The sequence below is a fragment of the Engystomops pustulosus genome, chromosome 1, assembly GCF_040894005.1.
Source record: "Engystomops pustulosus chromosome 1, aEngPut4.maternal, whole genome shotgun sequence".
Lineage (NCBI taxonomy): Eukaryota > Metazoa > Chordata > Amphibia > Anura > Leptodactylidae > Engystomops > Engystomops pustulosus.
The window spans coordinates 81,265,836-81,380,978 of NC_092411.1; the positions used below are offsets into that span (position 1 = coordinate 81,265,836).

The window sequence follows — 115,143 nt, forward strand, 5'->3', positions numbered from 1 at the left end:
TTGGAGGGTACAATGCTCTAGTCACTTCTATGAGACTGATAGAGAGTATAGTGCTCTATTCATTTCTATGAGACTTATGGAGAGTAAAGTTCTTTATTCACTGCTATGAGACTGGTGGAGCGTACAGTGCTCTATTTATTTCTATGAGACTGATAGAGAGTACAGTGCTCTATTCATTTCTATGAGACTAATGGAGAGTAAAGTTCTGTATTCACTGCTATGAGACTGATAGAGAGTAAAGGGCTGTATTCACTTCTATAAGACTGATAGAGAGTACAGTGCTCTATTTATTTCTATGAGACTGGTGGAGAGTACAGTGCTCTAGTCACTTCTATGAGACAGGTGGAGAGTACAGTGCTCTTTTAACTCTATATAAGCAATTGGAGTAGCGATCAGACATGCACACTCACTATCTCTCCATTAACATTCTGAGACCACAGTTTTCATGATCAGTTGGTCCATGTTGATAGACAATCAATAAGTGTTGGGCCTTTGCAACAAAAACTCATGCCTATAAGATTTTTTTATTATGTGCTTATAAGGTATATAATATATCAAATATTTCCTGTTAAAGTAATATGTGCACCATTCAGTCTTGCCATTTTTATGTATTTATTATGATGCATGAGCTATTCCATAAAGTTTATAAACAACTAAATAATAATTAAAACAATATTTATTACTTTTATGAGTCTGCTTTCACCATTAATTTATATTAATTGGTTTGTACAAATGTACAGTACATTACAAGTCTAAAACACATATAATATACAGGCAGTCCCCGGGTTATGTACAAGATACCGTAAGTTCTGTAGGTTTGTTCTTAAGTTAAGTACTGGTATATTTTGTAAATGTAACTCCAGGCAAAGGTTATTTTCGTCCTTTTGACAATAGGATTTTCAAAATTTTGGACTGTCACGAGTAGACACAGTGGGGCAGATTTACTTACCCGGGCCGTTGGCGATCCAGCGGCGCGTTCTCTGCGCTGGATTCGGGTCCGGACGGGATTCATCAAGGTAGTTCCTCCGCCATCCACCAGGTGGCGCTGCTGCGCTGAGAAGCATCTGAACGCACTGGAGTTCACCGGGCCGGACCAAGTGAAGGTAAGTGCGTCCCAAGCGACACATTTCTTTTTTTAAATACAGAGTTTTTTCCAAATCTCTCGGGTTTTCACTCGGCCACGCCCCCCGATTTCCGTCACGTGCATGCCAGCGCCGATGCGCCACAATCCGATCGCGTGCGCCAAAATCCCAGGGCAATTCAGGGAAAATCGCCGCAAATCGGAAATATTCGGGTAACACGTCGGGAAAACGTGAATCGAGCCCTTAGTAAATGACCCCCAGTGTGTGAGGATGAGGGGGTGACACGAGGTATAAAAGCTTTATAATGGTCTAGGTAACAGCATACAATAATTTAATAAATCAAAATGCTGCTGCTTGAACCAGCCAACATCTTATATAGTCTAAGGTCAATGGAACTACAGAGAAGCCTGGAGCTTGGTATCTGGTGTTTGACGGATAACAGACGGTAGAAAGGCACAGGATGGTAAAGAGTTGACATTTCATGCAGTTATCTACTGTGATAGGCTTTCCTAAAGAGATGGGTTTTAAGAGCATGTTTGAAACTTTGGAGGTTAGGTATACGTCTGAAAGTCTGGAGAAGAGCATTCCAGAATTGGTGCATCTCGTGAGAAGTCCTGGAGATTTGCGTGAGAGGTTTGAATTAAGCTAGAGATTAATCTAATATCACTGGCAGATCAAAGACTACGGGTTGGGTGATAGATCAAGATGAGAGAGGAGAGGTAGGGAGGTGCAGCATTATGCAGAATTTTGTGGATGAGGGTGATTTTTTTAACCAGTGGTTCTTAACCGGGGTTCCAGGAGTCAGTCTCAGCGGTTTGGCGGAGACACACACATACAGGCAGTCCCCGGGTTACATACAAGATAGGGTCTGGAGGTTTGTTCTTAAGTTGAATTTGTATGTAAGTCGAAACTGTATATTTTATAATGGAAGTTCTAGACAATTTTTTTTCTTTTGCCCCAGTGACAATTGGAGTTTCAAATTTTTTGGTGTAATTGGACCAAGAATTATCAATAAAGCTTCATTACAGACATCTTACAGCTGATCATTGCAGTCTGGGAGTATAGTAAAGCATCCAGAGAGCTTCACCAGAGGTCACAGTGGGCAGAGGGGTCCGTCTGTAACTATGGGTTGTCTGTAAGTCGGGTGTCCTTAAGTAGGGGACCGCCTGTATTTGATTTATCACTTAAGAAGGGTTCTATGAATGTGCATATGAAACTGGACGTTTTGGTACCTCAAACAAGGTTAAGAACCACTGTTTTAAACTGTATTCAGAAGGAGAACCAGTGCAGTGCAGGAACTGGCACAAAATGGTTTTTATAGGCATACAGTAGGATATGTCTGTGCCATATGTTGTAAGGACACATTGGACCCTCCTGACATGTCCTGACATGGCAAATATTGTGGTGTGAACCCAGCCTTACTCCACAAGGGATCCTAGACCTCTTCATCTTCCAGATATAACATTGTGTATTAATTCTGCATTTCTTACAGGAATACTGTTTAAACCTTTCCGGCAGGATTGAATGAGAATGCATTGTTGATCAATGTGGAAGCCTTAATTTAACCCCTTGCTGCCAAAATAATCTATTGGCACCCCTTGAGCATCGGGGACGCCGGAAGGTGAGTATGTAAGTTTATATGTTTTATTGACTTGTGTATATGCCGAGGTGAGGTTTTTTAACAGGCCCCATAGCAGCTGCTATGGCTGCTACTTATATAGTTATGCCTCTGTCTTATACCTCATAAATGCATGCTGATGCTGGGTTATAAGATTATACAGTGAAATACTCTAGGATAACATCTCTAATGGACCTCTCAAATATTTAGCCAACAAATAAAGTTAAAAACACAGAATCACTTTTTCACCCTTTTTTAAATATTGGCACCACATTTGTTTAGCACCAGAACTGTGAAACAGAACATGTCCTTAAGGGGGTATTCCCATCCCGGCATTTACATTTATTTTAATTCATTCGCCATTTGTTAACATTTCTTCAATTGGATGTTATTAAAAAAATGTTCCTGTGTGAAGAAAATTTCTCATAAATGTAGCCATGTTGTCCCTTAGAAATGAGATAGCTTCCTCAGATACGACCATCTCACATTTTGGCAGCGGTGACCAGACATGTGCTATTGAGTCCTGCCTGACCACCAGGATTCAGCAATCATTACAACAGGACGACTGTGGCACATGCAGTAACTCCCGGACATTTCATATACAAAAACTTTTTGTTTCTTTGTGCAAAAACTCCAGCAGAGGTGGCCGTATCCAAGGACACAAGGTTGTTACTAAGGGACCATATGACTACGTTTATGAGAAATTATCTTCACACAGGAACATCTAATTAAGAAATGTTTATATGTGGCAGATTAATGAATCTGGATGTGAATGCCCAGACGAGAATACCCCTTTAATTCCACGTCCGATATATATCGTACAGGAGCGCTTCCCACTTTTCTGACGTCACCTTGTCACGCGACAGGGTGACAAGTGTAAGGGAGGGGCGCAAGATCGCTGAAACTGGCCAGTCAATGCAGTCTGTCCAGTGACAGTGATCTTAGTCATGACAGATCGTGTCATGACATTTGTAAGTCAGAACTGAAGATGCGCTGCTCTCCAACACCACCATTCTGTGGTGTTGGAGAGATATGTGTAGGTACTGTAGATCCTGTAGGTACTGTTGCACAATCACTATTACACACTCCTGTCCCTTTTTCTTTGCGTTATTCCCACCACCGTCTGTTTTTCCTTGCATTATAGTAGAAGCAGGAGTAGTGCAAGCGGTGTGTGGAGGAGGTAGTAGTGTACACAGTGCGCAGAGGATGAATTCTAAAATTCATTAAAAAATAAGCAAACGTAAAGAAAATTATGAGAAGAAGAAGACAAATGGCAAATTTTTTATATGACATTTTGTCAAATAAATAGAACATTTGAAAGTTAGAAAATTGTAATTCTTTTCACGTTTTTCCTTAAATGTTGAATTTTTACCCCAAAAAACCCGACCAATCAGCAAAATTATACTACTTACAAAAACTACTATGTGTTATGAGGAAACAATCTCAAAATCAGTTTGATAAGTTAAAGTGTCAAAAAGTTATTACAACACAAAGAGACACTGGTCAGATTTTAAAAAAATGGGCTGAGCCTTAATGTGCAAACTGGCTGCGTTCTAAAGGGGTTAAGGAATCTTCAAATATTAGAAATATTAGATACATTTTCTAACATCAGTCAGGGTGTCAATGGTGAGTGGATATATTGGGGGTCATTTACTAAGGGCCCGATTCGCGTTTTCCCGACGTGTTACCCGAATATTTCCGATTTGCGCCGATTTCCCCTGAATTGCCCCGGGATTTTGGCGCACGCGATCGGATTGTGGCGCATCGGCGCTGGCATGCACGCGACGGAAATCGGGGGGCTTGGCCGAACGAAAACCCGACGGATTCGGAAAAAGCGCTGCATTTAAAAAAAAAAAAATCGGTCGCAGAGCTTGCACTTACCTTCACTCAGCCCGGCTCGGTGAATTCCAGCGCGTTCTGATGCTTTTCAGCGCAGCAGCCACCTGGTGGACGACGGAGGAACTACCTTAATGAATTCCGGCCGGACCCGAATACACAGCAGAGAACGCGCTGCTGGATCGCGAGTGGACCGGGTAAGTAAATCTGCCCCATTGTGGCTCATTTACTAAGGGTCCGAACGCTGCACTTTCGTCGGGTTTCCCGAATATTTCCGTTTTGCGGCGAATTGCCCTGGGATTTTGGTGCTCGCGATCAGATTGTGGTGCATCGGCGCCGGCTTGCATGCGACAGAAATCGGGGGGAGGGGTGGGCCGTCAGAGCAGAGTACACGAGACAGATGGGTTTAATTCACTCAAGGCTGCCAGAAGTAATAAAAAAATTCCTTTTTTTACCGTATATAGCGCACACAGATTACGCAGCGCTGCACAGAGCTTGCCAAATCGGCCCCTGTCCCCAATGGGGCTCACAGTCTAATCAACCTACTAGTATGTTTTGGAGTGTGGGAGGAAATCCACGCAAACTCTTTGCAGTGCTGCAAGGCTGTAATGCTAACCACTAAGCCACCGTGCCATCCTTATACCAGTGAAGACAGCACTAGCAGAAGACAGAACAAAAGAAAGTATCAGTGCACCGTCAGCCGTACTTTACAGAGGATCACACCAGCACAGAAGTAACTAAGTAACTAGAACAACAAAAAAAATAGAATAAAAAACTTTGTGTTCTGAAGAAAGTTTCAAAATTTTTTAATTTCTTCACAGTAGAAGCTAATGAAAAGCCAGAAGTTATTGAGTGAATCCAGCATAGAATGACTGCAGGAGCTTCAACAAAAATCTTCATTAACCAAAACCTCAGATTTACTGCTGTATCATCGTCCTAGACAAAACTATGGCCGGACTTAACATTGCGGTATGTACTTCAGATTTATTCAATATTTCCAAGAAAACACACCTAAAATTTGCATTGATAATGTTAGGTATGATCACTTTTATTTCTGTTATGTTCCCCTATCAACTCTTAAATAGGTTATAATTGGAACTGTCAAACTACTGTATAGCACCAAATCTTTCCCTTTATTCGATATTTTGACCAATATTAAGTTTAAAGGCATGAAAAGTAAAGCAAATAAAATTGAATATGGATAAATGTAAACTTAAACATTAAGGATCTCTTATAAGAAATTGATAACTTTTATACTGAAAATGGGAGAGAACATTTGAGTTGGGTAGTCACAGTACCAGTGATGCATCCTGTACTATACTATACTGGATGAATGTATATATGATCCAATCTACTGAACCAGGTGGGTTACACCCCAAAGTTCTTAAAGAACTCAGTTTTGTTTTTGCTGTGCACCTGTTTAAAATCTTTAGAGATTCCCTAATGATTTGTATGCTACCAAGTGACTGGCGCAAGGCAAATGAATTATGGTATTCAAAAAGGACTGTAAGCCAATAAATTTATCTTCCACTGTGGGGAAAATATTGGAAAGTAAAAGACAACATACTGGAGAATATGACATCACATAGGACTGTACAGTGTCAGATTGGCTTTCCTTAGGCCCACCAGAGAAAATCAATTTGGGGGCCCACTCTTCATTATCCCCCAGGAAATATACTCTATCAGCCTCCAAATTTTGGTGTTTTCTGATGGACCTCTGGGGTTCAGTATTGGGTTGAGCCAGGGCCCACCAGAGGATCCTCTGGTACTCTGGTGGGCCAGTCCGACACTGGTACTGTATAATAAATGATGGCCAGCATGGATTTACTAAGAACAGAATTAGACTAACCTGATCTGTTGTTATGAGGAGATTCTGTGGATATTGTATTTTTAGATGCCTGATGGTTAAAATAAGTTCTAGTGGTTTGGAAGGAATCATTTGCAATTGAAAACTGGCCAAAGGATCGTATCCAGAGAGTTGTGATCAATGATGGTCACCAGTTATAAGTGGTGTACCCCAGGGTTCTGTGCTTGGCCCACTACTATGTAATATATTTATTAATGATATAGAGGTAAGAATTAATATCACTGTGTCTATTTTTGCAGATGACACCAAAATGAGTGTTTGGGCATTTATTTGGCAAATGAGGTTCAATGTGGATAAATTAAAGGTTATTCACATTATAATATTCCACATACAACATATGTCCTTAGGGGAGTAAATCTGGGAGAGTCCCTTGTTGAAAAGGACCTGGGGGTACTAGTAAATGATAAATTGAATAACAGCATGCAATATCAATCAGCTGCCTCTAAAGCCAGCAAGATCTTGTCATGGCTTTGTCTTGTCACAAAAATGATAAGGGGTATGGAGGGTCTCAGTTATGCAAAAAGAGACATTTATGTAGTATTGAAAAGAGACAACTAAGGCAGGAGATGATTAACGTATTCATATATACAGAAATATATGAATGGTCCATACAAAAAATATGGTGGAAAGTTGTTTCAGGTTTAATGACATAAAAAGACAAGGGGCACTATCTGGAGAAAACAAGGTTTAATCACTAGAGTCAAGAGGGCTTTATTTTACTGAAAAAACTGTGAATCCGTGGAATAACCTGCCTCAGGCGCTGGTCATAGTAGGGACAGCAGAGAGCTTCAAGAAGGGTCTAGATGACTTTTACATCAAAATAACATTCATGTTTATATTATTATACAGAATTGTGTTCCCTTACATCCCTTCCTCGTTCCATCCTCGGATGAACTTTATGGACATTACACTTTTTTTTAACCGTATTACGTAACTGTGTAACTTCAACTTATAACTAGGCAGTGAGTTGAGGAATCTTTGTCAGCTGGAAGCTGCCAAGGAAAATAAAAAACAGCATTAAATAATCCTAACTTATATAAAATTTAGTTCTACCTTCATACAAATAAATAGTCAGGCTATGCTCGGACTACTGTCTCCTGTATTTAATCTCTTTAACAAACACATACATTAGCAAAAAAAGCTCACAGTCAAATATATACTGTAAATGGTCTTCTATGTATTTCATTTAGGCATGGCATTCAAAGAGGACCTGTCAGCTACCTGGAGCTATGTCTATAAACACGGGCATTGCTCATTCAAAGCAGATAATAAAATTCCTCAGCACACCCCAATACAAAATGAAAAAATGGATCTCAAAACAGCAGGCAATAAAAATTATGGGAAAATGGTCTGAAGTATGAGATACTACATATACCTACATTTCATCTGCTTTGTGTTTATGTAGTTAATTACAAAGAATAAATATAGTGTAACCTATGGGTAACCTAGATATTGAGATCATCATTTCTTCTTTGTTGAAGAATTGCTCTTTGTTTGTTTTTTTCAGGGACTGCCTCTGAATTTGCCGCTGCTCATGGTGGTTTTGGGTATTGGTGGCACGTTCCAGTATGGTCTACACATTTCTCTCATTAATTCTCCCTCAGAAGTAAGTTGTCTCTTGTCTGTATTGTAACTGTTTATTGATAGTTGCTGAGTAATGAATATCATAGGCACCCATCAACGGTGCCTATGACACCCATCAATGGTGTATAGAAATAATATTGGACCATTATGTATTGATGTATGTCAGGCTCCAGGGGTAGGTAGTGGACCCACTGGACCACCGCGGACAATGACGTATGCCGACACATGGGACCGGAATCTAAGTGGCACCTGGTTTTCACCAGAGTACCACCAGGTCGTTCCACAGGTGCAACTTTTTCCGCGGTGGCAGCCAAGGCAGGATACACAGACGTTGAGCAGAATTGTAGTCGGGGACAGGAAGGAGGTCAGGACGGGCAGCACGGGATCAGAGTCGGGACACAGCAACAGGTCAAGGCAGTCAGGAAAGGAGCGTAGTCAGGAATGGAACCGGGGTCACAACAGGGAAAACACACTAACAGCAAAGAGCATGGGAACAAGCTTTTTGTACAGCAATAGGCACAAAGATTGGGTAGGGTGTGCGGGGAGAGGCTGGTTTATGTGGAATTCTGGGAAATGGCCAGCGCCAATTAACAATGCGCTGGCCCTTTGAATCTTTTGATGCTGGCACGCGCACCCTTGGAGATGGGGGAACGCATGCACAGCTAAGAGGCGATATAGGTCGCAAGAGCACCCGAGATAGAAAACAGTGTAGTATGAACATAAAAATATTAAACTTATTTAATTGTCTTATAATTTTATGTAGTATTATGTAATAATCTTTTATTTAATTCTCTTTTTCTTCAGTATATCCAAACATTCATCAACAGAACATGGGAACAACGGTATGGCACAATCCTCCACCCAGACAGCATCTTGTTACTTTGGTCCATCATTGTTTCTATATACAGTATAGGAGGACTTATTGGCTCCCTAATAGTAGGATATCTGTCAGTCACTTTTGGAAGGTACCTATAAGCTTGACATAATACTGTATACGGTGGGGGAAAAAAGTATTTGATCCTAGGTCGATTTTGCACGTAATACCACCTACAAAGAATGAAGAGGTCTCTAATTCAAGACATACGGTAATCTAAAAAAATCCTGAAAATCAGATTGTCTGATTTTTAAATAATTAATTAGTATTTTATTGCATGAAGTAAGTATTTGATACCCTGCCAACAAGCAAGAATTCTGTCTCTTTCAGAAGCTCTTCCTCCCCTGCACTTATTACCTGCATTAATTGTACCTGTTTGAACTCGTGTTCTGTATAAACGACACCTGTCCACACATTCAATTACATTCCAAACTCTCCACCATGAGCAAGATCATAGAGCTGTCTAAGGACACCATGGACAAAATTGTACACCTGCCACAAGGTTTGGATGGGGTAAAGGGTAATAAGCCTTGGTGAGAGACAACAACTGTTGGCACAATTATCTGAAAATGGAAGAAACACGAGATGACCGTTAAATCTCCTCGGTTTGGGGCTCCATGCAAGATCTCATCTCATGGGGTAAGGATGATTCTGAGAAAGGTCAGCAGTCAGCCCAGAACTACACAGGGGGACCTGGTCAATGACCTGAAGCCAGCTAGGAACACAGTCTCAAAGATTACGTTAAGTAACACATTATACAGTCATGGATTAAAATCATACAGGGCTTGCAAGGTCCCCCTGCACATGTCAGCACATATCCAGGCTGTTTGAAGTTCCCCACTGACCATCTGAATGATGCAGAAGAGGCATAGGAGCAGGTCATGTGGTCAGATTACACCAAAATAGAAATTTTAATATCAACTCCAGTTGCTGGGTTTGGAGGAAGAAGAAGAAAGAGTAAAACCCTAAGAACAATATCCCTAGCGTGAAGCATGGGGGTAGAAACATCATACTTTGGGGGTGGTTTTCTGTAAAGTGAACAGTGCGACTGCACCATACTGGGGGCAGAATGGATGAGGCTATGTATTGCAAGATTTTGGACAAAAACCTTCTTCTCTCAGTAGGAGCATTGAAGATGGATCATGGCTAGGTCTTCCAGTATGGCAATGATGCAGAACACACAGCCAGAGCTACTAAGGGACAGCTTTGTATGAAGCAATCCAAGGTCCTGGAGTTGTCTAGCCAGTATCCAGACCAAGTGACAGCCTGGAAACCTGAAAGATCTGGAGAAGATCTGTATGGAGGATCAGGCCAATATCCCTGCTGCAGTGTGAGCCAACTTGGTCAAGAAATACAAGAAACGTCTGACCTCTTTAATTTGTCTCTGTACCAAATATTGTATTCTGTATTGCTATCAAATACTTATTTCATGCCATAAAATGCTAATTAATTATTTAAAACTCATACAATGTGATTTTCTGGATTTTTTGTTAGATTATGTCTCTCACTGTTGTAGTGTATCTACAATAAAAATTACAGACCTCTTCATTCTTTATAGGTGGGAAACTTATCAAATTGACCTGGGTTCAATACTTATATCCCCTATTGTACATATTAAACATACAAGAGATTTGCAGAGTCTAATTTACTTCTGACATTTTTCTCTTGCAGAAAGAAGACCCAAATATATAATAATCTGGTTGCTCTAGTGGGAGCTGCTCTGGTGTGTACAAGCCGCGCTGCCCAGTCATTCGAGATGATTATGTTAGGGAGATTAGTCTATGGAATTAATGCAGGTGAAGATAAGCGTAGTTTCTTTGTTTAAGTTGTTATGATGCATGATTTTGTACTATTATTGTTAAATTATTAAAAAAGGAGGTACCCTATATAGCCAATAATCAAATATGCAAAGGTTTATTGTACTGTAAATACATTTTGATGTGTTTTTTATCGTTCGTGTATAATTTTTTTCTTATTGTATAATAAAGATTTGCAACAAGGTTTATGGCAAGTCTTACTGTGTATACTATTGCAACACCCACTTTGCTAAAAAGTTTTCTGCTTTATTATATCTCTCCATTTTGCTGCTTGTTTTAGGTGTGAGTCTGAATCTTCACCCAATGTATATTGGGGAGTGCGCCCCTCAGAGCAAGCGTGGAATGGTCACAGTATCTGTTAGTTTTTCTGTTGTCCTAGGGAAGTTGATGGGCTTTGTAATAGGACTCAGGTACTGGCATTTAAATTATTTTTTATGTCACTTTGAATTAATGATACATGCAAAGTCCTTTTTTACTAGACGTAACCATTACTTTATCCAATTTCATTCTAGGGAATTTTTGGGGAGAGAGGAATTGTGGCCCTTACTTTTGGCATGCAGTGCTGTTCCCGCTCTCATTCAGTTGGTAACATTACCATTTTTCCCAGAGTCTCCCAGATACCTTTTAATTGACAAGGGTGACAAAGAGGGTTGTCTAAAAGGTATAGTAAGTTATAATTTCCTGTCTAGTATTTGCAGTCTAAACATTGCAATATCAGTTAAAATTATTGGGGGAGATTTTTAAATCTAATTTTACGACAGAATTCTGTCATAATCTGCACTAAAAAACTGTCTGCACCACATTTATAAATGGGTTTTCTGGCTCTCCCATGATTAGTTTGACGAAAGGGGCATGTGCCAAAAATAATTCTTATCCTACAGAATTTTGTCCTAGTTTTCTGGCTTATAGTAAGCCAACTAATAGAAGGTGCAAAGTGTGACAATATAGTCTTATACCAGGACAGATTTATCATTCAGCACCAGACTTGTGCAGAATTAGACTGTCTAGTCTAACACTATACTGTCTTACCTTCAGACACTTTTCATAAATCTGCCCCATTATTTTTATTTGTTCAGCTATGCAGCAACTATGGGGTCCTGGAGAACATTGTGCAGAAATGGGGAACATGTTCAAAGAGAAAGAGGCTGTGGGGGAGCAGACCAAAGGTTTGAAGGATCTACTGGTGGATCGTGCAGTGCGCTGGCAGATGATATCACTGCTGTTAATTTGTGGAGCTATGCAACTTGTAGGAATCAATGCGGTAAAGACTTTATTCTATTATTATGTATGTTGTTTTTTTTTCTGTGCCAGACTTATAGAAGCCGATATTCAAATATAAGGTGGAGTAGGACTAACAACTACATTCTCCCCTGCCCACATTCAGCACATATGTGCAAGGGATGAAGGGATATCTAATGTGTATGGCAACCTATTCATTCTTATATTTGAACAAAAATATTTGATTCTTATTTGTAGCTTACAACAGTAACTTTAACAATGGATATCTCAGTTTTTCTTAAACCTGATGTTATAATAACCCCTTGCCGCAAGACGCAGTACTATTACGTCAATGGGCTTCTATATGCAACAAACACTCGGATGGAAAGGGCTCATATTGCAAACACCCCAGGCTAACGCCTCTGGCAGTGCTGGCATTTTAAAATTCTTCCAGAGGCATTTAAAAGGCGGTGGCGGGCCATTGCTGCCATCTTGACTTGGATCATGGTCTATCAAAATATTAAGACAGTTATTCCTGGTGGTGAACCCTATAACTGAAAATAGCACCCAAATGTCGTCTCACCCCACAAAAAATGACATCTTGCACACCTCGTCAAAGTTATTTACATCAGAATATGGAAAAACAAAAAAAAAATTTTAGGTACAAAAGGCTTTAATTTTTTTAAACTATTAAAACCTAATAAAACTTATATAAATTTGGCACCCCTGTGATTGTACCAATCCAGAGAATAAAAAGAAAATGTCATTTAGAGCACTAAATAATAACCGTAAAAACTGTTCCCCTAAGAATCTGGCAGAAATGCATTATTTTTGTCAATTTCACAGCATTTGGACGGCATGGAATATTAAATTACCCCACTAGGAAAGACAATTTGTTATACAAAAAACAATCTAAGTATACTGAAAAATAGTTACAGGTTTTTAAAGTAGGGGAGCAAAAATGAAAAAGGGCATCAGCATGAAGTTTTTACAGAAAAGCCATATATGTGAATTGTGCCCCCTCCAGACACTCAGCTGAGGGCAGAATATAGAAGGAGCTGTAGGAAATAATTACAGTTTGCAGAAGTACATGCACCCTCTGCATTAGCTGAACCTTGGGAAAAAGAACACATTAATGTCTGACATATTTTGGTAAAGGTTTTTTTAGTCTTACTACTTAAAAAAATGTATGTAATAAAAAAAATGTCATTTATAAAACTATCCTATGAAGTTACAATCTCACATATCATGGTAAAGAACACAAAATAAAAAAGGGATGATATGTTAATATGTTCAAAAATATTATAATATAAAGAAGAGTAGAATAGAACTAAAAGAATTGACCTAAGGATTAAGGATTGTAAACTAAGCATACTGATATACTGATGCGTGTCCCCTATGACAGGATCTGCTCTTCTTTTAGCCTCTTATGCCCTGGATTTTTACATAAAAAAGTATTTTAAAATTATGCAAATGAACTTTTTTTCTTAAAAAAAAAAGGGTATAAGAAGCTAAAAGAAAAACAGATCTTGCAAGGGGGGAAACACACCGGTATGTCAGTGTGCTTGGTTTACAATCCTTCATCCTGGTGGTAGATGTCTTTTAAGGATTGGACGTTTTAGTATTCAATAGCAAAAAGAGAAAATGAACTTTGTGAAATCATAAATATAATATTGGTGCCAACAGCATTTTTCCATTACATGTAATGGCTTAAAATTTAATTTATCCATTGACAGGTGTACTTCTATGCATATGACATTTTCCAGAATGCAGGTATTTCAGCCATTGAGGCACCATATGTCTCCCTGGGACTCGGGATCACAGAAATCTTCACAACAATACTATGTGTAAGTATTACCACTAGTTTGGACCACATATACATCATTACATAGTGATGCCGACACAACTTTACTAGAAAATGTAGTTTGTCTTGCTTCCTAAGATATTTTCTGTTCTCTTAAAGGGCTTCCTCATTGATCGTCAGGGTAGGAAAACACTACTTTGGTTGAATTATGTGATCTTGGCTAGTACATTGACCTTGCTTACAGTTACACTCACACTTCAGGTAAGATCGAAGTTGCTGCCAACTAGGAATAATACATTTAATAACAGAAATTCTACATCAAAACCATACATGGGATTTTTATGGGTCCTAGGAGCTGTAAAAATAACATGCATTAAAGGGGTTATCCAGGTTTAAAAAATTTTTTATGGCCGGGCTGGGGAGGGCTAGTTAAACATAATAAACATGGACTTACCTCCTCCGGCGCCGCTGATGTCCCGCGCCGCGGTCACTTTGATCCGTGCCCCCGTAAACAAACAGGGGCACGGAAGCCACGCACAGGGAGCTTCTGGTCCGTGATGTGGACGGCTCCTCCCATCCGTCCCTATCTCTCAGCGTTGTAAGCGCTGGGAGATGGTGCGCGTGGGAGCATCCGGCCGGCCGGAAGCTCCCTGTGTGCCCTTGTACCGAAACCGGCGCACGGAGAAGACGGGCCGCGGCGCGGGACATCGGCAGCCCCGGAGGAGGTAAGTACATGTTTATTATGTTTAAATAGCCCTCCCCAGCCCGGCCATAAAAAAATTTTTAAACCCGGATAACCCCTTTAACTCTCTCCAATACAAAGTGCTTCTTTCTCCACTCACTTTGTCTCTTCCCATCAGTGTCTGCGGCAGCCCCTCCCCCCAGTGAAATTGATTCTGGGGGCCCACCTACTGCTACATGGGAATAATAAATGTAAATTTTTAGGCCATGCTGAAACAATGGGGCAGATTTATCAAGCTGTCTGAAAGTCAGAATATTTCCAGTTGCCCATGGCAACCAATCACGGCTCCACTTTAAAATATTCATGAGCACTGGTATAATGAAAGCTGAGCTGTGATTGGTTGCCATGGGCAACTAGAAATATTCTGACTTTCAGACAGCTTGATAAATCTGCCCCAATGTGCTTGCTTTGCATTTTGAAACACATTGCAAATGCATCAGGCAAAATGCATAATTGTTAAAGGGGTGTTCCACTAAGACAAAATTCTTAATTATACTCAGGACAACAAACTAACACACTCTCTAATTCACTGTTCTTATAAAAAATACAGCATCTTACAGACATAATTCCAAAATGGTCTCAAATGGGTCACGTGTGGCACATATGTGGCGCGGACACTTCTTAAATACCTGTGCAAACAGTTTGCACATAAAAGAAAATGCAAAGCCGGACAGAAAACAGATGCATGGCCTTAAGTAAATCTGGGTCATAGTGTAAGTTCTGCATAAGAGCATCTTCATAAGATGCGATTGAATTGCGTTTTGAGGCATTTCAAGCATCTGGAATATCTCACATATGTGTTTAGACCTAAATGCTTTTATGTAGCAAGTAGCAACAAGTGTTTTTTTTTTTAACATGGCAAAACATAAGTCGCTACTTACTTAACACGAATGTTTTGGTCTAAACTTATCTGTGTTCAGAGAGGAGAAAAGGAGACTTAAGGCCCAGTATTATGCAGTGACTCTTATTAAAATCAATCTGCTCCTTCCCCCCCCCCATATTGTGGCCCTCCTTATTTCCCCCTATTATTGTGGAATCCTCATCTCATCCTCACATTGTGACCCCCACCCTCCCATCATATTGTGGATCCCCTCTAATTTACTTCCTCATAATGTGTCCCATTTCACCCCCTCCTCATATTGTGACCCCCTCTCATCTCCCCCTCTTATTATGGGCAATCTCCTGCTATTATTGAGGCCCCCTCTTATCTATGTAATGTGGTCCTCCCCTTTTATTGTGGCCCCTTGTCATCTTCCCCTCTTACTGTAGACAACTCCAATCGACCCTCTTATTGTGGGTCACTCTTATCTCCTGCTATTATTGAGGCCCCCTCTTATCATTATGGCTCCCTCTTATCTTCCCTCCACATATTGTGGGTCATTCTCCTCTCATAGTTTGGCCTCTCTCCTTTCCTCCTAATCTTGTGGGCAACCCTCATCTGCTCTTCATTTGTGGCCTCTTTCATCTCCACCACCACAGCATGGCTCCTCTTATCTATTATATATTGCGCATGCCAGACTGCTTCTCATAGCAGCAGAGAAACCCAAAGATGTTTTGGGTTGCTCACATTTCTTTGCAGCATCATTGATTTCAACGTTTTATTACTTTAAGTCAAAAGATTACATAAACTAAGATAACTATGCATTTTATGGATGTCTACCATCAGATTACCTGGCCGTCCCAAGCAAGCTTTGTTTCTTCTAACTTTGCATGACCACATTTCTAGGCAAAATATGTTTACTACGTATGCAAATTAGCCTGTTGTACTATGCAGAGCATTACCAGGCTGTGCTGTAATAATATTCATTCATGCTTCACTGGCAGAGTAGTAAAAATCTTGCGCATGCGCAAGGACAATGTTAGTGAGATGTGATTAGAGAGCTGATGTTTAATAAATCATAATATGGCAGAGCATGGTGGTGCCTTGCAGAGCCCCACAGGCTAATTTGCATATGTAATACAATTATTTTTTAAGAAATACGGCCATGCATAGTTATATGAAATAAAGCTAGCTACACACGGGGACAGGACAAAGGATGCATGTCATCACAGCCAGACAGCCTGTTTTCCTTCTTACTTCTCACCCCACATGGACAATCTGAAAGCTGTACAGATTCATAAATACATTATTCAAAAATGTGAAATTCTAATCCTGTTTATTTTAGTAAAAGACAGCTTTATTAATAAACATAATTCTAACATGTATACATGATGTCAGATTTGCTTTTACAAGGCAGTTTACACAATAATTCTGTTTTCCTGCAGGATGTATACTCTTGGCTGCCATATGCTTCTTGTATGTTGATCTTCATCTTTACATTTAGCTATGGCTTGGGACCAGGTCAGTAACTTCATTTACTAACTCATCAGACTAGAGTAAGTTACATTTATTGGGTTTTATTTTTTCCAAACTTCATAGTACAGCTTAACACCATTTAATAACCATTTCTTGAATCATGACAAAAAGACAAAATCAAATGAAAAACAACAGATTAATATATTTATCGATGTTTATAACGGAATTGTTAATGAGGGATATTTTTTCATGTTTGTTTTGTAGGAGGGGTTTCTTTTGTCCTTCCCACTGAGCTATTTGTACAATGCTACAGACCAGCTGCCTATGCCATAACTGGCGCCCTCCTCTGGCTGGGATTATTTCTTATAGGTGTGGCTTTTCCTTTCATTGAGGTAGGATCTTCAGCTCAGCAATTAATATCAGAAAGAATACATAATGAGATTATGGGTCCATTATTTCTAGCTGTCAGTTTGCCCTGACATTGATATTTTAAATAAATTGACATTCACAAAACAGTTAGCATTGTTTCTGCTTAATAGATATGTAAATGTTTGCTTATTGTTAGAATTTTCATGACATCTTTGTTATTAATTCCTATTCAATCATCTGAAATGGGATGAGTTAGGGAAGGCAGGTAAGTAATTCTTAGTTATTTGAACATAAAGCTACAGTAACCTGATGATGACCAAGTGACATAAATATACAACTCTCTATAGGTAGCAGCTAAATTCAAAAGACTGCTTACATTGCCCTTAAACCTTAATGTGATAACCTGAAATGCTGTTGAGTAGACACTGGGGATGGTTATAGCATTTATTAACTATATAACTGGGCCAAAAATCAGGCACCTGTTTCCCTTAAAAAAATATACATATATGTACATGCACACATGTTTATAAAATCACACACATTTATATACAGGCGGTCTCCTACTTAAGGACACCCGACACCCTACTTAAAGAGGACCGGTCACCCGGGGAAAACACCCCCAACAAATTAGCTCCCCCTCATCCTATCCCCAGCCCCTTTATATTTATTGAATTTTTATTTAGATTTGTGTTTTTATACTTAGTTTAACCCGTTCGCGACCTGTGACGTAATAGCAGGTCACGGGTCGGCCGCGGGTGCATGGAGAGGGCTCACGCGCTGAGCCCTCTCCATAGCCGGTAAGTCTTTGCTGCATATTGCAGCAAAGGCTTACTGGTAACACCCGCCAAGAGCCGGCAGCGATTGCGCAATAAATGCGCTGCTGACGGCGAGTCTTACAGGTCCCTGAGTGACAGGGGCGTGGAGGGCGTGTGTCGGATGGCCCCCTCATGAATACGGCCGACTGTTAGGGAACTTGTACAACGATCCGACCTTTTTGATAAGAGGTCGGATTGTTTTAAACTAAGTATAAAAACACAAATCTAAATAAAAATTCAATAAATATAAAGGGGCTGGGGATAGGATGAGGGGGAGCTAATTTGTTGGGAGTGTTTTCCCCGGGTGACAGGTCCTCTTTAAGGACACTTGACTTACAGACCCCCCTAATTACAGACGGACCCCTCTGCCCACTGTGACCTCTGGTGAATCTCTCTGGAAGCTTTTTTTTAGTCAAAGACTAAAATGATCATCTGTAAGGTGTCTGTAATGAAGCTTTATTGATAATCCTTGGTCCCATTACAGCAAAAAATATTGAAAATCCAATTGTCACTGGGACAAAAAAAAAAATTTGCCGGGAGCTACAATTATAAAATATACAGTTCTGACTTACATACAGATTCAACTTTAGTACAAACCCCTATAGTAAGACCCCTGCTTGAAATTTATATTCAAAAAAATTATTTATTTTGGCAAATACCATAATACCCGGCAAGGATAACATGCTGCAACATAATTCCAGGAGAACAAAACAAAAGGGAGGGAAAACAGGGACCTGTGAAGCTGGAATCTGCAGAGCAAGACGAAGATGGGAGACAGGGAAAGCTTATTTAAAGTAGTGAGAATACCACCTTAAAGGGGTATTCCAGGAATAAGCAAAATTCATATAGCAATCGGTCATTAAAATATAAGCTAATGTGTAATTAGTTGTTATTAAAAATTTTGCTCCCCTTAGCAAAAATGCTGGTGACATACACTATGATGTAGAATTAAAATGCTACTGGCCCTTTAATCAGTCCGTTAATTTCCTCTGCGCGGTCCGTTGTGGAGCAGACACAGGAGAGAAGATGGCCCCTGGTCACATGTCCACATCACATGTCCTGCACCTGCCAGGGCAGGTCATGTGATCACCACTAAGTTTGGTTGTAGTCGGTTGGTTGCAGTGCATCCAGTATGGCCGGTGTTGTGGTGATGGCAGTTACACGTCATTACTATGGTAACAGAGCAGGAAAGTCTGTTACATTATCACTGGGAGCAGAGCATAAGAGGGAGGAGGAGTTACTGAGAACTAAAGGATCATGGAAATTGTAGTTTCCAGTGGCGGCCATCTTAGTGATAACTCCACCTACTTTAGAGAGGCCATAAATTTTGTAAATCATAAAATCAAACTATTTAAGCTCGATTTTGTGACTAATGAAATTGAGTATTGTTGTATTCATTTATTTATATCATCATGGGTTTTTGTGTCAGAGGTTCATATTCCCGGAATACCCCTTTAACTAAAAATCTCAGAAGTATAGAATGTCCCACTAAATACATGTTTAAAGCCTTCTTTGCCTTGATTGAAAAATCCACGCAGTTCTAGGGCCTATGTTTAAGCTTCTAAAGCCCTATAAGAAATAGTCAGCATATAGAAAACTGAAAGCCAGGAGGAATGCATTGGCCCACATTTATTAACGCAATTTTAGCAGTTTTCTGTCTAACATGCAAACTGCTTGTACATGTATTTATAATGGTTAGTTGGAGTTTGCGCCATATTTATTACTGTCTGTGCCACAATTGTGCAGCATGAACAAAGTGCACCAAAAAATGGTGAACACTTCCAGAAAAGTGCGGGGAGCAGGCCCACATTAATGAAGACCGTGCATCAGTTTTGATGAATCTGGCCCACTATGCACACTCCACAGGCAAACTGCACCTAGTACAGACTGCACTAGTTGTGATAAATGTGGGCTGAACAACTAAGATCAGCAATATCAGTAAATAATGTCTGTAAAGGGAAAATTCCCTGTTATGTGATCTTTTGGGGGACATAAATAAATAAATAAAAAATAATAAAATTAATAAATTAATTAAAAATTAAATAAAAAAAAATAAAAAAAAACACACACAAACAAACATAAAAGCATATTATAAGAAAAAAGTAAAACTGTTTGAAAAATCCCAGAATCAAACTAAAAACTGAATAACATACATATTTAAAAAGTAAATATGACCATGCGTCATTATTTTAAAAAATACTAACTTTTTTGGTACTACAGCAAATAGTTAGGGCTGTTTAACTATTGAATGTGCACAAACATTGAAGAGTACTTGGTCATTTACAGGTTGACGTATAAACCATTAACAGTAAAAGTTTTGTGCATTACATATTCTGCTGCTACTTTTTATTTTTGATGCTGTTAATGTGTAAAGTCTTCGAATAGTCTACAACTGAAATCATGCCCATGGTTAAACTATGTGAAGAGATTCAGTAATAATGGAAATTATGTTACTATACCAAATTCTATGTTTTCAACAGGAAGCACTGGGAACATTCTGCTTCATTTTCTTCTTGGTTTTCTGTATCTGTGTGGCTATATATTCTTTCTGGGTACTGCCAGAGACCAAGGACCGGAGTATGATGGAAATAATGGAATCTTTTAATAAGCTTAATTTTGGAGCTAAGAATGAGGATAAGCTTGTTTGTACCAGACTTTAGTTAACAGCTTGAGGACATTGAGGGGCCGTTATTTTTAGATGCATGCATTATTATGTTTGTGTATTTTGCACCCATTATTTCAGCATATTAATCTATTGTTTTAGTTTAATTTGTGTATTTAACCTGAGAATCATGAATGTATAACAAATAAAGTGTCTAGGAAATTTGTTATGGGTTCTGCTTATAATACCCAGAGAAAAACATGGACCTATATTCTAGACCCAGAGGTTAACTTTTTTTTTTCATGGACCAATTAGTATGGTACCAATGGCCAAACTAATAACACCATGAGACCATAAGCCCATAAGTTAAAGGACATTTTTTTAATCAACAGCTCTTAGGATGTAGAACAGCTTTTCCTATCATCTTGATTTGAAACAAAAATACTAAAGTTTGTAATCCAGTTCACCTTCTATATTGCTCTGTGTTCATTAATTGAAGTGGCCGTGTTCGTGTAGCTCAGCTGGTCCGCCTCCAGAGATGTGAGTTTGCAGACTGATAAACAGGAGGGCTCCGCCTCTGGCTTGGTGAATGTGAAGCTACAATTTAAATTAAATCCATCTTCTTTATTGAAACATTTTTAAAAAACATACAGGCAGTCCCAGGGTTACATACTAGATAGGTTCCATAGGTTTGTTTTTAAATTGAAGTTGTATGTCTTAACTGTATATTTTATAATTGTAGATCCAGACAAAAAAAATTTTTTACCCCAGTGACAATTGTATTTTTAACATTTTTTGCTGTAATTGGACCAAGTATTTGCAATAAAGCTTCATTATAGACACCTTACAGCTGATTATTGCAGTCTGGGACTATAGTAACATCCAGAGAGCTTCACCAGAGGTCGCAGTGGGCAGAGGGATCCGTCTTTAACTAGGGGTCGTCTGTAAGTCGGGTGTTTCATGTACATTTTGCCATCTACATTAATTGCTTTTTAGAACATATGTTTTTTAACATGCTTCAATAAAGAAGATGGATTTTATTTATATGAAATTGTAGCCTCACATACACCAAGCCAATGCTGGAGCCCCTCCTGTTTATCTGTCTGCAAACTATTATCTAGATTACCTATGTGCAACAGTTTTCATTGCTTTCTTCCTAACTTTACCCTATACTTTCACTAGCTTGTCTTCTGGCTGTGCTGATTTCTCTTATGATCCGCAGAGGGGCGTCTGCTCCATGCTCACAAAGTAGTAATGTGGTCTAACATGACAGCAGAGAGGTGTAGCAGGGCTGAGTGTGTTTAGTGCTTTAGTTGCAAAAGTCTCCTACAGACAATAGGTGCAAGATCTCCCCTTTTTCCTATTAGTCCCTCCATCATAGTCTGTGATTCTACAGAACTTTCTCTTTCTGTCTCTGCAGCTGATGTTGTGTCATATACTCTTCAACCCCTTCCCCACGTTCTAGTCTTGGCACTTTCTGTACAGGGCAGAGAAGCTATTAACCCTTAGTGCTAATACAGAGCTCAGATGTAACTTTCTGTAACTGTTTCACAGCTGGTTTCTATTACTTATAACATGCAGCATGCTACTCCATGCGATGACATCTGCCAGACTAGTCACCATATAAATCTTGTATGTATACTATGCAGTGTTCTTATTGGTAAATTACATATTATCCTTCCCCCACGCTTCAACATTACAAAAGACATGAGGAAAAGTGGCCAGCCCCTTTAAAGTCTTTTTTAGAAGCAATCTGTCAGCGATTATCTTGTATAAAAGAATGCCTGTTTTAACTGATGGTTCACTGATGGCGCTCTGTAGAGGTTAAATCCTATGGAACATTTCCTTTAAGAAACATATAACTGGACCTTCTGTAATATAATTTACATATTTAAGTATAAATTAGAGGATTCGTAATTTTAGAGAATGCTTTCTTATATAAGTGAGCTTTTTGAGCTGCATAAAATCCTATATTATCTTCTTAATAACAAATACTGCCAAATAACAAATACTCTCCATACTGCCAATGTTTTTGTTATAACGTCTTTGTGTATCTTTTTTTTAATTTTGAAGATTATTATGTGCCATCATGAACTCTGTTTTGGAAATATACTAATAAAAGGATATTTTATTTGTATGATGCTTATCTGTACATTTGTTTTCATTTATTAGTGCTTAGCATATATAGGTTTATATGTTTTGCTGGTGCTAAGCCCTGCATGTAAATTGTGATGTTGTCTTTTTTATAGTTTTTGTAGGTTTATATAACTTAAAACATGGTAGTATCAGTTTATACATTTTTACTAATAATTTTAAAAGTTAAAATTTGAATCACCAGAAACAGGGGAGCATTTACTAAGAACAGTGCAAACTGTACTATGTGCAGTTTGCCTGTGTATAGTGCAGAGTGTGCTAGATTCAGTATCTCTGGCGCACGTTCTGCATGAATCAAGTGCTCTCGGCCCTGCACTTTTTTGGTGCACCTTTAACATGGGGCGTGCAACACATTTCTTTTGGACTTTGCATGTTAAATCTGGCACACGGTCCGACTGAGCACCGGAACTCCCCCTTCAGTGCAAAAATTTGAAACGGTCACCTGCGACACAAATGTGGTACAGGCACTTATTAAATACCTGTGCAAGCATTTTGCATCTAAAAGAATGTGCAAGGTTTGACAGAAAACTGGCGCACTGCCCTTTGTAAATGTGCCCCACAGTGTACAAACATCACACGTTGAACTGGTCAATTTTCAAAATTGGCCAGAGATGATACATTTCCGGGGCAAAAGTTTGGACTCTGAAAACTGGAACTAACTGGAAGCCCCATGAGCACATTTAATACCAAACTTAGAAAGATACTGCAAAGGCATTCTAATTATAATAATGTGAATTGTGAGAATCAGATTATATAATAATTGCATACCATAATATTGGCGCTTATATCTTTTTTCAGATTATAGTTCTTCATCAGTAAAGTTAGACAACAACAGGTAATCTGCCACTAGCTCCCCGCCAGTTACTGATCCCACTAGGCAGTTATCCAGGTACAGGGTTACCTTTCAATAAATTCCTTTCTTGATGGTTTTATTACCCTTTCTATGGATACTTTGTATTAAAGAGCTATCACCTACCAGCCAACCAACAAAGAGCTGTAAGGAAAGTGGGCCACATGGGCAGAGGGATAGGAGTAAGTAGAGGTAACCTGGTTCCAAAAGATATGAGGTTAAAGAATAAAAGAAATGGCACCGAACTAAGGTTTGGTTTCCACCGGAGCAGCTGTAAAATAAACAAGTAAGACCCCATGTGCTCATATTAGTGCTTTCTCCAGCTTCTTTATAGTAAAATATTGTCATGGATTTGGCTCTAGATGACCATTCATGAATCCAAATCAAACACTGATAACCCTGTTTACTTTTTATGGGTAAAGTTCCGAGCTTGTAAAATTTCATCAGTGTGACACACATCATCTCATCACTTAAGACATGGCAGGGTTTCTCTCAGAGCTGGTAAGTACACCTATAACTCAACAAAAATGTTACAATATATACTATTAAGGGGTATTCTCATTTCAGCAAATTAATGTTATATTTGCATTATAAAACCATATACAATTTTCCAATATACTTTCTGTTTCAACTCCTCACAGTTATCTAGATCTCTGCTTTCTGCCATTGTATACAGAGGTACTGGTTTACTACCAGTAGACAGAATCTGACCATGGTCACACAGGTGCACGTCTCGTTAGTATCATAGAGAGTAATCAGAGCTGTGTGATATAACGAGCCGTGCACCTGTGTGACCAAGGTCAGATTTCTATCCACTGGTAGTAAACATAGAAGCTTAATACAGAAGCAAGCAGAGATGTTGAAAAGCGTGAGGAATTGATACAAAAAGTATATTGGAAACTTGTATAACTTTTTATAATACAAATAATAACATTAATTTGCTGAAATCGGAATACCCCTTTAAGGAAAGTATTTCTTAAACTATCTAAAAAATGTTTTTCAAAAAACATTCAGTGGTCTGTTTTTTAATTGATTATTTTATTTGGTACATTGAAGGAAAATGGTAAAAGTTGACAGGTTACTTTGGGTGTCACTTAAACGGATATTCTGATACCCGTGTCCATTTTTTAATTTTTATGGCCTATTCACATCAGAACTAATCAGCTGCCCTCAGGTGCCAACATCGAGTGATCCTTAGAGTGAACAGAGCTGAAATTAGAAGGTTCCATCCATTGCACATCAGTGGGAATAGAAACAGAGCTGCAGCACTTTGGAACCGCTGCTATATAGAGACACAGGGGGTCATTTACTAAGGGCACGATTCGCGTTTTCCCGACGTGTTACTCAAATATTTCCGATTTGCGCCGATTTTCCCTGAATTGCCCCGGGATTTTGGCGCACACAATCAGATTGTGGCGCATCGGCGCCGGCATGCACGCGACGGAAATCGGTCGGAAATGTGTCGCGAAAATTGCACTTACCTTCACTCGGCCCGGCTCGGTGTATTCCAGTGCGTTCCGATGCTCCTCAGCGCGGCGGAGGAACTACCTTAATAAATCCTGGCCGGACCCGAATCCAGCGCAGAGAACGCGCCTCTGGATTGCGAATGGACCGGGTAAGTAAATCTGCCCCACAGCCTTCTGCTTCTGACCCAGTCCCATGTATAACCCCGGCTGACCCTAAACTACTTTTACAATATGACAAAGGATATTCTTTTGAAAAAGGTAATTCATATAAAATGGTAACATCTGTAACAATGTTTTAAGTAGTTGTTATGTCAGAATATCCACAAGAATGAAAGGGCCAAACTTTTTCCAGCAGAACATTAATAACACAACATTAATAGCATAATAGCAAACTTTGTCATACATTTAAGTAACGATAATCCTTCTTTCTTCAGTTTTTTAGCCTGCACTTACTATAGTGTCATAATAAACTTGCCATACTTACTGTAGCTGCCCTGTTCATGGAGAACAAACTGTATTAAAAACATGGCATTATTTTTTACTCACAGTTGATATAATTTTAGACAAAGAATTGAAAATGTGAACAATGAATCAGGAGAAGAAATATAAGAAGATTACAATATGAACTAGGCATTCTATCACTTATTTTGATGATACATGTCAGGAGCAAGCAGGACTTGGAAAGTTAAAACTAACTCATACCTGCTTTCAGATATACCAATTAGTAATGGGAAAAGAACATTGAAAATAACTTACACAGGGTGCATTCACAGCGTTTAACACATGTATTTAAAACAGATGAAGAGAGATTTGCCTAATTAAAGTGATGTTAACACTTGCATTACAAAACACAACTGTCAACACAGTTGTAAATGCCAGTTTTCCTTTTATTAGGAAAATCTCACTTTAGCTGTGGTATTGCATTTTGAAACTCATGTGTTAAACACTACGTGTGGCTGCACCCTGAGGATGATGCCACAAGTCGCGTTTTTGATACTTTTTAGAGCATGCGTTTTCAGCCAGTTTAAGTTTACATTCAGACGAACGTATAGGAGACGTATATACGGGCGACATATGTATGGCATATGTACGCTCCCCATACACTTCTATGGCCGGAATTTCTACGGAATACGGCGCTGTGCACTGTATATTACTATGGAGAGGGACGGGGGTGAGCTGCGCTCATCCCCTGCTCCTCTCCGCAGCGCCGATGTATGCCGGCCGTACTATGGTGTGGCGGGCATACATCGTGTGAATGTAGCCTAAGGCTGGCGCCACACGTAGCGCTTTGTCTGCGCTTGCAAACGCAGACAAAGTCGCGCCCACCGGGGCGGGCCTTGGCCCGATCGCATCGGCGTTTCCATAGAAACGCCAATGCGATTGGGCTGAAGCCCACCCCGGTGGGCGCGACTTTGTTTGCGTTTGCAAACGCAGACAAAGCGCTACGTGTGGCGCCGGCCTTACTGTTTTTGACCCTTTTTGACCGTTTACCATGCTTTTGGCTGCTTAGAACCTGTTTATCCATTAAAATGATCAAAGCAGTCAAAAACGTATGCTTTTTAAAACGCACTGAAAACGCATGCTTAGAACGGACCAAAAACACCACGTGTGGCATCACCATTACACTTCTCTGGCTCCAGTTTCCAGCATCACCAGGACCAGCTAATGCCACTGATTGTCTGTACCACACCATGTAACCCCTTGTGCTTTCTTCCCAGCCAGCAGGACCAGGGGACTAAATACTGTTTCAAAGTTTATCTCAAAGCAGGGAAAATATTCTTTTTATTAGTTTACCACTGGGGTTTGCCGAGAAACTATTATTGAAATTAAAAAAATGGATTTAAAGGGGTTGTCCACTTTCAGCATGTAAGTGATATATATATATATATATATATATATATATATATATATATATATATATATATATATATATATATATATAATATATATAGGACATAGTAGAACTGGAACAGGTGCAGAATAGAGCAACCAAGATTATTAGGGGAAAGGGGGGACCATATTACAATGACAGATTACAAAATTTGGGATTATTCAGTTTAGAAAAAAGACGACTGAGGGGAGACCTCATTACAATGTACAAATACCTGAACGGACAGTGCAAGGATCTCTCCAAAGATCTTTTTATACCTAAGCCTGTGACCAGGACAAGGGGGCATCCTCTACGCCTAGAGGAGAGGCGATTTTACCATCAACATAGACAAAGGTTCTTTACTGTAAGAGCAGTGAGACTGTGGAACTCTCTGCCGCAGGAGGTTGTTATGGCGGACTCTATGTACATGTTCAAGAGAGGCCTGGATGCCTTTCTGGAGAGCACAAATATCACGGGTTATGGGGGTAAAACATTTATGTAATTCTTAAAGGTTGGACCTGATGGACTTGCATCTTTTTCCAGCCTTATATAATATGATACTATGATGATTGTGTAGTAAGAAGTTATACAATTTTCCAATATATTTTCTGTATCAATTCCTCATGGTTTTCTAGATCTCTGCTTGCTGTCCTTCTATAGAAAGCTTCTATGTTTACTTCCAGTGGATAGAAATCTGACCATGGACACGCAGGTGCACAAGCCGTTAGTATCATAGACAGTAATCATGGCTCTGTGATATAACGGATATAATTGTGCAACTGCATGTCCGTCATATGACCATGGACAGATTTCTAACCACTGAAAGTAAACAGAGAAAATTTCTATAGTAGGACAGCCAGCAGAGATCACAGTGAGGACTTGATACAGAAAGTATATTGGAAAATTGTAGAACTTCTCACTACACAATCAATATCAATTATTTTGCTGAAAGTGGACAACCCCTTTAATAGTTTAATAATCAGAAGGAAGGCCTTGCTATGCCTCCACTAACAGTGCAAACAGTCTGATTTTCATGTAAACCAGGAGAAATAGGAAGGATCTGGATTGTACCACATTCGAAAGCTTATCAGTATTATGGCCTTAAAAAGCTCATGCCCATGCCAGGTGCACTTCATGAAAAATGGTCATTGTCTGACAGCTTTTTGTAGGTCGAGGTTTCAAGAACAGTGTAGGGTTTTCATATTATCAGATAAATATTAATCTATCCTACATTGCAGGATCTTTATCACAGCTTTGTGATGATTTATCAGCAAAGTCACATCTATCCATGACTCTCAGCAGGTGTATACACACAAACCATATATTCTGATTATTGCATTGCTTGAAATTGAGGGAATCATTAAAGCCTGTTTTTCTCTTTGATTTCTTTGTATTAAAATAGGGTCAACACTGGAGAATTCTTCCATTGATTATTATACTTGGTATAGGTAATGGTTTGCCTTTTGGTTACCAAATATCAGTGATCAGCTCATCGTCTACAGTAAGCAGGACTTCTCTTTTTACTTTGTGCAGCCCAATTCATTTATAACTAATAAAAAAAATTAAACAATATTAACATATTTCATAATTATCATGATTCATCATTACCAAACAAATTATTTTGTTGTTCCTTTGATCATGTTCTAGAATGTCCTATGTTGTGTTTAATCTACCAGGTTCTTAGCTGCAAGGTCATAATCATTTTTATCATCTCTCTATCTCTCTCCTAATGACATACCTAGATCCAAGTGATCCTTGGTACCTTGATTCGCTCTTTGTTTAGCTTCTAATGTCCTGTTTGTTTGTTTTTCTAAGGCTTTTAAAATTATGCAAATAAGCCAGAGGGGCTCCAGACTCATTTGCATCATATTAAAGCCTTTTTTAAATTAAAAACAAGGGCATAAGAAACGAAAAGTACAGTGGAACCTGCCAGGAAGAGTGCACAACAGCACGTAACTGTGTTTGGTTTCCAATCCATGATCCTGGTGGTAGATTTCCTTTAAGTCAAACAACTGCTTGAACTCTTTTTGTGCAAATATTATTTTATACATGGACTTAAAGGCTCCCTGAGCCTGTGTTGGGATATGTAAACCAGAAACAGAGGCAGTCTCCACATCTATGGGGTGTAGGATGACAATGGTCAAATGATTTACCAATGTGACAGCACTGTTAGACTTCCCTTCTTGTGATTGTAAGGATGGCTAGGCCCCACCAGTAATCAGTTCTTGAGGCCCAGTACTTCCTCACAGTATGACTAAGAAGGTGGAGCCTAGGAAGGAATGATACTGGTTGCTAGACACTACATCTAGATTCCCTCACAGTTATCCAATGCATATGCAGCCTATAATAATAAAGTGTGAAGCTTCTTACATAATGTAACGATATTATTTTAGGAATAGCTGAATAAAATAAAGTGCGGGTATTCTGTATGCACTGCTTATGCAAGGCCTAAAAGCCCACCTAGTTCAGGTGCCCAATAGTGGATCCACTTGTGGGCCAGTCCAAGTCTTCTTGCTGAGTGATTCCCTATATTAACACAATAGGTACAGAATGCACAAGCAGTGCAATAACCACAATCAAATGGTCAATAGGTTATCTTCTCTTTTCTCTGGCCAGTGTTTTGCCACAACACCTCAATTCATGTCCCCTGCAGTTTGCCAAAGGCTTTATCAATCAGACTTGGATAGGAAGGTATGGATCATCAGTCCCTGAAGAGAAGGTCACCCTGCTGTGGTCCACAGCCATTTCTGTGTACGGTGTTGGTGGACTACTAGGATCACTGGTGTCCGGGTACCTCAGCAGAAGATTTGGAAAGTGAGTACTTTTGATTCTCAATATGAGCCATGACCACAATGACTTACACGGTGCATTAATAAGCATGTTATGCCTTACTCTACTACTGATAACTCATCAGCAAAGACATGCCTGATGATCCATTTCTTTCTGATGGAAAACTGTGGGTGATCCCTTACATTTACATATTCTCTTTATTTCCATAGGAGACGATCTCATATATTTGGTGATCTTTTGGGCATAACAGCCTCCCTGTGTCTTGGGCTCAGCAAGATTGGAGGATTATATGAATTAATTATTGTGGGACGTTTTCTCTATGGCTTTACATTAGGTATATATTAGCACTGTAGGTTTGTTAAGAAAACATGACAAATATTATGTATCTCAATAATCTTCTTTATTAGCCTGTTGAAAAAAGTGACAATGGGGGCCATTTAATAAGAATGACACTCTAGGCCTTGCATTTAGGATAAATGTTAGTAATGGTAAATGTGTTGGGCCATGAAGACCATGCTGCTTCCCACCCAACTCCACCATTGTCTTCCCCACTTTTTTGTCTCCAGTATAAGCCTTCTCCCTCCTGGGTATTGATTGCCCCCTCCACACATGTTCAAACAATTCAGTTTCTTATCTTTTTGCAGGTTTGGCAATAAACATATATGTTCAGTATCTTGGAGAAATCTCTCCCAGAAGCCTTCGAGGCTTCACCAACACGTCTGCACCAATCTTTGTAACCACAGGCAAACTCTTTGGTCAAATTGTTGGTCTTCGGTAAGATCCATTTCATATTTGAGTCTACCTACTCATTTTCAGTTGCAATTGTTCTGTTCATTTATAAAGCTAACAGGTAGCACTTACCTTTCCATGCTGGTCCCTTATTCTTCTTTCTTTTCAGCACCATAAGGCAGTTGCCTTTTCCAAATGCAGTCAGCCAATCCAAAAGGATGCAGGTTTATTTAAGGCAGAATTTTTAACTGTAAGAGGTCTGAGCAATAATGGTCCTAGTTTCCTAGCATTCTTTCAATTTTAGTTTGTGTGCGAACATGGTTAACCTGTAATCAATTTTGCCTACCTTACTTCCTACTGTGTGTTTGCAAATACCTTCAGTGACATGCATTTGTGTACCATGACACATCTAAGTCAGCTGCAAAATCCAGATTCCCCTAAGAGGTTTGAGGGTTAATTCCAGAAGACCACTCTCTAAATACCCTTGCGGGTGAGCACATATCAGATCACTTTAGTGTCACATTGGGCCCACCCTGCTATTTTACATGATGGAGCTTATTCTAACATTGGGCCAATTTTCCTGCCTCTTTCCCATTTTTGTCAATATCGGTATAATTCACCAATGATTTTCTAAAGACCTTTCTTGTCTCTGCCATTTCCCAAAGGAAGTGACATAAAATGTGTTTGGTCCCATCTAAGTTTAATATGGATTTTCTTTAAATGAGATGTAGTAGCATGATTTGATCAATCAAGTGATAAGGAACACTTACCCATAAATCCAGGCATTGTGACTGTGGCAATCCTCTTATATTTGTTATCCATGGACTGCTTTCTATAAAATTTAATTTATGCTAATTTGTCAGAAGCTGCATCTGTAGCTTCACAGGCTGTTGGCAAAGGGAAAAGATTCATAGTTCCTGTACTTCCCTCCTCCCCATGCCTGATGTAATTTCACACAACGGGAGGGAGACAATACTCATGCACAGTGTAACAACTATGAAGCCATTGAAGGATACCATGGATAACAAATCTAAGAAGATTACCACAGTCACAGTGTCTGAATCTATGAGTAAGTGTCCCTGGTTTATCATGATGGATTTTAATGGTAGATTTGCTTTAACTCTACTACAATGTTCATTTTTCTCTTTCAGTGAAGTTTTGGGAACAGAGACACTGTGGCCCGTGATGCTGTCACTTTGTGGCTTTACAGAACTTCTACACTTGATAGTAATGCATTTTTACCCTGAGACTCCTCCATATTTCCTATTGGTGAAGAAAGACCACAATCGTTGTATTCAAGGTAAATCATTAGATTTTTATGGTTGCATTGGTAGAAGATAATTTACAGCAAAACACCACTACATTTAAAAAAAAAATCACTAACTGTAACTACAGGTTCATATTGATTTTTAACAATTATGTGATTCCCTTTCAAAGTAAGGAGATTGATGGAGATTTATCATATGCTATCACTACTGCACCGGCCCAACCCCATCTTGTTACACTGGATGCATCAAGAGACTTAGGCCTCTGTATGTATCCAGCCGGCAGTGAGTAAAACTATGTCAGGTCCGACCCGGTGTAGTCTTGCGTAAAAAACTGAAAATTCCCTGTGCCTGCCTCCTTCACTGGCCATCGCGTCCCTCTACGTCTCCTCCATGCCCACATGACCTGGAGATGGCATAATCACTATTTTAATAGCAAATTCTTGGACTGGGCAAGAATTTGCAATTATTTCACTGCTTCTACTCCAGAAAACTGGCGTAGAAGGAATGATAAATTTCCCCTTAACATGTCCATATGGTGCTCTCCATTTGCATTTTTCTGCTATATTTGTCAGAAATCTTAAGCAGCAGAGAAGTGGGCGGAAAATAAATCTACTGAGCTCTGCACAAACTGTACATACAGGATCTATATAGTGATTTGCCTGACAGCTTTTATCCCATGGAACATATAATAAGTAGTAACAGAAACTAACAGTGAAATAGTTACATGATCTGGTGGTAAACACTAAAGGTTAAAAGCTTCCCTGAAAATAGTATCTGGAGACCAGGAGCTGGCAGGAAGGTGCTACAGAGGTATAAAGTGAATCACAGATTGGAATAGAGGAACTCCTATATCCCACTATTCTATGCCGGAGACCTCAGCATTTACAGTGCTGCAGACACCAAGCTCTCCTGCTACACAGAGCAGCATTATATGACCTCCCTTTTCCATCACAGTCCTTTCCCTCTTGCAGTTAGACTTGGTTGAATGACTTGTTCAAACAAAGGAATTGCTGGACATAGATAATAAAAGTCATAGACAAAATTGTCCAATATCAAAAATCTATTGATTTGTTAAAAAAAAGATGTTACCGTAGGATTGACTCTTTAAATTTTCACATGTATGTTTTAACCTTGTTCAAATATTACATACATATGGGCTCCATAATATAAATAGTTCGCTTTGTGCTTAGCTGTGTGATTAGGGTAATTGGTCCACAGTTATGAAAGTGTTTTCTGTCTGAATTTTAATTTGCACAAGCATTTCTAAAGTGTCAATGGCAGTTTTGTGTCACGGCTGCACCAGATTCATAAAGTCTGTATACCACAAATTATGAATCTGGTACAATCTGCACACCACACAGACAAACTGCACATCATGCAGTTGGCACTGTTTTTGATAAATGTAGCCCAGTCCTTTGAACCTTCGTCCCAGTCTGAGGTCCAGAGCACTCTGGAAGAGGTTTTTTGATCCAATGTGGAGATAGTCCAAAATGTCAGTGTTTGGGAAACCCTTGGGAACAGCGATCATAATATAATTATTTATCTCTTAACCCTTCAACGCCGCAGCCACTTTTCAACTTCCTGACACGGCCCATTTTTTAAAATCTGCCCTGTGTCACTATAAGTGATTATAACTTTGGAACGCTTTAACACATCCAAGTGGTTTTGAAATTTTTTTCTCGTGACACATTTTACTTCATGTTAGTTAAAAAATTTTGGTGGCATGTTTTGCATTTATTTATGAGAAAATCAGATATTTGGTGAAAATTTGGAAAAATTCTCAATTTTCGAAATTCAAAATATTCTACTTTTTCCACACATAGTCATAACAGCAAGAAACGTAATAACTAACATTCACCGTATGTCTACTTTATGCCTGCTTGGTTTTTTTTATACATACTCTCATTTTTGTAAGATGTTATGGGGCTTTGAACGCCAGTTGCAATTTCTCACATTTTCATAAAAAACGCAAAATCCTGCTATTGAGGGACCTGCTCAGGTTTGAAGTCACTTTGAGAGGCCTAAATAAAAGTAAAACCCCATAAATTACCCCATTATAGAAACTATACCCCTCAACGGACGTAAAACAACTTTTATGAAGCTTGTTAACCCTTTAATTGTTTCACAGCGGTTAAAACAAAATCGGATGCAATTTCAAAATTAAATTTTTTTTGGCTAAATGAATGTGTTTTTCATAAAATTTACAAATTCTCAGTGGATAAAATACCAAAACACTCCACAAAGTTTGACAATACCCCATATGTGGTGGTAACCTGATGTATGGGCACACGCCAGGGCATCGAAGGGAAGGTGCGCCATTCAGAGCAGATTATGCATTGTCACTTTTTATTGGCTATACAATCTTTATTTTTTTGGCAATTTGGACATATAAGCTTATTTTTTGTGATGCACTTTCCAAATACTTCATTTTAGTGGGTCATTAGCTTTTTGATGAGATTTTATTAACTCTTTAATGTATGGAGGAAAAGAAAATTGTCAATTTTGGGTTTCTTTTTTTTTGTATCTTTTTGGGGTTGTACACCGTACACTAAAAATACTATCTTTATTCTATAGATCACTACGATTACGGTGATACCTCATTTATATAGTCTTTTCATATATTTTTACAATTTTACTGGAAAAAAACCCGAATATAAACAAAATCTCATTTGTTTTTGCATCGCCATCTTTTCGGAGATATAACTTTAATAGTTTTTGGTTGACAGAACTGGTTTAGGGCTTATTTTTTATGTGTGGAGTTGTCCTTTTCAGTGGTACCATTTTGGCGCACATAACTTTTTTTGATCACTTTTTGGAACATTTTTGTAAAGGGATTTATGACACATTTACATTTTTGGTGAGTTTTACAGGTTTTGTTTTTACGGCGTTCACCGTACAGGTCCAATAATGTTTTTGACTTATTGTACGGATTGTTATGGATGTGGCGATACCAAATATGTGGTGGGTTTGGGTGATTTTCAGGTTTTTTTTAACTTTATTACATAGGGAATGTCTGTGTTTAGGGGACTTTAACTTTATTTAATTAATTCTTTTTATTAAAAAGTGTGTTTAATTAGTGTTTTTTACTTTTTTTCTTTACTTTTACAGGTTGGCTTGAACAAGCGATCCTCTGATCGCTTGTTCAAGCTATTCTTCACCTAATACAGTGTAATACAGATGTATTACACTGTACTATGTGACACACTGAGCATGCTAGATTTTTTTAGTCTGGACGACTATGAGGGGACATGATTAATTTATATAAATATATGAATGGTCCATACAAAAAATATAGTGGTAAGTTGTTCCATATTAAATCAAATAAAAGGCGAGGGGGTACTGTTACCGTCTGGAGAAATCAAAGTTTGATCAAAGTTTAACTGTGGGATAGCCTGCCTCAGGCTCTGGTCACAGCAGGGAAAGCAGAGAGCTTCAAGAAGGGTCTAGATGCCTTTTTACACCTAAATAACACTGATGGTTATGTTATATAGAATTTTTTCCCATAAATCTCTTCCTCATCCAATCCATTCCCTTCCTTGGTTGAACTTGATGGACATGTGTCTTTTTTCAACCGTATAAATTATGATACCATGATATTTTTGTACTTGGCCACATTCATCTTTCCTTCAATTGCCACCAGTAGTCCTGTCCCTGCAGGTGAAAAACACCCCTGCTGCCACCATCAGCAGGACGGGATTGTATTTGGCAAGTGATGGGCAGTACCTGGTTTTCTCCACACATATCACTTAAAATTAACACCAAAAAGTTCAATCTTTTTCTCATCAGAGCAGAAAATCTTATTTCTCATAGTCTGGGAGTCCATCAAGTGTTTTTTTTTTGCAAACTGTATGCAGGCTTTCATATGTCTTGCACAGAGGAGAGGCTTCCGTCGGTAGACTCTGCCAAAAAGCCCCGATTGGTGGGGGCTTGATAGTTAACTTTGTGGAACTTTCTCCCATCTTTCTACTGCATCTCTGGAACCTTGATCTTGGGGTTCTTCTTTACCTCTCTCACCTAGGCTCTTCTCCCACGATTGCTTGGTTTGGCTGGATGGACAGATTGAGGAAGAGTTGCTGTTGTCCAAACTTCTTCCATTTAAGGATAATGGAGGACACTGTGCTCTTAAGAATCTTGAGTTCTGCAGAAATTCTTTTGTAACCTTGGCCAGATCTGTGCATTGCCAGAATTCTGTCTCTGAATTCTTAGACCTCATGATTCTCATGTGCTCTGACATTCACTGTGAGCTGTAAAGTCTTATATAGACATGTGTGTGCCTTTCCTAATAATAATAATAATAATCTTTATTTATATAGCACCATCAAATTCTGTAGCGCTTTACAAATCATAGGGGACATATATAAATATAATATGAAATCACAGAGTACAAACAGTCATATGGAGTAATATGAGTGAGGGACCTGCTCGCAAGAGCTTACATCAGTTTAATTAAACACAGCTAGACTCCAATGAAGGAGGAGAACCATCTCAAGGAGGATCAGAAGGAAATGGACAGTATGTGGATTAAATATGAGTGTCACAGCAAAAGGTCTGTGTCACGGCCATACCCGCGATCCAAGGGTGTCATCTAGTACCCTCTACATCTCCAGCGGTAGTCCAGAGGGTCCACTGGTCCACAGACTCCTCCCTCTGGACTCTTCCCATAGAGACTTTCCTGCCTGGTACTCCCAAGTACCTTCCGTTGTCTGTGTACCGTTACAGTCTGAATACTTATGACCATGTGATATTTCAGTTTTTCTTGTAAATTAGAAAAAATATCTACATTTAAATTTTTTTCTGCCAAGGTGGGATGCATAGTGTACATTAATGAGCAACAAAAATGACTTTTTTAATCTTACCAATTGGCTACAATAAAACAAAGAGTGAAAAATATAAAGTAAATACTTTCTGTACCCACTGTACATAGATGGTAATATGTACAAGCCGCAATATGGTATATGTTAGAAACTAATAAGTTTGAAAAACAGAACATTTTAAATTTTGATAATAGCTATTTTATCTATTCTTCACAAGTCTTATCTTAACTATTTAGTTAATTCATTTTCCAAAACTACATTAGATTTATTTTTATTGGTTTAATACAATTTTGAATCCAAACTATTTTCCTGGTTTTCTAGCTATGCACAGGATTTGGGGACCAGGAGAGTATCAATCTGAAATTAATGAAATTTTGGCTGAACAAGAGATGCGCAAGAAGTCTAAAACCATGAATATTATAGAGCTGGTGAAAACACCATCTCAACGTTGGCAACTCTACATTGTGATTGTTATTACTTTAACTCTTCAGCTGTCCGGTGTCAGTGCAGTTAAGTCATTTCTAATTTTCTACATAAACATAAAAGTGCTCTGCAGCTTATGTCTTCACGTTCATTGGTCCCATTTTCAATACTTGCCCTGTGGCCTTGTATGTCATATCACGCTACCTAAATAAAACAAGACTATTGTTTGTTGAAAATATTGTTATTTGTCACTAATGTAACCTGGGGGACCACTGTGTTGATTTTTTCCCTTAAAATGTCTTTCAGATTTTCTATTATGCAAGCAGTGTTTTTCTCAATGCTGGTTTACCTCCAGAAAATATTCCTTATATATCTCTAGGAATGGGAGGTTTTGAGCTTATGGCTGTCATGTTATGTGTGAGTATTGTAATAAATGTATCCACCCACAATGTGCATTGATATATGGCAAAGCTGTAAGAATGTTTGACTCACAAGTAACTTTTATTGCCCAATACACATAATAGAAGTAACCAATCTAAAAATTATTTTAATGGATGCAATACCTATCCAAAGTCAGTAACTGTTGTTGCATCAGTAAATTTTATGATTACTTATTGGCTCAAGACAATGATTGAAACAAAAAAAATTATAATTGTGTAATCCATAACCCCCAGAATGTTACAAAAAGGAGCAGCTCTGTTACATTGATTACCATGTATATTTTTTATATAAAATGGTAAACCAGGATGTCTGGGGTGTTTTTACTTTAACAAAATATGTTTTTTTACAAATGTATTTATTTTTTAGAACTCAAATTTCACCTTAATAATGATGTTGTCTAATAGATAGCGCCCAAAACCAAGACTACTATGGCTAACATTATACCCCTTACCAGTACCTCAGTAACACCACCATGGGTGTCAGGAGAAGCCAATTGAAATTTAGTACCTGACCATCTATAGGTTCTCCCACCCCAATTTTATCTGGCTGCTGCTTTATTGTATCTAGCTGATTATATAAAAAGGTAGGGGGACTTCACATTGCTTTTGTTTCATTTACAAAAAAGACATAGGGGCTTATTTACTAAGGGTCCCGCGGCCACATTTCCGTTGGGTTTTTGACGTTTTCAGGGATCGCGCCACTGGGACAGGTATTCAGTTGGTGATTGTTTGGCATGTGATCGGATTTAGTCAAAATCATACCGGCTTTCATGCGACACAAATCGGGGGCGAGCCGTCAGACGATCCGACGGATTCGGACAAGCCACGGGATTTAATTTATAAATTGTGTCGCAAGCATGCACTTACATACATCGGGAGGAAGATCGTGAACTCCGGCGGACCTGATCGGGGATGCGACACATTCAGCAAATCGGGCGCATGATCTTCTTGAATCGCGGCATCTCCTCCGGACCGGGTTTGTAAATGTGCCCCATAGAGTCCCCCCTTTTTCTATAACTGTCCAGATACAATAAAGCAGCAGCAGCCTGATATTTTTGGGCTTTTCCAACCCAATAATACCAGCCTGCGGCTGTCCAAGTATTTGGCCATTTATGGATTGTACCACCTGGTGATGGAGGGTACTGGGGTAATGGTAAGGGGGCTAGTGTTAAACTTTTTTCAAGCCCAGGTCTTATTAATAGCTGCCATATATTCAAAACCACCATTACTAAGATGAAATGAAAGTAAAAAAAAAAAAAAAATGTTATTAAAATAAAAACTCCCCCGATAATAAGCGGAGCAAAATATGGAAACGTAAGAAAAAACGAAAAATGGTGTAGGGGGGAAGGGTTAATCTATGTATAATTTAAAAAGGATTTCTGGGGAAAATGCAGGCCACCTGCATGGGAGCATGTGCTGGTGTGAGCGGCACAGCACATGGGCACAGTGCAGTGGGTAGGGGTCCTTGCGTAATAGTAAATTATGATGCAATGAGTCCTTGCTTGCCGATGCAAGTTGTTCCATGACCAAACATGTTGTTTTGCAGAGGGTCCACATCCTGACAGAACTCCTAGAAAGTCCATGCAGAATTCACTTTTGACTCGAGGATCTTGTTTTAAAAATTTGCATATCACAGATCACTTTGCTACTTTGAAGTCAACCTTTTCAGTTAATGACATATGGTTTCCTTATTTGCAGAGTGTGATGATAGAGCACTGTGGAAGAAAAGTCCTGTTGCTCGGATGTTATGGGTTCATGGCAATTATGTTAGGTGGTCTCACTGTCACTTTGTCATTTCAGGCAAGAATCTTTATGTCTATTCTTTACCCTTTCCTTATCCAAATGTAAAATATCCAAATGTAAAAATATTAGAAGGAGAATTAAATAATATATTTCACTTCTTATCTCCAGGGCTGGGCACATTGGATCCCTTATTGCAGTGCTTTATCCGTTTTCTTGTTCATCTTTTTCTATGGCATGGGTCCAGGTAATTATTAGTGCTCCCAAATCTGTCCATTTTTACTTAGTGTTTTTGTACAGAATCGGATGTTGTCTGAATGAGATGTGTTAGACAAGACTTAAAGGAAATCTATCATAAAAGGGACATTTATCACTGCTCAGTTTTTAGACAGAAGAGCAGTGAAATAAATGCAAATTCTTGTGTAGTGCAAAACTTTGCGCTTTAAACAGCGAATATGCCACCTCAACACCATGTAGGTGTGGAAGGGGTGTAGAAGAGCATAGCGACCGGTACAGGGGGCAGGTATGGGGCGTGTTGTTTAGAAAAATCAGCAAACTTTCGATTGCTAGTGTTTGCACAAAACTATGCCAGGTCAGGTGGTTTTGCCCAGCGGCCGCCAGCCTGTCAGATACATTAAAAGGCCTAAAACTCTTGATGTATCTGGCCGGACACAAGGAAGGGGGGTGGCAGTATGATATATCTCCCCTACCATGACTGTGGTATTTTCTTATATTTATTATACGTGGCCTCCTTCCTTCTAAAGTCAACTTTTATAATTATGCTAATGAGACAGAAATGCTATGAACACTTATTTCCATCTGCATACTTTCCTCCATGGGGAATTGGCTGAATAAATAAGTCTCCAAGATGTAATGAAATTCTGTAATTGTCTTTACAGGGACATTGACCATTGCAATAGTTAGTGAAATGTGCAGCCACTCTTCCCGTCCTGCAATGTTTGTGATTGTTAGTTGCCTCAACTGGATTGGACTATATATTATTGGAATGATATTTCCATATGTGGAGGTGAGTGTGCATCATAACAATTATCATTATTTTCCAGTATGCACTTTGCTGTAATGTGATTACTGTTTACACTTTTCAATTCAGAATTACTGAGCTGAATAAAATAATACAGAATGGGACAGAGGCATCACTTGAAGCTGCTGGGGCCCAGTGCAAAATGTGTTGCAGGCCCCCAACTATAATCTATTGTTTATAGTACTAATCTTCTCATATTGGAAAGGTAAACCATATGGGCCCCCCAGGCATCTTCGGCCGGGTTGCGATCACCCCCTGCTCCCTCTCAATGGGGGAAACTTAAAATGAGTTGTCAGCCAGTTTTCTGCAGACATGGCAGTTAAAAAAGCTCCATCTCCACCGTTTGGGTGATTTTCAGCCCCGCAAACCACATTTCATGGGACTGAGAGAGGCCTTTAAAATCCGCCAAGTCAGACCTGGTCTAAACAACTCTGATCCTCCCATGGGTCCTGGCTAACCTACGACCTCTGGACCTCAACCTCTCCCTGTTTTCCCTGTACTTTTTCTTTGCATGGGAAAAACTGATGACTAAGAACACCCTGCTCAGGATGAGGGGTCCTGTGACTCCACTATTCCATAAGCCTTACCTTCTGACCTGGGTAGACAGGTTGGGAGGCTTCTTCTGACATCCACCTAGGCCAGATTGTTGATGGCGAATCCATTCCCAGGCTGTAGTCCTTGAAGGCCTCCCATCCCGATGTCCCAATGTCTTGGCTGTAGCACAGACAACTTACATCCTACGTAACCGCGGACCCAGACCACACTGCATTCGGGGAGTCCCCCACAGCCCTGGAGGCCTTGTTTAGACTGCCCTCCTCACCAGCCAATGCGCTCTCCGCCATATATGGCCTGCTGCTAGAGGATGCCACCCCAGGTAGGCCAGGCTTTATTTGGTTGCGTGGGAGGAAGTTCTTTCTGTTGAATTAACGATGCAGAGCTAGATAAGGCTTTTCTAATTTTGCATAAGATGCCGCTTCATTGTAGTGCTCAGGAAAAGAATTATAAAATATTGTCTAGGTGGTACAGATGCCTCTCTCGGCTTCACAGAATTTTCCCCGAAGTTTCAGACGTGTGTTGCGGAAGTGGGTACTCCATACTTGGTGGGGCTGTTAAGCTCTCCAACCCTTTTGGAACAGGGTCTTTGACACCTACCACCAGGCTACTGTGAAGAGGGTCACTTCATCTCTCCACATAACTCTTTTGTCGATCATACCTGGTACTATTTCTTCTATTAAGAAAAGGCCTCCTTCATCACTTTTTGAACGCAGCTAGTACGGTAACCTCCCACGATAGTCGAGTGGATTCAGGAACTGGGGTTTATCCGTACAATGGAGGAGTTAGTAGCCAATGATTCTGCAGATCTGGGTAAGATGAACACTGTGTGGGCCCCATGGGACATATTTCTAAGTTCCCTGGAATTCCTAGATCTGCTCTTGTCATAGAAAGTATGCACCATTGCTCTTCTAGTCCTCAAGAACATAGTCTTATGGGTTCCCCATCCCTCTCATGTGTCCCCTACCCTCTCCCACCCCCTCCACTTTTTATTCAAGATTTTCTCCTCATTGGGGGTCATTTACTAAGGGCCCGATTCGCGTTTTCCCGACGTGTTACCCGAATATTTCCGATTTGCACTGATTTTCCCTGAATTGCCCCGGGATTTTGGCGCACTCGATCGGTTTGTGGCGCATCGGCGCTGGCATGCACGCGGCGGAAATCGGTGGGCGTGGCCGAACAATAACCCGACGGATTCGAAAAAACCGCCGCATTTAAAAAAAAAAAAAATTGGTTGCACGGGCCATACTCACATGCACCACGATGAAGACGATGAACTCCGGGGCACCTCGGCGGACTTCGGCGCAGCAGCGACACCTGGTGGAGGACCTTCATGAATCGCTGGAAGACCCGAACGCTGGTCGAAGAAGCCGCCGCTGGAACACGAATGGACCGGGTAAGTAAATGTGCCCCATTATGTTTATTTCTTTGTTAATTGTTCATACACTGCAACAGTTACCCTGATTGGGATGACATCCTGGGGTTTCTCAATTAATGTATTACGCAGTGATTCTTCTCTCCAATTCTTAATGAACATATGACGTTTCTGATCCAGCGTGATCAGTCTTGTGCTGCCATCACCTACTTATACTGCTCCTTTTCATGTTTTTACCAATAAATGTTGATTATACATAAACAGATCTCATCTTCCAGAGATTCCTTCCAGATCTACTAGGGGGCCTGAGTAGATTTGGTGCACTGCACGCTGGAGGAAAGGGAGGGGAACATTAGAACTATCAGTATTTTCTGTTAGGGGAGACCCAGGAGATCTCCATAAACATAAGATTACACTGAATTCACTAAGCTCAGAACATGTTTTATCTGATGTCTATTGCCAAAGAGGTCACAATGGATCTCATTTTATTTCTCTTATTTTTAGGCTGCACTTGGACATTATTGTTTTCTCATATTTTTTGCCAATATTGTGGTCTCAGGAATATTCCTGTTTTTCTATCTTCCGGAGACCAAGGGGAAGACATTACAACAAATCACCACAGAATTCAACACTCTGAACTTTAAAAATAAAAAATTGGATCATCCAATAGAGTTTTCCACTAGCCTGTAATAAAGTATCCAGGTGTATGTCTCTGAAGTGGATCTTTCTACATTACATTGTATATTTACTTAGGAATATGGAACAAACATGTTGACTTCATTATATATGCTTTGAGATTATTATACACTGGGGAAAAAATAAAATATTTTTTTTGTGGTGCCTGGAGTTTTTTTTTTACCAGATTCTGGGAATAATTGAGATGCTGATTCTGAAAATACCTTCTATTTCTTTCTAGCAGCTCTAGTTTCTGAGACGTTGATACAATGAGTACTTTGTTCGTATGACTATGGCTCTTATGATTTTAATGGCTGATTACTGTTGGACAGGGGCGTAACAATCGTAGTTGAAGCGTGTGTGACCATGACTGAGCCCAGCCCCTTCCAGGATCTGCATCTGCAGATGCGGCCCAAGATAAAGGAAGGACAATCAATTCTTGTGTGTATATTATAAGGGGGATTTAATGGCTAATGGACAGTATATTATAAGAGGGGGGAGGGCTGGAATAATGGCTCCTGGTCAGTATATTATAAGGGGGAGCACCTGGATAGTAAATTATAAGGAGAGGGGCTCCAAGACAGTATATTATATGGTGATGGGGCTTCTGGTAAGGAAAAATCCATGAAATGCAAACATGTGTATTCCTTTATTCTGGCATGCACCATTGTCCAACACATTTCAAACGGCACGACCGTCATCTAGGGGTTTTCCCACAAAGGCAAGTTAGGCCCTATCCACTGGATAGGGCCTAACTTGCTGTTCATTGGGGGTCTCAGTGCTCCTCAGACTAATGGAGCAGACGGCTGCGCATGACCGTTCTGCTGAATTAATATCTATGGAGCTGACGGGGATCATCAAGCGCAGCTTTTGACCTAGCGACGCCCGCTCTAACATGACTGCTGAAGCTAGGTATATTGTCATTTAAAGTGGATCTAACGTCACCCATATATACTGCCTCCTGTTGGCTGAATGTGTTGTTTACAAGGCTAATGTGTTCTACCACAGTAAACTTGCGGATTTAAATATGTGTAAGTAATTAGGTTCTACCCAGTCCTAGGGAAATCATGTTCAGTTTGATTATCTCTAATGATAAGTAAGATACTATAGAACTAAATATATTGTATGTCCTTGAAGATGCAGGAACAGTTCTGTCATCGCAACAGGCAATTAACAATAAACCCCCTGCGATGCAAGTGCTCATAAAGGGATACTATCATCAAGATTTCACATTTTGATCTAAAGACAGGATCCCATAGGCTTTCTTGTACTAACTACCAATCTTCTTTTATAGGTAACATTCTTAGTTCCATTCAGTTTTATAATATATATATCCATCAAGAAGAAGGAGTCATGGCGTTGTCTTTTAAAGCCCCCATTCCTCTTGCTCCCTCATCCCCCTTCCCTCATGCAGGGAATATGAACATGAGTAGCTGGACATATATATTATGCTTTGATTGCATCATAAGAAATATTACCCTTCTTATACACTATGGGGGATATTTATCATTGTCATTTGGCAGCCAGTGGAGTGGGCCAGCACTGGGCGTTCCTCCCCCATGCCCGTACACTTTTTACATTCACCAAACATTCACCACTGAATATTCGCAGGCTTTTACGCAGAATTACACCAGGTCGGACCTGGCGTAGTTCTGTGACGGTGGGGATTGGGGCTTTATCATATGTATGTTAAATCTCCCCCTACAGTATGTTTTTGAACAGTTGCCCTTAATTGATGTATCTGTGATGTCACTGACAAACGGCTATATATAGGTTTCTTCACTGCACATCATTGTAATGCTTGACATAGGCTGGAACGCTGAAAGGTGGAATAAAAATCTAATTTTTTCACAACCCTTGGAGTGCTACAATTTATTTGGATTTATCATTGTATTCTTAATGGTGAGAGGATTAGGATAGCACCCCTATCCCTTTCTCTTGTTTGGACTGTGCTGCTTTCCTTTTGTATTTCTTTATAAGTACAAATGGAAGGTAATTTATGCAAACAAAGATGGCATAGGCTCAGCTTCTGTGGGTTATTCTGATCCTGTGGTTGTAAATCTTTTTATTTTATCAGTTCCGTAGTATGTTTTGTCCTACAGCCTTGTATGACCCTGCATATCACTGTATCATTGTGACATTGGCATGGGAAAACAAAGGGTAGGAAATGGTTTATATTTTGAGGCTGTGCTGAGTCACGTTGATGTGGTAGAATTGGGCAAGTTATTGATTAATACTTCAGGATTTCAGGTCACTTCTCACACCTTTCCTCCAGTTACTACCTTTCTTGTAATCATTGACTGGTCAAGTATTAACAAGAGGAACATGCATGCATCATGTTAAAACCTAAAACATTCTCAGAAAACACCCTTTTATGTCATTCATTACATACATTGGGGAAATTTTAACATCCATTTATAAAATGTTACAAAAGTTTGTTTGATACTTTTATAAAAAAGCATGATGAGATAGACAGGACTCTTTGCAGCAGATCCAATTATTATAACTTGAACAGGGAAACTGTTCCGTCAGAGTTCATCCTCTTCTTCCCGGTGTATGTAAGTGCATTTGTTGCGACACAATTTAAATATTAAATCGGTCGGATCACCCGCCCCCAATTTCTGTCGCATGAAATCCAGCGCAATTGCAACACAATCCGATCGCGTGCGACACAATCCCCATTTAAATACCTGTCACAGCAGCAAAAATCCCCAAAATTTCTAAAATCCGACAAAAGTGCGATCCGCGGACCCTTAGTAAATAAGCCCCCATATCTTTTTTGTTCCTGATTCACAGAAAGCCTGAAATGATCCCTTAATTATTAAAATGTGACCCTTTTGCAGCCCATCTTTACGACAAATGTATAAAACGTTCCTAAATTACACCCAGTTTGTCTCCATGATTAACTATTGCAGGATAATTGTATTTATTAAGTAAAATGTGACAAAATGAGACATATGAGACATAAATGAGAATCAAAATGTTAATATTCCAGTAATATGAAAAAATGTAAGACTATGTCCGTTTTTAAGGAGTTAAAAGGTAACCGTTGTTAGAGATGTGGAGAACATTTTTCTAATATACTTCATTAACAAATTCTGCTTAGTTTGTAAAAAAATTAAGTTACTCCTGCCAATAGAGATGCGTATTCCAGCCTGTACCGTGTGGGGATTACTTACTAAGGGTCCGCACGTGCACTTTCGTCAGACTTTACAATGTTTTTGTGATTTTCACTGTTGTGGCAGGTATTGAATAGGGGTCTGCGCTGGCATTGTGTTGCATGCGATCGGACTTTGGCACAGCTGCACTGGCTTTCATGCGACAGAAATTGGGGGGGGATGCCATCCGACTGATTTGGACTGAGCGCGGGATTTAACTTTCAAATTGTGTTGCAAGACAATGCAATTACATGCACCAGGAAGAAGATGGTGAACTCTGTCAGACCTGCGGGGGAAGCAACACATGCAGGATATCGGGTGCACAATCTATAGTCGGACAATGCACTTTCGGTGAACTCCACGGACCGGGTAAGTAAATGTGCCCCTGTGTGTCTATGCAGCATGCATGAGCTCAATCTGGTAAACAGATTTGCCATACACACACAATATCAAAATCATCTAAAATGGTGGTTACTCTTTAACAGTTGGGTATTATAATAATAATTCTTTATTTATTTAGCGCACACAGATTACGCAGCGCTGCACAAAGCATGACAAATTGGTCCCTGTCCCCATGGGGCTCACAATCTAATCAACCTAACACTATGGGGCACATTTACTTACCCGGTCCATTCGCGTTCCAGCGGCGGCTTCTCCGACGAGCGTTCGGGTCTTCCGGCGATTCATGAAGGTCCTGCGCCCGATGTCCACCAGGTGTCGCTGCTGCGCTGAAGTCCGCCAAGGTGTCACGGAGTTCATCGTCTTCATCGTGATGCATGTGAGTATGGCCTGTGCGACCAATTTTTTTAAAAAAATGCAGTGGTTTCCGTCGTGTGCATGCCAGCGCCGCAAAGCGATTGCGTGCGCCAAAATCCCGGGGCAATTCAGGGAAAATCGGCGCAAATCGGCAATATTCGTAACACGTCGGGCCCATAGTAAATGACCCCCTATGTTTTGGAGTGTGGGAGGAAACTGGAAAACCCATGCGAACACCGAGAGAAAATACAAACTCTTTGCAGATGTTGACCTGGGTGGGAATCGAACCCAGGACCCCAGCGCTGCAAGGAAGAAGCGCTACTCACTCAGCCACCGTGCCGCCAACTCTATTATTATGACTGCCATAAAAACTAGATGAAAACCACCTGTTTTTTAAAATAATTTTTAAATCCCAATTTATCCATAGTAGGGGTTGGAGTTATATCGTGTGCACCCAAACAAAGGGACGTATTATAGGTACTGACACTATACACAAAATAAGTAACAATTATACATCTTTATTTTTACAATAAATAAACCAAAAATATATATGCCAAACATGTTAAATCATTTAAAAAGCACTATCCAGTGCTGAGTCTCAATATAGCAGCAAAAAATATGTTTGTGCAAAAATAAGCACTTGTTGCTATAGGCAACCATACAATATTGTGCAAAAATAAGCAGTGGTTGCTATGCTCCCAACTTCCCTAATACCTAACAACTGGTATAACCTAACAAATACCCTAATAACTGGTGCCTTATTGTCCGGGACTAAAATGCAATACCACAGGGCAAATATCATGAAAAATAACAAGATACATGTGTAAAGCATATAAAATGAAAAAATATCACCAGGTGTAGGGAGGGAGGGGGCTGGCTCCCAGGGCCGGTGCTATGGGTAGGCAAAGTGGGCAAGGTAGGCCCAGGGCCCCCTCGAAGGGGAGAATCTCTTCTTTCAAATGAATCTTGAATTGTGTTTCTAGGTGCCCTGGATCCAGAGATATTCAGGTTTAGGCTACATTCACACTGCCGTTGCCCATCCGTACCGTAGCGGGCAACGGCAGTGCACGGGGAGAGGAGGAGGAGGTGAGCACAGCTCACCCCCGCCCCTCTCCATAGGAAGTAATGGGGCACAGTGCCGTATTACGGCAAAAGATAGGACAAGTCCTATCTTTTTCCGGGTACGGAGCGGTACGGTGCCGCACGTGTGCAGCACCGTACCGCTCCCGTAGGGCACCGTGCGCTCGTTGACGTGTATGGAGGACGTATTTCGGCCGTATATACGCCAGCTGTGAATGTAGCCTTAAAGTAAGAATATCAGGTGCCATTTTTATGTGATGCAGCCCACTGAAGTGTACCCCCTCCCTCCATATTCTTAGCCATCAGGCTACAGTACACGGAGAGTTTGCTTCACACAGGAGCTGCTGCACCTCACAGATAATGGAAATATTCACTTTATATGTTACTACATTTTGAGAAGGGATAATATCAACTAATATTCATGTTTTTAACCCTTCTCTGTGCAGAACTATCTAAGAACACACTTTCTCTCTTATTGCCTTTTATTTCGTGATAGTTTTTTTTGCGAATATTGACTGATACGATGAACATTTCATCCTCTTTGCCTAATGTCGCTATTATATATTAATACCGCGACCCAGAACATGTCCATAAAGCCATATGTAACACCAAAAACACTCACATGTTCTGGAATAAAGTTTTTATTTCACACCATCCTCCATTACTTACACCTACCGTTATGTTATAAGGCAGTGGTGGCGAACCTATGGCACGGGTGCCAGAGGTGGCACTCAGAGCCCTTTATGTGGGCACCCAGGCTGCCACCCCAGCACAAAATTTGCTAGACATGACTCAAGGTTTCATCCTGTGGTCCAAAACTATTTTAAAGCAACACCTTCTTGGCTGCCAGGACTACACAAGAAGCGAGAAGGTGTGGATAGAGATGTATTATGGTCAGTGCTCCTGCTTTGGGTCCCCTGATTCTTCCTCTTCAGGGGACCCTAGAAGGAAGCTACAATCCAAATTTTCTTTCTATTGTATTGGTGTCCTCAGAACGCCAATACGATTAAGACTTATGATACAGTTGGGATCAATAAGTTACTGCTTAAAATGTCATGTTGGCACTTTGCGACATTAAAGTAGGTTTTGGTTGTAGTTTGGGCACTCTGTATCTAAAAGGTTCGCCATCACTGTTATAAGGCAATCACTCAAATTCTTATGAACCGCGGAGGGTTCTGTTATTGGCGGCTAATACAATGGCGACATCTTACTTACGTAAAATTGTAAAAATTGCTCTGGTCAATAACGCGACAAAATATCCAGAAATGCCTGGCAGTGAAAGGGTTAATGCCCTTTGGTTGAATTCCCGGGTGAAGATGCTTATCATCTCTCTCCTGTCTAGTTATCTATCTCCTATAATCGATTGTTTTTTTTGCGAATATTTTTTTTGCGAATATTGACTGATACGATGAACATTTCATCCTCTTTGCCTAATGTCGCTATTATATATTAATACCGCGACCCAGAACATGTCCATAAAGCCATATGTAACACCAAAAACACACATGTTCTGGAATAAAGTTTTTATTTCACACCATCCTCCATTACTTACACCTATGTTATAAGGTAATCACTCAAATTCTTATGAACCGCGGAGGGTTCTGTTATTGGCGGCTAATACAATGGTGCACATCTTACTGTTTTAGGAAAGTATATTTTCTTTTTATAAGTATTCTGGATTTTTACATATTTTAGAGGAAATTTTGAATGTTAATTGCCAAATGTATCGCCTGGTTGTCTGCTTTCAAAAGGTTTTATGGTGCATTTACTTTTTATTCTGTTTTTTTTTATATATTTTGCAGGTTGTGACTGGCTTAAAATTTGTAGCTGAAAAGCAGATATCTAGTTATTACAGTTTTAGTGATATTATGTGGATTTATTTATTTGAACATATCAATATTGGACATTTGTGAACTCTACACATGTCCATCTATTACATTTAGGAGATGCGAAGGTAAATATTTTCAGCTTGGATCAAATTTTTGCCATCAAAGTCAAATTTTTTAAGTATTTTTTAATAAAATTTGTTTCAGTTTGAATCAAAATTGCATGAAGGCGCCGATGTCTATAAACTCTTTAATGCAATTTTGAAAATGGGATAAGTGTCTGCTTTCAGAAAATATGTGGTTTGTTGGGTTTACTTTAATTCTTTTTGCTGTAATTTCGATTACATTTTTAAACGTCAAAATTGTAAAAATTGCTCTGGTCAATAACGCGACAAGATATCCAGAAATGCCTGGCAGTGAAAGGGTTAATGCCCTTTGGTTGAATTCCCGGGTGAAGATGCTTATCATCTCTCTCCTGTCTAGTTATCTATCTCCTATAATCTGACCATTTATATATGTCCCTTATTATCTATCTATTTACTAATAATTATAATTAATAATTCTTTATTTACATGGCGCACACAGATTACGCAGCGCTGCACAGAGCTTGCCAGATCAGTCCCTGTCCCCAATGGGGCTCACAATCTATTCAACCAACCAGCAATATTTTGGAATGTGGAAGGAAACCGGAGGACCCGGAGGAAACCCACGCAAACACAGAAGGAACATACAAACTCTTTGCAGATGTTGAGCAGCGCTGCAAGGTTGTAGTGCTAACCACTGAGCCACCGTGCTGCCCATCAATTTCCCTATCATCTATCCATCTCCTATAAAATTCTCCCATATTATAGTTTGTTTTAACATATTAAATGAAGCCTCTTGCTGACTGTGACTGGTCATAAAATAGTTTTATTTTGGGGCCCCCCTTTTAGTTTTGCCCAGGGCCCCACTTTGTCTAGAACCGGCCCTGCTGGCTCCCCACGCGTTCCACCACCGAGCCGGGTGGCTTCCTCAGGGGTATGTGACTCTGGACCAATTGTGGTCTTCTTATATGCAGTTGAACTGCTAGCTCACCTGTATGACCTGTAGAAACGGCCTCTGAGTGTGGAGTCTGCGCATGCGCCCACCGCGAGGTCACATGACTGTGTTCTAATCGAACACAGCATCATACAGGTGAGCTAGCAGTTCAACTGCATATAAGAAGACCACAATTGGTCCAGAGTCACATACCCCTGAGGAAGCCACCCGGCTCGGTGGCGGAACGCTTGGGGAGCCAGCCCCCTCCCTCCCTACATCCGGTGATATTTTTTCATTTTATATCTTGTTATTTTTCATGATATTGTACGGTTGCCTATAGCTTATTTTTGCACAAATATATATTTTTTGCTGCTATATTGAGACTCAGCACTGGATAGAGCTTTTTAAATGATTTTAACATGTTTGGCATACATATTTTTTGGTTAATTTATTGCAAAAATAAAGATGTATAATTGTTACTTATTTTGTGTATAGTGTCAGTACCTATAACACATCCCTTTGTTTGGGTGCACACGGTACTTCCAAATTCAGTTTTCTATTCCGTCCGTCATTTTTGCTTCAAACATGAGTTTGATTTATATAAAAGTCTGCAGGATCTCTCAGGATTATTAAAATACCAGTCCCATTGTTCTGTTCACCTTCGACTGTACATGGAGTGGTACATGATACAGAACCAAGAAGAAACAATATAACAGCTGATAAAATGGGGATGTAGCCATAGAACTCATATGGTATGGAGGGGCTATAAACAAGTGCTTCCACTAGATGGCATGCTTGTTATTTTTCTTGTCAGTGGAGGGCATCATTATATACATCTAAAACATTTCTACAATGAAAGAAAAAAATGCATTTTATGCATCATTGATGTATCATTGAGCAATCACTTGTGATTTGATTATAGTAGAAAATTACTTTTATACAGTGAAAAGGGCCTGGATAATCCCTTCCCTCTGGTGATAAATTATTAAAAGCCATCCAGGCCCTGCATCGCCTAGTTGTCAGTTGTAACCTGTGATGGCTGCTGGAGAAATTTGCCTTTAGGCCTCATGAACAAGACTGTATTTCTTGACTTTAATGGTAAACACGGTGATCTATTTAAATGCCCACATTTCTCATTGCACTTTGAGCCATGAGACTCCACTGTCAACTCCAACAGAAGTCGCTTATTGTGGCAAACGGGTGACACACGGTGGCACAAGCCCTGTGCAACATCCGCAAACACAGAACATCAAAATGCATTTGGTTATATGTCTCTAGCCTTACTGTGTTCCTATTTTTACCAATAGAATGCCTATGTAGTATACACATGCTCTCCACAGTAAGCCCTCATGCACTCCACAATTTTCCTGAGGTTATATTACCTGTTTTCTTTTGCAGCTACGGCTACATGTATTGCTATGGGCTCAGAATTCCTTGGCCTTGCATCTGAACCGCGTGGCCATTAGAAGAACCTCAGAGCAAGTCCTATTCTTGGCCGAGTTTGCAGCTCTGCCCTCTCATAGAAGTCTATGGGGGTGTAAAAAATACAGATCACACAAAGTGCATCACCTATGTGCTGTCGTAATTTCCAAATCAGTTGCTAGGTAACATAATCATGTAACACCCCAAGCTTATGACATGATTTGACAGCCTTCCTCTTCTTTGCAGATCCACAAAAAAACCGATGACATACAGATGACATACCTCCTGCTCAGACTCAGGAAAAATACTGACGACACATCGGCTGCAAAAGTGGCCAACAGAGTCGTATTTTGCTGCTACAGGAAAAATAAGTTTGTGTGCAGGAGACTTATAGCTGTGCATATAATGATGACCTTCCAGTTAGACTGGCATGGTAATGATCAGATTTTTTCATATGAAACGATATGTAACCAATACTAATTTTATGTTTACCTGAGTTTGGGGAAAACTTCTGCAAAAGCATAAAACCCCCATTAAAAAAACAATTGAGGGATAGTTGGTAGTCGTTTCCATGGCATGTGACATTCCCCAGGAAGAACAAAACTTGCGTTAGTTAACTAATATGCATGTAATTTTGTAACCATTACCATCATCTTTGTTGTTATTATTATAAGAAAGCCAAGTCAGAAATAGTAAGACTATGATATAGATATTTGTACAGTAATTCCGTCATCCACTAATCTTGGCTGCAGCACTGTTTCCACATCGCTGTACTGTACTTGCTTAGCAGAGTTTTTGGTTCACTGACCACCTGATGTTAATGTTTTGTCATAGTCCAGGAATCTTTTTATCTCCTTAGTTGCTGCCTTAAAAACTACTACTCTTTGCCATACTTGCACTGTGCATATTGTTCACCATCATCTAGACGTCTTATCAGGGACTTGAAGGAACCAAAATCATTCTGAGAACAAACGACTGACCACCAGTGAGACAAGATTTACGGTAGAAGTGATAACTATGAACATCATGACTTCTGAATTGGTGAGTCCACTAGATACTATAATACCAACAATGACTTACATGTCACTGTAGGTTTCTCACTTAGAAAGTATGATGCATAACCTACACTCTATAGATCAGATCTCCCCGCAATGCTGTAAGTGCTTGGATTCTAAACATTCCTAATTGACTTTAACAGGTGTTTTTACATCAGTAGTAAATATAAGCTGGATGAAAAATCCCTATCAAATACTGGATGTAATACCACATAACCCCCCTTCCATAAAATTATTCCGTCTTCTTTTTTATTGTGTCAGGTGCACTACCGGAACCTGTTCCTGATGATCTTGACGTTGGGCATTGGAGGTACATTTCAATATGGTTATCACCTGTCAGTGATGAATTCTCCTTCTCCGGTGAGTGTGACACTAGTCATCAACTTTTTCCTATATACTAAACATTATTTGGACTTGATGGACTTGCGTCTTTTTCCAGCCTTTTTCCGTCTTTTTCCAGTACTATGCTTCTAACACAATGTGGAATATTTTGGTTCTCAGTATATAGTGAGATCCATGCCCTTGATCTATATGAATTTTTCAATAAATCTATCCGGTTAAAAGTTATGGTCAAAAAGTTTATATATGAATATGTAAACTTGTTTCTCTTCTTTCAGTGATTTTCTTTGAGTGCTCTATAAATATAAAAGGTAACCACCCACTTGGCTAGTATTAACTAAGACCACTTCACTCTTGCCGAGTTTGGTCTGTAACCATAGACCATGCAGAGTCCTGCTTCAAGGACTGAACCCACTCTTGGGCACGGGACTCTCAGCACCATATTGATATATGATACACAGAGTTCCTGCTTCTTCGCTAAATAGCCGACCCGGTAATGATTACAGTGTTGGATCTGGTGTATATCAGGGAAGCAATATAGTGCTCAGAAGTGGGTTCGATCTGTGAATAAGAGCCATGCGCGATATATGGCTCACAGACTGAACTCGCCAAGTTTGAAGTCACCATTATTCATATACAAACTTCTAGTGCCCGTATCTTGGTGGATGGATTATAAAAATAAATAAATGTGTCTAATGTTCCAGAGCAGGCCTGTGCATCTAGCAAACAATACGTTGTCTGATCCTGCAAAGCCTCTGGAAAACAAAGATGTTGTCCAACTTCATGCAGATGCATTCATTGACACTGGCGCTTTAGAAAAACAAAAGCTGGACATGTACCAATAAAGTATTATGATCCCCCCCCAATAATGGGGTATCCTGAACACACTTCGTGGTGTCGCTTAAAAGGTGTGTGACAGACCCAAAATGTTTGCTACAGGCACATTTAGTTTACAAAATGTATGTCTTTAAAGGGAACCCATCACCTGCAACCAACTAAATAAACCCCACATATTACCTTATAGAAGACTGTAAAGTCATCTCAAGCTTTCTAATGTGGTTCTTCTGTATTGCTTCTGTGGTCTGAAAACAAATTTTATTCCCCATGTCTTCTTTCATTTATCCAGCCAAGAAGGCGGGAGAGCGTTCGGATTCTGTTAAACACCCCAGCCTCCTCATGGCCGCTCTGGCTGGGACTTCTGCCCCTGTGCACTGACCCTACACTCCAGCTTCTGTGGTGCATTTGTGGTGTGCCTTAGTTTGGTGCCGAGCTGCATGTACACCACCAGCTTCACTTGTGCACCGCGCATGCCCCAATGCATGTCCGAGCATTGCCTGCACCATGCAGGTGATGGATTCTTTTTAAAGACATACATTTTGCAAACTTGTACCTGTCTCAAACATTTTGGGTCTGTCACACTACTCAGGCCACATCTCCAGGTGTGTGCAGGATAAATGATTTGGGGGGGGGGGGGGGGCATGACACTTTTCTGGAACATGTCCAGTTTTCTTTTCTAACGCTCTGATGTGAATGTATGCATCTCCATGTTGATAGACAACAGCTTTGTTTTCCATGGCTGTGCAAGACAAATTGTTTATGTTCTGCAAGATGCACAGGTCCGCATAGACACAAAAAAAATTACATTTCAAAAATTGCTTATTTTTAGAGCTGAGCGAACATACTCGTCCGAGCTTGATGCTCGTTCGAGCATTAGCGTACTCGAAACTGCTCGTTGCTCGGACGAATACTTCGCCCGCTCGAGAAAATGGCAGCTCCCGCCGTTTTTCTTTTTGGCGGCCAGAAACAGAGCCAATCACAAGCCAGGAGACTCTGCACTCCACCCAGCATGACGTGGTACCCTTACATGTCGATAGCAGTGGTTGGCTGGCCAGATCAGGTGACCCTGGGATAGACTAGCCGCTGCCCGCGCTGCTCGGATCATTCTGTGTCTGGATGCCGCTAGGGAGAGAGCTGCTGCTGGTCAGGGAAAGCGTTAGGGTGTTCTATTAGCTTACTGTTAGGCAGGAGTGATTCTACAAGAACCCAACAGCCCTTCTTAGGGCTACAATAACGTCATACTTTTTTTTTTTTGTTTGCTTGTGGCTGGGCTTGCTGGCACTAGTAGTGCAGCTAGTACCATATTGTGAGGAATTTGCAGGGGGACTTGCTACCGTTGTGTTTAGCTCTTAGTGACACACATATCCACCTCAAACACCAAAGTGGGAAAATTTATTAGGGGTTTGATTTCAATTAGGCACAGTCTGCCATTTACTTTTTATTTTACGTTTATTTTTTTAATAACTCAGTGTCATCTCATCTGGCATAGTAGTGTGCTTTCATACTTGGCTAGAAAATAGCCATAGGAGAATCCAAACGGCTTACTTACGCCTACAGTAGCGTTATATATATTTGATTTCAGGTTGATCTGCTGGTGGCTGTACTTGCTGCAGTGCATCTACTAGCAAATTGTGAGCAATTTGTAGTGAGACTTGCGACCGCTGTGTTTTGCGCTTAGTGACGCACATATCCATCGCAAAGACCGAAGTGGGAAAATTTATTAGGGGTTGGATTTCAATTAGGCACAGTCTGCCATTTCCTTTTTTATTTTACGTTTATTTTTTTAATAACTCAGCGTCATCTCATCTGGCATAGCAGTGTGCTTTCATACTTGGCTAGAAAATAGCCATAGCAATAGGATAGCATCGTTTGGTTTTAAAAACTAAAAAACACAAAAAAAAACAAAAAACACAAAAAAAAGTTAAAAAAAAATTAAAGTTATAACTCTCATTTTCAAAATGTTTAACCCGAGGGCTAGGGGTAGATGACGAGGGCGGGGACGTGGGCGTCCAACTACTGCAGGGGTCAGAGGCCGTGGTCCTGGGCGGGGTGAGACACCACCTGCTTATGAGGGAGCAGGGGAACGCCGCAGAGCTACACTCCCTAGGTTCATGTCTGAAGTTACTGGGACTCGTGGTAGAGCACTGTTGAGGCCAGAACAGTGCGAACAGGTGATGTCGTGGATTGCCGACAATGCTTCGAGCAATTTGTCCACCAGTCAGTCTTCCACGCAGTCCACCCATGTCACCGAAATCGGCACTCCTCCAGCTCCTGCACCTCAGCCTCCTCCCCCCCAGTCTGCCCCCTCCCAGGAAAATTTGGCATTTGAACCGGCATACTCTGAGGAACTGTTTTCTGGACCCTTCCCACAGTCACAAACCACTTGTCCGGTTGCTGCTGAGCAATTTTCCGATGCCCAGGTTTTCCCCCAGTCGCAGTCTGTGGGTGATGATGACCTTCTTGACGTAGTGGAAGAAGTGTGTAAAGAGGTGTCCGACGATGAGGAGACACGGTTGTCAGACAGTGGGGAAGTTGTTGTCAGGGCAGGAAGTCCGAGGGGGGAGCAGACTGAGGGATCGGAGGATGATGAGGTGACAGACCCAAGCTGGGTTGATAGGCCGGGTGAACACAGTGCTTCTGAGACGGAGGAGAGTCCTCGACCAGAACAGGTTGGAAGAGGCAGTGGTGGGGCCAGACGGAGAGGCAGGGCCAGAGCTGGTGCATCAGCGCCAAATGTGTCAACTAGTGAAGCTCCCGTGGCGAGGGCTCCTGCGGCGAGGGCTAGATTTTCAGAAGTCTGGAGGTTCTTTAAGGAAACACCGGATGACCGACGGACTGTGGTGTGCAACATTTGCCAAACCAGGATCAGCAGGGGTTCCACCACTAATAGCTTAACTACCACCAGTATGCGCAGGCATATGAATGCTAAACACCCCACTCAGTGGCAACAAGCCCGTTCACCTCCGGCCGTGCACACCACTGCTCCTTCCCCTGTGTCAGCTGATAGTCAGCCCCCTGCCCAGGACCCTGCCACAAAAACCCCATCGTCGCCTCCACGATCCTCCACAGCATCCACCAGCGTTCAGCTCTCCATACCCCAGACGCTGGAGCGGAAACGCAAATATAGTGCAACCCACCCGCACGCCCAAGCCCTTAATGTCCACATCTCCAGATTGCTTAGCCTGGAGATGCTGCCCTATAGGCTAGTAGAGACCGAGGCCTTTCGCAACCTCATGGCGGCGGCCGCCCCTCGGTATTCGGTCCCCAGCCGCCACTACTTTTCCTGATGTGCCGTCCCAGCCCTGCACCAGCACGTGTCAGACAACATCATCCGTGCCCTGACCAACGCCGTTTCTGACAAGGTCCACCTGACCACGGACACGTGGACGAGTGCTGCCGGGCAGGGCCACTATATATCGCTGACGGCACATTGGGTTAACTTGGTGGAGGCTGGGACCGAGTCTGACCCTGCGGCTGGTCATATACTGCCGACGCCGAGGATTGCGGGGCCTAACTCGGTCCAGGTGTTTCAGGCCTACTATGCCTCCTCCTCCTCCCACCCCTCCTCCACCTCCTCCTCCGAACTACCATCCGTGGGCATGGCGCCATCAGTCGGTAGCTCTAGGCACAGCAGCAGTGCCGTCGCTAAGCGACAGCAGGCGGTGCTCAAACTGCTGAGCCTAGGCGATAAAAGGCACACCGCCCAAGAACTATTACAGGGCATCACGGCGCAGACTGATCTGTGGCTGGCACCGCTGAACCTGAAGCCAGGCATGGTTGTGTGTGACAACGGCCGTAACCTGGTGGCGGCTCTGCAACTCGGCAGACTGACACATGTGCCATGCCTGGCCCATGTGTTAAATCTGATAGTTCAGCGTTTCCTCAAGACATACCCCAATCTGTCTGATTTGCTCACGAAGGTGCGCCGCATCTGTGCGCATTTCAGGAAGTCCAGCACAGATGCTGCCACTCTCAGGGCAGCGCAGCGCCGCCTCCAACTGCCCGCTCACCGACTGTTGTGCGACGTGCCCACGAGGTGGAATTCAACACTGACCATGTTATCCAGAGTTTACCAGCAGCGCCGAGCGATTGTAGACTGCCAGATGTCAACTTCCACCAGAACTGGTAGTCAGGTCAGTCAGCTTCCTCAAGTCTACAATGAGGAGTGGACGTGGATGTCTGATATCTGTCAGGTGCTGAGTAACTTTGAGGAGTCAACACAGATGGTCAGTGGCGATGCCGCCATCATCAGCCTCACCATCCCGCTGCTTGGCCTGTTGAAAAACTCTCTGATCAGCATGAAGTCGGAAGCTTTGCGCTCGTCACAAGAGACGGGGGAAGAAGATTCCCTTGTTGATAGCCAAAGCACCCTTAGGTCTGTTTCTCAGCGCATATCGGAGGAGGTGGAGGTGGAGGAGGATGAGGAGGAAGAGGAGGAGAATGTTGGCGAGACACAAGAGGGGACCATTGTTGAGTCCTTCACTGTTCAGCGTGTATGGGCAGAAGAAGAGGAGTTGGAGGAGTTGGAGGAGGAGGAAATGGACAGTCAGGCCAGTGAGGGGAGTGAATTCTTACGCGTTGGTACTCTGGCGCATATGGCAGATTTCATGCTAGGCTGCCTATCCCGTGACCCTCGCGTTCAAAGAATTTATTCCAGCACCGATTACTGGGTGTTCACTCTCCTGGACCCACGGTACAAGCAAAATCTTTCCACTCTCATCCCTGGAGAGGAAAGGAGTGTGAGAATGCATGAATACCAGCAGGCCCTGGTGCACAAGCTGAAACAGTATTTCCCTTCTGACAGCGCTAGCGGCAGAATGCGTAGTTCTGCGGGACAAGTAGCGAGGGAGAGTAGGCGAGCAGGCAGCTTGTCCAGCACTGGCAAGGGTACGCTTTACAAGGCTTTTGCCAGCTTTATGTCACCCCAGCAAGACACTGTCACCTGTCCCCAGTCTCGGCAGAGTAGGGCTGATCTTTACAGAAAGATGGTGAGGGAGTACGTAGCTGACCATACCATCGTCCTAAATGATCACACAGCTCCCTACAACTACTGGGTTTCAAAGCTGGACATGTGGCACGAACTGGCGCTGTACGCCTTGGAGGTTCTTGCCTGCCCTGCCGCTAGCGTCTTGTCCGAGCGGGTTTTCAGTGCAGCTGGTGGCATCATCACCGATAAGCGTACACGCCTGTCGACTGACAGCGCTGACAGGCTGACGCTTATTAAGATGAATAAAGCCTGGATTTCTCATAATTTCCAATCTCCACCAGGTGAAGGAAGCTCAACCTGAATAATTTATCCACTCCTCCTCCTCCTCATTTTCCTCCTTCTCCTCCTCTTTGTACAGTAAAGCAGAGGAAACTGGCTATTTTTTGACAGGGCCCACTGGCTCTAGCTATAGTACTTTATGCATTTAATTTTTCTGGAGGGCCACCGACCCGGTCCTCTGTTTTAAACAATTTTTGGGAGTGCCACATACAGGCACTCAATCTATTCCATTTTTCTGGAGGGCCACCTACCTGCTCCTCTGGTTTGAAAACTTTTTTGGACTGCCACATACAGGCACTCAATCTATTTCATTTTTCTGGAGGGCCACCTACCTGCTCCTCTGGTTTGAAAACTTTTTTGGACTGCCACATACAGGCACTCAATCTATTCCATTTTTCTGGAGGGCCACCTACCTGCTCCTCTGGTTTGAAAACTTTTTTGGACTGCCACATACAGGCACTCAATCTATTCCATTTTTCTGGAGGGCCACCTACCTGCTCCTCTGGTTTGAAAACTTTTTTGGACTGCCACATACAGGCACTCAATCTATTCCATTTTTCTGGAGGGCCACCTACCTGCTCCTCTGGTTTGAAAACTTTTTTGGACTGCCACATACAGGCACTCAATCTATTCCATTTTTCTGGAGGGCCACCTACCTGCTCCTCTGGTTTGAAAACTTTTTTGGACTGCCACATACAGGCACTCAATCTATTCCATTTTTCTGGAGGGCCACCTACCTGCTCCTCTGGTTTGAAAACTTTTTTGGACTGCCACATACAGGCACTCAATCTATTCCATTTTTCTGGAGGGCCACCTACCTGCTCCTCTGGTTTGAAAACTTTTTTGGACTGCCACATACAGGCACTCAATCTATTTCATTTTTCTGGAGGGCCACCTACCTGCTCCTCTGGTTTGAAAACTTTTTTGGACTGCCACATACAGGCACTATCCAAATTAAATTGTCTCCATAGCAGCCTCCACACGTTGTCTCCATTGCTACCTCCAAAAGTCGTCCATATAGCTGCCTCCATACATCGTCCCTTTATCAAACGAGGTGTGTCAGGCAGAAATTTGGGTTGTTTTCATGGATTCCACATCAAAGTTGTTAACTTTGTCGCCACCCAGCTGTGTTATCCACAAAATATACTGGCAAACTTTTATCATTTACCGATATTATTTCAGCGCTTCTTGCGCATCTGTTTACATTCCCCTCACCCGCCATATCCTAAACTTATAAGAACGCTACTACACTTGATCTTATACAAAAGGTTCTTAGAAGTGCTGTTTGGGGAGTAGCCTAGAGACACGGGCTTGGATTGGCGAAAGCTCGCCTCGCAGCGGAGCGCCAGCTCCATGCCAAGATCCAACTAACATAGTTTTAACTGCAGCACCTTTAATCTACTACTAGTTCACTGCCTCCATACATGGTCCCCTTATCAAACGAGCTGTGTCAGGCAGAATTTTGGGTTGTTTTCATGGCTTCCATGTTAACTTTGTCGCCACCCTGCTGTGTAATCCACAAGATATACTGGCAAACTTTTATCATGTACCGATATTATTTGAGCGCTTCTTGCTCACCTCCTTTGGTTCCTCTCTGCCACCCATTGGTTTGAAGCCTGAGTCCATTTAGGGTATGTCGCCATGCCACTCTCTAGCCTGCCGCTGCTGCCGCTGCCTCTGCATGCCGTCCCCTATAGTGTCAGGGTCAATTATTGGATGTTTTAGATGCTATCTAGCTTCATTCTGTCACTCTGTCATGGCCATGCTGTTGCCCATAGTTTTGGCATAATGGTGCGATTAAGCAGCCTCAGAGGCATCCATGCATGCTGCCCCTGCTGTTTCCTGTCCATTTCCGTGGTGTTTCCATCCTTTTCTGAGGTTCCCAGGTGTTTGGCCAAGCTTCCCTGTGAAGAGCCTTGGTCCCCTTGAAAAATGCTCGAGTCTCCCATTGACTTCAATGGGGCTCGTTATTCGAGACGAGCACTCGAGCATCGGGAAAAGTTCGTCTCGAATAACGAGTACCCGAGCATTTTAGTGCTCGCACATCTCTACTTATTTTATTTGACATGCATTAAATATAAAAAATAAACAAAAGAAATGCTAAATATTAATCAGCATTTCTATTCATTTCAGTTAAGCAGCCTGAGGGTCCATTTTAGGATTTTTTATTATTTGTTGTTGGTTTTTGTATAAAATTTCATCACAGATTACTGTATTATTTATTTATATAACACCATTAATTCCAAGTTGGTGCTGTACATTCAATAAGGAGTTCACATACATTACATATAAAATATAAAAACTACAGAGATCTGAAACAAATAGAAGGAGGATGCTGCCTGTGAGGGCTCACAATTATATTACAGTTACAGTCATTGGTATTTACCATTTAAGTGATCCATTGTTTTCCATGTTCTGCTTCTATCACAACAGAAATAAAAAAAGCATAAGTGAGTAAAACATTTATTCAGCTTGATAAGAGAACTCTATGTATACCAGCCAACTATAGATTTTGATTCTGTTAAGGCAATACTGACCTCATATGTTGTTCTTCTGATATTAGTTTATCAAACAATTCATCAATGACTCATGGATAAGAAGACATGGAACCAGCATCCCTGATGGATCACTTACACTTATATGGTCTTTAGTGGTTTCTGTATTCAGCATCGGAGGTCTAATAGGATCCACCGCATCTGGCTTCCTAACAGGAAGGCTTGGGAAGTAAGTGTAATAATGATCCTGTTGATCATTAAGTGTTTTTATATACTCTTTTTTTACTTCCAATACTCTTGAATATTTGACAGTGTTTTCCCCAATATGCCTGATATACTTTTAATTTGTATACAATAATTGACACTTCAGTAGCCACCATGTATTGGCAACCCCTACCAGTATCCAATCATTATGAAAAGGTGTAGGAACTGTGAAATAGTTTAATAAAACGTAACCTTTATTTAAAATGTATAAACTATAGAGGGGTATATATGGTTAATCGTGTTTCACTGTTTACCTCTATTGAGGCACCAAAAAGTCATGTGATGCACCACCATTAACACTTTTGATGGGAGAGAGGGAGGAAACCTGGTGAGTTGAGGTCACTTCATAACTCTAAAGAGTTAAAAAACATCTTCACATCCCAGATCTTTACATCATATTTTATACAAATGTCACCATGATATCACTTCCGCCCACATCATAGAGGGCTGTGCCTTGACTTCCGGCCCCAGTTCAGAGAGGTTTACTCCGTCCCTGGAGCCAATTGTCCAGTCTCTTCTGACATTATTTACTAAATGGGTGGGTTATAGAGTATTTTAACCCATAATGCACTCTCGCTCGGGGCTGCCAATCATACTGAAGGTAATCTCTGATGAGCCACAAAATATAAAATTGACAAAACGTGTAGGAGATTTAGCAGTGACAGGGCAAGTGTGCAATAAGGAAGACAGGACATTGGGGACAGAAGTGGAGACAGGACATTGAACCTTATTTATCAGACCGATACAGCCCTGAGTTTAGCCGTTTGTCCTACTCTGACTACCACAACAAAGAGGAAAGTTTTAAACTGCTGGGTTGAGAAACTCCTGTGGAGTTCTTCTGTTGGGCTCACATGCAAGGAGATTTATCTTTTGGTGTAAAAACCTTGCATTTGACTCTCTCCCTTCAAAAGTGTTAATGGTGGAGCATCACATGACTTTTTTGATGCCCCAATCGAGGTAAACAGTGAAACAAATACTTTTCAATATTTTATGAATTTTAAATAAAGGTTATGTTTAGTTAAACTCCATCACAGTCCATACACCTTTTTATATTTCTGAATTTATATTGTCTGATATACTCACTTACTTACCAGTTCCAGACTGCTTACCTGCTCAATGCACCGGGGCTCTCTGGTCCTTACCCTGCAAGGATGTACCCATACGTCCTATATAGTTACATTTTGTTTTAATGGAATGCTGTCTATGGTTTTTCTTTCAGACAGTTCCATAAATTGTACAGAATATAAATGAGTTAATTTTCATTATATTATGAGTAATCTTCTATACCTGGCAAATACTATGTTCTGTTTATAATATCAGATCTTTCTGACACACAATCATTTACAGATCCTCACCTGACAGTGACATATTACTAATCTAGAGGAGTGAAATCATCTCACAGTTATATCCATGTTTCACCCACAGGAAGAAGTGTCAGCTGTGTAATGCAGTGCTGCCTTTGGTTAGTGCTCTGCTCATGGGTCTCAGCAAAACTGTCGGCCATTTTGAAATGATTGTGGCTGCACGTTTCCTTTCTGGATTTTACTCAGGTTTGTCCTAATTCAAGTGCTACACCTTGTATGCACTTAATATTTAATGTCATGGGAATATCTATAACGGTATATATGTATCTATATCATATTTACTCAAGTATAAGTCAACCCTAGTATAAGCCGAGGTACCTAATTTTAAAACAAAAAACTGTGAAAACCTATTGACTCCATTATAAGCCTAGGGTGGAAAATGCAGTGGTCACAGCCACCACCCAGTATTTAGCCAGCAAGCCCCCTGTAGTATATAGCCAGCACATGCCATCTAGTATATAGCCAGCAGCCCCTGTGTCCCAGTATATTGCCAGCAGCCCATGCCCCCTAGTATATAGCCAGTAGCCCATGCCTCTTAGTATATAGCCAGCACCTGCTCCATGGTATATAGCCAGCGCCTGCCCCCTAGTATATAGCCAGCGCCTGCCCCCTAGTATATAACTAGTATATACCAGGCTATATACTGAGAGAAGCGGCTGGCTGTATACTGGGGAGCAGGGGCTTTCAAGCTATATACTGGGGATATGGGCTGGCAGGCTATATACTGTATATATATATATACAGTATATATCCATTGGGTTTTACGTCGTTTCAAGACCATTTGTCTATCACCATCACTTCTCAAGGGTGGGACATAATCTACGATACTAAATTTTTATTGATCAATCCTATGACCAGATTCAAAGAAACGTCGGGAATAAGTCAAGCTTAGTAGTGTTGATGGACAAACGGTGATTATATAACCTCAACCTGCATTCCAAGGTTGTTTGCCCTACATCAATTTTAGGGCAAGGACATGTTAGAACATAAATTACATGATCTAATCTACAAGTCATGTGATCTTTAATGTTGAAACGAGTACCGGTAATGGGGTGGGGGAATGTATCACCTTTCATCATATACACATATTTGTCTCTGTTATTCTCAGGTTTAGGGATTAATATTCATGCACAGTATGTTGGAGAAGCTGCCCCACGAAAATTACGTGGTTTTATCAATGCAACTGGACCCATGTTTGTATGTTTGGGAAAACTTTGTGGGCAGATTATAGGACTCAGGTGAGTACTATTAAAGCATTAAACGGTATGGGGACAGTTTGCCATACACGTATACCCTGCTTTGGGCCCATATTGTAGATATATATAGAGACACACTAGTGGAGCAAATTTTTTTAAGAGTCAAATTTCTTACTCCAGTGTTTTTAAAGCTGTTTAGGTGAATTTTGAAGATCAGGTTTGTTATAGCATCTTCGAGAGCTTAATAAATAGTGTATGGTTTCTTTTGACTAAAAAGTCACAACCAGTTTGTAGATTCCTGCTGGAGTGAATTTGCACCGAAATTTGCAACTGTTTAAAAAAAATCACACTTCCTAAATTTGTCCACCACATTTGGAGTCGCATTATAAATAGGGAGTTGTGTGAAGTAAAAACTGAATGAACTTTGTTTTCTCCATATAAAAATAGAAAATTCTGTGCACATCATCAACAAGTTTGAGACCTTTTAAAGGCAGAAAACTAGCATAACTGCAATAATAATTTTCCCCATGCCCGTTACATACAAAAGCAGTGCAAACTTTTTCAGACTTCTAAATTGCTTTATTATTGTAGGACAGCTATGGTAAACCTTTTAGAAAACTGACCAAACGCAAACTTTTTCTGTCAAGATTTTATTCTTTAAAAAATAGTATTTTTACTAATTTATTAAACAAAAAAACCCCCCTGAAATTTCACTAAATATCAATAAATGTTCATTAGTATTGAGATCCTTTGTTCAGTATTGAGCAGAAACGGCTTTGGGCTTGAACAGCCATGTGTCTTCTTGGGAATGATGCAACAAGTTTTTCACACCTGGATTTGGGGATCCTCTGCCATTCTTCCTTGCAGAACCTCTCCAGTTCCCTCAGGTTGGATGGTGAACGTTGGTGGAAACTATTTTCAAGTCTCTTCAGAGATGCTCAATTGGGTTTAGGTCAGGGCTCGGGCTGGGCCAGTCAAGAATGGTCACAGAGTTGTTCTGAAGCCACTGCTTTGCCATTTTAGATATATGCTTAAGGTCATTGTCTTGTTGGAAAATGAACCTTCGTCCCAGTCTGAGGTCCAGAGCACTGTGGAAGAGGTTTTCAACCAGGATATCTCTGCAACCAGTGGTCCTGTCCCTGCAGCTAAAAAACACCCCCATAGTATGATGATGCCACCACCTTGTTGGGCCACTTTCAATGTTGGGATTGTATTTGGCCGGTGATGAGCAGTGCCTGGTTTTCTCCACACATACCACTTAGAATTAAACCCAAAAAGTTCACTCTTCATCTCATCAGACTAGAGAATCTAATCTATCATAGTCTGGGAGTCCTTTAAGTGTTTTATTTGCAAACTGTTTGCAGACTTTCATATGTCTTTCACTAAGGAGTGGCTTCCGTTGGCACACACTCCCATAAAGCCCTGACTGGTGGAGGCTGGAGTGATAGTCATCTTGGGGTTCTTCTTTATCTGTCTCACCTTGCTAAGTTTGGCTGAAAGACCAGGTCTAAGAAGAGTTGTGGTCGTCCCAAACTTTTTCAATTTAAAGATTATGGAGGCCACTGTGTTTTAGGAACCTTGGGTCCTGCAGAAATTCTTCTGTAACCATGGCCAGATCTGTGCCTTGCCACATTTCTGTCTCTGAGCTCCTTGGGCAGTTTTTTAGACCTCATGATTCTCATGTGCTCTGACATGCACTGTGAGCTGTGAAGTCTTACATAGACAGGTGTTTGCAGTTCCTAATCAAGTCCAATAGAGTAGAATCATCTCAAGGAGGATCAGAAGGAAATAGACAGCATGTGATTTAACTATGTGTGTGAGTGTCACAGCAAAGCGTCTGAATACTTATGACAATGTGGTATTTCAGTTTTCTTGTTTAATAAATTAGCAAAAATATGTACATTTTTGTTTTTTTAAGAAGGGGTTCAAATTAATGACATGAGTTATATATGATAGTCTCTCAAGCTTTTATCCATTTTTATCACTGTACCAATCACTGTACCAATCTGTCTGTCTCTATTGTTGAGTTTTTGTAACCTTCTTTTTCTTCATGTGAGCTATAATAAAACTAAGTTAAAAAAGATGTGGTGACCTTACCAATTGTCTGCAATGAAACAAAGAGTGAGTCTGAATACTTTCCATACCCAATGTATGTCGCCACTCTGAGGACACCAATACTAAATATATTAAAAGAAGGAGGAAATTGTCATTGTAGCTTCTCTTTAAGCACCCCTGAACGGAAGAATCACAAAGCCCAGATTAGGTGGAACATGGGACATCTCCTAATGGGAATTTCAAAAAGAAAGAACAGAAATACTGTTTTAAAAATATGTACATAAGATAGTGACAAAAAAGCAAACCTTTTATTTTCCTAAAAAATACACGTCTGGTAAGACCACATAATTTGTCTCCAATATTTAAAATGAAATTGTACCGTAAGTAACTTTTGCAGTGAACACCAGAAAAAATAAAATGTAAAAAAAAGAAATAATCATAAACAATGTGTCCCAGTTTTACAGCACAACCTGTGATGTGGGTACAATGAAAAGGTTATGGGGCTTAGAATATAGTACACAGAATTAATATCCAATCACAAACAATTCTTTCTTGTGGAAAAAAAAATTCTATATCGAAATTTATGAAAATACAGATACCAAAACATACGACATGTGTTCAAAAGTTCATAGAAAGTCCTTCTGTAGTAGTACTCCACACCAAACCTGTACAATATTCAGAGACGTAACCACATGGAGCAGTACAGCGTGGGTTCACGCTAGCTACGTTTTGGGGGACCTCCCCTTTCTCAAGCATGCGCATAGACCTCGCAGGTAAACTTATGTACACACCGCTTTTCTAATTTAAGACACACCTCTAAGATGACCTAATGTTGCAACATAATCTATCCAGAAGAGTTCAGACATAGTACCTGAGTTAGGAATATCGCATATAAACAAAACACCATAGGACCTCAGTGCACAAAAAACAGAGACAAATAACAGCTTTCATTTAACCCATTAGGGCTCAAAGATTCTAAATAATGTACCCAAAATTCTTCTTGTTGTAACAAACGGCTCTTGAACACGTCGCATGTTTTTGTATGTGTATTTTTATAAATTTTGCTATAGAAAAATATTTTGCACAAGAAATAGTTTGTCATTAGATATTGATTAGTTTTTTGTCTTTGGAGGAAGAGGAAGGGCCTCCATATCCGATGTTATCCGCTCCAAGGAGATCGATATATACTACTTACTATTGACGCTTAGAATATAGTGACACCAAAAAAAATGATCTTGTAAGAAAACAACCAGCTTCTTGTCCAAAATGTATAAAACTTGTATACAAATTTTGCATCACTGTAATTGCAGCAACATTTAGAAAAAACGGTAAAGTGTTATTTATATCATATTTTTCACAGAAATATTGGGGGTTTGGGGGTCACGGTAGCTGCTGTGGAAATTCAGGGGCCTCATGTATGTCACTCGTTCTAAGTCAACTTGTCATCTGAGCATTTCCTTTTGTGTTTTGCACCTCACACAGAGAAATATTTGGGACAGAATTCTTATGGCCTCAAGTCCTGCTCTTTAGTGGAATTACATCCCTTGTTCAGATGGTTACTCTGCCCTTCTTTCCAGAATCCCCAAGCTACTTACTGTTAGTAAAAGGTGATAAAGAAGGTTGTCTGCAAGGTAAGATAAAGGCAATGGCCATTTTGGTTACCCTGAGCTGTCATTTCTCCATTCATTTGTGCATCCTTTGATAAATAGATTTAACCTAGTTTAGACTTTCTTCAGATTTGTGTTGCAATTCCCCTTCCAGTAATATAAGCTTATATATATTTATGAGTGCCATATCATCACCATACTGATTTCTCCTCATACAGACACATTAAAGCTGGGAGAGGGTAATTTTTTCTTCAATATCAATGCTTTTCCCCCTATGTATATAGTAAAGCAAAAGCTTGCATCTCTTCAGCTTTTTTTTGTACACAACTACTTTACATCAATGGTAGCATATTTAAAACTATTTAGAACGTTTCTTAATTTTGCCTTTATGAACAATAAAAAAGATATCTTGATTCCGATCACTTAGAAAGGATACTTCCAATTTAAAAATCTTCTTGCTTTATTGTAATTCCATTAAAGATCCAAAGGGACAATGGTACAGGTAAGCTAGCAATTCAGCCTATGCGTTTCAGATAAACATCCTTACTCATGACTTACTCATTAGCCATAAGTAGGGATGCTTATCTGAAACGCTTAGGCTGAATTATTAGCTTACCTTTACTATTTTGAATCCTTTGGATTTTCTATGGAATTACAATAAAGCATGAAGATTTTTAAATTGGAAGTGCCACGGTATCCTTTCTGAGTGATCGGAATCAAGATACAGGCAGTCCCTGGGTTACATACACGATAGGGTCCCTAGGTTTGTTATTAAGTTCAATTTGTATCTAAGTCCAAACTGTATATTTTATAATTGTAGATCCAGACAAAAATTTTTTTTGCCCCAGTGACTGGACCAAGGATTATTAATAAAGCTTAATTACAGACACTTTACAGCTGATCTTTGCAGTCTGGAACTATAGTAAAGCAGGTAACAGTGGGCAGAGGGGTCCGTCTTTAACTATGGGTTATCTGTATGTCGGGTGTCCTTAAGTAGGGGACCGCCTGTATATTTGTTGAAAGTCACTAGCCTCAGATGCACTCCGTTATTACTGCACAGAAAAGATTTCCAGCAAAATGTGATGGCTATTTCTTTTTTTTTTACCTGTTTTAGCCTGCAAAAAATAAAAAAAATATGTGCAGAGACGTGTATGACCTTGGAACGAAAACATCCTTTGTCTTTTTAAATTAAAGTTTAGAATTAAACATTGACAGACAAAATAGGAAGGATATTTTTATAGGTAGTGTACACATGATTCTTCTACTTTCAGATACTGCAGCCACTAGGGAATATGTTACAATGGTGGGAGAAGCGAGAAGCCAATGTGGGCATAAAAACCGTACATGGTATATAGAGATGGTAAAATAGTTATCTAATAGATCTAACCATTCTTACTTCCTTTCTTTTTCTCAAGCACTGAAACAGTTGTGGGGAGACAGAGATCATCAACCAGTCATAGATGAAATGTTACAAGAGCAAAATATCCAAAAGAAGGGAAAACACATGGGTGTTTTGGAACTGATAAGGGACCCCTCCCATCGCTATCAACTCCTTGCTATGATTGGGTTGATCTTGAGTCTTCAACTTAGTGGTGCTAATGCAGTTGAGTATTATTTTTATTTTTCAGCAAAATTAAAAAATATTTCAAAACCTTATACACTGGTCCACATTTATCTAAACTAGTGCAGTCTTTACTATGTGCGGTTTGCCTGTGGAGTGTGTAGAGTGTGTCAGATTAATCAAAACTGGCGCACGGTCTTCATTAATCTGGCGCACCCTGCACTGCCCCTTTAGGTGCACATTTCTTCTGTCTTGTCGGACACAGTGCAGCCACGACACAATGGAACATGCACTTTATAAATATATGTGCCAAAAGTTTGCACGGTCTTTTTAGTCAGGCAGAAAACTGGCGCAAACGCTTTAATAAATATGGGCTTTGCGCCGCTTCGCAATGCACATTTTTCGGACTGTGTCCTTTATTCAATGTTAAAATGGCTAGCACAGGTATTTAAGTAGTTGGTGCACTGCAATTGTACCGCACTCGACCCTTTTTGTGGGTTTTGTGCGCTGGCTTCTGTGTGACACAATTTAGGGGGAGTACCTAACCATATATAAGTAATGTCACTCAGAGCCTCTTCCTCTGGACTGCGGCCGGTCCATGAAAATTGTTTCCAGTCTATGAAAGCTGGCCAGTGCATGGACTCACAGACTTGGCACTGTCGTGTGTCTCTGGCCTTACAGAAAATATACTTTTTTTTTTTCAACTTACTTTTTTTATTTAATGAAAAAACAAACAGTTTTACACAGACAGCAGATCATAGTATTACAAATATGGTATAAGCATATACCATATGTCAATACATGTAGAATTGTTTAGGTCTCGCAGGACCTCTAATATTGGCACATAAGATAAGCAAGAGAGACAAGTTATATGACTTAATTACACATAATGTTTTTCAAGCTTAATGAGGTACAGGAGCCAATGTACTGAAAATCCCTTATGTAGTCCTATTTCCACCTTCTGTAATAATGTGTGCAGTGTACAAAGTAGAAAAGAAATAATAAAAAAAGTCCAAAATATTAACGTATGAAGAAAAGACCAAAACATATCCATGGATCTCTTTCTGGCGGGAAATCAAAGTCAAGGGTTATGATCGAGTAATTAAAATGTGGGTAGGTTGTCTCCAGTTACATCCCAAAGGGAGAACATCTCTAATTTAGTGAAATCAGGGTCTTTGCAGCACACAGGATATGAAGGAACAGCTTTGTTTGTAATTTTCCCAACTCTGGGGGTGGCATTCCCAGCAATTGGGTCCTTGACCAATCCTACCCCTAATACCTTTTCTATCACCACCCGGAACCCCTTCCAAAAAAACAGAAAACATACTTGGCCTCATCAACAAGATTTCTTGCTACTTCCTCTTAAAAAAAATCTACCATCAGAATCCAGCATGATAAACCATCGACATTTACTCAATGATCCAGGCACAGAGACTGTGGTAATCTTCTTGTATTTGATGTCCTTCTAAAAAACAACTTTTAAAAATATGTTTATGAGCGAGAATTGTTATGGGTGTGTTATCCCTCTGTGCTTCAGATTCACAGCAGATTTTAAAAGAAAGGAGGCCATGTATAACACATATAAAAAGATTTCCACATTCACAGTGCCTGAATCTATGAGTAAGTGTCCCTGGTTTATCATACTTGACTAGTATGTTTCCTTTAAAGCATTGACACCCTATGTATAGTCAGCTATACATGGAACGATTATTTACATATTTGAGTTTATAAAACTAGATTATACAACACTCTATACTCCTTCTTACATATTACTTGTATTTTTCTTATGATTCAATAGATTTACTTCTATGCATATGATGTGTTTCATGAAGCTGGCTTTCCTGAAGACGAGATTCCATACGTTTCATTGGGAGTTGGAGGTTTTGAATTTGTTTCTGCTATGATGTGTGTAAGTGTTGATCTATAAGTTCTCTTTTTATTTGTCTTTTTTTAACCTAGATTTACATTCTGTTTTATAAAATTTAAAACAGAAAAAAAAGAAAGAACAAAAGAAAAAAGGAACCTTCTAATGCCATAGCAAATTTGCAATGTTTCATTATTTGACATGTTGCTGTCACATTAAATAGACTTTCAATCTATATGCAGCATGCTATAGGGCCGGAGATGCTGAAAGAGATGGATATGTAGGGGAGGATTTATCAAGGCTTATATTGGCTTTCATAAAGTCGCTATTCCTGGCCAAGGGGCAGGAATTGCGAACTCCCCCCTTATACCACATACACACCAAGTGGGTGGGGAGGGGCATAAAGTGGGCTGCGGAGGTTTCTGGCACAGGATGTAATGCAATTACAATAATAATAATATTTATTTATTTATTTAGCGCCATCAAATTCCGTAGCCTGCAGTAGGATTAACCTGTTGAGGCAGAAGTATATATGGTTTAATCAAAGGGGCAGGGGAGACATCAAGTTCTGGCACACAATGCACCAGAGTTTGATAACTACCTTTGGTCTTATTCCCATAACAGTGAAAAACATCTTTGTGCTGGAGTTTTCTGGTCTGATACGTGTTTCACTGATCACTCATAGACTATGGCTTGTAAGAATGAGCAAACAACAGATGTCAGACTGCCAATTTTACAACAAAGTATCACACAGACGAGTGAATAATGCCTAAAGCTATTTTTTACATTATAAATAATGGAGGCATGATAGAAAGTAGCCTCCCATGTATGCAAGTCAATTAAGCTGATACTAAATGAAAGGGCTTCTGTTTAGCATAAGAATATTATACTTAACAGCCTTATACTTCACTTTATACTGAAAACTCAATCTAATTGTATGTTTCTGTCTATTAGAGCCTCCTGATTGACCGATTTGGAAGAAGGATTCTACTGTTGGGAGGATTTAGCCTTATGGCTCTGACCTTAGCACTTCTAACAGTGACACTTGCAATGCAGGTAACGACTAAAGAGCACCAAAGGTTTTTTTTAGGTTATACAACATACTTAAAGGAAGTTACTTTATAGAGGTTCCATGTGGCCAAACACCCAAAACTAACATACTGGCTGCACACATTGGGGCAGATTTACTTACCCGGTCCATTCGCGATCCAGCGGCGCGTTCTATGCTGCGCTGAAGTTCCCAGCAACGCACTGGAATACACCGAGCCGGGCTGAGTGAAGGTAAGTGCAAGCTTCGCGACACATTTTTTTTTAAAAAATGCGGCGGTATTTCCAAATCCGTCGGGTTTTCGTTCAGCCAGGCCCCCCCGATTTCCGTTGCGTGCATGCCAGCGCCGATGCGCCACAATCCGATCGCGTGCGCCAAAATCCCGGGGCAATTCAGGGGAAATCGGAAATATTTGGGTAACACGTCGGTAAAACGCGAATCGGGCCCTTAGTAAATGACCCCCTCTGTGTTGGATAGCTTGTCTGCTGCATCCTACCTAGCACTCATTGTTAGTTGTCTGCCAGACTACTAATTGTTGCCACTTATTCTGCACAGGAACTTGCCTCTGCAGTAACAAAATAGATTACTAAAAAGGCACTTGGTCAACCATTGGCCTTGTATTATTATCCCATTTCCCATCTTTGCCAGAGTTGATCTGTTCTGAGAAATCCCCTTTGAACTCTTCCTTCATATTAGGTTATGGGGTTATATTTTAGTTCTGTTGAGGTAGGAGTTTTTACTATAATTCATATAATAAAATATGTTCCTTAAATGTCATTTGAAACCATCATGAAGCTCCATTTTTCCATTGTGCATGGCAATACGGCTATATGGCATAAGTGTGAAAAAAAGCTTACAATATGTTTTTTAGTTTACAAAGAATTGAATGTTTTAATGTATGAACATTTTGTCCATATTTATTCTTGTAGGAAGTATTCTTCTGGATGCCATATTGCAGTGTTGGCCTTACCTTTACCTTCATTTTTCTCTATGGAGCAGGGCCAGGTGAGTTATTTAGGATTCTAATCACATGACACAGTATTTCAGACTCAATTTCTATGACTGTTATAGAAATCCACAGCATATAGGGTCTTTCATGCTTCTCAAAAAATCAGAAGTTAGGCTACATGATAAGATGGGAAACACACTTAGGAGTGGCATGTGACTTTAAGAAGTGGGAAAGTACAATAAGATGGGTTGCCGAGTGCTCCCCCTGCATAAACCATATACAGTGGTGGCCCAAGGTATTGGCCCCCCTTCATTTCTGTCAGATAATACAGAAATTCTGTGTTATTATTATTTTCATTTAATTTGTCTTCAAAGGAAAACCACAAAAAGAATTGTCAAAAAGTCGAATTGGATATAATTCCACACCAAACATAAAAAAGGGGGTGGACAAAAGTATTTGAAAAATCATCATGCTTCTAATTTGTGTAACAACAGCACCTGTAACTTACCTGTGGCACCTAACAGGTGGTAGCAATAACTAAATCATACTTGCAGCCAGATGAAATGGATTAGAGTTGCCTCAACCTCTGTCCTATGTCCTTGTGTCCACCACATTGAGCATGGAGAAAAGAAAGAAGACCAAAGAACTGTCTGAATCAAAATTGTGAGGAAGCAGAAGCCTGAGCAATCTCAAGGCTACAAGTCCATCTCCAAAGACCTGAATGTTCCTGTGTCTGCCGTGCACAGTGTCATCAAGAAGTTTAAAGCCCATGGCACGGTGGCTAAAATCCCTAGATGTGGACGGAATAGAAAAATTCACAAGAGATTTCAATGCAAAATTGTATGGATGGTGGATAAAGACCCTCGACTAACATCCAAACAAGTTCCATCTGCCCAGCAGCCCGTGGGTACATCAGTGTCAAACCGTACAATCCGTCAGTGTCTGAATGAAAAAGGACTGTATGGTAGGGTACCCAGGAAGACCACACTTCTTACACAGAAACATAAAAAAGCCAGGACGGACTTTGCCAAAACCTACCTGAGAAAGCCTAAAATGTTTTGGGAGAAAGTTCTCTGGTTAGATGAGACAAGGGAAAAGGCATCAACATAGAGTTTACAGGAAAAGAAGAGGCCTTCAAAGAAATGAACAGGGTCCCTACAGTCAAACATGGCAAAGGTTCCCTGATGTTTTGGGGTTGCTTTGGTGCCTCTGGCACTGGACTGCTTGACTGTGTGCATGGCATTATGAAGTCTGAAGACTACCAACAAATTTTGCAGCATAATATAGGGCCCAGTGTGAGAAAGCTGGGTCTCTCTCAGAGGTCAAAAAAAATAGTGACCTGAATCCCATAGAACACCTGTGGATAGATCTCACAATGGCAGTTTGGAGAAGGCGCCTTCATATCTCAGGGACCTGGAGCAGAAGAATGGTCTACAGCAGAGACTTGTAAGAAACTCATTGATGGTTATCGGAAGCGGTTGTTCACAGTTATTTTGTCTAAAGGTTGTTCTACCAAGTATAAGGCTGAGGGTGCTAATACTTTTGTCCGGCCTCTTTTTGAAGTTTTGTGTAAAACGATCAATCATTTGAGTTTTATTCACTTCAAAATAAATGAAGATCATAATGGGGATATTGGCCTGAAGGTGGCAGACTGGGCTACAGAATTGCAAGTGCTAGCAATAAGCCTGCCTTTGTGATTATTTCAGGGCTCAGAGGCCCTGATAAATATGCCCCAATGTCTTTTGTGGGCTAGCTTTCTCCCCCTCCCTGCATACAGAATAAAATTTACAATAATAAAAAACCACAGTACTGTACTGTATTTCAGACTGAATTTCCATGGGGGAGATTTATGATCAGTCTCTTGGAGCAGAACTGTTCTAGTTTCCCATGGCAATCAATTAGAGCTCAGCTTTCATTTTCCTACAGCTGTTTATAAAATTAAAGCTGAGCTCTGATTGGTTTCCATGGGCAACTAGAACAGTTTAACCTTAGAAACTCATGATAAATCTTCCCATATAACTGTTATATTTAACGAACTAGGGTTTGTAGAAATCTATTTGTCTGACACCAAAATAATACAATTCAGATGAAAGTATTGATTTTAAGATGCAGCAATATCCTCCTTTTTATTAAAGCTTATCGCTTTGTAGTAATTGCTCATATCATATCCTACATGATTTGCTTTGATCTGTAACACTGACTCCTCTCATTTACAGCCGGGGCCACAATTTCTACCTGTGTAGAAATCTTTGCCCAGGCCCCTCGTGTTCCTGCCTTTGTCATCTCTGGAGTTTTCAGCTGGGTAGGCCTGTATATTCTGGGAATGATTTTCCCATATATTGTGGTAAGTTCAAGTCTATAGTGGTATCCCATAAATAGTTGTTGGTTGATCATTCTATGTAAACAGGCATGTTCTCCCAACAAACGATAATAATACTAATCATATTAAAAGTACATTAAAATAATTTGATATTTTAATGAGCATTGAGCAAGTTAATTAGCAAAAATATATTATTTGCCTTTCTAAACATCTTTCTATCAGTCTTCTTATTTTCCTGTGTTTATATTTTTTAGGAGACTCTACAGCATTTCTGCTTCCTTCTATTTCTATTTGTTATCATGGTTTCAGGAACCGCCATATATTTTTTTATTCCAGAAACTAAGGGGAAAAGCATAGCAGAGATTTCTCAGGAATTCAATAAGTTGAATTTCAGAAGGCAGCACAAGGACACAAAAACAGCAACCTCTGAGGGTGTACTGTGCAGCAGACTATAAGCACGGAGACATAAACCAGCTAGGAGATACCCTACATCCCACAATGACCATACACATACAAGAGGTGCAGTATAAAGCAGGGATAGAGGATACGGGGAACCTAGGTGAAAAGACTATATAGAGCTGGAACAGTTCAAGGTGTAAGTGATTGTAATACTACAGCTGTGTACACTAATGCTTTGCTTTATGTCAGAGGAAATTGTATCTACAAATATCTTACATAGTAACAGGTATATAATTTATTGTTACCTTGAAAATGCAGAAAGGCCCCATTATGACATGGATAGAAGTCTGTAATAAAATGACACACGACAAGTCATGGCCTTGTGACCAATGAGGGAAAAGCATTAAAGCAGTATTTCTAAGTTGCCTCCTATCCAATTCTTGGACCCCCACCAATCAGAAGCATTATAAGGGCATTCTGTAGTTGTCTTCATCCAACTACCCAATCACAATAATGAGCCCTGCGTGAATAGATAGTTCCTGCTTCCTACTGTTTACATCTCAATGAGACTGCAGAGGAGATGCAGAATAGAATGCTAAGCCATGTCCAGCAGTCCTGAGAAATTAAACACAATAAAAATGATATGCTCATGAATTCTCCACCAAAGAATGGGGGAAACATATATTAGGATCCCTACTATCAACAAAGATTTGGTAATAAAAAGTTACCAAAAAATAATCATCCATATAGGTACATACAGTGTTGTTAATAATACCACATACGGATTTCCTTTTTCTTTTAATGGTCAAATAGCAATTGAGAAGAAAATAATATTAGAACCAAAGCTCAACTTATTAATGCTGCATTAAATTATAGGGGTATTTTATAGCTACCCCTATACTATTGCTTGGACCTTCAGTAAGAAGAAGCATTAAACAGGTATGGCTGCCTTGCAGAAAGAGCAGCTTGTATGTCAATTGGGAATATTTTGTATTGTTGCTAATGAAACACACAACCAAAATGTTTAAACAGTGCCTAATACTGGGTTCCACGCAGTGCTATTACACTTTATATCAGACAATTGTTTCATTTTCTGCTCGGATTGCATACAAGTTTACCAAGATAACCAAGGATATTGTATTTATATGATAAATGTGTATAACAGTGTAATAATAAAAGAATGAAATATATCTATGAGTCTGTGTAAAACTTAATAAACAAAATGTATTTTCATAATGCAGACTTCTTATAACACAATAGGGAAAACACAAAATATTGTTCAAATTCTGGTTATTACACACTGCAATGTACAGTACAGACACATGGAAACCCTCATCCACCTTCTGAGCTGAAAACCTGCAGTAAAAATTGACCTATGCGTGTCAATTCCTCTTTCTTCAAAATATGTCAGTCCTTGTTCATAGGGGTGATGCCGGTTGGTGCTAGGAAGCATAGAAAGCAGGAACAAAAGAACACATGCACCAACAGTCGTTGTCCTTTTCCTGATGCCCTGTGGATGAGTTGGTAGGTGGTAGACTCCCTGGTAATCAGGCACCCGAGTGTCAGGTACCCCACTGATGAGAAAACGGGAGCTTTATTTAACGCTTCTGTCTTCTGTGAGTCTCACAGGGTTCACCTTCGCAATCATCAACTTCATCTCCAGGTGTGATGTCAAAGAGAATTTTTTTTTAAAATTATGGTGAGTTTCCGCAGTGAAGTCTCCAGCTTTCCATCCCAAACCACTGGAAAGAAGTTGTGTTCCTCATAGACCACGGATCTGTTTATCAAGTCTACTTCTCATACCATTCGAGTATTGAACACGGCGAAATGCTAGGGTGAGGGGATTTATCACATTCTTTTTCTTCTGCACTTTTTTTGCTTTTTTTGGCTCTTTGGTTGATTTGCGGCTTTTTTGCGACTAATAGACGAAAATTTTGATACGACTGAATTTTCTTGCAGTGTGCCTGATTTGTCTTATTAATCCAGATGTTGATTTTTAATAAGTTACAAATTTTTGCTTAAAAAGTTGCACATTTATTACAAAAACACCTCCTCTGCTGGTTTAGGAAAAGATCAGAATAAGTTGTGTCTCAGCCTGGACAGATGGGTGTATGTATGATAACAAGGGGTGGTGTGTTTTATTTTTCACATCTGTCTTGGGCTCCTGTCCATAATGCTTATCCAAGTACAGAAGTATAAAGAAGACCTAATGTATATGGATAAAAAGAGTTTCCACATGGTACAACATTTCCCACCATACAGGAGGCCATATGAGTTCTGAATATTCTGCATAGGCTGCTCCTTCTAAATATGACATGGGCATTTCCAGACAAAGGTTTCTTTTACAGAAATAAGAAACCTGTGCATCTGCAGCAGAAAAAGACATGTTAAAACACATGGAAATGATAATTAAGGAACAAGTCACCTAATGCTTTGAGGGAGGGCTCTTCTGATTTCTATGGGACTATCTGAACCGTTATAGGACAAGCCAATCCAAAAAGTCCTTAGTACCATGAGGCAGATAAAACCCCTATGGTTTACCATTCTGACAATTGTGGAGAAAAATTCAACCCCCACGATTAGACATTTACACTGTGGATAGGGTCTTGACCATTATACAAGCATTTACAAAGGTTGTAATCTACTGTGATCAGGGCCTTAAATCCTTTTGTTTAAACTGATGACTATATCATGACTCTGAATTGTCTTGCAAATGCATCCCATGAACTGTAAAGTAAAGGTAAAGTTTGAAAAACTACTGAAAAATTTGATCTGTAAACCAGATATTTTTAAAATATTGGTAACTTCTTATACAAGGGTCGAACCAGTAGTGGATTATAGCATGCGTGGTTGGGGTGGTAGCCCGGGGCCCAAGCCCACCCAAACGTTATACTGAGAAGGGCCTTCACCCATTAAATCCTTGTACATCTATTCCTGCTCTCAATACACATGTACACAAGAGCTATTTCAAGACCATTGAAGGTCCTCCTAAGGTCCTAATACCACAGACTGAAAGCAGGTAGAAGGGTTGCATCCGTCTATTCCCCAAGTAGCTTGATTCTAGAACCATGTGTAGGAAGCGAATTCAGGACTTGTAGCAGCTAGAACATTCATACACCCCAGGGCCCAAGTCAGTCTTAAGCCATCCCTGGGTGGACCAAAGAGGTAAAAACTAAATAATGATAAGAGCAACGTTAAAATACAGGATGAAGACAACCATAGGCAGTTGTAACTCAACTGCCACATTCTGTTTCATGGTCCCTCATTGTTTAGCAAATGGGAGGAGGATATTGGCCCAGATATATTATTGAGCTGGCGACAGTCTACGTTTACACGGAAAAAGGGTGTTTTGAGATTGCACGTGTATTTCTTATGTGTTTGCGCCACTATTGTGTCATGGTTGCATTTTGTCCAACTGTGCACCTAAAGGAGCATGTTGGTGGTTGGTTGGTCCTAGTTTGCAGCACATTTATTACTGCCCTTCACTACAATTGTGTTGCAACAGCATGAAGCTAAGTGCACATCCTGAAGACAGACCAGGTTAACTAAGAGCGTGAGACACTATTGGATTATCTGGCGTAAAGTGAACATTAGCCAGGCAATCTGCACTAAGGCAGATTGCACCCGTTTTCATATATCTGGGCCATGGTCTTCATCAGAATGGGCTCCCGTGAGATCTAGAGGCAGTTTGAATTACACAGATCATAGGCTTACAAGATTTTTCATCTTCTTCAAAACAGCACTCCTACATAAATGCCCTCCCCAAATATAAACACATTTGTAACCTAAAATACAAAGATAATATATAATCCACAGATAATAAAAAAGTTTGACATTTTTAGTAGTTTATCTGTAATACAATATATACCATATACTGTATGATATACAATACAGGGTACATCACACCAGCAACAGAAGAAAAATACACAGAATCAATCTGCTAGTACACACAACAACCACTAGATGGCATAACATATCAGGGTATGAAATACCAGAAATATATATAATAAATCAAGATGTAAACATACACCAAATGTGTCATTGATAATACAAAACTCGTGAAACATAATCGTCCAGGCTTTGGGAATTCATAATAAATATCCACTAGACAGATAAACCTAGGGCAGTGGTGGCGAACCTTTGGCACGGGTGCCAGAGATGGCACTCAGAGCCCTTTCTGTGGGCACTCGGGCCATTGTCCCAATTTAACCATACAGGACCAAATCCACCAAATCTTCCTGCAGTCCCAAGCAACTTAAAATATACTGCTCTCAGAGCTATTTTAAAGCGACATTTCATTGGCTGTTTGAACTGCGGGAAAAGTGAGAAGGTCAGTGGACAGAACTTCATTGTCTTTGCAGGTCATCCTGCTGGACCCACCATTCTTCCTGGAGAGAAGCTACAATGATGGTTTGAATTTGCCCACCTTCTTTCAACTCTATTGGTGGCCTTAGGAGAGCCAATACAATTGAATGTTGTTGAAGAACAGGTAGCAATAAATTACTGCTTGAAATGCCATGTTGGCACTTCATGGTAAACAAGTGGATATTGGTTGTAGTTTGGGCACTCAGTCTCTAAAAGGTTCGCCATCACTGACCTAGGGGATCAATCCTAGATATCCAGTATTGTCAGGAATTAATGCATATCCAGGAGTACTATCTCCAAAAGAAGGGAAAATGTGTGTAAAAAAGTGGATGAACTTCCAATTTATCTTCAAAATCCAAAGAATTCTTTTAAAAGGAGCGGAAGTTTATGACAGACTCTCAGGGTTAGTTGAGGGACATTGGGGGTCATTAACTAAGGGCCCGCTCCGCGTTTCCCCTTCGAGTTACCCGAATATTTTCTATTTGCGCCGATTTTGCCCTGAATCGCCCCGGGTTTTGGCGCACACGGTTGGATTGCGGCACATCGGCACCGGCGTGCACCCGACGGAAATCGGGGGGCGTGGCTGAATGAAAACCCTACGGATTTGGAAAAACCACAGCATTTAAAAAAAAAAAAGTGTCGCAGGACACGTGCTTACCTTCACCAGGAATAGGATCGTGCACTCCTCGGCGGACCTCGGCGGACTTCAGCGCAGCAGCGACACCTGGTGGACGTCGGAGGAACTGCCTTCGTGAGTCACCGGAAGACCTGAATCCACCGCAGAGAACGCACCGCTGAATTGCGAATGGACCGGGTAAGTAAATCTGCCCCATTGTGTTTATTTTTCTATGTCTTCACCACTTCATCCATACTAGATTTTTGCCCAATGATCCATGCATTGTTCATGTACATGCTCTATGAAAAGAATATGTATACATGTGTTACTCATAAATTAGACAGATATCAAATTGTGATACACTTGGGAGAAGAAAAAAAAATTATAATAACTAATAAAATAGATCATACCTGATTATTTTCTTGCTTCTTTTGTTCTTACCGATTAGGTGCTTAATATATATCTCTGTGTAAAAGCTATTTTTTCATGGTGATGAAAGTGAAAGATTATGGCCTATCCTGCAAAATGCGTGGATAGATGGACGAATCTATCTAGTGATGTAATATAAAGTGAACCCTAACAAGGTGATCAAAACAAGTGATAATACTATAGGGGGGTGAAAAGAAAAAAGATAAGAGTTAAGTGCATCCCAAGTGACATGTAACAAAAAAATATATATATAAATTTGATTATACGAGAATAAAAAAGTTGAACTTTTATTATTCAATCCAGTGATCTTGTTACCTACCAAATAATCCAATAACAAAAGGCCAAAACCATGTTGATAGTTAAAAAACATATTATGAAAATATCTTACCATTTGGACTCGACTCTTGCTTCTTAACGTTGTTTATAAAAACCTGAGAAAAGGAGGTCCTCATTCATTCCCGTGTGTGCAATACATCCTAGATTAAAGATCCAACGTGCCTCCCGGCGCAGTGATTCTGCAGTGGTATCCCCTCCCCGAATGTCCGCTTGAACCATGTCTATCCCGACTATATGAATCCCTATTGTCTGTCCCATATGAAAGCGTCTGAAATGGGTCGCTACTGTGGATAGTACCTTACCTTGGCCAAAATGTTTTGTGGCATTTCTGATGCTCAAAAGATGTTGCTGTATCCTCTTCCTTGGTTGTTGCATTGTCTGCCCTACAAACATTTTCTCGCATATTAGACCATAGATCACATTTCGGCTTTTGCAGTTTATGAAATTTCGTAAGGTAAATATTTTGGGGTTGTTAGGATTGTTGGCTTCATAAGACCGTACACTCCCCACATGCATATGAGCCCATTGTTCTAGTGCCACAACCAAGCGATGTCCTATTCCTCTGGAAGTGGCTTTTCACCAAATTATCCTTCAAACTTGTGGCTCTCTTTGCAATTAACCGTGGCCTCTCAGTGATGCAAGTATTAAGGCGTGTTTCGGCCCTTAAAATGTTCCAATTATTATCCAAAATCTTCTTGACAGCTCCCCATTGATTATTGTATGTGGTAACTATCCCCCCTTTGAAATCCATTGGTTTTACACATGGTCTTAGATGGTCCTCCCTTTTGCTCTGGGCCGCTCTTCGATAAGCCCTAGAAATGATCCTCTTGGGGTACCCTCTGTTTCTAAAACGGTCAGTCAATTCCAATGCATTCCTGCGGAAATCACCATCCATGGTACAATTTCTTCTTATTCGTACGAACTGTCCTTAAGATATATACTGTCCTTACGATGTTGCGGATGAAAACTATTGTACTGTAGAAGACAATTAGTAGAATTATCCTTCCAGTACAAGTCTGTGTATATACCATTATTCCTGATACTGATCTTCAAATCCAAGAAATCCACGGAACTCTGTGAGAAGTGGGAGGTAAGAAAGATGTTAAGTCCATTATTATTCAATTCTCCTATAAATTCATGACAAAGTTCTATCGGTCTCTTCCAAAAAAAGTAACACATCGTCAATGAATCTATACCACCCCAATATATGTTGGCCAAAAGCACATGAAATCCTGGATGTGTCGCTTCCCCGCTCAGGTCAGCCGGAGTTCACCTTCTTCTTCCCGGTATATGTGAGTGCATGTCTTGCGACACAATTTGAAATGTTAAATCCGGCGCATAGTCCAAATCCGTCGGATCGTCAGTGCAAACTGTGGAGTGTGCAAGATGCGCTAGATTCATGAATTGTGGGGCACGTTCTTCATGGATCTGGCGCCCCCTGCACTGCTCCAACACAGTGCACATACTTTTTTCGGTGCTCTTTTAACATAGAGCGTGCAACTGTGCACAGGGACGCCCATTCCAGTGCAGAATTTTGTGTTGCGCTGGGTATAGTGCAGCCGTAACCAGATGTATAAACAGTTTTCACTAAAAAGAATGTCAGACAATGTCACAAAGTCAGACAAAAAAATGGAGCTGGGGCACATGTGGGCCAATAAATCCAAATGGGTAGAGGCAGTATGGATTCAAAAGATGATAAGTCTAGAAGATTTGTCATCTTTTCTAAAACAGAACTGAAGTAGACTCCAGTTCCAGCTCAAGTGCCCCTTTCCAATGATTATCCCCTCTATGATTGGATATGAGTGGAGGGTGGGGTATAACCGCTGCAATTTCAGGGGGTGCAACCATGACCAGGCACAGGTATAGATGGGGCCTGCATCTGACAACAGCTTGCCCATCAGAGTAGATGAGAACACATATAATTTGCGACACCCCTGCCAATGCATAGGCAAGGTGGTAGTTGCGAATAGCGCCCTCTCCTGGTCAGAAGCTGGTAAGAATCTGGTGAGCCTGCACAACACATCTAGAAGCTACCTCTAGGAGAACTAAGTTATTGCAGCTGTAGCCACTGTCAGGTAAGGCAACAGTTAACACTGTGATATGTGACTGTCCAATGATGTTCTTGTAATACAAGCTAGAAGCTGATTGGAGGAATGCTACCACCTGACCAGGGAGCATATAGACCCCTGCTGGGTGGAAGCACAGCTTCTTTTTAGTCATGGTCTTCTAAGAGAACCAGACCTCCTGGTCTGTCTGCCTCTACAGCCTCTACTGCCTAGCACCCAGGACAAGTCTGGAGACTCAAGCCCAGAACTGAGATCCACCAACCGGACTCAGCTCCATCTGCACCAGCCCAGCCTGAACCTACTACCAGGCTGCATGTAACCTTCCTGTGGACCGGCTCTCCATGACTCTTCCAGCTTGATAATCTGCTGTTAATCGTTTGGCCGTTGCCTGCTGTTCAATAAAGAACTGTAAGTTTATTTGCACAAAGTTGTCTCCATCTAATCCCAGGATCCAGGCTGCTTACCAACACGGGCTCCCCCATCCATCACCCAGGGATTCATCCTACAGACACCTCAGGGGTTTCCCCAGGGAGAAACCACTGCATCAGCCTCTAACTCCATATTTCTTGCACACAGCGTGATTATGCTGGTGGTAGATGTCCTTTAAGTGTCATGATCAGTGTAAGCACCACTATAATGGAAAATGCTGATATGTTTGGAAAAAAAAGTTAAAAGAGTACCAGCAACCCCGTCCAGTAGCGAGCGTTATTATGTGGATAGTCTACAAGCAGTAATTTGGCAGAGGATACTGGAAAGATGCGTTCCTCACTGACTTACCATGTATATGTTGTTCTAATCAGATTCTCATAATGTTTTTGTATTAACATGGCAAAAAACTATATGTTTATATCCATAGTGGATCTTCTTGATCAATAGAAACTAGTATGTATGGCACTGCCGTAACTCACTGTTTTGTCTGAAGTACTTCCATTTCTACAATGACACCCTATTCATTTAGTCTGATTATTTAAGTGGATGGCTCCGGCCTCTTAGTGAATCCAGCGGTGCAACCGGTCATCATAATGAAATCTCCGTTCCGCCCCACCTAGTCATGCCCACTATCAAGCACCAGGAATTCCAACTGTCTTCATGCCTTGTTCAACTGAAAAGCAGTGAACAAGGCATGACCCTTTCTGTTTCTCACATAAAATATCAAAAAAATACATTTAAGCTTGTGGCTGTAACATTTAGGCCCATTCACAGGGGCCATGTGCACACTTATATACAGGGCCACCACTAGGAATTTTAGGACCCCTGACTTGAAGATTTTTGTGGGCCCCTCCCCCCACCGGCGTCCATTCTCACATTGATACATAGCATTGTATAAGCAATTTTTTTTTTACCAAAACATTTTTAAGCCATGATAAGCTAGACTCTTTTGACTGACTCTACTCTACTCTAACTTATTTAAAGGAAATCTACCATTGGACTCCATCCTGATAAACCAGGGGCACTTACTCATAGATCCAGCACTCCCCTTCCCCCTTGTCTGCTGTAATCTCACACAGTGGTAAGGGAAAGTGCTTCTGCACAGTGTAACAGCCTAAGGAGTTAAAGCATTGAGGGGCTGTGTCAAAACCCCCGGGAGCTCTTTTGACTCTTTGGCATATTTATATAGGTTGATTTTCAAAGGAAGGAGGCCATGGATAACAAATATAAGAAGATTAACACAGTCACACTACCTAGATCTATGAGTAATGTCCCATGGTAGAATCCCTATTTTAATAAGATTCAGTTCACTCAGTGGATAAGCATGTTTAAACGAAATGTACAGTCTGGAATCTAATTTCTGAAGTAGATTCCCAATGGCAGTGATATCCCTAAACTTGTTTTATATCTACTTGTGTGCAGAATGTATTAATAAAAACTTAATTTTATTACAATTATAATTATTTGAAGGGGCGTGCAATAGCCTTTTTGGGGGCTAAGGCTACTCCACACCCCTAGCAGCCCTACAGCCTTGATGAAGTCATCTTCTTCTCCTGGGCTCAGAGGGGGTGGGGCTGGCCAAGAGGCATTGCTACCTCCTCACATGTCTGAAGGAGTCATGTGAAGGACATGTGAGAAAGCAGCAGGGGCTGGTCCCACCCCCCCCTGGCCCAGATGCATCAGCTGCTATAATGTATGGGACCACGAGGAGATGGGACAATATGGTGGAGAGAGAGGCAGCCCGGGACAATCTTCCAGCCGTCCGTGATGGTGGGACAGAGCTCAAAAACTGTGACTGTCCCACAGAATCCGGGATGTTTGGGAGGTATGTATACATAGTTTCAGCACGTGCCCACTCAGTATATAGATAGCCCCTGCACGTGCCCAGTCAGCATATATACATAGTCCCAGCACGTGCCCACTCAGTATATAGATAGCCCCAACACGTGTCCCCTCAGTATATAGATAGCCCCTCCTTGAACACAGTCCCACTAGACCCCATGGTGGCGGCTCTGCGTATATATCCGGTCGCAAGTTTGCGGCCAGATATACGTCCCCATAGACTCCCATGGCGACCCGGTGGCTCTGTCTTTCCCTGTGTTTGTGGCAGGGCAGCACTATTTCCTATGAAGAGGAGAGGGGTGAGCAGCGCCGACGTGTGCTCGCCCTGGCTACAGACAGGCATGCACACAAAAATGTGAATGTAGCCTTAAAGGGGTATTCTCGTCTGGGCATTCACATTCAGTTTGATAAATCTGCCATATATATACATTTCTTCAATTAGATGTTATAAAAAAATATGTTCCTGTGTGAAGATAATTTCTCATAAAAATAGTCATGTTGTCCCTTAGAAACGAGATAGCTTCCTCGGATACGGCCACGTCTGCTGGAGGGATTGCACAAAGAAACAAAAAGTTATTGTATATGAAATGTCCGGGATTTACTACATGTCACACAGCCACCCTATGGTAATGATTGCTGAATGCTGGAGGTCAGACAGGACTCAATAGCTCATGTCTGGCCACCGCTGCCAGAGTGTGACGTGGTCGTGGACGTGTGACGTCCGAGGAAGCCATCTCGTTTCTAAGGGACAGAATGACTACATTTATGAGAAATTATCTTCACACAGGAACATTTTTTTCAATAACATTCAATTGAAGAAATGTTTATAAATGGAAGATTAGTGAAACTGAATGTGAATGCCCAGGCGAGAATACCCCTTTAAGTGAAGTAAAGTTCAAGGGGTTTGAATACATTTTCCAGTCACTGTATGTATAACATGTGACAGCAAAGTTCCAATAGTACAGAACAATCTAAGGAGGTGCAAAACATTAAACCACATAATGTACTTCACATGACCTCCTGGAGGTGAGGAATAACCTTTCTCATCATTTCAGGCAGACATAGATACACTGTAAAGTACTACGGAATATCATGTGTCACTATAAATCAATAACTTGAAGAACTCTCCCAAAGGCAGAATCACCTACACAGTTACCTCTGACACAGATCCAGACTGGACTGCAGAAGTTAAAATTAGAACCCAGTTGTATAGATCCCTTACTTTTAAGTGTTTTTTTATCTAGTTTCATCAAATAAATGTTATTGTTATAACCTATATAATGCAAATTTATGTTATTTTCCAGTATACTTCTATATCAATTTCTTACAGTTTTCTAGATGTCTTCTTGCCATTGAGTAAGAAGCTTTATTGCTAGCTTCCAGTGGATAGATCTCTGACCACACTTTCAGCATCTCCTATTCCGGATGATGATACCCAACTATATACTTCAGCACGTAACATCACCCCTGTCCTAATTCAAAACACTAGTGATTGTCTCACTGTTGTCTCTACCATTAAGTCCTCTGTGATAAGCAGCGGGTTGTGAACCAACTGTGCAATCTAACTGGTTTGGGTTAGGGACACACTAAGGGTCTCCGGTATTCACCCTTTTACCCTTATATAGGGATACGGACTTCATTGCGGAGAGATCGCAAGGCCACTCTTGAGGTTATCCCAGTATTGATTGAACAGTAAAGATCCTGGCACTTGCGATTCCGATGGGTGCGACCATCTTGGATGGCCATTCACCGCCCCCACGACTTCATCTCATAGAGACTTGTAGACTTGCCAAGTATAATGATCTCCAATAGCCTACGAATGGCAGGCTATTAGAGATCATCAGTAAAATTGCTATATACTGCAATACAGTAGTATTGCAGTACATAGTATGAGCAATAAGACCCTGCAGGGATAAATTACCCTAGAGGGTCTGAAATAATAAAAATAATAAAATAATAATAAAAATAATTTTTCCATTCATGAATATTTGAATAAAAAAAAAAAAAATCAGTCATGTAGGTCCCAAATTGATGTAAATGAAAATACCAGCACATACCGCAAAACAAATGACACCTTGCCTCGGTACATACAAGTTATTGGCCTCAGAATTTGGCAAAATGGCAAAAAAAAATTGATTTTTTTAAAATCTACTAAAACCTATATAAATTTGGTGAAGTGTCATTTGGAGCACAAAATTAAAGCTGTAAAAACAGAGGCCACAATAAAACGCCATAAATGTGTTTTTTTGTCATTTTCACTACACTACATTACATTTTTTCCAGCTTTTCAGTACATTGCATGGAATATTAAATGGTGCCATTAAAAAGTACAATTTGTCCGGCAGATAACAAGACCCCACACATGTAAATGTAAAATAAAAAAGTTATTGCTTTTGGAATGATCGGAGTAAAAAACAAATGCAAAAATGGGCTGGGTCCTGTAAGGATTAAATAAGGTTACATCCCGTATAGTAAAAATTTACAGTATATGATGTAAGTGCGGGTCATGTCACTCAGGCTAAAAAGAAAATGACAACTCACTTCTCCAGTCTTAATCTGGATAATATCTAATCCAATGGTTACTGTAACCTAGTGAATGTAAAAATTTAACTTTCTTTTAGTTCTTCTATATAAGCCATCCATGCACATGGAAAAGACAAGGAAGATAGTTTCTTTAATCCATCCAAAATGTCGTTCTGGTTAAAAGAACTGGTGAGTATCCATTTTCATTAATGGAGAATAGAAAATATTCAAAAGTAAATGTCATGAATAGTGGCAAAATCTTATTTAATGATGATGAGGGTGGTGTAAAAGAAATGTGTGGTATGCAGATAGCAATCATTGGGGTCATGTATTTAAGATTTTCTTTTTTTTTCTCCTATATTTGCAACTTTTTACTATAACTGTGGACATTTGAAAAAGGCAAAAATTTTTATGCAAAAACAGTAAAAAGTGTTGTTAAAGTATTCAGGACTTTTTATGTGACTTTTTAGGAAAAAGACACAAAAAAACACAACAGACTCATTTGCCTAATAAGGTGCCCTCAAAGATAAATCAAGCAAGCCAAAAACAAAAAAAAGACTTAGGGTTATTCTCAGGTAGACAAGATTCTTAACCCCTTAACAACTTGGCACTTTTTAGTTTTTTCACTTCCATTTTTCACTCACCACCTTCAAAAATCTATAACTTTTTTGTTTTTACACGTAAGGACTCTGTGATGGCTTATTTTTTGTGTAACAAATTGCACTTCATAGTGAAGGTATTTAATATTCCATGTCGTGTACTGGGAAGCGGGAAAAAATTCCAAATGCAGTGAAAATGGTGAAAAAACACATTTGCAACATTTTGTTGTGGGCTTGGATTTTACGGCTTTCACTGTGAGCCCCAAATGACATGTCTACTTTATTCTTTGGGTCGGTGCGATCACAGGGATAACACATTTTTATAGGTTTTATAATGTTTTCATACATTTACAAAAACTAAAACCTCCTCTACAAAACCTTTTTTTTTTTTTTAATGTTGCCATCTTTTGGCGCCAATAACTTTTTCATACTTTGGTGTACAGAGCTGTGTGCTATTTTTTTTGCGACTTTTGATGGCGTTTTCATTGCTATAATATTTAGGACTGTGCAACCTTTTGATCACTTTTTATTGATTTTTTATATTTTTTTAAAAGTGCCATTTTAGACTTTGGGCGCTATTTTCCGTTACGGGGTAAAACGCAGTGAAAAAACGTTATTATATTTTGATAGACTGGGCATTTTCAGACGCGGTGATACATAATGTACTTATGATTTTTACTGTTTATTAATATTTATATCAGTTGTAGGGAATTTTTAGTTTTTTTTATTATAATTTTTATTTTTTTTTACTTTTTTTTATTTTTACTTTTACTATTTTTCAGACTACTTAGGGTACTTTAACCCTAGGTGGTCTGATCAATCCTATCATATACTGCCATACAATAGTATGGCAGTATATGGGGATTTTCCTACTCCTTCATTAAAATGTGCTATCAGCACATTGTAATGAATGGGTTAAAACGAGACAGTCTCGGGTCTTCGGAAGACCCGAGGCTGTTATGGGGACGGATCGCCTCTCCCCGCTGACGTCACGGGGAGTGACGATCCGCGGAAAGATGGCGGCGCCCAGTGTCTGCAATATGCAGCAAAGACTTACCCACTACGAGAGGGCTCGGCCCGCAAGCGCTCTCCATGCACGGGGGCCCGGCGCAAGTCGGGAAGGGGTTAAATATACTCAGGATAACAAAATAACACATTCTTTAATTCACTATTATTAAAAAAAAAAAAAAAAAAAAAAAATCCATCATTTCACAGATATAACTCCAACTTGCCTCTATCAGTCTTGGTGTATACAATTTTGGTTGCCCCGGGATCCGACCATAATTCAGAAGTCTAGGGTTGGGCAGGACAGATTGTTCTTCTGTTTGACGCTGCACTGAGCTCCTCTCTGCATTGCCCCCCTTAAACTGAGCAGCCTAGGGAGTTATAGGAGCTAAAACAGCAATAAAACTGAGTACATTTTTAAAGTAAATGGTTACAAATTATCATTATTGTGTAAAAATTCATAGGCGATTAAAATTTCAGAATTTTCTTTCATGGGCAAACCTCTTTAAGATAAAATAACCTCTCCCAAGGGAACCCCTTGGTCTTCAGAGTTTCCAGTCCCACTTGTATGTAAGAAAGTAAATCACATACATTGCTGATGTGACAGACAAACATCATCAATGGTCACATATTAATGAATAGCTCTTGACTACTGAGACTAGCAATTGGCTAAGCCACAATGTATTTAGAAGAGACGCTGATGACTAGAAGTAAAGAGTTTTGTGTCAGGTGTTGGCTTTAGTTTGCATGTATTTCAAAAAACAACACGTGATTTGTCTGTGCTGCTCACTCCTCAGCTCTCAGCCCCCACCTTTGTGCTCCTGTACAGCTCCTTCCTCCCCCACTGATGTCAGCTCACCAGGCTGTGAGCTCTGTTTCTGTGAAGAAGCACAAAAGTGGGGTCTGAGAGCTGAGGAGTGAGCAGCACAGACAAGTCACATGTTTTTTGAAATGCATCCAAAGCATCGCCTACGCCTGGGACAAAACAGAGGATTTTATCAGGAAACCAGGTAAGTTAAAACACACAATTATATTGTAATACAAATGCTTAGAGAAAGCAGAATGGCATATTTGCACTGCAGGTGTGATAGGCATCTGCAACCTGTCTTTATTGAAAATGAGGTCCCTGGTGGCAGGTTCCCTTTAAGAGAGTCTACCATCTCTAGAATCCCCCACAAGTAAAAGCAACACCGTTAAGAGTTCTTACTGTCAAAAAATTTGAGATCACATACAGAACAGCCCCATGTGCTGGGGGGCAGAAACCTGCAGGTCCTTCAAAGGTAGCAGGTTCTTGTCAACAACAAAAGACAATTACCTGTCGCAACTAGTCCTGGACCCAACAAGAGGGGGGGCACTGCTGGACCTTATCCTTACCAACAGACCTGATAGGGTATCAAAACTACAGGTTGGGGGGAACCTGGGGAATAGTGATCATAATATCATTGATTTTGTATTACGCTTTACTAAGCACGTTAGTGAAGGGGCAACCAACACTCTAAACTTCAGGAGGGCAAATTTTCATCAACTAAGGGAAGACCTTAAAGGCATAGACTGGGATAATGCTCTCAAAGACAAAAGCCCCCCTCAAAAATGGGACTTTTTCTCATATATTCTGAAAAAGTCCTGTGAGACTACCACATAACACATACCTTATGGGAAAAAGCATAAAAGGAACAAGAAAAACCCTATGTGGCTAACTAGTCTTGTAAGGAAAGCAATAAGCGAGAAAGATAAAGCGTTTAAGGTGCTTAAACGTGATGGTAGTGATGAGGCATTACAGGATTATAGAGAGAAAAATAAATCCTGTAAAAAGCAGATAAAGGCTGCAAAAATAGAGACTGAGAGAAATATTGCCAGGGAGAGCAAAAATAATCCCAAATTATTTTTCAAGTATATAAATGATAAGAAATTAAAAACAGAGAGTGTGGGTCCCCTTAGAAATAACATGGGGGTCATGGTGGAAGGAGATGAGGAAAGGGCCAATCTACTGAATGTCGCCTTCTCAACTGTCTTTACCCAGGAAAATCCCCTGGTGGAAGACACAATGAGGAATAATGTAAATTCTTTTTATAATGTCAACAGTTTAACCCAGGAAGAGGTACGGCGCCACCTCGCAACCACTAAGATAGATAAATCACCTGGGCCAGATGGCATACACCCCCGGGTTCTGCATGAATTATGTACGGTGATAGACAGACCGTTATTTTTAATATTTGAAGATTCACTGAGGACTGGTTATGTTCCACAGGAATGGCGCATAGCAAATGTGGTACCAATATACAAAAAAGGATCAAATAGCGATCCTGGAAACTACAGACCCGTAAGTCTAACTGCTGTGGTGGGGAAAATATTTGAGGGGTTTATTAGAGATGCTATCCTGGAGTATCTCACTGTGCACAACCTTATAACCCAGCGTCAGCATGGGTTTATGAGAGATCGGTCCTGTCAGACCAATCTGATTGGTTTCTACGAGGATGTAAGTTCAAGACTGGATCTGGGGGACGCTGTGGATATTGTATATCTGGACTTTTAAAAGGCATTTGACACCGTGCCACATAAAAGGTTGGTATATAAAATGAGACTGCTGGGAATAGGAGAAAATCTGTGTATCTGGGTAAGTAATTGGCTTAGTGATAGAAAACAGAGGGTAGTCATTAATGGCACATTCTCAGATTGGGTTGATGTTACCAGTGGAGTGCCACAGGGGTCAGTATTGGGGCCACTTCTTTTTAATATTTTTTATTAATGACCTTGTAGTGGGTTTACACAGTCAAGTTTCAATATTTGCAGATGATACTAAGCTGTGTAAAGTAATAAATACTGAGGTCGATAGTTTAGCATTACAGAGGGATTTGTGGAAGCTTGAGGGATGGGCAGAGAAATGGTTGATGAGGTTTAATGTAGATAAATGTAAAGTTATGCACTTGGGCCATGGAAACAAAAAGTATAATTATGTTCTAAACGGTCAATTACTTAGTAAAACTGAAGCTGAAAAGGACTTGGGCGTATTGGTGGATGGTAAACTTAATTTTAGTGACCAGAGCCAGGCGGCTGCTGCTAAAGCAAATAAAATAATGGGATGTATCAAGAGAGGAATAGATTCTCATGATAAAGACATAGGGGGATATTTATCAGGACCTCTGCGCACCGCCAGTGGCGCAGAGGCCCTGAAATAATCGCAAATGCTAGCTTATTGCTAGCTTTTGCGATTATTTTCCCCAATCCGCCACCTTCACGCCAGTGGGGCGTGAAGGGGCGTGAAGGGGGGGCGCGGGCGGCCGAGCGGGGGGCGCGGCCGGACGGGAGTGGGCCGGCGCGGGGCGTTACTGTCCCCGCGCCTGCGCACTCGCTGCTGCCGGCGACTTTTCATTCGTGAAAAGTCGCCGGTTGCGTTTTTTTCTACGCCAGGCCCTGCCTGGCGTAGGAAAAACGCTGCGCAGCCGGCAGCCCGATACATGAAGAGGCAGAAGCCTCTTCATGTATCGGGCTGCGAATTTGCAGCGGCGGGGCGATCATACGCTGGCGCACGAGCGCCAGTGTATGATAAATATCCCCCATAGTTCTGCCCTTATACAAATCCCTGGTCAGACCACACATGGAATATTGTGTACAGTTTTGGGCACCAGTGTATAAAAAGGATATAGTAGAGCTGGAACGGGTGCAGAGGAGAGCAACCAGGATTATTAGGGGAATGGGGGGACTAGAATACAATGACAGATTACAAAATTTGGGATTATTCAGTTTAGAAAAAAGACGACTGAGGGGAGACCTCATTACAATGTACAAATACCTGAATGGACAGTACAAGGATCTCTCCAAAGATCTTTTTATACCTAGGCCTGTGACCAGGACAAGGGGGCATCCTCTACGCCTAGAGGAGAGGCGATTCTACCATCACCATAGACAAAGGTTCTTTACTGTAAGAGCAGTGAGACTATGGAACTCTCTGCCGCAGGAGGTTGTTATGGCGGACTCTATGTACATGTTCAAGAGAGGCCTGGATGACTTTCTGGAGAGAAAAAATATCACGGGTTATGGGGATAAAACATTTATTTAATTCTTGAAGGTTGGACTTGATGGACTTGAGTCTCCTTCCAGCCTTATATACTATGATGATGGCTAACATTGCAGACCACTTTTATGCCTGGCCTGTCAGTGACACTGACAAGTTTACAGTAATAGTTAAAGTTTACTACTTTAACTATTAAAGTAAATTCGTCATTGCTGCTCACAGGTCTGTTCTAGTAAATACCGTATGTGGCTTTTAATCAGTAATCCTAAAGCATGTGACAATTTTGTGCTGTGTTGAAGAAAAAGGCAATACATCAAAGGGGTTTGCCCATGAAAGAAAATTCTCAAATGTCAATCCCCTAGTGATGATTACACAATAAAGATCATTTTTAACCACCTTACTTTACAATTTTACATTTACATTTTTACTTTACATTTTTACTGCTGTTTTTGCTCCTATCATTCATTGATGATCAGTGTAAAATTCCAGAGTGTGGGTGGGGACTTTCTAACCATCTGTACATGGAGCTTCATATGTCTGTAGTTGATTATTAGCAGACAGTCCCTAAGTACAAATAGGCAGTCAGTCAGAATAATGGGACGTGGTTCACTGCCACCCTGAGAGAGAAGAGTCACAAACCTAATTTGCATATGAGGAAAATGTCTGTAATTAAGGTACATTGCCTCACTGGCAGCTAAGGGGAGGACTTGTAATCCTTTATCAGCAGGGATTGTTAGTCAGGGTGGTCAAAATCTAGTGACAGGTCCTCTTTAATGATTCCTTCAGTTCTGTGTGGTGACAATGTGGTTAGATCATCAGGGTACATGTTTATATAAACTTTCATTTAGCTTCTGAACATTCACTAGTATCTGACACATAGAAAGATGATGAGATCCTTGAGATGCATATAACACATGAAATCCTCAGCTCTTCTATCATACACTATTAGTTCTGCAACATGCCTCCCTATCCCTCCGCTGGGTAAAGATTTTATCTGTCTATAGCTTTACTCTACTCAGGATGCGCCTGTTTGCCAGCGTTCAGTGTGTGTGTGTGAGCTTGTCCTGGAATGCAAGGGTGAGGACTAGAGGCTGAGAGCAGCGCAGTGCAGCATCAGACAGAAGAACAATGGGGCTTATTTACTAAGGGTCCCTCGGCCGCATTTCGGTAGGGCTTTCTGACGTTTTTGAGTATCACGCCACTGGGACAGGCATTTAGAAGGGGATTGTGTCACACACGATCGGATTTTGGCGCATCGCCGCCAACTATCATGCGACAGAAATCTGGGGGTGGGCCGACTGATTTGGACTGAGCTCGGGATTTAACATTTAAATTGTGTCGCAAGATCAAGCACCTACATACACCTGGAAGAAGAAGGTGAACTCCAGAGGACCTGATTGGGGAAGCGACACATGCAGGAAATCGGACGCACTTTCTTCTTGATCACAGCAGATGTGTATTCTGGTCAGTAAGTGCACTGTGGGGGATTGCGCAGGACAGGTAAGTAAATATGCCCCAATATGTCTGCCAACCCTAGACTCAGGGTCAGGTCCAGGGGCAACCAAAATTGTGTACACCAGGACTGATAGAGACAGGTTGGAATTATGCCTGTGAAATGATGTATTTTTGTTAATAATAGTGAATTAGAAGATGTGTGATTTTGTTATCCTGAGTACATTCAAGAAACTTGTATTTGTGGGAATATCCCTTAACGACTGTCAAAGAGTTGTCTCCCCAAAGTCAACTAGAATCAGGACTAGTCAAAATGCAACCATATTTACTGTTACACTGTATTTAGGTACAGTATCGTGGACTCCTCATGCTGATATTTGTATTGGGAATTGGAGGCACCTTTCAATATGGATTTCAAATATCCCTCATGAACTCTCCTTCTCAGGTCAGTATGTCCCTATGCCTTATCACTAAAAACAGATACAGGGAGAGATTTATTAAAAGTGTTGCAAAGTTAGACTACAAAGTCAAATGCCTTGTCTGATTTATCACTGTGTCTAATTTTAAATGCACTTACTAAGCCACGCATACTGTATTTTTTGGACTATAAGGCGCACAAAAAAATCCTATGATTTTCTCAGAAATCAAAGGTGCGCCTTATAGCCCAGTGTGCCTTATATATGAACCATACTTACAGAAAACAGCTGCCTTGAACTGTGCACAGGTCTGCCACCTGCTGGTCATTCATCCTTATAATCAGGTGCGCCTTATAATCCGGTGCGCCTTATATATGATCCCAGACATTTTAGCATGGATTTATTGATGGTGCGCCTTATACTCCAGTGCACCTTATAGTCCGAAAATATATTTAAAAATATATATATTATATATTAAAATATATTAAAAGAACAATTAACTTTGGCTGTGACTTTAAGGGGGCCTGTTAGTTACAGGGTGACATGTAACCTAAACATATGTTCTGGTAGTTAAAAGGTTTCGCATCATTAACAAGAATTTCCTGTGTGGCATGGCCATAAGGTCTTGTGCACATTAACATGGGTTTTGACACTCTGTGCCACTGACACAGAAATGTAATAGGACAGTTCCTGGACAGCAGTAAAAATTACTGCACCATTTTCTGAGAATAATGATGAATATAAAACATGTATGTAACAAATTACATGCTACTTCTTAATAACTACTCAGTAATGTTTTCTTTCTAGTTTGTAAAGAGATTTATCAATGACACATGGATACAACGCTATTACTTACCTATCACTGACAACAGTCTTAGATTACTTTGGTCTTTCATTGTATCAAGTTTTTGCATTGGAGGGCTGCTGGGTTCTCTGGGATCTGGATATTTATCTTCCAAATATGGAAAGTAAGTGCACTGTTCTCCATACATTTATCTCCATTGACATAGCAACACAGGGGTAATTGTTTTCTACAAAAAACTATTTTATATTCTTACAGGAAAAGATGTCAGCTGTGCAGCGATTTGATTCCCATAGCTGCAGCATTATTGATGGGTCTCAGTGCCACTGCCCAGTCTTTTGAGATGATTCTGATTGCCCGCTTCCTGTATGGCATTAATGCAGGTATTGCATATTTGGTAAGGCTGATGAAGTATAAATTCCTACCTAGAAAAGCTTGCTTTATAGCTACTTTATCTAATTTAGGATTTGGACTTAACATCCACTCCCAATATGCAGGAGAAATTGCAGACAAGAAAATGCGTGGCTTTACCAACACCACCATTGGTATATTTGTGACAATCGGCAAACTGACTGGGCAAATTTTAGGGCTCAGGTGTGTATTTCAACATTTATAAACCTAGTGACCCATTATTACTGTTGAACAATTTGTTTTATATCATCAATTTTCACATATTGTCCTTACCCCAGGGAGATTCTAGGGACTGAATCTCAGTGGCCTCTGCTCTTAGCTTTTAGTGGGATCTGGGCACTTGCTCAGCTGGTCACCTTGCCATTCTTTCCGGAGACCCCACAATATCTCCTGATGGAAAAAGAAGACAAAGAAGGTTGTATTAAAGGTAAGCATCAGGATGTTGGCACGTTCAGTTTCTTTCATTATTCAAGTGGAATAAGTAGAAGAAATATGTGTCCCTCAGGTTTCTGCAGTGGGGCACATTTACTAAGGCATTTGCGCCAGTTTTGTGGCAGACTTTGCACTTTCTTTTAGGTGCAAACTGCATACACAGGTATTACGTGTTTATACCACAATTGTGTCGCACACAACCCTTTTGTGGCGCAGCTACGCTAGGCATCAAGCAGCACAAATTAGGGGGTGTTTGTTCCGGTGCTCAGTCGGACCGCGCACCTGATTTATAATGCAAAGTCTGTTGCACATCCTATGTTAACTGTGCATCACAAAAAAGTTGGTGAACGCTGCACTATACACAGGCAAACCGAACTTAGTGCAGTTTGCACCACTCTTAGTAAATGTGCCCCAGTCATGGGCGTAACTTTAGGGGGTACAGAGGTTGCGATCGCATCTGGGTCCAAGAGGTTACACCACTGGCCCCAGTAGTATGTTTTATGTAGTACATGTTACTTTTATTACTTTTTATTGTACTTCTATCTCCTAGCACTAAAACAGTTGTGGGGTGATCGAGACCATCAGAAAGAGATTGATGAAATGATACAGGAACAAGCTACCCGGAGGAGCGGCCAGAGTCTGACCATCATGCAATTGCTAAGGGATCCTTCACTGCGGTGGCAGCTGTATATACTTGTTGCTTTGACAACAGCTCTACAGTTATGTGGGATCAATGCGGTAAGGCTTACTCCACTATCAACTTTCAATCCAGATTTAGAATTTATATCTACTTATGTAGACATAAGTAATTTACATGGATCCAAAACAACCACAAATTTCCTGGGGGAAGCATTTCTGGGCAGTGTCTATTGGATTTAAGTTACTGATTAAAACCTCCCGTACTCACACTGATCAGCATATGTTAGTATATCCGAATAATATGGAACTTGGTATTGTGAGAAAACTTCCATAAGCAGGTAACCATTTATTCTGTCCCTGAGTTGGCCGCACGACTGTACTCAAGGCCACCATTGACTTTCATACTGCATGGTCACGGTGCAATGAGCACTCACCCAACAGGCCGCAAACTTCCCCCAGGTTGTGGCCTGTATGAAGAGCACAGTCATGTGCACTTAACCTAAGACAACAATCAAGGCCAATTTTGCCAGTTTTGCAATGCTTTATTAGCGAAAAATACCTGCAAATAACAGGTTTATAGAGCAGAGGTGATACATATAAAATCAGCATTTTATTTTATTGTGAACTTTTAGAGAAAAAGAGCCCACAAAGACAGTGGGCCCTGAAACCAAACCCCTCCCCTTCTTCTCTGAGCATCCTCAGACGTATTTCACGGACAGAGGTTTACGCAGGAACAAATGTAACACATATTAAATTTTGTAGATGGTCCCAGCTCGCTGGGCTATGAATTAACATCATTAGGAAAATGTTGAGCTAATCAACAGAATACTGAAGTAAGGTTTATTAGGTCAGTTTCTTCTGACAGGTTCCCTTTAATCTGTTAAAATGTTCATTGATTTAAATAGCTCCCTGTAGTGTATATATGCACCACTTCCATTATTGATGAAGAAAAATTGAGCTGAAGATACAGTCTCAAATAATGGAAGTCTAATGTAAGTAGTGCACAGACACTAACGGAAAGCATTAAAAGTCTACTGAAATCAAAAGGATCCGATTAATTTCTGTATTTATTGTTTTAGTGGCTGAAGATAATAATGGAAGTCCTAACACAGGTGTGAATTGTGCCTAACAAACCTTCCACAAAACTTGGAACATTATTTTAACTCTTAGCCTACATGACAACAGAATCCTCAGACAATCTAACATTATGTCTTGGTAGACTAAAATATTTAATGTTTTTTAGGTTTACTTTTATGCTGCTGAAGTTTTTAGAGCCGCTGGGTTTCCAGATAAACAGATCCCATACTTAACACTTGGTGTTGGAGTTTGTGAGTCTACCTCAGCCATTATGTGTGTAAGTGACAACAAAACTTTTTTGCATTCTAGTAAAAAGCAGATAGGTAGAATTTCAAGAGAACTGGCAACATGGCAGCCAATCAGAGCTCAGCTTAAATTTTATAAACAACTGTGAGAAACTGAAAGCTGGGCTAGAAGAGTTCTGCTGTCAGACACTTCTGATAAATCTCCCCCACTGTATGTAACATGTCTATAATATCCAGCCTGTTTTACTATACATTGTTACTTTTTCAGTTGTATATTAAAAGCTTTTTATGATAAAATTTTACCTTATAAACATTGAACTGTTCATTCAGTTCAAAAGATTCACACATACATGGTTTATTATATTTCAGGTTATGTAAGTAAAGTAATGGAAAAACCAAGAATTGTATAAGATCATATAACATGCCCCAATGATCTGCAAGAACTTCCATGACAAAATATGTTACATATATTTTCTATATCTATAGCAGTGGATTTTACAGAATCACATGAAGTCTGTTGCCAGGTGGTCACGTAGCCTCTAGTTCCCAGCAGCAAACACCAAACTTTAACAGGGTAGGTACAATATTGGTGACTCCATTAAGGTCTTATACTTACCCTGTTAAATTTTTGTATAAGTGGCCGGCCCCCCATTTCACAGCTTATTATACCGAATAAGTTCCAGTTCAAAGCTTAGTTATTATCAGTTTTTTGGATTTGCCTCAATAAAGATCACTAACTTTTGAATTAGACTTTTGGAGTGTTGCTCGCTTCTTCCAAATCATATATATATATATATATATATATATATATATATATATAAACCGTATATACTGTTGAGTGATAAATACAGAACCTGTACTGTTCTTTAGGACAATTAGGCAATATGAGTGCACAACTATGCCCCCATGCCAATCAGCTGTTCAGCCTTGCGCATAGGCCACCAATGTAATTGCTGGACATCCCCTGCACCAAGCTAACAGATCTTAACAATAATTTGGCCAGTCCTTGCCCACAAAGTCCCAACTTTAAAACCATGTACCCAAAATTTGTATTTATTGTTATTTATGTATTTCTAATTACAGTAATTTAATTTTCTGTAAACAATTTCTTCTCAGGGTCTTGTAATCGATCATTTTGGCAGAAGACTTATTTTGCTTGTCGGCTATTCATCCATGATCCTATCACTTGGGCTTCTGACACTGACAATTTCATTGCAGGTGATATTTCTGCCCAGACAAAATCACTGACATCACCCTCATTTGATTTAATCAAAAAGTGGTAGCTATGTGTATAACTAACTATAGGGGCAGCCAAGGGCGTAACTTGAGGGGGTGCAGAGGTTGCAGTCCCACCAGGGCCCAAGAGGTTTAGGGGGCCCTTATGGTGTCACTTTCCCATATGAGAAGACTATTACAATAAACCATACATTATAGTCGGGGGCGCGGCACAGACTTTGCACGGGGGCCCATCAGCTTCTAGTTACGCCACTGGGGGCAGCAAAGTGTGAATCTTGCTTACATAATTTTTCCACGTTAGACTTTATGAATACCATACAAGGTCTCTCCTGTGTTTTATAACAGAAGTCACAATACTTATGTAATATACCTAATGTATATCACAGGTGCCCAGCAAAGCCCACCGACTTATAACATGGTACTTTCTTTCTGTATCCTGTTATTCCCTTTTAAAGGGGTTTTCCACAGGATTGGTCCTAACTTGCTGATCAGAGCGGAGACCCCCGCAGATTGCAAAACCCTCAGACCTTGGACCTTTAAAGGGGTATTCCCATCTGGGCATTCACATTTAATTTTATTCATTTGCTATATGTAAACATTTCTTTAATTGGATGTTATTTAAAAAAATGTTCCTGTGTGAAGATGGCTTCCTCGACCATCTCACATTTAGGCAGCAGTGGCCAGACATGTGCTATTGAGCCCTGCCTACCCACCTGGATTCAGCAATCATTACCACAGGACAAAACCTTTTGTTTCTTTGGGCAATCTCTCCAGCAGAGGTGGCTGTATCCAGGGACACAGTCTTGTTTCTAAGCACACAGGAACATTTTTTTTAATAACATCTAATTGAAGAAATGTTTATATATGGAAAATTAATGAAATTGAATGTGAGTGCCCAGGCGAAAAGACCCCTTTAAGGGCTTAAGTAAGCCCGTGACAATGTAACATATGCAATGTCAACATAGCCAGCAAGTAGGGACTGCTAGCATATGTAATCCCAAGAGAAATCAGTAGCCTCTTGTTTATCATCCTCTATGCAGATAACCACGTGTATGTATTGATTCACTGTTGGTGGAGATATTTTGGAGATAATTTTAAAATGTAACTTTTATTTTTATCCTTTTAAAAAATTTTTGGAGAAACATTCAAGGACTGGACGTACAGACATACATACATATAGACGAAGCAACTCAGTGTTTTTTGTGTGGGTGTATTTTACACTTATGTGCTGTTGTGCACAGTTCAACCCTTGTTGATGTCAGTGTTTAATCAAAACACCCATTCCCACTGAGTGGAATTTCTAATATTTTTGCATGTGAATTATGTTGTATATAATTCACATTACTAAAGCTTTACAGCAGTGAGCTACAGTGGTGTCGATCAGAAGGCAATCACTTGGCATATCTAGGCTACATGCTGTGCCTTCTATAATATCTCTTTACTGACAGTTCTGTATTGACTGTCAGTGATTAATGCGAGAGGCTCTATTTCGAGACTTGTTTCTCTCTCACTTATGCCTATCACCTTATGTTGTGATAGAATCCGGATATTGTACAACAATGCTGGTATATTGATCTGTAATACATCCGCTTTTTACATCCTGTTAGCAGATGCATACGGTGGGTACATCTTTCCTCAATTCTTCAGCTATGTATTAATACAGATTCTATATTGTATTGTCTTATTCGGCAACAATCTGATAGTAATAGGTGATTAGTTAGAAGGCTCTATCTCTAGAAGATTGTTTTCATCACAATTCCGACTGTGCTCTATTAGCTGAGAGTAAACCTACATTTAGGTCTGCTAATCAGTAGTTGTTAGTCATCAGATGCAGTTGCAGTCCACATCCTGGTGGTGGATGCCGACGGCAATAGCACTCTTTCACAACCGATCAGCTGTTAGTCAATCTAGGTTCTAATCTCTCATAGCTAGACTGCACTCTCACTGCGGTTTCGCTAATTAGATTCACTTCTACTGTATCCGCATACATGAAACCCTATGACCCGACGCGTTTCTTATGCCACAATTCATCAGGGGTCTTTGTTTTTGGCTAATTTCACTTAAACTGTATGCATTATAGGTCCGTGCTGTGCGCACGTCGGCCTATTACTAGCCGCGGTGCGCGCTGTTACAGCCCTGTTTATATTGCAGATCCTGGCGCGTCACCGCTGACGTGCCTTCATTTGTGTCCAATCGGCTGACTTAATGTGTTTCGAAGGTGTGTCAGTGCATTGGCCAATCAGATACTTTTGGGGAGGTGCCCTAGTTGTCTGATACATCCCCCTGGTTGCTTCCTGCACTGCTTCGTAAGTAGAGTGGGAGTGTTTGAGTGTATCAAGGAGTTTTGCTCCTATTGCTGATTACACTTCATTGCTTTTTCCAGAATTGTCCGATCAAAGCCTTTCTCTTGTTCATACTTACTTTGTTATTCACATTTGTTGTCGATCCCAGAAAGGATCTGCACCCGATCGATTCCGATCATGAAGAGGATCTGACATGAAGTATCACTGATAGTTTATTTAAGGAATAGCACTGCTTCCAGTGCTTTTATCACAGTATCCTGGCAGTATTGCAGATACATATACGACAGATGGCTTTTAAGTGTTTTCGAGGTTCATATGCGTTAGGCACAGAATGATCTGAATCTTCATTAAAGATTATTGATTTTTGACTACAGGGACCTTTGGCATATGGTTAGTATGGAATGTTGACTTAGTGGATTCTCTAAATAGTGATCTTATTCCTATATTTAGAAAGTACAGTGGGAGTATAGAGAGATAGGGATTAGGAGTCAGGATCAATTAGACTATAACTGTCTAAGTGCTGGTACATCGCTATTCAATAAAACTCGCATATGATATAAAATCATTTATTCCGTGCGGTTTTAAGGAGTTTAGCCTGAATGTCCATTGGGCTTCTTTTCTGAGGATCATTTGATCCCAATCTCCCCCTCGTGCCGATGGTCTAATCTCCTCCATACCTCTGAATGATATGGATTCTAGATTGCTTTGATGATATTTCCACATATGTCTGGCCAGGGGGGTATCCTTGTTGTCTTTTATGCCAAGTATGTGCTCTTGAATTCGCTTTCTAAAATGTCTAAAGGTTTTTCCGACATAATCTGCCGGGCATGTGCATGTGGCAACGTACACCACACCAGTAGTGGAACAGTTTATGAAATCCCGTATTTCAAACTGTTCTGATGTGGCTGCACTCGTTACTGTTTTGCATGGTGTAATCCATTTACATGCTGAACAATGCCCGCAGCGAAAAGTGCCTTTCGGTCTTCTATTAAGCCATGTTTCCTTGGGTTTAGGTGGTGGCAAGTAACTATGGACTAGTAGGTCCTTGAGGTTTCTGCCCCTTCTGTAGCTGATAGCTGGTTTTGATGGAATCATGTGGGCCAACTCCTTGTCATGTAGCAGGATATCCCAATACTTATCGATTATCTCCCTGATCTCTTTATGATTACCATCATAGGTACCAATGATGCGAGTTTTTTGTTCTGCATCTGTTGCTCCTTCTTTCATTTTAGGAGTAAGTAGAGATGTTCTCTCTACCCTACTGGCTTGTTGGTATGATTCCTTAAGAATCCGTGCGGGAAATCCTCGACTTCTAAAACGATCACTGAGATCATGGGATTTCTTTTCAAACTCTCGAAATCCGCTGCAGTTTCTCCGCATACGGAGGAATTGGCCCTTGGGAATCCCCTTTTTCAAAGGGTATGGATGGCAGCTATCCCAATGTAATAGGTTATTCGATGCTGTTGTCTTTCTGTGTACTGTAGTCGCCAATTCACCTGCAGGGGTTTTACTGATTTCTAGATCCAGGAAGGTAATTTTGCTTCTTTGAATTTCTGATGTGAAACGCAGGCCCAAATTATTCCGGTTCAATTCCGTCACAAAGATCTCGAATTCTTCTGGGGAGGATGTCCAGATTAACAGCACGTCGTCAATGAACCTCAGCCACAATAGAATGTATTGTGCCCATTTTTGCATCTCCTCTCCGAAGACGACTCTATCCTCCCAATAACCGAGGTACAAGTTTGCATATGTTGGCGCGCAGGGTGTCCCCATCGCCGTACCTCGGCATTGATGAAAAAAGGTATCTCCAAAAAGGAAATAATTGTGGCTGAGGACGAACGTGAGGAGATTTATCAAAAATTCATTATGTTGATAATATTGGATCCCCCTTGCTTGGAGGAAAAAACGTACTGCCTCAATCCCTTTATTATGCGGGATTGATGAGTACAACGCCTCAACGTCCAAACTTGCTAGGAGATAGTTAGTGTCTATTTGGAGTCCTTCCAGTTTTTTAAGGACATCCATCGTGTCCCTAACGTAGGACGGAAGCGATAGTACAAATGGTCTTAGTAGGTTGTCCAGATAGCAGCTAGCGTTTTGTGTTAAATTATTCATTCCTGAGACTATGGGTCTGCCCTTTAGGGGCGGATACCCCTTATGTATTTTTGGGATAGAATAAAATACTGCTATTTTAGGATGTTTGGGCATCATGAAGTTATATTCTGTCTCAGAAATAAGCTTACATGTTAGAGCTGAATTTAGGATGTTCTTAAGGACCTCTTTGAATTCCTTGGTTGGATTTGCATCCAGTTTTCTATAGCATTGATTATCTTCGAGAATACACAGGCACATGTTCTCATACTGGTCTCTATCCATGCAGACAATGTTCCCACCCTTGTCAGATGGTTTTATGACAAGGGTGGGATCACTCCGCAGGGAATTTAGGGCTTCACTATCTTCTTTATTGAAGTTTTTGTGTTGAAAATTATTAGGGTTAAGCCCTTTAAGGTTGTTAGTCACTAGATCTACAAATAGATCAATTTCTGTGTAATCACCAATTGGAGGGGCTTTAGTACTTTTAAGTTTAAGCTCTGTGAAGGGACCCTTACCTTCTTCTCTGTTTGCTTCAGCAGATAGTGATTCTAAGTTCAGAAAGCCCTGTACATCGCTTTCTTCCAGACCATGTTCAATGCAGTCTTTTTTGTTTTTGATTTGAAAGTATTTTCGCCACTTCAATTTTCTTGCAAAATTGAAGTGGCGAAAATACTTTCAAATCAAAAACAAAAAAGACTGCATTGAACATGGTCTGGAAGAAAGCGATGTACAGGGCTTTCTGAACTTAGAATCACTATCTGCTGAAGCAAACAGAGAAGAAGGTAAGGGTCCCTTCACAGAGCTTAAACTTAAAAGTACTAAAGCCCCTCCAATTGGTGATTACACAGAAATTGATCTATTTGTAGATCTAGTGACTAACAACCTTAAAGGGCTTAACCCTAATAATTTTCAACACAAAAACTTCAATAAAGAAGATAGTGAAGCCCTAAATTCCCTGCGGAGTGATCCCACCCTTGTCATAAAACCATCTGACAAGGGTGGGAACATTGTCTGCATGGATAGAGACCAGTATGAGAACATGTGCCTGTGTATTCTCGAAGATAATCAATGCTATAGAAAACTGGATGCAAATCCAACCAAGGAATTCAAAGAGGTCCTTAAGAACATCCTAAATTCAGCTCTAACATGTAAGCTTATTTCTGAGACAGAATATAACTTCATGATGCCCAAACATCCTAAAATAGCAGTATTTTATTCTATCCCAAAAATACATAAGGGGTATCCGCCCCTAAAGGGCAGACCCATAGTCTCAGGAATGAATAATTTAACACAAAACGCTAGCTGCTATCTGGACAACCTACTAAGACCATTTGTACTATCGCTTCCGTCCTACGTTAGGGACACGATGGATGTCCTTAAAAAACTGGAAGGACTCCAAATAGACACTAACTATCTCCTAGCAAGTTTGGACGTTGAGGCGTTGTACTCATCAATCCCGCATAATAAAGGGATTGAGGCAGTACGTTTTTTCCTCCAAGCAAGGGGGATCCAATATTATCAACATAATGAATTTTTGATAAATCTCCTCACGTTCGTCCTCAGCCACAATTATTTCCTTTTTGGAGATACCTTTTTTCATCAATGCCGAGGTACGGCGATGGGGACACCCTGCGCGCCAACATATGCAAACTTGTACCTCGGTTATTGGGAGGATAGAGTCGTCTTCGGAGAGGAGATGCAAAAATGGGCACAATACATTCTATTGTGGCTGAGGTTCATTGACGACGTGCTGTTAATCTGGACATCCTCCCCAGAAGAATTCGAGATCTTTGTGACGGAATTGAACCGGAATAATTTGGGCCTGCGTTTCACATCAGAAATTCAAAGAAGCAAAATTACCTTCCTGGATCTAGAAATCAGTAAAACCCCTGCAGGTGAATTGGCGACTACAGTACACAGAAAGACAACAGCATCGAATAACCTATTACATTGGGATAGCTGCCATCCATACCCTTTGAAAAAGGGGATTCCCAAGGGCCAATTCCTCCGTATGCGGAGAAACTGCAGCGGATTTCGAGAGTTTGAAAAGAAATCCCATGATCTCAGTGATCGTTTTAGAAGTCGAGGATTTCCCTCACGGATTCTTAAGGAATCATACCAACAAGCCAGTAGGGTAGAGAGAACATCTCTACTTACTCCTAAAATGAAAGAAGGAGCAACAGATGCAGAACAAAAAACTCGCATCATTGGTACCTATGATGGTAATCATAAAGAGATCAGGGAGATAATCGATAAGTATTGGGATATCCTGCTACATGACAAGGAGTTGGCCCACATGATTCCATCAAAACCAGCTATCAGCTACAGAAGGGGCAGAAACCTCAAGGACCTACTAGTCCATAGTTACTTGCCACCACCTAAACCCAAGGAAACATGGCTTAATAGAAGACCGAAAGGCACTTTTCGCTGCGGGCATTGTTCAGCATGTAAATGGATTACACCATGCAAAACAGTAACGAGTGCAGCCACATCAGAACAGTTTGAAATACGGGATTTCATAAACTGTTCCACTACTGGTGTGGTGTACGTTGCCACATGCACATGCCCGGCAGATTATGTCGGAAAAACCTTTAGACATTTTAGAAAGCGAATTCAAGAGCACATACTTGGCATAAAAGACAACAAGGATACCCCCCTGGCCAGACATATGTGGAAATATCATCAAAGCAATCTAGAATCCATATCATTCAGAGGTATGGAGGAGATTAGACCATCGGCACGAGGGGGAGATTGGGATCAAATGATCCTCAGAAAAGAAGCCCAATGGACATTCAGGCTAAACTCCTTAAAACCGCACGGAATAAATGATTTTATATCATATGCGAGTTTTATTGAATAGCGATGTACCAGCACTTAGACAGTTATAGTCTAATTGATCCTGACTCCTAATCCCTATCTCTCTATACTCCCACTGTACTTTCTAAATATAGGAATAAGATCACTATTTAGAGAATCCACTAAGTCAACATTCCATACTAACCATATGCCAAAGGTCCCTGTAGTCAAAAATCAATAATCTTTAATGAAGATTCAGATCATTCTGTGCCTAACGCATATGAACCTCGAAAACACTTAAAAGCCATCTGTCGTATATGTATCTGCAATACTGCCAGGATACTGTGATAAAAGCACTGGAAGCAGTGCTATTCCTTAAATAAACTATCAGTGATACTTCATGTCAGATCCTCTTCATGATCGGAATCGATCGGGTGCAGATCCTTTCTGGGATCGACAACAAATGTGAATAACAAAGTAAGTATGAACAAGAGAAAGGCTTTGATCGGACAATTCTGGAAAAAGCAATGAAGTGTAATCAGCAATAGGAGCAAAACTCCTTGATACACTCAAACACTCCCACTCTACTTACGAAGCAGTGCAGGAAGCAACCAGGGGGATGTATCAGACAACTAGGGCACCTCCCCAAAAGTATCTGATTGGCCAATGCACTGACACACCTTCGAAACACATTAAGTCAGCCGATTGGACACAAATGAAGGCACGTCAGCGGTGACGTGCCAGGATCTGCAATATAAACAGGGCTGTAACAGCGCGCACCGCGGCTAGTAATAGGCCGACGTGCGCACAGCACGGACCTATAATGCATACAGTTTAAGTGAAATTAGCCAAAAACAAAGACCCCTGATGAATTGTGGCATAAGAAACGCGTCGGGTCATAGGGTTTCATGTATGCGGATACAGTAGAAGTGAATCTAATTAGCGAAACCGCAGTGAGAGTGCAGTCTAGCTATGAGAGATTAGAACCTAGATTGACTAACAGCTGATCGGTTGTGAAAGAGTGCTATTGCCGTCGGCATCCACCACCAGGATGTGGACTGCAACTGCATCTGATGACTAACAACTACTGATTAGCAGACCTAAATGTAGGTTTACTCTCAGCTAATAGAGCACAGTCGGAATTGTGATGAAAACAATCTTCTAGAGATAGAGCCTTCTAACTAATCACCTATTACTATCAGATTGTTGCCGAATAAGACAATACAATATAGAATCTGTATTAATACATAGCTGAAGAATTGAGGAAAGATGTACCCACCGTATGCATCTGCTAACAGGATGTAAAAAGCGGATGTATTACAGATCAATATACCAGCATTGTTGTACAATATCCGGATTCTATCACAACATAAGGTGATAGGCATAAGTGAGAGAGAAACAAGTCTCGAAATAGAGCCTCTCGCATTAATCACTGACAGTCAATACAGAACTGTCAGTAAAGAGATATTATAGAAGGCACAGCATGTAGCCTAGATATGCCAAGTGATTGCCTTCTGATCGACACCACTGTAGCTCACTGCTGTAAAGCTTTAGTAATGTGAATTATATACAACATAATTCACATGCAAAAATATTAGAAATTCCACTCAGTGGGAATGGGTGTTTTGATTAAACACTGACATCAACAAGGGTTGAACTGTGCACAACAGCACATAAGTGTAAAATACACCCACACAAAAAACACTGAGTTGCTTCGTCTATATGTATGTATGTCTGTACGTCCAGTCCTTGAATGTTTCTCCAAAAATTTTTTAAAAGGATAAAAATAAAAGTTACATTTTAAAATTATCTCCAAAATATCTCCACCAACAGTGAATCAATTCTATAGTAGGAGTTATTTCTTGTATATTTACACACCGCTATTCTCTTCAGTGACATCAGAACCACGTGTATGTAAATGATTTCTTCACCCTTTTTATTAATACTTAGGACACTTTCTCCTGGATGCCGTACTGTAGTGTCATCATTCTCTTCATATATACAATATCATTTGGCACAGGAGCAAGTAAGTTATCACTTATAACCTTCAGAAAGTATTTACAAATTACCATAAAGCTTTCAGAAATTCCTTCTCACTAATCATAGCAGCTGCCAATTCCACAACTTAGGTCTCTTCCCCACTAACCACATTTTCTCACAAGTGCTGTCCATGTCTACATCGGCAGGAACTTCAACTAATTGGGGCAGATTTATCAAGCTGTCTAAAAGTAAGAATGTTCGTAGTTGCCCATGGCAACCAATTACATCTCAGCTTTCATTTTACCAGTGCTCATGAATATTTTAAAGGAAACCTACCACTTGAAGTGGCAGGTATAAGAAGGAAATACCGAGTACCAGCTCAGGGTGAGCTGGTGCCGGAGCTTATTTTTGTTAGTGTTTTAAACCGCTGTATCGCGGTTTAAAACACTTTTTAAACTTTATAGCCGAAGCTGCTTCGGCGCAGGGAGGTAAGCGCTCGGGGCTTACCATGCGCCCGGCTCTCCTTCACTTCCTATGCAGCCGCGTGCAGGGTCGCGCGCATGGTAAGCGCCGAGCGCGTACCTCCCTGTGCCGTAACAGCCTTCACACGTGTGTCTTTTGAACGCGTCTTTGGGCCGTTTTTAAGCAGTCCGTCAAAAAACGCATTTGTTTTTGACCAGTTTGAATTAGGCCGTTTTTGGGGCGTTTTTACTAAGTGCGTTTTCAGATCGTAAAAAACACATGTGCTAAAAAACGGAAGTGTTTTTGAAAAACGCATGCGTTTTTTGAAAAGTATGCGTTTTTTACGATCTGAAAACGCACTAAAAACTAAAAACGGCCCAAAAACGCCACGTGTGTCTTCACCCTAAGTGTGGTCAGTTTTTTATGCAGGTGTTGCAAGGTAGTAGCTCAGAGCTGTCAAAACAGGATGTGAAAATCTGACACAACTCAGATGACACTGGGGCTACAGAAACGGATTATATATAGAATAAGACTGAAACTAAAGTAAAATTGGATCCAAATCATGTTTTTCTCTGAACAGAATCATACAATTTTATGCTCTTTGTCAGCAACTGACCTTATACAGAGAAAAAAAAGCCTATTACAAGGTCATCAAAAAAAAAACCTTATTAGAACTATTATTAACGCACTTTAGTGTGAGTTATATGTAGTGGCTACAGTAAGGCTGTGTGTGACCAGGCTAACCACTGGGCACTAATGTATATAGATTTATGCTATCTATATTTTTCATACACAAAACAAGAAACGAGCAGGCACTACAAGAATAATTTTTGTGTGATAACATCCACGCATCCCAATAGACTATATGCAACCACAAAAAAACTAAGATGGATGTGTATACAGGATTAGACACTAATAACAATATTTATTTATTAATTAATCAAAGAAAAACAATACACACAGGACAACCAAGATTAAAAACACTTAAAAATACATCCAACGGATGTATATGGCTACAAAGGGCAAGTGGTGCCCTGAGCTCCCTATCCCAAACTACTAGTTCAAATGTCTAACCTATAGGTAACCTATAAATACAATAGACCCTTACCCCTGAGGAAGTCACCGGTCCGGTGACGATACGCGTGGGGTCTGCCTCACTCCCACCTGGCCCTGCCTGCCTGCTCGCATCTCCCCTTCACCCGCAATACTTTTCTATCATTTTGGTATTGTATAATCAGGCTCAGGGATGTTATAACCAACCTATTTTTTTGCACAGGTCACTTTGTCTACTTTACTTACTCTGTATTGTCTACATGTGGATTTCTATTGTATTTATAGGTTACCTGTATGCAGACATTTGAACTAGTAGTTTGGGATAGGGAGCTCAGGGCACCACTTGCCCTTGGTTGCCATATACATCTGTTGGATGTATTTTTAAGTGCTTTTAATCTTGGTTGTCCTGTGTGTATTGTTTTCTTTGATTAATTAATAAATATTGTTATTATTGTCTAATCCTGTATACGCATCCATCTTTGTTTTTTTGTGGTCGCCTATATTTTTCATACTAAGCTGTCCTGAATTTGCACAGTCCCTCTCTTTTTTTCTATTGTTAGCCTCCTCAGAAACTATACTGTTCCATATAGGACTCACTGGATGCTTTCTGTTCTCAGGTGGTACCACCATGACAATCATTTTAGAAATCTTTCCCCAAGAAGCTCGGGCTGCCGCTATGGTGATTGTAGGAGTAATAAATTGGATGGGGTTGACTATCATTGGTTTTATCTTCCCCTTTGTAGTGGTAAGAAAAAAAGTTTTATATGTGTAAAAAAACAAGAGCTCAAAACATAAATATAAAAATGTGCATTGATGTATAAATCCGGGTGATGTAGACTTAATAACAAGACGCCGATCATGTACGTAAAGCACATATAGTACATTCTAACAAATATTTTCACATAATATTTTTAGTTTCCTTTTTCTTTCCAGGCAGTTTACCTCATTAAGATATACTTTTCTATTATTTTCTTTCCAGGCCACCATGGAGCAGTTTTGTTTCCTCGTTTTTCTCATCATTACTGCTATATGTGGAGCATTTCTCTACTTTTACCTACCTGAAACAAAAGGAAAATATTGGTTGCAAATCAGAGAGGATTTTAATAAGTACAATTTCAGGAGCCAAGACTGTATAGAAGACCAGCCAAGTGCCTATGTCATATCTACCAAATTCTGACCACAGAGACTCATCACAATTTAACTTCTGGGCCTTCCTTAGGGTCAGCCACATATCTAATGTACAGAAAACTGGGAATCTTCTTATTTCTGAGTGCCCACAAGTCATTCAGAAGATTACATGGTCATTATACTATATTTTTACAATATTATATAATAAATACTGTATTTATGGTGATATTTTACTGTGAACAATGTATTTTGTGTTAATAACTAATATCAGATACTAATGTTTAATATTATACATGTGCAGACTTTATATTCTGGTTACTTGATCATTGTTCAAAATATAAGTACTACACATGCAGCAGAATGGATGCAAGCAGATGTTCAATATCGTCTGCTTTCTGATGTTTTATCTTCCGATATTGCTGAGGCAGGCAAGAAGAGCTCTTGCCAAATAAATGACATGCTGTGGATTCCTGGCCTACATGTCCTGAAATAATTACATTGCCCAGTGGTTTACAGATTATTTTCCATTTTACCTTACATCCACACCAAGGGCACTGGTGGGCTACACAGGGTATTTCTGCAGGGCCTGGCATAGAAGTGTACATTAGCCCAGTCAGTGGAAGTGAAAGGTTTCATCTTATCATAAATCTCCCCTCATGTGTGTATGCAATTTTCATAAATCTCAGACACTACACTGCTACTGTATTACAGAGTGGATTTTCCTCATGAAAAATTCAGACGTAATATGCCACTTGTGCAGATGGCCTCAGAGTACATTTACACTGTACAGTTTTAGCTAGAAACAGAGCCTCAGTGGGCCCTTTTGCAGTGAACTCACATGGAACTGAAACAGTCTCTTGTTCCCTAAAATAGTTTATCATACCAAACAGCAACCTCATGTTTATTTTATATAAAGACCCCTTACCCGCCATGGATTCCTTATGTACAGCCTTATGTGGGCCGGGTAACTTGCCCAAGTTAGCCCAGTACTGGTGCCGGCCCTGCCTGGAAAATCCATAACTGAACAATAAAGAAATATGCAACTGCACCATATTTGGATTTTTTTTCCAGCTTCCCAGCAGATAAACAGAATATGAAAGGGAACCTGTCATCAGAAATTGGCCTAATAAACCACTACCAGTATGTTGTAAAGGAGTTCTTTCATGGCCTGGTGTGATGGCATCATCTAGAAAATCAACTTTGAAGTGAGATGTTACTTGGTTTTATGTTGTCAAGGAGGTGGAGAGTTTAACACTAAAGCAAGCTCTCCCTGCCTTAGAACGTTCCCTTCATTGAAATTCAATTGAAGATCTCCTGAAGTCTGGCACATGATGTCCATCAAATGAGAGAAGGTGTTCAGTGGCTTGACTTCAGTGTTAAACTCTCCACCTCCCTGACTTGCGCTTCAATGTTGATTTTCTGGATGATACCACCAAGCTGGGCCACGAAAGAAACATCATGTAGAAGCTGTTCAACAGCTTGTCAACATACTGGTCGCCAATTTCTGATGACAGGTTCCCTTTAAAGGTGGCACTAAGAGCTACAATATCTACCCCAGATACCAAGCCCATATATAGCTCTGTGCAGTTAATAATAATAAAATATATGGATGGCTTTTTGAATGGGGGGAATTGAATATAAACCCCAAATCAGAAAAGTGCCTCAAGGGTTAAACATCCTTTAGTAGGGTCAGTAAGATGCCTATTGTGGTCTCTACGTGGTTAACCCCTTAACACTCTGCGCCGTAGCTCTACGGCGCAGAGGTATAAGGAGTGTATGAAGAGGGCTCACGGGCTGAGTCCTCT

At 40.4% G+C, this 115,143-nt stretch overlaps 4 protein-coding genes and 1 long non-coding RNA gene across 5 annotated transcripts; 4 read left to right on the forward strand and 1 right to left on the reverse strand.

Annotated features, from left to right (window-relative positions):
- The first annotated feature begins 5,413 nt into the window (after positions 1-5,413).
- LOC140126078 (solute carrier family 2, facilitated glucose transporter member 11-like) lies at positions 5,414-20,784 on the forward strand. The gene is made up of 12 exons (XM_072145179.1): positions 5,414-5,505; positions 7,911-8,009; positions 8,792-8,952; positions 10,533-10,657; positions 10,959-11,088; positions 11,191-11,339; positions 11,755-11,939; positions 13,633-13,743; positions 13,860-13,961; positions 16,708-16,783; positions 17,003-17,130; positions 20,403-20,784. The coding sequence occupies exons 1-12, from the start codon at positions 5,485-5,487 to the stop codon at positions 20,580-20,582; spliced, it is 1,467 nt and encodes a 488-aa protein (XP_072001280.1). The 5' UTR covers positions 5,414-5,484; the 3' UTR covers positions 20,583-20,784.
- Positions 20,785-23,961: 3,177 nt separating this feature from the next.
- LOC140126071 (solute carrier family 2, facilitated glucose transporter member 9-like) lies at positions 23,962-42,877 on the forward strand. The gene is made up of 12 exons (XM_072145167.1): positions 23,962-24,029; positions 28,267-28,365; positions 29,518-29,678; positions 29,864-29,988; positions 30,299-30,428; positions 31,535-31,683; positions 36,787-36,974; positions 37,195-37,305; positions 39,027-39,128; positions 39,240-39,315; positions 39,968-40,095; positions 42,542-42,877. The coding sequence occupies exons 1-12, from the start codon at positions 24,006-24,008 to the stop codon at positions 42,725-42,727; spliced, it is 1,479 nt and encodes a 492-aa protein (XP_072001268.1). The 5' UTR covers positions 23,962-24,005; the 3' UTR covers positions 42,728-42,877.
- A 9,966-nt stretch (positions 42,878-52,843) lies between these two features.
- LOC140085224 (solute carrier family 2, facilitated glucose transporter member 9-like) lies at positions 52,844-76,646 on the forward strand. Its single transcript, XM_072126526.1, has 12 exons — positions 52,844-53,012; positions 53,288-53,386; positions 62,032-62,192; positions 63,653-63,777; positions 64,700-64,829; positions 68,325-68,473; positions 69,865-70,052; positions 71,809-71,919; positions 72,829-72,930; positions 73,852-73,927; positions 76,088-76,215; positions 76,446-76,646. The coding sequence occupies exons 1-12, from the start codon at positions 52,989-52,991 to the stop codon at positions 76,644-76,646; spliced, it is 1,494 nt and encodes a 497-aa protein (XP_071982627.1). The 5' UTR covers positions 52,844-52,988.
- Positions 76,647-82,452: 5,806 nt separating this feature from the next.
- Positions 82,453-113,485, reverse strand: LOC140076509 (uncharacterized). The gene is made up of 3 exons (XR_011849611.1): positions 113,153-113,485; positions 98,167-98,283; positions 82,453-83,410 (listed from the first exon to the last, which is right to left on the reverse strand). It is a non-coding gene; the product is annotated as an uncharacterized lncRNA (long non-coding RNA).
- On the forward strand, positions 89,336-113,504 carry LOC140076432 (solute carrier family 2, facilitated glucose transporter member 9-like). The gene is made up of 12 exons (XM_072122984.1): positions 89,336-89,385; positions 96,611-96,709; positions 97,488-97,648; positions 97,741-97,865; positions 97,947-98,076; positions 98,172-98,320; positions 98,876-99,063; positions 100,208-100,318; positions 101,403-101,504; positions 110,666-110,741; positions 112,828-112,955; positions 113,190-113,504. Exons 1-12 carry the CDS (start codon positions 89,362-89,364, stop codon positions 113,385-113,387), a joined length of 1,491 nt encoding a protein of 496 aa, XP_071979085.1. The 5' UTR covers positions 89,336-89,361; the 3' UTR covers positions 113,388-113,504.
- The last annotated feature ends 1,639 nt before the right edge of the window (positions 113,505-115,143 follow it).

What these genes read in the sequence shown, in the direction of transcription:
- LOC140126078 (XM_072145179.1), top strand. Translation starts at nt 5,485, where the DNA reads ATGGCCGGACTTAACATTGCG. An exon ending in AGTCTATGGAATTAATGCAG is followed by an intron (nt 10,658 to 10,958) that starts GTGAAGATAAGC and finishes TGCTTGTTTTAG; the next exon opens with GTGTGAGTCTGAATCTTCAC. An exon ending in CAAAGAGGGTTGTCTAAAAG is followed by an intron (nt 11,340 to 11,754) that starts GTATAGTAAGTT and finishes TTATTTGTTCAG; the next exon opens with CTATGCAGCAACTATGGGGT.
- LOC140126071 (XM_072145167.1), top strand. Translation starts at nt 24,006, where the DNA reads ATGGCAGGGTTTCTCTCAGAGCTG. An exon ending in CTCAGCAGAAGATTTGGAAA is followed by an intron (nt 29,679 to 29,863) that starts GTGAGTACTTTT and finishes TTATTTCCATAG; the next exon opens with GAGACGATCTCATATATTTG. An exon ending in AGCTGTCCGGTGTCAGTGCA is followed by an intron (nt 36,975 to 37,194) that starts GTTAAGTCATTT and finishes AATGTCTTTCAG; the next exon opens with ATTTTCTATTATGCAAGCAG.
- LOC140085224 (XM_072126526.1), top strand. Translation starts at nt 52,989, where the DNA reads ATGAACATCATGACTTCTGAATTG. An exon ending in AACTTAGTGGTGCTAATGCA is followed by an intron (nt 70,053 to 71,808) that starts GTTGAGTATTAT and finishes ATGATTCAATAG; the next exon opens with ATTTACTTCTATGCATATGA. An exon ending in TGATTTTCCCATATATTGTG is followed by an intron (nt 76,216 to 76,445) that starts GTAAGTTCAAGT and finishes TATATTTTTTAG; the next exon opens with GAGACTCTACAGCATTTCTG.
- LOC140076432 (XM_072122984.1), top strand. Translation starts at nt 89,362, where the DNA reads ATGTCGTTCTGGTTAAAAGAACTG. An exon ending in CAAAGAAGGTTGTATTAAAG is followed by an intron (nt 98,321 to 98,875) that starts GTAAGCATCAGG and finishes TCTATCTCCTAG; the next exon opens with CACTAAAACAGTTGTGGGGT. An exon ending in CTACCTCAGCCATTATGTGT is followed by an intron (nt 100,319 to 101,402) that starts GTAAGTGACAAC and finishes ATTTCTTCTCAG; the next exon opens with GGTCTTGTAATCGATCATTT.